This window comes from Anolis carolinensis, chromosome 1, assembly GCF_035594765.1.
Source record: "Anolis carolinensis isolate JA03-04 chromosome 1, rAnoCar3.1.pri, whole genome shotgun sequence".
NCBI lineage: Eukaryota > Metazoa > Chordata > Lepidosauria > Squamata > Dactyloidae > Anolis > Anolis carolinensis.
The window spans coordinates 217,900,124-218,044,302 of record NC_085841.1 but is presented as its reverse complement, the minus strand read 5'-3'; the positions used below and the strand labels follow the sequence as shown (position 1 = coordinate 218,044,302).

General features: G+C 38.6%; 1 protein-coding gene across 1 annotated transcript; it reads left to right on the top strand.

The window, feature by feature from the left end:
* Nucleotides 1–66,110: 66,110 nt before the first annotated feature.
* Nucleotides 66,111–128,085, top strand: psmd14 (proteasome 26S subunit, non-ATPase 14). Its single transcript, XM_062965247.1, has 12 exons — nucleotides 66,111–66,269; nucleotides 72,809–72,897; nucleotides 76,707–76,759; nucleotides 91,150–91,221; nucleotides 95,381–95,500; nucleotides 100,003–100,073; nucleotides 101,023–101,173; nucleotides 114,542–114,649; nucleotides 117,806–117,880; nucleotides 119,944–120,069; nucleotides 121,717–121,779; nucleotides 126,409–128,085. The coding sequence occupies exons 3-12, from the start codon at nucleotides 76,712–76,714 to the stop codon at nucleotides 126,505–126,507; spliced, it is 933 nt and encodes a 310-aa protein (XP_062821317.1). The 5' UTR covers nucleotides 66,111–66,269; nucleotides 72,809–72,897; nucleotides 76,707–76,711; the 3' UTR covers nucleotides 126,508–128,085.
* Nucleotides 128,086–144,179: the final 16,094 nt, after the last annotated feature.

The window sequence follows — 144,179 nt, the reverse complement described above, 5'->3', positions numbered from 1 at the left end:
GATGGTCAAGATGCTACTGGAGAGGAACAGAGGATAAGTTCAACTAGCCCCAGATATGATGAGGCAGTTGGCTATAAGGGAAGGTGCTGGAGATGAAGGACAAATCCGATATTCTAAATATCAACACACTATAGGAACCTGGAATGTAAGATCTAAGAGCTAGGGCAAATTGGACTTGGTTATTGGTGAGATGTCCAGATTAAAGATAGACATTCTGGGAGTCAGTGAACTGAACTGGAACGGGCCGCTTCATGACAGATGACCACCAGATCTACTATTATGAACAAGAGGAACACCGAAGAAGTGGAGTAGCCTTAATAATTCATAATAAAGTTGCTAAAGCAGTGCTTGGATGAAACCCAAATGAAATGACTGGCTTGACTTTGAAGGAGCTGGGAGTGGCGACAGCCAACAGCAGACAGGGAGCTCTGGTGTGATCAGGAAGAGTCTGAAGTTACTGAACAAATAAACAACAAAAACAACTTTTATTCCTTAGGATGGTTTAGGATTGCAGAGGCAGAACCCAACACCTTTCCAGCTTTGTGTGCCAGGAATGGTAGGAAACCTCATTCTGAAATGAGCCATCCATGGAGTGAATCTGAAAGCATGTCCAAAGGGCAGAAAGGGGCTGGAAGGGAGCCAAGTTTGCTGAGGAGAGAATGCCATTCAACTTGACTTTGCTTGGAAATTATTATTATTATTATTATTATTATTATTATTATTATTATTATCATCATATATTTATATTATCATTTTATATTAGTATTATTATATTGGACATAACCTATTAGAAATAACTGCACCCAATCTCTGGGCATATATCCCTTTGGAAATAAATGGCAATCATAACCTTATTGAAAAGGAAATATGATATCATATCCGTTTGGCAAATTGAATCTCCATGAACATATGGAGACCATCTTTTGAAAACCACTAGTCAAGTAAAGCATGATCTTGTTAGAAGTCAATCCTTTGAACAAGTGATATTCACAAGCATTAATTGTAATGCCGCACAGGTAACTCAGCTGTTAAACTGAAGAATCATGTCGTTGAACTGCCAAGGACAAAAACATGCCACTACAATAATATATTTGGCTAGCAGAGGATGGTTGTTTCTTTGAAGTTGCAGTTGCAGTTGTAATTGTAATTGCAGTTGCAGTTGCCCAAAACATATACATTACCTTGAAACCTTTTAGTTTAAAATATACAGCCAGGGATAAAAAGGAAGTCTTCTTTCAAAATTAACATATCTTGTTTACTCATAAACATCTTGTATTAATTCACCATAAAGGCACATTTCTTATCAAAGTTCAGTTACGGATAGGATGTAGCTTCTCTCTGTGTTGAGTACACAGGGTATAATTCTTAATCAATAGTCCATAGTCTTTAGGTATAGTTGTACTCATTGAAGTCCATAAGCATACTTGCATCCATTGAAGACTCTAAACAGCAACCTCCTTTCATTGAAGACCAAACACATACATGCATCCACCTTCACTGAGGTTTGATGCCAAGAAAAATCCTGAATACAAAATGGAGTCTTGAGTCTGAACATGTTCAGTACAATCACATTTCTATAGTCCCTCCCACACCACAGTCAAAGTGGCAAATCAACATGCAAATAGAATCAGGGCCATAGCCAGAAAAAAAATTCGGTGGGACGTGTTGAAACTTTTTTTAGTGAATCATGAAGAGTAGTTCCATTACTCAAAATAATTTAGAAATCAGGTTCCATTGATAAACTTCAGTGGACACTCATGGGGAAGTGTTGGGGTCTTGTTCTCTGTATACCTTCAAAAAGAGGCTGGACAGCAATCTGCGTGGGATGTTTTAGCTTAACACCATGCACTGAGCAGGGACCTGGTGGCCCATAGATTGTTTTGTGATTTTATGGAATAATAATTGTGTGTTAAAGAAGCAGTAAGATGGGATGTTCTTTGTTGACTTCTAAGAAGATAATGTGCATACCAGAAAAACTTGCCTGGGAAAGGAGATGCCACAACCTAGAACCCCCACCCCCCCTCACTTTAGATCTACATCTATCACCCAGCTCAGACATGGATGGGGGACAAATTCCCTGTTCGGTGCTTTCCCAAAGAATTATAGAATCATAGAGATGGAAAAGACCACATGGGCCATCTAATCCAACCCCCTGCCATGCAGGAAAAGCATAATCAAAGTATCCCTGAAAGATGACCATTCAGCCTTTGTTCAAAAGCCTCTAAAGAAGGAACTTTCACTGGACTCTGAGGCAGAGAGTCCCACTGTTTAACAGCTCTTATGACCAGGAAGTTCTTCCTAATGTTCAGGTAGAATATTCTTTTCTGTAACTTGAACCCATTGCTTCTAGTTTCCAGAGCAGCAAAAAACAAGACTTCTCCCTCTTTCTTATGACATCCTTTCACATTTTTATACAGAGTTCGCTGTCTAATTTTCTGGAAAGCACAGCCTTCTGTTTCAGAACTGGAAGTCCCAAGGATTCTTGAGGGTGGGGTTGCCTTGTAATGATAGAGTGTCTTCCCTGGTCCTCCAAAACTCACTACTCTCCATTTCCATTCCAGAGGCCTATTATGTAGTCCAACTAGAGGTGACCCATTGTGAGCTAACACAAACAGGCAGGATTCCAATCTCCACTTGACCATGAAAACCCTTGGATGACCCTGGACAAATCATACACTTTCAGATCTATAAAACTCTGGAATAAATGTGCCTTAGGATTTCCATAAGTGGGGAAAAATCCACTTGAAGGCACACGATTGAATGAATGGGAACAAATTTAGGATTCAGGCCATAGTTGCCTGGTGAAAAATTGAAGATACTGTATACCTATTCTCAGTAGACAGTCCTTGCTGCATAAAGAGGAGACATGAACCAACCTTCCTCATCTTTACTTATAATCCTCAAGGTCTACTATAAAGGATTCCTGAAATAAATATTTAATGGGTTTCAGGAATCCTTTACAGTAGACCTTGGAGATTTTAATGAAAAATGAGGACCCCTTTCTGCATGTACCTAGAAGCAAATTCTACAGTGTAAGCCAGGACTTAGGCTGCAATAACTATACATTGGAATAAGACTGATTGAACACAATGGGTTTTAGTTCTTTGGAGGCTGTAGGCAGAAGAGTGCACTATTACTTCCAAGTCATGCAGCCTTAAATGGAATGGATTTGTACAATGGGAAGAAGTGAGACATGGGGTGAGGAAAGACAAACATAAGGGGTGGCCAATTACAGGCTTTCATTTACATTTTGCAGATTTGATTGTTCATGGATTTGATTTAAAATGCCTTCTCTAGGAATCGCTAAATCCTCTAGTCTGATTCTATGGTCAGCTTCTGGAGTACCTACAGATCTTGGAATCTTTAGGTCTTTCAATGCATTTCTATAGTCAGCTTCCAGCAGAAGTAGACTATAGAGTCCTGCTGGAAGACGTAGAAATTATTAGAGGAGTATTCTCTCTAGCAAAAAAATAGAATAAAAATAGCAATGTCTTTATTTGTTGTTTTTCAGTTTCACTGGGGCCTAACCCTCACAAATGTGGAGGCCGAGTATTTAATCCTGGTGGAAAGGACACAACAGGAAAGGCAGGAGGCCAGTCTCCCCTTTTGCTTAACTTATTTCTCTTACTCCTTCCTCAATTTTGACTGAGAGTTCATCTACAAAGTAGAATATGATGTGAAGCCACTAACTGTCATGGGCCAATGTTGTCGAATCATATGAACTGTAGTTTTAAAAGATCATCAGCCTTCTCTGCCAAATAGTGGTGATATCTCACCAAAACACCACTCTAAGGATTCCATAGGATTGATCCCTGGCAGTTAAAATTATTCTAAACTGCATTTAATTCTATAGTGTAGATAGACCCCAGGAGTCCCCCATGAAAAGTGTACCAGAATGCCAAGATGGGGAGACTCAGCACCAAGCCAGATTGACTTGGCTGCCTGGGTTTCAATGGGACAGCTCCATCCCCATTTGTTGCATTGTTTGTATTAATGCTTGTACTAAATCTTGTTCTGTTTGTTTTGTCTCCCGGGAGCCAATAAAGCTGTGAAGTTTTTCTTTACACCAAATGCAGCTCTACAGGCGATCAATCAATGGGTAGTTTTTGGATAATCTGTGAGAGTGAGAAATCTAATAATGCAAGCAACTAAAAAAAAAGGGGGGGGGGGAGCAGTCTATTTTCTTTTAGCTTAGCTGAGCCAGACTGGAAACATATATTTAAAGGGTGTAGTTGCACACTTCATATGTAACTGCTCCTATTTACAGATGGAGATATTTGGAAATATGTTGAAAAATATGGAAATATAAATGATCAGGATCTATTGGCATGTGTATGTATGTGTGTTTGTAAGAGAGAGAGAGAATAATTATTTTAAAAAACAAAGAAAACAAAACATGGAGACACATTGTATCTTTGATATTGTAATGACAAAAAAAGCTCAAAGTGGATTGAGACTGCAACTCTAAACTCATTTTATCAAGAAGGAGATGTAGTTTAATCAGATCTTTGGATTCATTGCATGTGGATAGAGTTATGATTTGTGGGCCACATCTTTTGCTTTGGGTCATACAATTCAGTTCAAATCCTCACTTTTGTGTGTGTGGAAGATTTCTATTTCAGAATCTGGAATAGCAGGGGGAAATTGAGGTGTCTTGCGATTTGAGCATTAGACTATGACTCTGGAGATCAGGAATCAAATCTCTACTTAGGCATAGAAACTCACTGGCTAGCCTTGGACAACATACACCCCTCAGCCTCAGAGGGAGATAAGGGCAACTCTTGTTTCAATAAATCTTTGCAAGAAAACCTGTTGATACGTTTGCTTTAGGGTCTGACTTGAAGGCAAGACAATAATAACAATAACCTGAAACACCAATGAGCCAACCATCTATAAGGTCAGAGTATTACGTTTGAGTAGAAACGTTTTGGATTTGGTCTTCAGGGGCCTGTTTCTCTATTATAGACTAATATAATCCTGTTCAATGCAGATAATCTGGATTTTATATGGAGGTGTAGCCTGAGAACAAATGTTTGTGAGAAAGCAGCATGTACCTTAAATAAACAAAAAATCTCCATTATCCCTGTGGGGACTTACAGCATAAAACTGTCTAGAATCCAATCCATGATTCTTCCAATGAGACTTCCAAATAGGGATGTGTGTGTGTGTTTGTGTATACACACACATACACACACAAAGTAGATGGAAAGTTAGATAGTGTGTGTGTGTATGTATATGTATATACGTGTATATGTATATATATATGCATATGTATGTATATATATGTGTGTTTGTGTGTGTGTGTGTGTATACAGAGAGAGAGGTTGCAACTTTAGTTCCAGATTCTGGAGCAATATGGGTTTTAAATTTAATTCTATTGTAATGTTTATAGTCAGTATGTTTTAAATTGAATACTGTATTATTTTTACCACTGTTCGATGTTTTGAGTCTATTTAAGAGAGAAAAAAGTGGTATATAAATATATATATAATATAATAACGCCACGTCAGTGGGTGTTGTGTAGTGTTTTATGTATTTAAAATGGGTTTTAATTGTTTTAATTATTCATTTTTAGATTTTTTTTAGGTTTAATTCTATTTTAATGTTATAGCCTGTAGGGTTTAAATTGTACATTGTATCGTTTTACCATTGTTTCTCTTTAAGAGAAAAAAAAGCAGTATATAAATAAATACATATACAGTAGAGTCTCACTTATCCAACATAAACGGGCCGGCAGAACGTTGGATAAGTGAATATGTTGGATAATAAAGAGGGATTAAGGAAAAGCCTATTAAACATCAAAATAGGTTATGATTTTACAAATTAATTACCAAAACATCATGTTATACAACAAATTTGACAGAAAAAGTAATTCAATTTATGGTAATGCTATGTAGTAATTACTGTATTTACGAATTTAGTACCAAAATATCATGATGTATTGAAAACATTGTCTACAAAAATGTGTTGGATAATCCAGAACGTTGGATAAGTGAGTGTTGGATAAGTGAGACTCTACTGTAATAATAATTATTTAAGGTTTAATTCTATTTTAATGTTTATAGTCTGTATGTTTTAAATTTCATATTGTATTGATTTTCCCATTGTTCACTGTTTTGAATCTCTGTAAGAGAAAAAAGCAGTATATAAATAATGATATCAACAGCAATAATAGATTGGATTCCTATTTTATTTCGGATTGAAAAAAACACAACTATGAAAATCTAAGGGGCTTCCAAGGATGTAAATAGGTCTACTGTACTTAGGACTAAGGGTGCGCCTACACTGCAGAATTAATGCAGTTCAACACCACTTTAGTTGCCATGGTTTAATGCTTTGGAATCATGGGGGTTGTAGTTTCACAAGGTCATTAGTCTTCTCTGCCAAAAAAAAAAAAAAGCTGGTGCCTTATCAAATTACAGCTCCCATGAACCCATAGAATTGAGCCATGGCAGTTAAAGTGATGTCAAACTGCACTAATTCTACAATATAGATGCACTCTGACTGAGGCCCCTTCTACACTGCCGTATAACGTATATACACAAGTATAAGCCGAGTTTTTCAGTCCTTTCTAAGGGCTGAAAAAACCCTTGGCTTATACTCAAGTGAGGGTCCTGACTGGCTTATATACGAGTCAGCTTATAATTGAGTATATATGGTAATCAGAGTTGGACAGTCTTATCTTAAATTACAGTTTTATGTAAATATTCAAAAACATTTATCCTACTTACCTTAAATTACAATTTTATGTAAATACAGTAGAGTCTCACTTATCCAATGTAAATGGGCCGGCAGAACGTTGGATAAGTAAATATGTTGGATAATAAGGAGAGTTTAAGGAAAAGCCTATTAAAATTAGGTTATGATTTTACAAATTAAGCACCAAAACATCATGTTATACAACAAATTTGACAGAAAAAGTTGTTCAATATGCAGTAATGCTATGTAGTAATTACTGTACTTACGAATTTAGCATCAAAATATCATGATGTATTGAAAACATTGACTACAAAAATGCGTTGGATAATCCAGAACGTTGGATAAGTGAGTGTTGGATAAGTGAGACTCTACTGTATTCAAAAACATTTAGCTTCAATTGATGTAATTTTATTTGTATCTATTTTTATTTTTGAAATTTACCAGGAGCTGCTGCATTTCCCACCCTTGTCTTATACTCGAGTCAATAAGTTTTCCCAGTTTTTTGTGGTAAAATTAGGTGCCTTGGCTTATATCTGGGTTGGCTTATACTTGAGTATATATGGCAATTCAGATTATCAGAGCAGATTCACATTATTTGATTTGAACTGGATAATATGAGTCTACACTCCCATATAATCCAGTTCAAAGCAGATAATCTGGATTTTATATGGCAGTATAGAAGGGGCCTTAGATGAACCCTAAGTCTGGATCTGCCCTTCTCTTTGCAACTGCTTTGCAGTGAGAAACCCAAACTGCTTGGTTCCAAACTGTTAAAATTGCACTAGCATTTTTTTTAAAAAAATTAACGTAATCATATAAACAAACTTAAGTCGCAGACCTCCGCCCCACTCTGGAGATGACAAACTGAAAATCCCCACCAATTATTTAATCAAGAAAGCGTCTAACACTTCCCGACCGCCTTGTTAATAAATGTAATTTGAGAGATTTTTTTTATAAAGGAGGGGAGGAGAAACCCACCCTATCTCTAAACAGCTAAATTCTCATTCATTTCTCCCAGATGCCTATGGACTCGTCGGAATTAGGTGTTAAATAGACAAAAATGACCTAAACCGCCTTTAAAAGCACAGCATGACCATGTAATCCTTTCCTCCTTTCCTCCCCCCCTCCTGTATGTTTTTTTTAAATGATGAAACTTCTTTCCAAGTAGCTATCACCCAGATTTAGTGTGAAAAGTAGTGTAATTGTAATTCACGCCATCAGGGTCTATGGCTGATAGACTATCAGCTGTTCCGTAGTGAGGGGAGGCCGCCTTCTATCTCTCTCTTTCTCCTTTTCTCTCTCTCTCTTTTCTTCCCTCCAAAGAGGAAAAGCTGCCAAATGCTCTGCGATACCTCTAGCAAGCTAATCGGATGCCAAAACAGCAGCTGCACACATATGCAAATTGGCAATTAATAACATAACATTCTGGAAGGGGCGGGAGAGAAAGAGAGGCACAGAGAGAGGAAACAGAGAGAGAGAAATTATTATTATTTCCTTAAAAAAAGAGGAAGAAGAAAGGTTTCACCTGAATATATCATTGCCAGTGGGGATAGGAGTGATGAAAAAGGTGGTGGAGAATTAATGGGCCCCTGGAGTTTTCCCAGCTTTTCGGATGCATCTACACTGCAGAATGAATGCAGTCTGATGTTACTTTAACTCCTTAATGTTTTGGGATCATGGGAATTGTTGTTTTACAAAGCCTTTTCTGCCAAAGAGAGCTGGTGCATCACCAAATTACTTATCCCACGATTCCCTAGCATGAAGCCATAGCAGTTAAAGTGGGGTCAAACTTTTGGAAAATTATGATCTTTGGAAAGGCATGAACTTGTTAGAAATCATAACCTTTTGGAAAAATTATGCCATAACCTTTTGGAAAATGAAAATCTCCATAACCTTTTTGAAAATGGCATCCATTACCATTTGGGAAGATCAGGAATCTCTCTGAGAAACATGTAATATTAAGATTAAAAGAGGGTTATTAAAAAGGGATGATTTTGGGAATATATTATTATTATTATTATTATTATTAATAATAATAATAATAATAATAATAATAACTTCCGAATCCAGACTGACAAAGTTCTGGAACACAACACACCAGACATTACAGTTGTGGAAAGGAAAAAGGTTTGGATCATTGATGTTGCCATCCCAGGTGACAGTCGCATTGACGAAAAACATCAGGAAAAACTCAGCCGCTATCAGGACCTCAAGATTGAACTTCAAAGAGTCTGGCAGAAACCAATACAGGTGGTCCCGGTGGTGATCGGCACATTGGGTGCCATGCCAAAAGATCTCAGCCGGCATTTGGAAACAATAGACATTGACAAAATTATGATCTGCCAACTGCAAAAAGCCAACCTACTGGGATCTGCGTGCATCATCCGAAAATACATCACGCAGTCCTAGACACTTGGGAAGTGTTCGACTTGTGATTTTGTGATACGAAATCCAGCATATCTATCTTGTTTGCTGGAGCCCCCAGATGGCGTAGTGGACTAAGTGACTTGAAGGTTGGGTTGCTGACCCGAAAGCTGCCAGGTTCGAATCCCACCCGGGGAGAGTGTGGATGAGCTCCCTCTATCAGCTCCAGCTCCATGCGGGGACATGAGAGAAGCCTCCCACAAGGATGGTAAAAACATCAAAACATCCGGGCGTCCCCTGGGCAACGTCCTTGCAGACGGCCAATTCTCTCACTCCAGAAGCAACTCCGGTTGCTCCTGACACGGAAAAAAAAATCTTGTTTGCTGTGTCATAATAAAATAATAATAATAATAATTTTATTCTTGTATCCCGCCTCCATCTCCCCGCAGGGCGGCTTACAAATACAAAACAAGCATATATACAATAAAATCAAATACCGAAAACGCACAAATGAAAATTAAAACATACGATAAAATCATAACCATTAATAAGACAAAGTTAAAACGCAGCAATAAAACATAAGGATGGGCTGGTCAAAAGTGCACTAAGTGAGACTTGTAAACATGGAGGAAGTTAAAAGTGCTATAAGAACATCGGGAAGAACCCAAAAGTGAGTTGAACCCTGAGGCTACAGATATGGGGAAAATTTATAGAGTTTGTATATGTAGAAGATAAGGGGAACAAACCTGTAAAAGAAACAATGGAATTTTGGAAATAAATACTATAATGGGCTGGTCTGGGGTGAAGGGATAACATTAGGTGAAGGGTAACAAAAGGTAAATAATATGAGTATGTAATATAGTTAAAGAGTGAAAATACTATAGGAGCTATGATATACATAACTCTGTACTGCAAATTTGTTAAAGAATGTATAAGAAGTTTTAAGTACCGAATATGTAAAATTCACAATTTTTCAATAATTTAAATTTTAAAAAAACTGGGGCAAAAGGAATCTCCCTGAGAAGAGTTAAAAACTCCCTTGAGTCAATCTTCTCCTTAGTGGTAAATATCCACTACGTAGCATTCATGCAAGGCAATTAGGTTTCTCAGCTGATAAACTGATATATTGTATATACTCTAGTACAAGCCAGGTTTTCATGAAAACCTCAATTAATGTAATTTTATTAGTATCTAATTTTATTTTTATTTTTGAAATGTACCAGTAGCTGCTGCATTTCCCATCTTTGTCTTATATTCAAGTCAACAAGTTTTCTTGGCTTTTTGTGGTAAAATTAGATGCTTCGGCTTATATTCGGGTTGGTTTATATTTGAGTATATATAGTACCTGTTAGGGCCAAAGATGTGGCAATGCACTATATATGTGTGTGTGTTTATACACACACACATATAGCAGAGTTTCAGAATTGTTCTTTTCAGTTACCCAAAAAACAGCTACTCTACCTTAAAACATTTTGGTTTATATAATGTTTTCAAGAGACAAAAATCAGGTAGACTTCTTTAAAAGTAACATAGTTTACTCACAAACTACATGTATTCAGTGTACAGGTACATTGCTTATCAGTCCAGCTACAGATAGAATTTGAAGTAGTTTCTCTGTGCAGATAACATAGGCCATATTTCTTATAATCTTAACAGTCCATAGTCTAAAGCATCTTTCTGTTCTGAGAGTCTACTAGAGTCTCCGATTAGTCTGAAAGTCCAATCGAGTCTGAATCTAAACAGTCCCAGTTCTGATCATATGGTCTGCAGCCCCTCCTACAACATAGAGTTAAGGAAAACTGCATGCCAATACACACATATATAATACAGTAAGCAATCTGAATTACATACATTAACAAATAACTAGTAGAGGCTTGAAGAAGATTGCTATTTCCAACACAAACTGCATTTGTTCTACAGTGTGGATACAGCCTTAGGCTCCTTCTACACTGCCATATAATCCAGTTCAAAACAGATAATCTGGATTTTATATGGTAGTGTAGAACGGCCCAAATTCTGTGAAAGAAGTCTGGAGGTGTAGTTACTGTATTTCCTCTGGCAAGGAAGGGTCCCTGCATTTATGTATGTATGTATTTCATTTAATGTACAGGAGACCCCAGTGGCACAATGAGTTAAATCCTTGTACCGGCTGAACTGCTGACTGAAAGGTTGGCGGGTTGAATCCAGGGAGCGGGGTGAGCTCCTGTCTGTCAGCTCTAGCTCCCTATGCGGGAATATGAGAAAAGCCTCCCACAAGATGGTAAAACATCAACGGGCAACGTCCTTTCAAATGGCCAATTCTTTCACACCATAAGCAACTTGCAGTTTCTCAAGTTGCTCCTGACACGAAAAAAAAAATTGCATACTGCCTTTCTCCCAGACTGGGACCCAGACTGACTTCCAGAAAACTAAATTAAAAATATATTGTCAACGGCTTCACGGCCAGAATCACTGGAGTGTTGTGTGATTTTGAGCTGTGTGGCCATGTTATAGCAGCATTGTCTCTTGATGCTAGAACATGGCCACACAGCCTGTAAATAACACAAAACCCCACAAATTAAAAATATTTACGCTACCATTAAAAAAGTTAAGATATTTTGATATGCATTTTGAAACAATTTAACAAAATACAAACATTAAATAAGTGAAATATATCAATTAAAAATATTTCTCCTCCTTATATGTTCCTTCTTCTTCTTTACTCGTTCAGTCGTTTTCGACTCTTCATGACCTCATGGACCAGTCCACGCCAGAGTTTCCTGTCGGCCGTCGTGTCCCCCAGTTCCTTCAAGGTCGAGCCAGTCACTTCAAGGATACTGTCTATCCATCTCGCCCTTGGTCGGCCGCTCTTCCTTTTTCCTTCCATTTTCCCCAACATCATGATCTTCTCCAAGCTTTCCTGTCTTGTCATAATGTGGCCAAAGTACTTCATCTTTGCCTCTAATATCCTTCCCTCCACTGAGCAGCCGGGCATTATTTCCTGGAGGATGGACTGGTTGGATCTTCTTGTGGTCCAAGGCACTCTCAGGATTTTCCTCCAGCACCAAAGTTCAAAAGCGTCTATCTTCCTTCGCTCAGCCTTCCTTATGGTCCAGCTCTCGCAGCCACAGGTTACTATGGGGAATACCATTGCTTTCACTATGCGGACCTTCGTTGCCAGTGTGATGTCTCTGCTTTTCAGTATTTTATCGAGGTTGGCCATTGCTCTCCTCCCAAGAAGTAGATGTCTTCTGATTTCCTGGCTGCAGTCTGCATCTGCAGTGATCTTCGCACCTAGAAATATAAAGTCTTATACATTCCGCGCTTGCTTAAAAATATATTTCTCCATAATAGGCTTCCACAGGAAAATCTATCTCTGATGCCCAAGCAGGTGATTGATTCGTGAATCAGGCTTCCCAGATGGAACATTGTGCATTACTTACACTCAGCCCTGAGCTACCACCAAAAACAACAGAAGCTGGCAAAAATTGAAGGCCATAAAAACTTTTTAAAAATGTATTAAGGTTTTATAGGGATTTTGTGTTCTAAATCCAAAAAATGTTTTCAGGTTTGCTGTATCACAACTTGCTTTGATAGTTTTATGTTGTAACAGGTGACTGATTGGAATTAGTAATGAAATTAGTGATGTAATTTGTGACGGAACTGTGTGTGGCATGACATTTCTATTATGATTTCAAATTTCACTATTTGGGAAAGCTGCATGGTCACCTGAAGGATTTAGGAAACAGCTTCATTTATTGAATGAGTTATATTTCCTGATGTATTTTCATTGCCAGGATTAAGGAGAAGAACTTGTAAAGTTTTAATCCTCTGTCACTCCACATTTCTAACATCCCATTTTTGTACCCTATCTGCCACTTTGGTTGATGCAAGAACCGTTTGCATTTATTTAACAGTGGGAAGAAAGGGTGTGGTGGCATCATGCCCTTTCCAGCAGGTAAAGATAAAGATTTTCCCCTGATGTTAAGTCCAGTCATGTCCGACTCTGGGGGTTGGTGCTCATCTCCATTTCTAAGCCGAAGAGCCTGCGTTGTCCGTAGGCACCTCCAAGGTCATGTGGCCGGCATGACTGCATGGATCGCCGTTACCTTCCCGCTGGAGTGGTACCTATTGATCTACTCACATTTGCATGTTTTCAAACTGCTAGGTTGTCAGAAGCTAGGGCTAACAGCGGGCACTCACTCCGCTCCCCAAGAAATGTTTTCCTCGTGCCGGCCGAGTCTGTCGGGTCTTTAAAAATCGAAAACACTTCTAGTCCCAAGCATTTCAGATAAGAGATGATCAACATGTATAGGACTGAAATGTACAGGGAATTTGGAACAAAGAAAGAAATTATACCAGTTGAATATCCCTTCTCTCTAAAACCAAAATGCTCCAACATTGTTAACATGGGTGGCTGTGACAGAATCCCAGTTGCTCTCTCTAATGATTCAATGTGTACAAACTTTGTTTCATGCACAAAGTATTTAAAATATTGTGTATATGTGGATAAAGCATCTATGAAACAGGGTTGTTGTGTGTTTTCCAGGCACTATGGCCATGTTCCAGAAGTGTTCTCTCCTGATGTTTCGCCCACATCTATGGCAGGCATCCTGAGCGAAACGTCAGGAGAGAATATTTCTGGAGCATAGCCATACTGCCTGGAAAACACACAACAACCCTGTGATCCCGGTCATGAAAGCCTTCTACAACACATCTATGAAACATAATGAATTTCATGTTTAGAGTTGGGTCCCATCTCCAAGATATCTCATTATGTAAGTACAGTAGAGTCTCACTTATCCAAGCTAAACGGGCCTGCAGAAGCTTGGATAAGCGAATATCTTGGATAATAAGGAGAGATTAAGGAAAAGCCTATTAAACATCAAATTAGTTATGCTTTTACAAATTAAGCAGCAAAACATCATGTTATACAACAAATTTGACAGAAAAAGTAGTTCAATACGCAGTAATGTTATGTTGTAATTACTGTATTTACAAATTTAGCACCAAAATATCACGATATATTGAAAACATTGACTACAAAAATGGCTTGGATAATCCAGAGGCTTGGATAAGTGAAACTCTACTGTACATGTTTTCTAAAAACAAACAAAAAATGAATAAATCTAAAATGCTAAACACTTTGAATCCCAAGCATTTCAGATAAGGGGCATTCAACTTGTATAGAACTAAATTTTTCATGGAACTTGGGACAAAGATTAATTTCAGAAAGAAGGGAAGGAAGGAAGTTAAGAAGAAAAGGAAGATGAAATTGTGGGGACATACCAATGGTTAGAAACTTATATAGAGTGAACAGCCCTATATCATGAAAAATGTTGAAGATAAGTGTTGTTAAATGTGGAGAGAAATGGTTCACTCAATATATAATCTTACTGTATGTCCCAAGGCTGCTTATGGATGATGAATCAGTTTGCGGTTGAGTTGGACTTGACTGAACTGACATATTCATGGCCATTTTTCAGAAAGGAAACAAATGTGCCTAAAAGGAAGAAGCCAAATCTGTGCCGATTCACAATCCTCCCTGGGCTACTTGAGCCTGGGGAAGTGGGATGGTTGTGGGATGCCTCCTGGTATCATGAATGGCGATCCCAGGAGTCTGCAACCATTGCCTCCACATTATATGGCAGAGTAGATGGAGCCTGAGTAAACAATTTCAATGAATTGCTGGCACCAGAATCTCTTAGAAGTCTTCACAAACCTTTCTTTTCTGCAACCAATGCTTTTCTAAATAATAATAGTTATTATTATTAATATTAATATTAACATTAATATTATTAAATACAATTGATGCTACAAAATTACCATCTGTGTGATGGCTGCAAAAGGCCACTCTACTCGGATCTGCACACATTATTCGCTGATACATCATGCAGTCCTAGACACTTGGGAAATGTCTGACGTGTGATCCAATACAATACCCAGCATAGTGATCCTGTTTGTTGTGTACTAATCTTGTTGTGTATATACAGTAGAGTCTCACTTATCCAACATAAACGGGCCGGCAGAACGTTGGATAAGCGAATATGTTGGATAACAAGAAGAGATTAAGGAGAAGCCTATTAAACATCAAATTAGGTTATGATTTTATAAATTAAGCACCAAAACATCATGTTATACAACAAATTTGACAGAAAAAGTAGTTCAATACCCAGTAATGCTATGTAGTAATTACTGTATTTACGATTTTAGCACCAAAATATCATGATGTATTGAAAACATTGACTACAAAAATGCATTGGATAATCCAGAACGTTGGATAAATGAATGTTGGATAAGTGAGACTCTACTGTAATAACAACAACAACAACAACAACAACAACAACAGGCAGAACTGTGTTCAAAGTGTTTTCAGCTGTGGAAATGTTGGGGGTGCCATTTGAAACTGCTTCATTTCATCTAGCTACAAAGACATAATTTTATTCTTTTGCCCTGTTTGTTTCCTTTAAAAATTATGAAATTGCTAAGTTTTCTTCCAGGCATTTATTGAAATTTCCCCTCTTGAATAGGCATTTCTATACTGTTTGCTAACTTTCCTGTGTTCTTTTGCAAACATTGGCATCAGACTGTTGCAAACTACAGCCTGAACCAGTTTGGCAATGAGAAATATTCCTCTTCCTTGCAGAATGCACAAACCAGGGGAAGGATTCTAACTGAAAAATGCACATTTTCTTAATTTCTAATTGAAACTATCAATTTTACAACATAGAGATGTATCGCAGAGCAGCAGCCTATGCAGGTTTGGAAATGAGAAGCGGCCCTTTCTCTTGCAGAGTACACAAAACAGAAAGAGGCTAGTAAATGCAAAATTTGTGGTTCTTGTGTTATTAATATTTAAAATGTTTAAAGGCACAGTGCTTATGAACATGCAGAAGTATTTAATTATGAAGCCCCAGTCTTGTGAAATTTTGGACTTACGTGGTTGGGTAATTCCTAGGGAAAGAGGAGGGAGACATGGACAAATTGACAATATATGGATTGGGAGGAGACAAGTCCTAGCAGTTCTGGTATGCAAAATACACTTGCTAGTTTCTTTAAGTGCTTAGGGAACTGGCTTGTATGATATAAGAGTAAGTATCCTGGTATGCTCCACTGAGAACCCAATATAGTTTTGCAATGGCAGGCCTGTTTTCAGAGCTTGTGAAAATGTCCAGAGTGGGTGGGCTTCCTGTCATTATCTTAGTTGGATTCTGCCATTCCAATTTTGTTTGTTTGTTATGAAATTGGTCTGCACGTTGAGTTAAGAACAGTTGCAATAAAAATGAACACTAAATGCATCATATCTGGAAGGCATTTGTATTTCCAGGTTTTGCTGCCTCCCCGCCTACCCTATGCAACTAAAGTAAGCAGCATTAAAATGTAGTTAAAGTACCACACACCAAGGAAAGTACTGAAAAATCCAGTTTGAATCTAGGCTCAAGAATCTGCACCTCAGGTTGTTAGCCTGCACAAGAGTACAAAATTAAATTGACACTAGACATACTGATCTTATGTACCTTACTACTTCATATTTGTTTTACTGTTAATATGAATTCTGTAAAATTATTGCCAACTGTGTGGTAAACAGGACCCTAAAACATTGTATGTAGAACTGTAAACAAGGGTTTCCACTTCCTTAGATTTAAAGTATAATGGTACATTAAAATTTATATTTTGAGAATGTATTTGCCATTATTTAAAACTTAGGGGATCTGGTTAAAGAATGGAGCCATCATTTTAAGAGATTTAAGCCATGCCTCCCTGAACTGTAATTTATATATCAGGTACAGAAATTGTGTCAACAATATTGCCCAGGAATGTGGCTGCTACTTCTACAACATGCTGTTTTTTGTAGAAGTTTCGTCAAGTAAGAGTATGGAAGAGAAGTTTGCATCCATTTGCTTTCTACTAACTCTCTTGTAAATAAAATATGTTTTATGAACATGTAGTCAGAAAACATCTATGAATTTCAAATTGCACATCATATGGATTAATCATATTCTTAACTTTGCCTTTTTTTGCCCCATAATGGGGGTGGGCAGATTGGCTCAATTGGCTGTTATTATTTTTGACCATGCATATTCTTGCATTACTACTAGGGAACTATAGTGCAGGGCTAGGCAAATAGTACTTCATAAGCTCCTAATCATTATATGTTGGACTGGTTTTATACTGATTATATAATACAGCTTGAACTGCATTATGTGGTCAAAGTAGAACCAGCCTTGTGATTCTTGTGTGGATATTGAAATGCAGACAAAAATGCATGATCAGCTTTAATGACAGCAGCATTCTTCTACTGCTAAGCAATTGGTCTGCCACTCTAGAGAAGGTATCTATCTTGGTGACATGCCTCCTAGACTGCTCCTCTAGTCAAGTGGAAATGAAATCTGATGCTAGTAAATGGCAAGTTGGAATCTCAGCAGAAGTGGAAATTGTGAGAAAGAATGGTGAGATATAGAATAGGAGATACATCATCCCCCAGCTATCACAAAATAGAGAAAATGTTCCATCAAGATCCAGGAAAACAAGGGTTAAAGTTAACATTTCCTGAGTATTCTTTAACAGCAGCTACTGGCCTGATGTACATCATCTGCGAAGATGCAAACCCAGGCCATTAGCTTTAGACACAATAGAATCTCATGTTATACTTACACCAACATTAAGTCAAGTATTTTAAGTGTTCCTTAGAAGCATAACAACTTGTCTATACCTGAAATGTTTGGGACCTGAAGTATTTTGGATTTTCTTAAGTTTTAGAAAAAACTGTATTTGCATATATGTACACAATGAGATATCTTGGAGGTGAGACCCAAGAATATGAGACACAATATTCACTATGTTTCACAGACACTTTATAACATAGCCTGAAGGTAATTTTATACACAATTAAAAAAAATAATTTTGTGCACAAAGCATAGTTTGTGCACATTGAGTCATCAGAAAGCAAAGGTGACAAACGGCATTAATTCTGTAATGTAGATGGATTATCTATTATGGATTCTAAGTATCTTTCATTGTGAGAACCTCTTGCCTGGATCCTCAACAAGTCAGTGCCTAAATTTGATATAATAAGTGCCTATATTTGAATGGCGACTATGTTGAGAAGTGGTATTTGGGTGTGGCTTTCAACTTCATATAGTAAATGTTTTCTCCTATACTTTGTTAATTTTTTTTATTCCAAAACGTAATTTACTTTCTGGATAACCCTCATAGTAATAACAATAACAATAACAAGAACAACAAGAACAACAACAACAACAACAACTTCATTTATACCCCGCTACCATCTCCCAGAAAGACTCAGGGAGACTTACAGAAGCACATACAAATGGCATAACACATAAATAAAGGTAAATTACATCTGCGTATTAAAAAATTACAACATCAGTTGAGATAAAAACAACACATTCTATTCACTGAGAAATAATCAGACAGTCCTCTGAAGTTGAAGTCCTGGCTGATTTCCCTATAATAAATGTTTCTTTTGAATACCAGAAACAGACCTAAATAAGAACAAATAACCTAAATCCAGGTAACATCTGGGTGGACCAAGTTTACTCCAATAATCTGAAATCTATTTCAGTGCAGTTAATAGATTATCCATACCATAAGAAAGGCTGAGTGAAGGAAGATAGACACTATTGAACTGTGGTGTTGGAGGAAGATTCTGAAAGTGTCTTGGACCTCAAGAAGATCCAACCAGTCCATACTCCAGGAAATAATGCCCGACTGCTCACTGGAGGGAAAGATATGAAGGCAAAGATGAAATACTTTGGCCACATAATGAGAAGACAGTAAAGCTTGGAGAAGATCATGATGCTGGGAAAAATGGAAGGAAAAAGGAAGAAGGGCTGATCAAGGGCAAGATTGATGGATAGTATCTTTGAAGTGACTGGCTTGACCTTGAAGGAGCTGAGAGTGGCGATGGCTGACAGGGAGCTCTGATGTGGGCTGGTCCATGAGGTCACGAAGAGTCCGAACGACTAAACATATAAACAACAGTAATAGATTATCTTGTAATTTAAAGACAAAGCCCAGGCTACATTCACTAAAGGGCTTCAGCGCAAGGACCACGCATCACAAGGTCTGAACGATTTTGGGTATTGGAAGTACTTTCAGAGTTGTGTATGAAAAATGTATCTGAACTCTGAAAGTACTTCAAGAAATCTTTCTGAGCAGTGGCCGACCCTCATCAAAATCTTGTCCCTCTAAACCAGGAATGAGAATGTTGTGGCTCTGCAGATATTGTGTAATAGTTGATCCCAGCACCCTTCACCACAGGCTATGATCACTATTGCTGATGAGAGTTGTAATCCAACAATATCTGGAGAGTCACACATTTCCTATACCTGTTGAAGACCAAGCTGGTGAATCGTTTCAGCCAGCTTCAGTATCAATGAAGGAGAGAAATGAAATGTGGGAATCCAAAGGCAGATGAACACAATAACCAGAAAACCATAACAGAAAAAGTTTCATCAGCAAACTAGCTATAAGAAGATCAGCTCAAATTGGAAACATAACATTCTATGACGGCAATTTCAGTCTGTGTAATTGCTACCAGAAAGGACAAAAATACATTCAATGTAACTATAGATTTACATAATTAGAAAGCTCTTTCTAGCCCAGCGTTATCAACTGCATGCGGTCTTGAAGAATCTATTTAAATTTTTGCATCTTCAGAAGCAGTATAATATACTAAACAGAGAAAAAAAAAATAAAGATAGAAAGTGAAGTATGAAGATTAGGGAAGGCAAACTGAATTTTCTTTTTCTTCAATATTTTAATTAAAAAAAAAACAGAAAACACACACACACAAAAAAAGCCACAATACTTATATGTATATAAATAAACTTACACAACAATTACATAACAAACTAGACAACATACATCTCTATTCTAATTACATATAACTCTAAAACTACCAACATATACATTAAAAGTGGATTTCCAGCTTCCCTTTTGTCGGTTTCTCTATAATTTAGCATTTTGTTTCCACTTTATATTCAACAGGTTGTTTTCTTCTGCTTGTTTTAATATTAACAAGTGAATATCCCAACATTGTATGTCTTCAAACCTGTACACAAAGTCAGAAATATATTCTCAGAATGTGTCCAGTGACTTACCCTTCAACAGCATTGTCACTTGTCAAGTTCTATTAGTTCCCACATCTTCACAAACTGAAATTTCAAGGCAAGTGAAATGTCACCAAGCTTAAAAATTACTTTTAAGAATGATAGTAGTGACATCCACAACTGGCCAAAGGTAGATACGTTTGGAACTTTTCAAGAGTAATTTCTTCCCATATTAGTTGTATTTTTCTTAAAAGTAATCACTGTTATTACTTCTAACATCTAAAATGTAACTAAGTACATTGCTTGTGGCATTGCTTGTAATTTCTCATTACATCTGATTGTTTTTTAAAATCTTAAGAAAATGGCATATCAATTAACATATTGGCAAGGAAATTTTTACAAAAGGCATGGACTGGTCTTTATTGATCAATTCTATCAAACAGGAAAAATGAAAATTATGTTATACAGTGTTCCCTCACAACTTCGCGGTTCACTTTTCGCAGATTCGCTGTTTTGCGGTTTTTCAATAAACTCTAAAAGAATATTATAAATCATAAAAACTACAATTTGCAGCCTAAGGAAGGGAGGAAGGAGAAGCCGAAGGGAGAGAAAAGGAGCCCAAGGGGCAACGGGTGGAGATGGAGGTGATTTATCAACACACGATTGGTTGATAAAGACTTAAAATAGTGTATAACTACTAAAATAATGTATAAATATTAAAATAAATATAGTGTCCCTACTTTGCAGATTTTCACTTATTGCGGGTGGTCCTGGAACCTAACCCCAGCGATAAGTGAGGGAACACTGTATACTGAAAAGAAACAACACCCATGGGGAACTAGAAAGGAAAGGAGCTAGAAAGCAAGAAGTAGAAAAGAAACACTTTTAAATAGCACGACAAAGAGGATTGGAAGTCTACCAATACCCCCTACCTTTTTTCCCGCCCTATTGATTTTCAACTCCCTTTTCCCATTCCCCTTTCCCCTCCCCTTATTTCCCCTGCTTTAAAACACCCATGAACGTATATTTTCTTATTGAAAATCATTTAAAATATTTTTAAAAAGAAAATGGTGTGTTACTTGAAACAATCCTGCCAAAACACCTTTCAATCCTTTAAAAGTAACTTTTAAATAATTCCAAGAAAATACTATTTGTTACATCAGATAAAACGCATATGTTTCCACTTATTTCTTTTGAAATGCGCCTTTGTTAATCCCCTCATTTCAAAAATGGAGGTAAAACTACATTAAATGTCACCTGTTATTTCAGAGCTCTGGACAGGATGATGCTCTGAGCCCCAGAGCATCATCCTACCACTGCTCAGTTGTAGGTGTCTTAAGGTGTCATGGTATTTATTGTTTTGTCTCCAGTTTTCTTGGGACAAAATGCCCTATCATGAATAGCACGACAAAGAGAATTGGAAGCCTATCACATAGCTGAATAAAATCCCACATTTTCTGCTTTGAACTGGGTTATACAGCAGTGTGGCCTCAGATAACCCAGTTCAAAGCAGATATTGTGGGATTTTCTGCCTTGATATTCTGGGTTATATGGCTGTGTGGAAAGGCCCCCAGTTTCCACTCCAATTCCAATACAGCTATTGTTCGTGACTGAACAGAAAATAAAAAGCATGCAAAAACTATTCCTTGAGAGTCATTTCCCTAAATTTTATTACAATTACAGTAGAGTCTCACTTATCCAACCCTCGCTTATCCAAGCCTCTGGATAATCCAAGCCATTTTTGTAGTCAATGTTTTCAGTATATTGTGATATTTCGGTGCTAAATTCGTAAATACAGTAATTACAACATAACATTACTGCGTATTGAACTACTTTTTCTGTCAAATTTGTTGTATAACATGAAGTTTTGGTGCTTAATTTGTAAAATTATAACCTAATTTGATGTTTAATAGGCTTTTCCTTAATCCCTCCTTATTATCCAAGATATTCGCTTATCCAAGCTTCTGCCGCCCCGTTTAGCTTGGATAAGTGAGACTCTACTGTATTTCATTCTAGATTATGCCATCCTCATTCTATTGTACCTTACACAACTATAGCTGCTTCTAAGTCCTTGCCCCACTAAAAAGACGCATTCTTTCTTTAGACCTTTGCATCCCCATTTTCTACACTTGATGTACTCAGATGCACAAAGTGCTAGCCTAACATACTCCCTTTTTCTTGACTTCAGCCAACCAGGACTAAGTTGGCAAATGTCACAGAAAGGACTTTTCTCCCTATCTGCCTCTAGATTGTGGAATGACTTGTCGAAAGAGATTCAACAGCTCAATGTGTTGTTTGAGTTCAAAACAACATCAAAGACTAATCACTTCCAGAAAATCTATCCAGATGATTGGTAAATTATCACTTCTAGACTATGGAAGTTTTAATATTTATGGGTCTTATATATATTTTTTAATGGATGCTATATGTTTTTAACTGGTTTATGGGGTGCTTTTTTTAAAAAAAAAAAGACATGGTGTATTTTGATCTGTTATTGTTCCCTGCCTCAATCCATGGGAAGAGATGAACAAGAAAATAATAATAGAGTAGAGTCTCACATATCCTTATCCAACACAGTCTGCCTTTTAGTAGTCAATATTTTGGTAGTCAATGTTTTCAATACACTGCAATGTTTTGGTGCTAAAGTCTTAAATATAGTAATTACTACATAACGTTACCGTGTAATTAACTGCTTTTTCTGTCGATTTATTGTAAAGCATGATGTTTTGGTGCTTAATTTGTAAAATTATAATGTAATTTGATGCTTAATAGGCTTTTCCTTAATCCCTCCTTATTATCCAACATTTTTGCTTATCCAATGTACTGCTGGCCCGTTTATGTTGGATAAGCGAGATCCTACTGTAATAATAATCTTCATCATCATTATCATCATCATGGTCATCATCATCATCATACATATTATCAGGGCACTTATTTCACACCCAGTCTTCAAGTTTTCATGACATCTAGCAATTCAGTGAAACAGGAGAGTTTACAGGCTGACAGTTTGTGTTTACCTTCAATTTTGTCATCTATTTTATTCTTGCAATTTTTGGCAAGTCAGGCAAATCACAGATTTTTCACTGAATATGTGCTTTAGTTTAACACCTCATTAATATCTCTGCAATCATAACAAGTGTGCTAAAGTGACATCCATACAGAACATTTGTCCTTGGTATTACAGTATAGAAAATGGAGTGTTTTCTCCTACTTTGTTTAATTGTACATCATATTATTTAAAGTCATTCCACTACTCTCTTATATAGAACTGGGTAATATACACAGAAAGGTTATTATTTCAGGTAAGAAGTAAGCAATTAAATTACACTGATAAAAATAGTTTCAAACGTTGTAGATTTCAGCCCATTGTAAAATATTAATTGTTCACTCTTCCTGGGCATGTGGAAGGAAATCAATCACATGGATAAACTCTACCTGTGTGTTTTTGCTGGAAAATAAACTGACTGCTTTTTCAAGGCAAGGATATCCTTACTTACAACTTTGAGAGAATGCATATTCAAGCCACCAGTATCGAAACAGTTCTCCAAGAGATCTAGTAATCTTCGCCAGCATATGGTTTATTTATATAAGTACATAGAACAAGTATATTATTTCAGTGTGATATATTTAACTCATGCATCATAGCTCATTACGTCTTTGATTTTTAATGATGTTTCTTGCAAGTGGACTAATCTATGATGTTTTTGATAATTTCTTGACTGAAGCAATGTAATTTTATTTAAAAAACAAAGAAAACTATTCATTCAGAGAGTTTTTCACAGACATTTGATTAATATTATCCTATTATGTGCAGCTCTCCATTTTGGGGATCAAATTATTTATGCTTGATTTATTCAATACGATGTCGAAGGCTTTCATGGCCAGGATCACAGGGTTGTTGTATGCTTTCCAGGCTGTATGGCCATGTTCCAAAAGTATTCTCTCCTGAATACTTCTGGAAGTTGGCCATACAACCCGGAAAACATACAACAGCCCTATTCAATATGATTTTCCCCTGAATTTGGAAGAGCTTTCTGAGGATTCATTTTGTAGGTTTGTTGTCACTAGTCAACTTTTGTGAAGCTTCTCCAATATAACATTTCCAGAGGAAATACTTTTGTAGAAAAATCTCAGGAGTTACTACTCAAGGACTTGGGTATTGTGGAATATTGCATTTTCATCGCCACCATCTTTAATATTCAATTTTTATGCTCCTTGAGTTTCAAATGTGGGCTAACATGTACAACAAAGCTATTATGTTGGTTTTTTAAAAAAAAAATCATTGGGAACTCAGTTGAGTATTTAACTGAATAGTAACCAAAAAGTTATGCTCTAACTCAGAAACTTGGGAAAGTTACTTTATACAACTTTCAAAATTCCCCAGTCAATATGGTGCTGCCAAAAAGTAACTTCCCCAAGCTCTCGTTGAACTTGTTTTATTTATTTATTTATTTATTTATTTATTTAAAGCACTTCATGCCCAACCTAATCTCATTTCAATATTGTAAGTAATGTTCCCTTTGACTGCCTCAGAAGATTAATTAATGGCATCTTAATAGGAAACCATTCTAACTAGGCCTTGTTGAATCATAACAGATGATTGTTTCCCATTTGGAAGAGAGAGAGACAGAGAGAGAAATAACAGTTATTGCATAAGCAGTATCACGCAGCCTGAAAAAAGCAAGGAATTTCTGAACCCATCATTGACCTTTCACTTCCAACCTTCCCAGCCGCCATATTAGTGTGCTCCCACCAAAATACCAGCTTGTGTTTACAGTCTGATTTCTCCTGATGGTGAATGGGCGCGTACTCACGAGCACTCGCTCTATGTGCACTCAATGAGATCATGATCTGGAGAGCTGAAAACGTAAACACAAGCTGGTATTATGGCGTAACTAGTGGTTTGTGGAGCTTTGTTTGAATATTTAAAAATGGGCATACTGGGCAGAACAAAAGGAAGCAAAAGCTGTGCTGCTACGCAGAGGAAACTTGGAAAGCTCTTGATACTCCTTCACAATTTAAGTCTGGATCTGGGGGAGGGGGAGAAGAGATGACTTGGAGGAGCCCCTCCTCCCGCTCTTCTGCTGTTGATTGTATCAACAGCACCATTTTCTTCTCAAATGTTGTGCTATAATTAAGACTTCGTATTTTGTTTCATAGTGTCTAAACCAGGGGTCCTCAAACTTTTTAAGTGGAGGGCCTCAGACTGTTAAGGGCCAGACTATGAAGAAATAGTCCAAAATTAGGATTGTTGTTGTTGTGTGCCTTCAAAACGTTTCATACAGGTAAACCCTGAGTCTAAAGTTTAGGACAGGGGCCAGGTAAATGACCTTGGAGGGCCTTAGTTTGGGGACCCCTGATCTAGACGACCTCATAAGACCATAGGTAAGCAAAGAGACCTCCCAAGACCATCTAGATGGTCTCATAAGACCATTGGTAAGGAAAGGGACCCTCAAAGGCCATCTAGATGATCTCATCAGGCCATCAGAAGACCATATATAAGGAAAAGGACCTCAAAGACCATGTAGATGGTTTCATAAGACTATAGGTAAGGAGAGGGATGCCCAAAAGCCATCTAGATGGTCGCATAGGACCATCGGTAAGGGAAGCGGCCCTCAAAGGCCATCTAGACGATCTCAGAAGACCATAGGTAAGCAAAGAGGCCTCCAAAGACCAGGTAGACTTAGGTCCACCCTAAGTCTAAAGTTTAGGACAGGGGCCAGGTAAATGACAACTTTCAAGCATGAACTCAAGAGTTCCAAGGGTCTTAGTTTGGGGACCCCTGGTCTAAACCATTGTTCACATCAGAAATATACAACTTTCAAGCATGAACTCAAGAGCTCCAAACTTGGTCAGTCTCATTCTGAATGTGACATTGGCGTGGCAGTATGCTTACTTGATCTCATCTCTGGTGCAATAATTAGATAGTGTGTGCTGGTAAACTAGTTTAAAGTTGTGAAACCAAGTAGAAGTCATGGTTTTCATGGACCAAGGATCTGGACTTGGGCTTTTTGGCCTCTGAGGATGGTCCTTGAGAATGAGGGCATCCTGTATCTAGACCATATCAAGAAACAGCTACAAAAATTGAGATTTTCATGGGTGAAAACTAGGAAGAAAATTTCAGGCATCTTCTGCTCCTGGAAAGTGCTTAAATGTCTGACATTTAAGGTAAATCTAAATGAATGTCAAGTAGGAGTTAAATTATTGGACCATGACTAGGAGAATTCAGGTACCCAGGAAATTCAACTGGGTGATCACTATATCATAAATTTAACTGGATGAGAAATAAAACAGTGTAAGTCACCTTGAGCACTTTGGAAGAAAAGCAGGATATAATTGACTTTAAATTATAGTTAGTTAACTTATTGTGGTTATGTTGTACAGTGTTCCCTCACTTATCGCTGGGGTTAGGTTCCAGGACCACCCGCAATAAGTGAAAATCCGCGAAGTAGGGGCACTATATTTATTTTAATATTTATACTTTATTTTAGTAGTTATACACTATTGTAAGTCTTTATCAACCAATTGTGTATTGATAAATCGCCTCCTTCTCCTCCCGTTGCCACTTGGGCTCCTTTTCTCTCCCTTCAGCTTCTTCTTCCTCCCTTCCTTAGGCTGTAAATTGTAATTTTTTATGATTTATAATAGTATTTTAGAGTTTATTGATAAACCATGAAACAGCGAATCCGCAAAAAGTGATCTGCGAAGTAGTGAGGGAACACTGTAACTGATTTCTTTTCAACCTGTGGTCACCTCATAAACTGAATGTGGCCTGTTAAGAAAGCAGGGTTTAAAACACCCAACTATCCCTGTAAGATTACTTCATTTCTAGACTGAAGTCTAGCATTTGGACCCTTCAAGTTTACTTGCTCTTTGGCTTATGTCTTGCCTTGAGCTTTTGTACAGCTGCCAAAGTCACACTGATATAACTGTGCACCTAATGCACTACTGTCAATCTCCAAGGCTTTTCAATTGGCATGGAAAATTCAATACTCTTCAGATATTATTGGGCTGAATTCCTCAAATCCCTAGCCAGCATAGCCAACTATGAAGGAAAACAAAAGTTGTAGTTCCACAGCATCTAGAACAGTGGTTTCCAAACATTGATCCTCCATATATTGTGGACTTCAACTCCAAACTCCTAGAATTCCTGACTGTTGGCCAAGTTGACTGGGGCTTCTAGGAGCTGAAGTTCAAAACACCCGAGGGACCAAACTTTGGGAACCACTCACCTAAAATGACAAATATTCCCCATCCCTACTCTATGACATACCTGTAGTTGGTATTACCACCTCATTACCTCTTCATCATCACTGAGCTATAGCTCCTCACTGGTCTTTGTCACCAGTTGGAAAGTCTAAAACTTCAGAGAAAAGCCAAGAAAAGAATTCAATGCTTTTAATCAGGAAGAGTGAGTGGATTGACTTTTTCTTTCAAGCTCTAGAGTACAGTACCTAAAACTCTTTAAAGGTCAATATTTCTTATTGGGCAGTTAATTAAGAGTTAACTAACATTAGCTTCTTAAATAACACTTTCTACAGCATTCCAGGACGATTAAGGAGGCGGGAGGGAAATGTGATTGGATGTGAAGTAAGGAAGTCTTACATAAGTTCAGGTAAAAGCAATGGGACAAATCAGTTACTGCTAGCAAGATCAATAGATGCTAGTGAGAACTAAATGTAACCAATATATAATACAACCTTATTAAAAATCTCACTGGAAATTCAACTAGGTTCAGTTAGATTTAGTCCCATGTAAGTACTTATTGATGGCAGCATCAGTTGGGAACTAATTCTATGAGCTAAAAGTGGAGTAGAAGAAAAGTGAAACATTTTAAGAAGAACAGTCACACTAGGGCCATAGCCAAAAAAAATTTCAGGGGTGGGTGGTTGAAACTTTTTTTAGCGAATCATGAAGAGTAGTTCTATAACACATAATTATTTAGTAATCGGGCTCCATTGATAAACGTCAGTGGACACTCAAGGCAGATAAACTTCAGTGGACGCTCATGGGGATTTGGTTAACCAGTTAAAATTAATAAGTAAACCAAGTTTTTTTTTAAAAACCTGAAAAAAATGGGGGGGGGGGTTGAACCCCTAATCTCGCCCCCTTGGATCCAGCCCTGAGTCACACTGGACCAAAGCACATGCCTGTCACGCCTTTCTGTTCACACAGTGCTGATGTGCTTTGTGTAAATTCCTACACTGTTATTTACTAAAAGTATGTCTTTGGAACTTCTCTGCCTCCCAGGCTTCCAAAGCCATGCACAATAAAAATATAAAACTAATCTTTAAGAACAGAAAAATTACAAATGTTCAAAGGCCAATTTCAAAAAGCAACAGGGTTGTTGTATGTTTTCCGGGCTGTATAGCCATGTTCTAGAAGTATTCTCTCCTGACCTTTTGCCCACATCGCCGTCAGGAGAAAATACTTCTAGAACATGGCCAGACAGCCCGGAAAACATACAACAACCCTGTGATTCCGGCCATAAAAGCCTTCAACAACACATCAAAAAGCAACATTCTTCAAAAAATAAAAACTGTTTAAAAGTCAATTTTAAAACTAGTTTTAAAAACCAAAATTTGTGTTTCATGTTGGGAGAAAGACAGGGAAATTAACGGAGAAGTCCCCACAAATATTTCAAAGCAGTTAAACAACTTTGAAATTAGTTTATTGGTAAGTGTGAGCATCTAACTAGAACAAAAAGAAGACTGACAAAAGGAAAATATTTCCCTAGCTGATCTGTTAAAAGTGGGTAGCTGAAATAAAAAAAATAATTGTGTCCGGTTAACATTAAATCAGTGGTTCTCAACCTGTAGGTCCCCAGTTGTTTTGTACTACAACTCCCAAAAATCCCAGCCAGTTTACCAGCTGTGGAGTTGTGCTATGTTTGCTCTACAGCAGTGGTTCTCAACCTATGGGTCCCCAGGTGTTTTGGCCTACAACTCCCAGAAATCCCAGTTTACCAGCTGTTAGGATTTCTGGAAGTTGAAGGCCAAAACATCTGAGGACCTATAGGTTGAGAACCACTGCATTAGATTAATCAGTTTATTTTGGAACTCTCCGATTTAGTTCAGCTCTGGTATTCAGTTTTATCATGTGTCACTAACTGATTCAATCAGTTAGATTGCGTTCATAGCGGTTCTAACACACTTAATATAGAATTCTTGTTAATAACAATAAAAATACAATAATCATTATTATTATTATTTATGGTGCAGTGCAGCTACTGTAAAAAATATTTAAATACCATTATTTAAGCCAAGGGGGAAAGACAGGTTCATTCTTGTGCATGTGTTATTTTCAATATGTACAGCTTCCAGAATGCCATTACATTTATGCCTACAAAGAAGACAAAATGTGTTTCAGTCCTCATATATTCTTTCTAAATTGACTTGCATAGCAGGAACAGAAAACACAGTTTGATCTCATTTTAGGGGGCTTTGCTTGGTTTCTCCCAGCAGCAAGTATAATACTGTTATAGAAATCTGTGCTGCTGCCCCATATAATATATGGTAGAGAATGTGAAGGCTGGCTTGCTTGCTTTGAGAGGTATAGCCATGCAATAGGATAAAGCTTACTAGTAGAGATGCCATATCTGTCTGACAGTCACAATTAATAAGATGGTGCATAAAGGAGCACTTGTCCTGCTATTATTAATAATAACACTTTATTGATATCCCACTTTTCTACCTCACTGGACCCAAAGTGGCTTACAACATATTAAAATCACATAAACAATTAATCAATAAGCAATTGTGGTTTTCAGTCACTCCTCTCCTTTTCTGTGAGTGTTCTCGTGCCTATCACAAATAAGGATGAGGCTACATGAGCATGAAAAGCTAGACTGTCCCCATAACATTTGCCAACTTCTAGTGAGGATTTTTTTTGCTGGGAATAAACTCATTTAATTAATTAATTAATAATTGAATAAATTATTAGGAGTATGGTAGGGCTGTATACTCTCATCCTACCTATTCAACTTGTATGCAGAACACATCATGCGACATGTGGGGCTTGATGAATCCAAGGCTGGAGGTAAAATTGCTGAAAGAAACATTCACAGCCTTAGATATGCGGATGATACCACTCTGATAACTGAAAGTGAGGAGGAGCTGAAAAGCCTTATCACCAAGGTAAAAGAAGAAAATGCAAATTCTGGGTTATGGTTAAACATCAAGAAAACCAAGATTATGGCAACTAGATTGATTGACAACTTGAAAATAGAGGGGGGGAAATGGAAGCAGACTGCAGCAAGGAAATCAGAAGACGTTTACTTCTTGGAAGGAGAGCAATCACCAACCTCGATAAAATAGTGAAGAGTAGAGACATCACACTGACAACAAAGGTTCTCATAGTTAAAGCAATGGTATTCCCCATAGTAACCTATGGATGCGAGAGCTGGACCATAAGGAAGGCTGAGTGAAGGAAGATAGACGCTTTTGAACTCTGGTGCTGGAGGAAAATTCTGAGAGTGCCTTGGACCGCAAGAAGATCCAACCAGTCCATCCTCCAGGAAATAATGCCCGGCTGCTCACTGGAGGGAAGAATATTAGAGGCAAAGATGAAATACTTTGGCCACATAATGAGAAGATAGGAAATCTTGGAGAAGATAATGATGCTGGGGAAAATGGAAGGAAAAAGGAAGAGAGGCTGACCAAGGGCAAGATGGATGGATGGTATCCTTGAAGTGATTGGTTTGACCTTGAAGGAACTGGGGGTGGCCACGGCCGACAGGGAACTCTGGCGTGAACTGGTCCATGAGGTTACGAAGAGTCGGAAGCAACTGAACGAATAAACAACAACAAACTAATTTTGCCCCACCTTGGGCAAAGTTGGAGCTTGCTGGAAACTCTGAAGTATTCCAGAATCCTGTGACATTCAGACAGCTGGATCAGGTCTGATTTGGATCAATTGCTGTTCAAGTGGATGCTGGGCCATCCACTTTCCCATGCTTTGTTTGTGCAAAAGAAAAGCTTTGCAAAATCATTCTTTGATATAATAGTGAGTGGATTCTGGGAACTTTGGCTTCCCTGGAGCATTGTTACGAAGTTTGGTTTCAAGAACAGAAATATGACTCTCAGATTGCATCTGCACCATAGAATTAGCACACTTTGTCACTGTATTAACTGCCATAGCTCAGTGCTATGGAATCTTGAGATTTGCGGTTTGATGAGGCACCGGCACTCTTTCGCAGAAAAAGGTTCCACAACATTAAACTCAAATGATGCCAAACTCAGTGTAGAGGTACCATTGACCACATCCCATCCTAACCTACAGAGAAGAACTGTAGTGTTGTTGGCAGTGAGTGCAGCAGGATATGGACTCTGAAGCTGGAGAAAGTGATGGAGGAGATGACTGTGTTGAAAATGAAGACAAAAGCTGCTTGGCAGTACACTGAACACAAAGACTCTCCCAGTGGGCTGGTTTTCCCAGTTTTTGGTAACCATTGACAAAAGACAAGTGTGTAGACGGGATGTACTCTTTACTGTTTTCTTTGTGCATTCCCACTCCCACCACACTCTTTTCACAGCACAATGTGTTGGTGTTTAGTTTTTTCTCCCCTACATTATTTATGACACGTTCAATTGCTTCTTACAGGCTGCACAAGTGTAGCTGCCATGATAAGGTAGAGAACATCTTGCTTCTTTGTAATACATTATTCTATGTACAAACCCCTTACAAAGACAGCTTGTGAGCATTTCACAAATTATAATAATGGAACCACCTACATGTATAGCAGTGCTGACAGATTTGGATCATCTTATTTTCACCTGCAGCAAGTTCACACTCAGTTGAAATCTAAATTATACAATGAAGAGCTCTGCTCGAGGAATATGCATGCCTTGATCTTCCGCTAAAATTCTGAGAATACAGGCATGCCGCTCTGCAGAAACGTTGAACAGCAACAGCTTAATGAAAATGCTTTTAATGAAGATGTATTTCAAAGAGCATACGAACCGCTTGGAAAGGAGTCAGGTTAGCATGTAATAAAGAGGAGTGATGACACATTGCAGACTCAACTAGTCTGCAGGCGGAATCCTTTTGCATTATATGGATATTGCTTGCAACGAATATACAGCAATCAGAAGATCCCCAAGCAATTCTGGGTCCACAACTGGTAGATTCAGAGTGGCATTACAGTCCATAACACTTAGGAACTGAAATGTAATCTTATTAATAGAAGCAAGAGAATCATTTTGATATGTGTATGCTTGCAGTTTGTTTCCAAAATGTACCAAATCCTGGAATTTTAAAAAAACATGCTGTGGATATGCATTCTTTTGTTATAAAATGCTATTTTCCAAGCCTGTACTGAAAAAAAATAATGATACATTTTGATAGTTTTGATCTGTACATAATATTCTACTCCTAGCCAACAATGTGCTGCCACCTATAACTTGTTTTTCAATTTTTTCTGGATTTGTTACCTTTTGGAAACAAATGCCACATATATTACCCTTTTTTAGGACTGAAAAAGCCCCCTCGGCTTATACTCGGGTGAGGGTCCTAGTTGGCTTATATTTGGGTCGGCTTATACTCGAGTATATATGGTACATTTATTATTTTTCTCTATTAACATTGGTATTATTACATTTATTATTTTATTCTATTTATTATTATGATTACATTTATTGTACTCTATTTTTATTATTATCAGTACATTTATTATTTCACTCTGATATTCTTATTGTTGTTACTTTTATTATTTTACTCCATTTATTATTTTACTGTATTTATTATTATATTACATTTATTATTTTATGCTATTATTGTTATCATTACATTTATTTTACTCTATTTTTATTATTATCAATACATTTATTATTTCACTCTGATATTCTTATTGTTATTACATGTATTATTTTACTCCATTTATTATTTTACCTTATTTATTATTATAATTACATTCATTATTTTACTCTATAATAATTAAAAGGATACATGAGCCCATTTACATTGAAGAAGTTGCAAATAACGATTTAATCAGTCAATGTTTTCCCAGTTGTTGTTTTTTTGCGGTAAAATTAGGTGCCTCAGCTTATATTCGGGTTGGCTTAGCCTCGAGTATATACGGTATATATATAAACAAAGGCGAAGATTTATCTAGTTTGCCATTGTGTTTCCCATTGTTTTTCTAGAAACAAAACAAGTACAGAAGTGGGTTTTGCTGAGGGATTCATGGTCCAAACCCATGGTATTAATTCAACCATTCCTGCTCTTGTGCCAAGTCAAATCAAATTGATGTTTATTATTTTTGTGGCTTGGTGTTCCCACTGAGGCCAACCTAATTATGAAGTGTGTGTGTGTATGTGTTTAAATTGTGCAGATTTTTTTTTAAAAAAATGTCTAAATTGTGTTCATTTTTTCACTGTCTGCATTACACAGAGATTTTTTCTAAAATAACCACCCTTTGTGAAATCAGGGTGGTAAAATTAATAAATTTTCTAAACTAGAGAAAAAATATTCATCTTTTAATTCACATATTCTTTACTATTAAGTAATTATTTAACTAAGCTAGCTCACCCACCCAGAATGATTAGCAGTTGATTCCGCAAATAGCTAGAGAATAGTAGAGAATTGCTCTCTGTGGAAAGTTGTGTGTTTTATATATGTACATACATATACACACACATGTGCATGTGTGCATGCATAGACATCAGATCTCAGATTTTTTTTTAGTGTCAGGAGCAACCGGAGTTGCTTCTGGAGTAAGAGTCTGCAAGGACGTTGCCCAGGGGACGCCCAGATGTTTTGATGTTTTACCATCCTTGTGGGAGGCTTCTCTCAGGTCCCCGCATGGAGCTGGAGCTGATAGAGGGAGCTCATCCGCGCTCTCCCCGGGTGGGATTCGAACATGGCAGCTTTATTTTGGTCTCATGCTTTCAGATATGGAAGCATGAGACCAAAATAAAGAGATACGGGGGTGGGGGAGGTATCTCTCTGAAAGCCTTACGGATGATAGTGGACTTGTACAATTTCCTGCTGTTTGCTTCTGCTATGTTCATCTTGTACGTTTGTAATTTAGTCAAATACAGTCAGTCCTCTATACTTATCCGTATCTTGAAAATATTAACTAAAAAAACCCCAAAAAGCTATCCTTGATTTAGCAATTTTATTACCCCGTTGTGTATAATGGGACTTGAGCATCCATAGATTTTGGTATTCAATAAGAAATGGAATGTCCCTCCTGGAACCAAACTGCAGCCCAATGGATTGTCCTCTTTCACTCATAGAAATGACCCCAACTTATTTATTTGACTGATTTATGGGCTACCTCTCTCCCAGGATATGATTTAGGGAGGCTTCCAGATGTTTAAAACAGATTTAAAACGTAATTACAATTAACAGAAGAATAATGCAATATCTAGGGGCCCCTGGTGGCACAGTGCGTTAAAGCGCTGAACTGCTGAGCTTGCGGACCAAAAGGTCACAGGTTCAAATCCCAGGAGCAGAATGAGTGCCTGCTGTTAGCCCCAGCTCCTGCCAACCTAGCAGTTCGAAAACATGCAAATATGAGCAGATCAATAGGTACCGCTCCAGCGGGAAGGTAACGGCGTTCCATGCAGTCATGCTGGCCACATGACCTTGGAGGTGTCTACGGACAACGCCGGCTCTTTGGCTTAGAAATGGAAATGAGCACCAACCCCCAGAGTCGGTCACGACTGGACTTAACGTCAGGGGAAAACCTTTACCTTTACTAATGCAATATCTAGGAAAATATGACCCTTCTTTCTAATACCTCATGTTATTTGTCCAGTGTTTTATACCTTGACCTGAAACACCTTTCCAAGGTTTTTCTTGCCATCACCATCTTGCCATTAATTCCTCTCTTGGCAATACCACAGATTGTACTTGGGGACCTTAGACAAATGCTTCTGTGTTCTCCCCCTGAGAAAGGGTCTCTTTTCACTGGAAATACATAATCCAAGAAGAACAAAACCACACCATTGTTGTTTTTCCAGCACAACAAAACAAGTGATAAGCTCTATTTTCTTCTATTTGCAAAAGTAATACTACCTAGGTCACTGAGATATGAGCAGTCTTGTCTAATTTGGAAGAAATAGTGGAAATATTCACAGCCAGTCTACTCCTGAGCAGAATAAAAAGTGTGAAGAAAATATGCAAAATATTCATGAAAAGAAAATAACAGGGCAGAGTTGAAATAAGTGATAAATTCAAATGAAAAGGTCTAAACATTATTTTACATGATGCCTAGGTAAAAAGTCTAGGCAAATATGCTACATGCAAGCAGTATTCAAGGTTTCTCAGACAACAAAAGGAATACCTTTTCTCCTCCCCTTACATTCAGCTGACCAGCTTCTTTTTAATAAGTCTTGGGTATCTTGAAGCCTCCTTTGTATATAATACCGTCACCAAACTGAGTGGCCCCTGGAATGAGCTGCAGCACATGGCATGCCATTTGGGCACCATAGCTCCAAACACATCTTAAATGAATGTCATTACACCATACTCAGTCACTGTGTTGAACCCATGTTGAGCTCATGAGAAGCCACTTTACACATATAGTACACCTTTGAAGAAGGTGTTTAACTAGTGCAGTGGTCCTCAACCTGGGGTCCTCAGATGTTTTTGGCCTACAACTCCCAGAAATCCCAGCCAGTTTACCAGCTGTTAGGATTTCTGGGAGCTGAAGGCCAAAAACATCTGGGGACCCCATGTTGAGAACCACTGGGCTAGTGGCTTTCTGTACAGGTGGTTGGATGCATAAAATACACCCAAGTAACATAATGTTGGCATATGTTTTTGAGAGACACGGTTGCAGTAAGAGAAGATAGAAGACTTAACTATGAATCCAAAAGCATGACAATTATTTTGGGAAGTGGATGTAGTCATTCAGTGCACTTCATAGCCACGGTCCCATCCATTGGCCCAGGGCTTCAGCAAATGCCAGGCCTTTTATACAGATTTGCAGAAACATGTTTGATATTCCTCATTTTAAGGATCTCAGTCAAACTGTTTTTCATTAACAATACATTCAGAGCATGATGATACATATTCCCAGGCCTTATCAACATTGACCTACTAATCTGGGACCGGTATAGAGCATCATGCCTGAACACCATAACCCTGGCAATGCCCAATGAGCTGAATCCTCTGCAGGATGACTTCGGTGTCCAGGTGGTTTAGCTGAGTCAAGACTGCATAGGCCCCACTGCATCACCTCCTTGTCATCCATGTTCCCACCACAGAACTTACTTCAAGTGCCTGGCCATTGCGGTTGCATCTGATTAGCTATTTATTTATTTATTTCATGTCAAAAGCATTGCATAACAAATACATTTTAAAATGATGGAAAAAAAAGGAAATCACAAGCAACTAAATAGTTTTAGATCAAAAACGGGCAACAGCAACAGCATTGTCCGTAGCTTTAAGCAACTCCTCCTCCGTGCATGAGGCAGGACATTGTGGGCAAGCATACATATGCGGAGTTGTTTGTTTTGCTCCACAGTCACACAAGGTGGAGGGTTCCTCCAGGTAGTGCCACCTTGCCAAGTTGTCTTTAGATCTGCCCACTCCACTTCTGAGTCTGTTCAGGGACTTCCAAGTTGCCCATTCTTGGTTTGCCCCTGGAGGAAGACCCTCCTTCATCATCCAGAATGGGTGCCCCATTCTGACCTTAGGATGGATAGGTGCTGACAGGGAGACCTGTCGCCAGTAAGGAGCAGTGGTGATGACACGGGGATGACCACATGGCTATCAGCCACATGAAAGGGTGATGGTGGCAATGTGCATGTGGACAATGGATCAGCTCAAAATAGACTCCACTTAGCTATTTAGAGCAGTGGTTCTCAACTTATGGGTCCCCAGGTGTTTTGGCCTATCTCCTCTGGAAATCCCAACCAGTTTACCAGCTGTTAGGATTTCTGGGAGTTGAAGGTCAAAACATCTGGGGACCCACGGGATGAGAAACACTGTTCTAGACAGAAAACTCAGGAATTTCCTCAAAACACTGGAATATCTCCTGACTTTGCTTAGAATACAGCAAAGTTGGGTTAAGGGATAAAAATCCAGGATCCTTACCAGAACTCCCTGTGCCTCGTGAAGACTGCCATTGCTGGATCTGGGGTATGGCATCGGTTGAAAATGTGGCAAGTGTCTTGACAAAGAGATGATAACTATAATCTAATCAGCTCGGTGAATACAGGCAGACTCCAAGTTATGAACATGATAGGTTCTGTAGGTTTGTGCTTAAGTTGAATTTATATTCGAGTCAGTACATTTTTAAGTGTATCTCCAGTCAAAAATATGTAATTTTTTAGCTTTGGGTGGCATAAAGGTAAAGGTAAAGGTTTCCCCTGGCGTTAAGTCCAGTCGTGTCTGACTCTGGGGGTTGGTGCTCATCTCCATTTCTAAGCCGAAGAGCCAGCGTTGTCTGTAGACACCTCCAAGGTCATGTGGCCGGCATGACTGCATGGAGCGCCGTTACCTTCCTGCCGGAATGGTATCTATTGATTTACTCACATTGGCATGTTTTTGAACTGCTAGGTTGGCAGAAGCTGGAGCTTAACAGCAGGCGCTCACTCCACTCCCCAAATTTGAGCCTGGGACCTTTCGGTCTGCAAGTTCAGCAGTTCAGCGCTTTAACACACTGAGCCACCGGAGGCTATGGATGGCATAGGGAAGGGTAAATACCTCTGTTGTGTTTACTTTGCTGCCTCAGAAGATTTCACCTAACTTTCCCTTCTTGTGATAATTGGATTTTGAAAAAAATTGCTTATTGTGGAAATAAGGATTAGAGAGAAAGCTTCAGTTGGGACACCTTTTTTCCATGATAACTCTTTCAGGAATGAATTTCCGTTTCAAGGGGTAGATTTTTCTCACTTCCTGTTGTCTCACCCCTGTTCTTAACTATGAGTCATTAGTAAGTTGGGTGTTTGTAACTCAGGGAATGCTTGTATTTGGAACATTACTGCACGTTTGCAGATATCCCACGTTGTTCCCGTGATGCGGGATAGCAGTAATTTACCATCAAGGTGGCAGGTGGTCATGAACTGCTATTGACGTCGTGCAGTTGCAGTCTCTTGCCTGTGCAAAGCTACATTTCTGGATGCGTAGTGTCATTTCGCCCTCCCAGTGTGCCACTTCCCTTCCTTATCATTATTATTTTTACTTTGTACAGGCAAATAGTGAAGTGTCAGATAAAAAAAATACTTTCATTTATTTTTACAGTGGGGGGAACTTGAAGGATGTTGCTACAGAACTGTCCAACCTCACTATACAAGTCCCAGGACCCTGGCATGATCAGCAACTATTTCACTCAAGTTGATGTCATGCAACATGTCCTAGATCTTATATAGAGTTTACATTCTATAACACCATTGTACTGGTATACATCCTATATCAATTCAGTAAACTTTTTTGAGCAAGATTTTTGAAGATCTTTCACAGAATGAAGAAATCATTTCTTTAAATTGTTCACCAGCTTGGTCTGCAAGGAGTTTACTATTCACATAGATTTTTCAAAAGTAACCCTTCTTGTTTTTCTATTGTACCAAAATGAATGACATTAAATCACCAGCTACTTTTTCGAGGAGTTTTCACCTTAAAGCTTACTGCTGCATAAAACTCATGCAATTAATGCTATTTTATTAAAATGACACAGATGGTGTGCTTAACATTCATTTGCATACTGTTACTTATTGCTACAATTGCTGCAAAAATCTTTGTTCTGCTGTTACTGAACACAAAGTGAATCTGACTTCTTAGAATAGCCCTTAATTTATTTCAATTTCAAAAGTAACCATTTTAGCATATTTCAGAGGGACAGGCTTATTGCAGGAAAAACAATTGACTCTGATGGCATCATAGACACATGTATTGTTACTTAAGATCATGCTTAAGATCATGATCAGGCAAATTTCAGGCAAAAATGGGCATGATCAAAAACAAAGATGGCAGGGACCTAACAGAAGCTGAAGAGATCAAGAATAGGTGGCGAGAATATACAGAAGATCTGTATAGGAAGGATAATAATATAGAGGATAGCTTTGACGGTGTGGTGAGTGAATTAGAACCAGACATCCTGAGGAGTGAGGTTGAATGGGCCTTAAGAAGCATTGCTAACAACAAGACAGTTCACATCTACAAACACTGCCAACAACTACTTCACCACAGCATCAAATGGTAGTTTGCTGCAATGGAGGAAATGTCCTGAATGCAACTGTCATTTTAGCTCATTGAATGCCACAGCTTTACTTTGGTGTTGTTCATACACTTGAGCACTGAAGATCAAGTACTCAGCTTACAGCAAATCAAGTGATGTACAAATCAAGACATATTAATAACATGATGGCAAATCTACTAGTGACATGTAAATTGGCTCTGAAGAGTCATTTGGCCACACGTAATTGCTGAATATGTACAAAACTAGAGTATCTACAAAGTGCAATAATAACTGGTAGCACAAAAATGTATTCTGTAATACTGAACCGATTAAAGTATTTAAGAACCCAGGTGAATTCTATCTATGTTATTAGATTACTTGTAAAGAGTGTTTGTAGAGAATAATTTGGACGTGGCAATTAACTTAAAATTCAAATAGACTCTTGGAAAAAATGTGTTCTGTGGCAGCAACAATACAATGGCTATCAATCAAAATATATTAATTGACAAACTGTTTGCACCCCACTTTTTAGTCTGATAATATTTATTCTTTTAAAAAAATCTTTAGTGGTGCATAAACCATATAACACTACAGAAAACATAAACTAACAATATACTACAAACCCAATGAATATCACAAATAACTACCCTAATTCTCCCCACCCTATCCCTCATTCATACAAAAGACATACAAAATTGACTCCCCACCTTCCAATCCAAAGACACGATTATTAACTTTCTTAAACACTTCTCTATACTACTTAACTAAAATTATATCTTCTGATCTGAAGTCCAAAAAATACTTCAATCATCAAATCCCGCAAGCACGATCTTGCCCAAATAAAGCATCTTCAAAGATGTTAATACAGTAGAGTCTCACTTATCCAAGCTAAACGGGCCTGCAGAAGCTTGGATAAGCAAATATCTTGGATAATAAGGAGGGATTAAGGAAAAGTCTATTACACATCAAATTAGGTTATGATTTTACAAATTAAGCACCAAAACTTCATGTTATACAACAAATTTGACAGAAAAAGTAGTTCGATACGCAGTAATGCTATGTTGCAATTACTGTATTTACGAATTTAGCAGCAAAATATCACGATATATTGAAAACATTGACTACAAAAATAGCTTGGATTATTCAGAGGCTTGGATAAGCGAGACTTAGATAAGCGAGACTCTACTGTAGTAATAATAATAATAATAATAATAATAATAATAATAATAATAATAACGTGTCTGCCAACTATGTTTAAACTACTGACTGGCATCATAGCTGACAGAATTCAAGACTATCTTGAAGAAAAAAACATCTTGCCAGATGAACAGAAAGGCAACAAACGGAAAAGCAGGGGCACAAAAGACCAGTTATTGATTGACAAAATGATTCTGGAGAACTGTAAAAGCCGAAAAGCTAATCTTCACATGACGTGGATTGACTACAAAAAGGCCTTTGACTCACTCCCACACAGCTGGATCATCAAGTGCCTGGACGCCATCGGGATTAGTAAAAACGTTGGCACCTTCATTGAAAACATGATGGAGCACTGGAAAACTGAACTGTTTGTTGGAAATGAAAGCTATCGACTTGTCAACATCAGGAGAGGAATTTTCCAGGGAGACTCATTGTCCCCTCTGCTTTTCGTTATTGCCATGATCCCTCTGTCAACAATCTTACAAAAAACAAATCTCGGCTACCAAACATCTAAGAATTCTCACAAAATTTCGCATCTGATGTACATGGATGACCTGAAGCTGTATGGAAAAACGAAAACTGAAATCCAGTCTCTGACTAACACTGTCCGAATTTTTAGCACTGATATCAACATGGAGTTTGGTTTGGACAAATGTTCGACAGTGGCATTGAAGAAGGGGGAAATCATTGAAAGTGAGGGCATAAATATGCCTAATGGCCAAACAATAAAGTGTCACCAGCCAGAGGCCTATAAATATCTGGGCATATTACAGCTGGACAACATCAAGCATGAACATGTGAAGACTGTGGTCAGTAAAGAATACACACAAATGGTCAGAAAAATTCTCAAAAGCAAGCTCAATGGAGGCAACACCATCAAGGCCATAAACACCTGGGCCATGCCTGTCATAAGATATACTGCTGGCATTATAAACTGGACACAGATGGAACTGGACAATTTGGACAGAAAAACAAGAAAACTCATGACCATTCATCACTCACTGCACCCTCGCAGTGATGTTGACCGGCTATATCTGCCTAGAAGATCAGGGGGCAGAGGACTCTTACAAGTAAAACAAGCAGTCAAAGAAGAAGAACATGCCCTGGCAGAATATGTAAAGCAAAGTGAAGAACCTGCTTTGATTGAAGTCAAAAATCAGAAACTCCTCAAAGCACAGCAGACAAAAAACCAGTACAAGAAAGCCACACTACAAACTAGAGCTGACAGCTGGCACAACAAAACATTGCATGGAAAGTTCCTTGACAAAATTGAAGGAAAAGCTGACAAGGAGAAGACCTGGCTCTGGCTCACGAATGGGACCCTGAAGAAGGAGACAGAAGGCCTGATCCTTGCAGCCCAGGAGCAAGCCATCAGAACAAATGCAATTAAGGCCAAGATTGAAAAATCAGCTGATGACCCAAAATGCAGACTGTGCAAGGAAGCTGACGAAACCATTGATCATCTCCTCAGCTGCTGTAAGAAAATTGCACAGACAGACTACAAACAGAGGCATAACTGTGTGGCCCAAATGATTCATTGGAACCTATGCCTCAAGTATCACCTCCCTGCAGTTAAGAACTGGTGGGATCACAAACCTGCAAAAGTATTGGAAAATGAACACGCAAAGATACTGTGGGACTTCCGAATCCAGACTGACAAAGTTCTGGAACACAACACACCAGACATCACAGTTGTGGAAAAGAACAAGGTTTGGATCATTGATGTTGCCATCCCAGGTGACAGTCGCATTGAAGAAAAACAACAGGAAAAACTCAGCCGCTATCAGGACCTCAAGATTGAACTTCAAAGACTCTGGCAGAAACCAGTGCAGGTGGTCCCAGTGGTGATGGGCACACTGGGTGCCGTGCCAAAAGATCTCAGCCGGCATTTGGAAACAATAGACATTGACAAAATTACGATCTGCCAACTGCAAAAGGCCACCTTACTGGGATCTGCACGCATCATCCGAAAATACATCACACAGTCCTAGACACTTGGGAAGTGTTCGACTTGTGATTTTGTGAAACGAAATCCAGCATATCTATCTTGTTTGCTGTGTCATACAACGTCGTTGTGTCAATAATAATAATAATAATAACAACAACAACAACTTATTTTCATACCCGCCACCATCTCCCCGAAGAGACTCAGCAGCTTACATATGAGACAGAAATTCCAACACACATAAAAACAAGCAGTCCACTAAAACAAACCCACCACTAATATAAAATAAAAACATCGTAAAATACATAATCCATATAAACATAATTAAACATAAGAGAAAAAACAGTAGCATTGAGGACCATAATTACAAAAATGGGCCTGAATAGAATATAAAGGTTAGTACTATCTGGCGACCTAGAGACTGGGCATTTATAACTAGGGACAAATCATTCTCAAATGCTTGCTGGAAGATACAGGTTTTCCGATAGCAGAATTAAAAGAAAATCTAATTAAGAATTGAAAACTTTTAAAAATCAACACATCAACAACAGGAAAAATGAACAAAGCAAATCAACAGAATTAGCATTCCAAGACTTGTATGCATCAAAAAATAAAAATATTTTTTTCTGATGTCAAGCCTGAAAAGGGTTGTTGTCTCTGTTACCGGGGCGTCATTTGGACGCCAACGGTAAAAGCCCGACAGGTCCCACATTTTGGGCCTGTATGGAAAGCCCCAAAAGGCTGGTCTTAGATTTCCAACATTGTCACCTCAAGTAGTCAAGGCAAGGGATGCTTAAATGGGAATTGTGCCCCTTCCTCAATGTTATGGTTTCAAGCTCTCTGATCTGAAAGTGGTTACCATGCTGGTTCTCTTGGACATCTCAGCGGCTTTCGATACCATCGACCATGGTATCCTTCTGGGACGGCCCTCTGGAATGGGCCTTGGGGGTACTGCACTCCAGTGGCTCCAGTCCTTTCTGAAGGGTCGTTCCCAGTTGGTGAAGCTGGGGGACACCTGCTCGGACCCCTGGCCATTGACCTGTGGGGTCCCGCAAGGTTCTATTTTGTCCCCCATGCTTTTTAACATCTACATGAAACCGCTGGGAGAGGTCATCCGGAGTTTTGGAGTGCGGTGCCATCTTTACGCGGATGACACCCAACTCTACTACTCTTTTCCACCTAAATCCAAGGAAGCCCCTCGGATTTTGGACCAGTGTCTGGCCGCTGTGTTGGCCTGGATGAGGGTGAACAAACTGAGACTTAATCCCGACAAGACAGAGGTCCTCCAGGTCAGTTGTACGTCTGATCGGGGTATTGGGTGGCAACCTGTGCTTGACGGGGTCGCACTCCCCCTGAAGGAGCAGGTCCGCAGCTTGGGGGTCCTCCTGGATTCGGGGCTGACGCTTGAGGCTCAGGTGTCGGCCGTGGCCGGGAGGGCCTTTGCACAACTAAAACTTGTGCGCCAGCTGCGACCATACCTCGAGAAGTCTGATCTAACCAGGGTGGTCCATGCCTTAGTTACCTCTAGACTGGACTATTGCAATGCGCTCTACGTGGGGCTGCCTTTGAAAACGGCCCGGAAATTACAACTAGTACAGCGTTCGGCAGCCAGGCTTCTAACCGGAGCAAATTATAGGGTGCGTTCAACGCCTCTGTTTAAGGAGCTTCACTGGCTGCCATTTACTTTCCGGGCCCAATTCAAGGTGCAGGTTATCACCTACAAAGCCCTAAATGGTTTGGGACCCACCTACCTTAGAGACCGCATCTCCCTCTATGAACCCACACGTTCTCTTCGCTCGTCGGGGGAGGCCCTTCTCTTGCTCCCACCACCCTCACAGTCGTGGTTGGTGGGGACGAGAGAGAGGGCCTTCTCCGTCGTGGCCCCCCGGCTTTGGAACTCGCTCCTTAGAGAGATCAGGCAGGCCCCTACCCTCCTCTCCTTCCGGAAGAGCTTAAAAACCTGGCTCTTCTAAAAGGCCTTCGATGTTTAGTTGTTGCTGGATTGATCTATCTGTCCATTCCATAATAGTCCCATTGTTGTTGTCTTGCCATTTTATACCGCACTTTATTGCCCATTCAACTGTGAAATTTCCTTTTCCCATTTCGTAACACTCTGCATTTCGCCTGGGATCTACGAATTAGTCTCCTGTTTTTAACACTATATCCTGCTTGTTGATTTTAATGATTGTTTTTATTGATGTTGGTGTTTTTTACTGGGATAATTGTTTTATTGCTTTGTTACTGTTATTTGTTTGTTTTATCGGGCCAGGCCCCATGTAAGCCGCCCCGAGTCCCTTCGGGGAGATGGGGCGGGGTATAAAAATAAAGTTATTATTATTATTATTATTATTATTATTATTATTATTATTATTATTATTATTATTATCATTATTATTACCATGACTTTGGATTTCTGGTGTAGTCTTGGGGAGGGAATAGATTTAACAAAGAATCATGAATCCTTTTGTGGTATAAGAATTACAGGCAGTACCTGGGTTCTGAACAAGACAGAGTCTATAGCTTTGTTCTTAAATTGAAATTGTATGTAAGTCGGAACAGGTACATTTTAAAGTGTAACCCAAGCCATTTTTATTAAGTTTGGAGAGCATAGGGAAGGGTTAAGACCCCTGTAATGTTTCTTTTGCTGTCTATGTCCCTGTTCAGAAGATTGTGCCTCACTTTCTGTCCCTGTGATAATTAGATTTTGAATTTTTTGGGTTGTCATGGAAACAAGGATTGGTGATAAAACTTCAGTGGAGACACCTTTCCCCCCATGATAACTCTTACAGGAGTGAATTTCCCTTCTCAGAGGTATATTTCTCTCATTTCCTATTGTCTCATCCTCATTTTGCCAATTTTGTAAGCTGCCCCGAGTCTCCTCGGGTGAGAAGGGCGGGGTATAAATGTTGTAAATAAATAAATAAATAAATAAATAAATTTTTAACTAGAAGTCATAGAATCATAGAATTGGAAGAGACCACATGGTCCATTTAGTCCAACCCACTGCCGTGGAGGAAAAGCACAATCAAAGAACCAAATTCATAGTAAGTAGGATGTTTGCAACTCATGGACGGCTTGTATTAAGTGCAGAGAGATTTGGCCATGGTAAAAATGTATAGTAGGGTAGAGAAATCCTCTTGGTTTTGATCTTGGCTTCTTTGGGAGATAGTCGCTAACATGCAGAACTTGTGTAGTATTGTGGTTTGTGTGTTGGGTTAGGACTCTGGAATACCAGGGTTTGAATCCCTGCTCAGCAAGAAAATCCACCTTGGAGAAGTCACACATTCCCAGGAAGGGAGCAGACTTCAGCACATCAACACCGAGAAATGGTAAATCTGTATGTATCCTGTTTTTTTATAAGGGCTGAATGCATACTCTACATCAATATTTTTATAGTCAGTGTTTTCAATACATTGCGATATTTTGGTGCTAAATTCGTAAATATAGTAATTACTATAGAACGTTACCATATATTGAACTGTTTTCTCTGTCGATTTGTTGTAAAACATGATGTTTTGGTGTTTAATTTGTAAAATCATAACATAATAATGTTTAATAGGCTTTTCCTTAATACCTCCTTATTATCCAACCTTTTCACTTATACAATGTTCTGCCGGCCTGTTTATGTTGGATAAGTGAGACTCTACTACAGGGGTCTCTATGGCCCGTGGGTCGTATGCGGCCCTCCAAGGTAATTTACCTGGCCCCTGTCCTAAACTTTAGACTTAGGGTTGACTTAGGTCTGAAATGACTTGAAGACACACAACAACAATCCTGATTTTGGACTATTTCATCATAGTCTGGCCCCCCAGCAGTCTGAGGGACCATGAACTGGCCCTCCACTTAAAAAGTGTAAGGACCCTTGCTCTACTGTATTATGAAAGCAGTGAAAAATCTACGAGGGTTGAATGAAAAGTAATGCCTCCACCTTCGTAACTCCTCAACAATGGCAGGTACTGGCTTGTTCGGTAGACTCTCCTCTACAGTTCCATTTGGCAGGAAGCTTTAGCATTGAACGGTTGTGTTGTTAAAGTGCCAAGTATGGAACCCTGCGCAGACGGTCGATCAATGCGACTTAAGCAACATGCAGTCATTGAATTCTTGACAGCAGAAGGTGTCACCCCAAAGGAGATTCATCAGAGAATGCAAGCTGTTTATGGTAATTGTGTTGATGTGAGTACTGTGCGTCATTGGGCAAGTAAGTTTAAAGATGTTGAGGTGGGAACATCTGACTTGCGTGACAAATAGTTGGACATCCTGTGACAGCAACCCCAAGTTGAATAAGCAAAAGGTTGGCAGATTGATTCAGGACGATCATCGTATCACTCAGAGAGAAATTTCAAGCATAATCGGCATTTCACAAGAACGTGTGGGTCATATTATTGCTTTGTTTGGCTATCGGAAGATCTGTGCACGATGGGTATTGTGAGATGCTGGTTGTGGAAATAGAGTGTCGACCTTTTCTGTGACGGCTTCATCATTGACAGAAATGTATCCAATTGTCTGGTGATTATGTGGAAAAGTGAATAGTGGTAGTTAAAAAGCACATTCTAAGGATTATTTCTGTGTTTGATTTATTAAAATATTCCCATCCAAACCCAAGTAACAAAGGTGGAGGCATTACTTTTCATTCAATCCTCATACAATCCAACTACTAGCAGTCTTGAAAAGCATAAGAAAAGACATCTGAACAATACCTTGGCTTTCTAAGTGAAGTATTTGTAAGCCACGATTGCTCATTGTTTCTATGTTATTTCCAATGCCATATGCAAGCATTGCTTTAATTTGATTGTCATTCAGACTGCAATTACCTTTGTCTAATTAGTCTGTCTGCCTTCTAACAATTCAGATTTGGATCACTTAGATTTATTTTGTAGCTGCAACACTGTTTGCATTTCAGGCACATGGTTTGGAAACACACACCAGAGGCTGTCTTCCATGGACCAAATTGTTCTTAGAACCTTTGAGCATCTCTTCCGATTCATTCTCAGTTATATATTAGTAGCTAACAAACAATAAACGAAAGAACCATTGCATATGACAGTGTGAAGGATTTCAACTATTTCACTTCCCATTCTATTCTCTCATTTTATACAACTTCGCCTCCAGCTTGACAAGATTCTAAAGGCTTGATTTGATTTCATCTTGATTCACTTCTCACACCATATAAAATGTGATACACATGAATACAGTCCTAGTTTTCATTTTCTATGTAACCAATGGTACAGCTATAGAGGAGAGAAAGTCAAATGTAAATGTGGTTGTACTTGTAGGTCCTTGTTTTTTTCCTTAATCATATTCAATTGAGTACCTCCTAGCTTACCTTTAGTCATGGCTCTTTCGAATCAATGTTTAACATTAAAATAAAAGCACTTCTAGACATGCATATAACACCCCCTACAACTTAATGATTTGTATGGAATTAAGGTGAAGGATTTAATTCTGAGCCAGATGGCGGGGTTCTACAATGAAATATCTCTCTCTTTTTTTCCTTTTTTCTTTTTTAGGAATTATGCATTACCCACAGATGCTCAATTCCTAAAAGAGTCTGAAAAATTATCTGAAACTTTGAAATATTTTATGGCTCTCACATTCTGTTTTAGAGATGTTCAAAGACACAGCAACAATAGTGTGTTTCACCATATAAAGAAAGGCAGTCAATATCCCTTGATAAAAAATATACGTACTGTACAGTGATACTGTAGATTCTTTTGAGACTAACAGAGAAAAATAAATTTATATCTTAAGTTTTCCTAGACTCCAGCTGAATAAGTGGATTGGCTCCCATATGTGTTCATGCTGGAAAATTTTAATAGACGGTCTCAAAAAGGTTATATATCTTCAGAGAGTAAGATATAGTTACAGGTTGGGTATCTCTTATCTGAAATGCTTGATAGCAGAATTATCTTAGATTTCAGATTTATTTTTATTTTTTGGATTTTGGAATATTTATACATAAAATATTTTGGAAGGTTTTTTCACGTCAGGAATGACTTGAGAAACTGCAAGTCGCTTCTGGTGTGAGAGAATCAGTTGTCCGCAAGGACGTTGCCCAGGGGATGCCCGGATGTTTTACCATCCTGTGGGAGGCTTCTCTCATGTCCCTGCATGGGAAGCTAGAGCTGACAGATAGGAGCTCACCCACTCTCCCCGGATTCAAACCACTGACCTTTCAGTCAGCAGTCCTGCTGGCAGAAGGGTTTAACCCATTGCGCCACCAAGGGATCCATTTTGGAGGTGGGACCCAACTATAAAAATAAAATCAATGTATGTTTCACATAATCTTACATAGCCTGAAGGTAATTTTATACTCAATATTTTAAGATTAATTGTGTGCATTACTTTTCTTTTTATTAATGAGATAAATGGCAGTCATTTTGTGGCACATTTATTATTAAAGCTACACAACAATCGTATACTAAAAGGGCTACATATATTTTAGACAGCTTCCAGTTGTCATTTATGACAAGGGTCTCTTTTTCCGGAGACTTATCTTGCTGTGATCCAGTCGGTCATGGCAAAGAGATGACTTGCTTGATTAGACCATTGCCAAATGAGGCTCTTGAAAGATTGTCCCGCATAATAAATGATGATTTGGAAGTGTTTAACAACATATGGTCTCTTTTGCTTGACATATATGATTAAGAATATATATATTTTCCATCAAAATATAAAATACCATCTGTCATAAGTAACAACTTGGATATGCAATTAATTCACTGTACTTCCTAATGTAAATATTTCTCTTGTTTCCTCTCTTTTCTTGTTCTGAATATGTATTTATTTTATGATATTCCAATATATTCATCATTCATAAGAAGACTATGCTGTCACTTTTAAACTCCTTAAGAGCTGCAGTGAAAGTCTGTTTCTACTTTGTGTCTTAAAAACTAATAACCAGATCTACAAATAGCAAAAATTCTGTGTAGTTCAGCTGGCATCTATGGGAAAACTATCATTTCACTTCAGTAGGTTTTTTACAGCATACACACAAAAAAAGGGAATTACATGTCCGTCCAGATGCTGTTGGTGCCCAAATTCCAATGGCCTAAGCAGCATGGCCATTCATGAATTCTAGGTGTTACAGTTCAACGATATCTACAAAACTGCATGATCTCCAGTGCTACAGTACATCAATACACATTTTCTGAGATGTACACCCCACTGTGAATCCTAAAGGCACCAGATCCTGTCTGATTTTGGGATCTCAGCAGGTGCAGCCCTGGTACGTACTTAGATAGAAGACCATAATGCATGTCAAGTTGCAGTAGTCTATAATTCAAAGGAAGGAGATGGCAAAATCTCCTCTGATATTTTCTTGCCTAAGAAAATCCTATGACATTCATTGGGCCACAATAAGTTGATGGACAATTTGAAGACACATGCATACACACATCCTAATATAATATAATATAATATAATATAATATAATATAATATAATATAATATAATATAATATAATATAATAATATATATTTCTATCCTGCCACCATCTTGTCAGGGTAAAAAATCATCACCCTGATTTATTGATGGGTCTCACCTTCTTCTCATCAGTCAGACCACTTAAGCATCGGCAAAAGTGGCACCAACAAACGACACCCCAGTCATAAATTATCTGCTGATCCCAGTGGTACTAAACATTTATTTACAGACTATATACAATACTAAACACCATCACTATCAGGACTCATGTTTCCTTGGCAAAGCATGATGCGTCCTCTCAGTAAGCCGAGTCTGTTTTCAGTGCTAGCAGGCACATCCCAACATTCCACAGTTCATAGAATCATAGAATCATAGAATAGTAGAGTTGGAAGAGACCTCATGGGCCATCTAGTCCAACCCCCCGCTAAGAAGCAGGAAATCGCATTCAAAGTACCCCCGACAGATGGCCATCCAGCCTCTGCTTAAAAGCTTCCAAAGAAGGAGCCTCCACCACAGTCTGGGGGAGAGAGTTCCACTGCCGAACAGCCCTCACAGTGAGGAAGTTCTTCCTGATGTTCAGGTGGAATCTCCTTTCCTGTAGTTTGAAGCCATTGTTCCGTGTCCTAGTCTGCAGGGCAGCAGAAAATAAGCTTGCTCCCTCCTCCCTATGACTTCCCCTCACATATTTGTACATGGCTATCATGTCTCCTCTCAGCCTTCTCTTCTTCAGGCTAAACATGCCCAGCTCTTTAAGCCTCTCTTCATAGGGCTTGTTCTCCAGACCCTTAATCATTTTAGTCGCCCTCCTCTGGACGCTTTCCAGCTTGTCAACATCTCCCTTCATCTGCGGTGCCCAAAATTGGACACAGTATTCCAGGTGTGGTCTGACCAAGGCAGAATAGAGGGGGAGCATGACTTCCGTCCATGCAGTTGAAAACTGAAGTCTTGACCCATTGGCCCTGCAGGCAATCACTCAGGGCTGGCATGTAATTAACTCCTGTGCTGCTGGAAAGCTTGCCGGAACACATAGACACAATCCAAACAGCAACAATTGATCTAACATTTCACACTAATAACAACAAACACACTGACACATCTCTCATAGGGACTTGGGGCAGCTTACAAATAGCATACAGTGGTGCCACACAACATATAAAGTACAGTATATCAACATTCAAACCAAGAACACATTTAAAACCAGACATATAAAATTAGCAATTTGGTAAGGTAACACCAAGGTGAGGATATATGATTCTAGTTTTAGTCCGACACAGTAGACAAGAAATAGATAACTTTAATGGCTACTGTTCAGCAGAACATTAGGGATGTAAACAAATAAATGTAGGGTCACAGCCTGGATTTGTCACTATGTATGCTCTAATGATGCTGAGTTGGATCTTACAAACCAGGGTTGGATTTGTGAAATAGGCTTTCTTACCTCATCTCTTTTGGATGTAGCCCTTCCACCTTCAAACAGCTGTTTCAGGAGGTTGGTTGGCCATACTGAATAGCCAGTGGCCAGGGTGATTGGAGGATTGTTTGGAAGTGGATGTCCAAACAAGTAACATAGATGGCATTGGTCGCCTTGGTGGATGATTTATGAAGAGAACTAGACAGGGGGAATATGTCCCTGCTAGTTCTCCTGGACCTTTCTGCGGCTTTTGATACCATCGACCAAGGTATCCTTCTGAGTCGTCTCTCTGGGATGGGACTTGGGAGCACTGTTCTACAGTGGCTCTGGTCCTTCCTGGAGGGTCGGACCCAGGAGGTGGAGCTGAGAGACTCCTGTTCGACTCCCTGGCCAGTGGCCTGTGTGGTTCCTCAGGGTTCAATTCTGTCCCCCATGCTGTTCAATATTTACATGAAACCGCTAGGAGAGATCATCCAGAGTTTTGGAGTTCGGTGTCAAATTTATGCAGATGACACCCAACTCTATTACCCCTCTCCACCTAATACCAAGGATGCCGTCCTGCCCCTAAACCAGTGCCTGTCATCAGTGATGGACTGGATGAGGGCTAATAAAACCAGACAACACAGAGGTACTCCTGGTCAGTCGGAAGGCGACTTACAGCCTGTGTTGGATGTGATTGCAGTCTGGGGGTGCTCCTGGACTCATCACTGACCCTGGAACCCCAGGTGTCAGTGGTAGCTAGGAGTGCCTTTGCACAATCAAATCTTGTGCGACAGCTGCGCCTGTACTTTGAGATGACAGATCTGGCCATGGTAGTCCATGCCTTAGTCACATTCCACTTGGACTACTGCAACACTCTCTATGTGGGGCTTTCTTTGAAGATAATTCAGAAGCTTCATCTGGTTCAGAGATTGGCAGCCAGATTGCTAATAGGAGCTCCGTACAGGGAGAGATCTACTCCCATGCTACGGCAGCTCCACTGGCTTGTGATTGTGAAAACAGTTGCTTCCAGGGCTCTGGCAAGTTACATTGCATGCCTGGATGACAGTGCCTGCCTCTAAAAAGCAATTAATTGGCTTAATTCCACCTTCCCAGGAGCTAACGTTTTGGGCAGCAACTCATCTCCCATACCAATAACCACACAGGTTGGGAAAGTTAAGAGATAGTGTAACACCACTAGAAAATACAAGGTTTCAGAAAGTTCCCTTAGGGGACTCTCTTTTAATCTGATTTAGCATATACTAAAATTCCATTATCCTCTTCCTTTAGGCAAACAACTTTGCAGAGTTGAGAGAGCTGACTGTGGTCCTTCAAGTGATCTTTGACCTGAAACTTTCTAACCTGCATGATCAGTGGTGAGGGATTATTGGAACCCCACACCAAAATATCTGGAGGACCACATCTATTCACCTTTATATTGTACCATAGAATTGCCTATTGTGTTGAGTACACTAGCAATAAGCAACCTGTCACTCTCCAGATATCTGGACTACAGTTATCACAGTCCTTGACCATTAAGCTTGGGACTTAAGGAGTCTAAGCCTAAACCTTCTGGGCAGTCCCAGTTTACCAAGCCCTGCATAAATGCCATTCAGCTCGCCTTTCAGAGTCATAGTTAAATATATTTTTGAAATATACTGTATATATGAGACACAATGAAGGCAGTTAATATGTGTTAAAATTGTGCAACAACCTGCAGAGTAAAGACAGTGAATTTTAATGGTTATTTCTGCAGGAGTGATGTATTCACTTGAAACTCAAATGTACTTTGGGCACACACATATCTGCTGTTAGCTCTTTTGTTTGTTGGTGCAAATCATAATATGAAATTATTTTCTTTGAAATGAAAGTTGAAAAAAATGAATGCACACACACACACACACACACACACACATATATATATATATATATATGAACATTGAATATCCTCTGACTTTCTTTTTTCCTTTTTTTTTGTTCATTTTCTGGAACTGGTTTATGTGTATTTTCCTGTTGACAGTTGGCATCATTCTTGCCAAAAATAAAATAAAGGAAATCTGTATTAAGAATTATTGTGGAAATAAGAGAAGAAAACATGATATATAAAAATGTATTGCCTGCATCAGAAGCTATTTAAAAAACTCCAAGGAGATTACTGCACCATAGTGTGTTAAACAATACAGAGAAGGGATTCCACAAAGTACAAAGGCAAGAGGCCACTACAAACAGAAATATAATCCAATAATATAAACTATATGGCAGTTTTTCATATATATGCTATTGTCATATATATGCTATAGTCAAATGATTTAAAATAGACGTCTCTAAACCAAAATCATCCTTGTATAGGAAAGGCAAGAATTCCTAAAGCAGAATCCAAAAGAATATAATCAATGTGTTACAAATACAAATACATGCATTAATTATATTCTTTTGGATTCTGCTTTAGGAATTCTTGCCTTTCCTATATAAGGATGATTTTGGTTTAGAGACGTGTATTTTGAATCATTTAGTATATTTTGAACCTCTACAATCCTTGTCTGCACATTGAATGTTCTATGACTATAGCATATACAGTATATGAAAAACTGTCTTATAGTTTATATTATTGAATTATATTTCTGTTTGTAGTGGCTTCTTGCCCTAATAGTGTGTTAAGCATGGTAAAATTGTTCTTGTAGAAAGCTAGAACATGCTGGCATAGCCCTTCTTCCTATCGCACAGCCCCCCTAATAGTACTCTCTAAATGCAGACTGGGCTATCTGCTTAAAAGACATTTGGTAGACCACTCCTCCCAATTGCAGGACGTGCAGCTTTCTTCTTTTTACTGGAAGAAATGCACAATATTGAGATCTGAGTTGTGATCGTAAGTGTCTGACATTTTGTGTTTCCATTGTGCACCGTTACATTTCCTCACAATATAACTCACAACCTCTGAGGATGCCTGCCATAGATGAGGGCGAAACGTCAGGAGAGAATGCTTTTGGAACATGGCCATACAGCCCAGAAAACACACAACAACCCTGTGATTCCAGCCATGAAAGGCTTCTCCTGAAAGGGTTATCACAGGGAAAAGGTGTCTCCACTGAAGCTTTATCACTAATCCTTATTTCTACAGCAAGCTAAATTTTTCAAATCCAATTATAACAAGGACAGAAAATGAGGTGAAATCTTCTGAACAGGGGCACAGACAGCAAAACAAATACAACAGGGGTGTTAACCTTTCCCTATACTATCTAAGGAGCCTCCAGTGGCTCAGTGTGTTAAAGCGCTGAGCTGCTGAACTTGCGGACCGAAAGGTCCCAGGTTCAAATCCGGCAAGCGGAGTGAGTGTTCGCTGTTAGCTCCAGCTTCTGCCAACCTAGCAGTTCGAAAACATGCAAATGTGAATAAATCAATAGGTACCACTCCAGTGGGAAGGTAATGGCGCTACATGCAGTCATGCCGGCCACATGACCTTGGAGGTGTCTATGGACAACGGCAGCTCTTCGGCTTAGAAATGGAGATGAGCACCAACCCCCAGAGTTGGACACGACTGGACTTAACGTCAGGGGAAACCTTTACCTTTACTACTATGCTATCTAAAGCGTGTATGTGTGTGTGTGTGGAGTTACACTTTAAAATGTACCTGTTCTGACTTACAAACAAATTCAACTTAAGAACAAACCTACAGAACTCATCTTGTTTGTAACTTGGGGACTGCCTGTATATGGACAGCTAGTTTCGATTGTGTATGGCACCAGGCACACGATAATGAACATGTCACAATCAACTTTAGGTACATAATAAAAGTATATCTGAACAAGACTTTGGAGATGGAATAACAAGAAAAATGATGAAAACATGACAATGAGAAAAAAGGGGTGAAATTCACTTTTAAAGCAAAACCATGTAGTAACTCACCAAGAGACTGCAAAACTCAACTTCATAGCATATTCAGTGCTGATTTCCACAGGCACGCAAGGCCTCTTGATTAACCTTGAGAAACCAAAACAAGAAATGCCAAAGGTGATCATGTACACTATGCGACCTCAGGCTGTTGAAAAATGAACTCCATTGAAAGATACAGAAAGGAACTCGATTTCCTCACACAGAACAATTCATCCAACAAAGTCACTATGCACAGATGATTCTCCCCTGCAATTCTCTCCCACCTAAATATCCTAAAGGTACCAGATGCTATCTAATCTTGGAAGTTGCTACTGCTGCTGCTGTTATATTTGGATTCCACTTTTTCTCAGGACGGACACCTAAATAGACTCATAATTAAAAAACAACAGAATTAAAAATATACAGAAGGTAAAGCAGGGTCAGCCCCTGTAGGGACAGTAGAGTCTCGCTTATCCAACATAAACGGGCTGGCAGAATGTTGGATAGGTGAAAATGTTGGATAATGAGGCATTAAGGAAAAGCCTATTAAATGTCAAATTACGTTATGATTTTATAAAATGAGCATCAAAACATCATGTTTAACAACAACAACAACAACAACAATAACAACAACAACAACAACAATGCTTTATTTTTGTATCCCGCCACCATCTCTCCAGAGGGACTTGGGGCAGCTAACACGGGGCCAAGCCCAAAGACAAAACATAGACAAGATTAAAAGCATATATAAACAATCTCAATGACAAATAAAATAAGCAGATTGAAACACAATAAAACAATATAACTCAATCATAATAAAAATAATATGATAAAATGACATATTACAACTCCACCGCTAAAGACAAAGTGCCGTTATGTATAGTTATGGGACCCTTATAAAAAGTGCCTAGACAAAGTGCTAAAGTGTTCTCTGTACAACCAATCAACAGGAAAAGTAGTTCAATACACACTAACATTATGTAGTAATTACTGTATTTATGAATTTAGCACCAAAACATTGCAATGTATTGAAAACATTGACTACAAAAACACTGACTACTAAAAAGCAGACTGTGTTGGATAATACAGAACGTGGATAAGCAAAGAGTGCATAAGCGAGAATCTACTGTATCTGGCTTGGAGACAACAAACAAATACCAGGTACTGTGGGTTTTGCCAGTTCTTTCATGAGAGAGAACTGGCAAAACCACTCTGAATATTCATTGCCTAAAAAATCAATTGAAATAAATTGTGCTGTCATAAGCTGGTAGGAAATTTGAAGGCACATATACACATATAACTAGCATGAGACAAACACACAATCAAGATCCCTATATTGACACATAACCCCCCGCCCCCCACAGATAATCTATGGGCACGTCACACAGCTACAGATTAATACCCTGAGAATGTAAAAGTTGATGTCCTGGGTCAGATCAAAGTTCCTTTTAGTCCAGAACTCTGTATCCAATGGAAACGGGCTGGATGACTCACAAGCAGGGCGCCATAGTCATATAGACATCTGTGATCATCCTGGCCTGTTTGACATGGCTACCGCCAAAGCTTCATTTTGGGAGACTGCCAGGCAGGAATGCTAGTATGTCTTATTTGATATATGTATGGGTTTCCTGTTGCCTAGACAACTAAGCCTATTTCTCTGTCCTTTCCATTCTGCTTAGATAATGACCAACTATTTCCCTTAACCACCAATAAATCTTCTATAGGACTTGTTGGACTAGAATGAGGAGGTGTCAATCACAATTTGGGGAGGATTCTCTCTGTAAATGCAAATCAGTTTGATGAAAGAGTTGTTACTCAGTTCTGGTACATATTGCCACCTACTATTTGTTCAGGTCTTGCTGATTCAGGTGGTATAACTGATATTCAAAAATAGTCCCTTCAAGACCTTACCTTTCGTTCTTCCCACTACCTAATGCTTATAAACCATGGAATTGCTCCAGGTTTGTATGTGGGATAGCATATTCTCCAACATTTTGTTTCACAGGTGAAACTGGAATATGTTTGGCCAAGGAACATCACAATGTGGTCAAGATAGCAAAAAAGTACTTGCGAAAAAGAATACACAAGCTAGCAAGGGCTATAATAGCTTGCTTTTACCTGAATCTACTAGGAAAGGCAAGAGTTTGCCCTCCTTTTCTCCCATCCCACTTAATTAATTGAGCTGCAGTGACACAATGAATTAAACCCTTGTGCCGGCTGGACGGCTGGGCTGTTGACCTGAAGGTTGACGATTTGAATCCACAAGACAGGGTGAGCCTCTGGGATAAAATAATGATGTCAGAAAAAAATGATAACCAAAATACAGTAGAGTCTCACTTATCCAACCTTCGCTTATCCAACATTTTGGATTATTTAACGCAGTTTGCCTTTTAGTAGTCAGTGTTTTTGTAGTCAATGATGTCAATACATTGCGATGTTTTGGTGCTAAATTCGTAAATACAGTAATTACTACATAATGTAGTAATTGAACTGCTTTTTCTGTCGATTTGTTGTACAACATGATATTTTGGTATTTAATTTATAAAATCATAACATAATATGATGTTTAACCCCTCCTTTTTATCCAACATTTTCACTTATCCAACGTTCTGCCAGCCTGTTTATGTTGGATAAGCGAGACTCTACTGTATATAACAACTATTGGAGTGGAGCATTGAGATGGAAGGAACAAAGAAATATTTGAAAAAATGGACATAAAATATAGATAGATCTATTGGAAAGGAAGAATTGGATGAAATTTGGAATAAAAAGTTGAAATATACATATGCAACAGATTTAAAAGAAAATTGGATAAAGATGGCATATAGATAGTACATGACACCACAGAAATTGGGAAAGTTGCCCAGGGGATGTCCGGATGTTTGATGTTTTACCATCTGGTGGGAGGCTTCTCTCATGTCCCCACATAGGGAGCTGGAGATGACAGAGGGAGCTCAACCTGCTCTCCCCAATTTCGAACTGCCAACTTGTCGGTGAACAGTCCTGCCGGCACAAGGATTTAAACCATTGTGCCACCGAGGGCTCCTAAAATTCCAGAAGATAATGGCTTTTAACACAGTTGAAAACAGTTGAAACAGACAAACTGGGAAATGGTCAAAAATTATTTGAAGGAAGATAAACATAAGGTGATTATTTAAAACGCAATAGAAGATAAGAGCTATAAGATGATGAAATACGTATATAAAAACGAAACCATAAACCAGAGACACTAGAAAGAACTGGTTGAAAAACCATAATATAGTTTGAATTTAAAAAATTCACAAGATACTGTGCTAAGATGGAAGTCAATCTTATTTTAAGCTGGGGTGGTGGTTGGGTTTTTCTTTGTATTTGTTTTGTTTTTGTTTTTTATTACTCTGTTACTATTCCAAATCCCTATTCCTTCCCTCACTGTTATGTTATTATGTGCATTCGGGTTTTACTTTATTGTATGTAGAAAACACTAATAAAAATTATTTTTTTAAAAAAAACACAGTTGAAAAAAAGTAAAACAAAATACAACATTGTTATCAGGGCCGAAGAATCTGTGGCCCTTCAGATGTTACTGCAGCCCATTCTCACCATCTAGATTGAACTGGAAATGATGGGACTTGGAATCCAGCAAAATGTAGGCACAGGAGAGTCCTTTTGACATTAAGAAGTAAGGCAAAGTCATTTCTCATTTCAAAACGGCCTCTCCTGGTCCTAAATTAGCTTAGCAGGGGAGGGCAATGTGATTATAATATTCCCTGTGCCTCTAAAGTGCATCTAGGGGTAAAAAAAATTTGGGGGGGGGGGGAATGCAATATTATCCCTAATCTTGCCACGTTATTTTTCTATGTGGTACCAAATTTTCTATTTAAAAGAAATGATACTTTGGAGCACACCTACTTTGTTAGCTAAGGTATGCCTGTCTCACGGTCAATCATTGTTCCATCTATTAACTCCTATAGTCATTTAAATGAACCAGAATAGATGCAGACAGCCATGGTGATACCCACATAGAGGCTTTCCTGGGTCTAATTTCTATTCATTTGTCATGTGGTTCAGCATAGTTATACTGGGAAATGAATCACCTCTCTTCCCATTAAGATGACACATAACCAACATAGTCCTACCAATCGTTACTCAGGAAAAAAAGTTTGGTGATATTGTGTCACTTACTCCCACAGGGATTCTAGCCTGATAGTGGCTTACTTTGAAGACTGACCCAAAACAGTTTGGTGCCTGCAGAAGAGCATCAAATGATCCACATTCTCATCCATTTGGGTCAAGGTGCATAGTATCCAAAGGCAGACAAGTTGTTCTGGTACGTGGGGCATAAAACCCCATAGCCACCTCTCCCACTCCATGGCAGTTAAGAGAGCGAAGGGGGCAGGGAGATAGCTAACAGTGCTTCTTTTTTATGACATACAAAATTTGATGGCCCTTTTAACAGAACATGAAATATCAGAGGTAATTAATTCTATCTGTTTAGCTGGAATCATGCAGGCTCTGTTAACATGACAAGTAAATCCTTCACTTCAGGTAGCTTTCATGACATGATTCAGTGAATTCTAAATTCGGCTCCGCAACACAGCTAAAAGCATAACCTTGTTATTGTTTATATGGATGCTTACAGTATTTATATGGATCCTTACCGTGAAATGAAATGGAGATGAGCTGAGAAGGCCTAATTATCCAAGGGCTTCCCCCTCACTTTTGAGTTCACTTTGGCCTCTGATTAAATCTGTGAACATGAAAACAAATTAGAGATGGAAGCTAGTTAAGGTGTTGATAACTTGGGAAAATGGATCACATAAACAAGTCTTATATTTTGGGCTAGGCACCAAAGCTGTAGGAGGAAAGATGCCTATTGATTACATAAAATGCGCAAGGCAGTACTGTACTGTGAAATAAACATTGTGGAAATAGACGTGGAAGGAACAAGATGCAGATATCTTTATAAGAAAACCATCAAGGAAAAAAAGTACATTTCTAAAGTCACATTTAATTCTGTTTTTCTTCATGATACACCCAAGAGTATTGAAGGAACTAGTGGAAGTTATTTCGGAACCACTGGCAATCATCTTCGAGAGTTCTTGGAGAAAGGGAGAAGTCCCAGCGGATTGGAGGAGGGTGAATGTGGTCCCCATCTTCAAAAAGGGAAAAAAGAAAGACCCAAACAATTACTGTCCGGTCAGCCTCACGTCGATACCAGGCAAGATTCTGGAAAAGATCATTAAAGAAGTGGTCTGCAAACACTTAGAAACAAATGCGGTCATTGCTAATAGTCAACACGGATGTATCAAAAACAAATCATGCCAGACTACTCTGATCTATTGTTCGATAGAGTTATAAATTGGGTAGATGCGGGGAACGCCATGGATGTAGCATATCTGGATTTCAGTAAGGCCTTCAACAAGGTCCCCCATGACCTACTGGCAAACAAGCTAGTCAAATGTGGGCTAGGCAATACTAAGGTTAAGTGGATTTGTAATTGGTTAAGTGAACGAACCAAAGGGTGCTCACCAATTCATCCTGGAAAGAAGTCACAAGTGGAGTGCCATAAGCAGGGATCTGTCCTGGGCCCGGTTCTGTTCAATATCTTTATTAATGACTTAGACGAAGGGTTAGAAGGCACGATCATCAAGTTTGCAGATGACACCAAATTGGGAGGGATAGCCAACACTCCAGAAGACAGGTGCAGAATTCAAAACGATCTTAACAGATTAGAGAGATTGACCGAAACTGATAAAATGAAGTTCAACACGGACAAATGCAAGATACTCCACTTAGGCAGAAAAAATGAAATGCAAAGATACAGAATGAGGGATGTGTGAAAGAGATCTTGGAGTCCTTATGGACAACAAGTTAAACATGAGCCTACAATGTGATGCGGCGGCAAAAAAAGCCAATGGGATTTTGGCCTACATAAATAGGAGTATAGTGTCTAGATACAAGGAAGTCATGCTACCCCTCTATTTGCCTTGGTCTGACCACACCTGGAACACTGTGTCCAATTCTGGGCACCGCAATTGAAGGGAGATGTTGACAACCTGGAATGTGTCCAGGGGAGGGTGACTAAAATGATCAAGGGTCTGGAGAACAAGCCCTACGAGGAGCGGCTTAAAGAGCTGGGCATGTTCAGCCTGCAGAAGAGAAGGCTGAGAGAAGACATGATAGCCATGTATAAATATGTGAGAGGAAGTCATAGGGAGGAGGGAGCAAGCTTATTTTCTGCTGCCCTGCAGACTAGGACACGGAACAATGGCTTCAAACTACAGGAAAGGAAATTCCACCTGAACATCAGGAAGAACTTCCTCACTGTGAGGGCTGTTCGGCAGTGGAACTCTCTGCCCCGGAGTGTGGTGGAGGCTCCTTCTTTGGAGGCTTTTAAGCAGAGGCTGTCAGGGGTGCTTTGAATGTCATCTTCCTGCTTCTTGGCAGGGGGTTGGACTGGATGGCCTGTGAGGTCTCTTCCAACTCTATGAGGAAAAGGTACTTGCTAGTGACCCAAAGCGCATTTGATTGTAATACACCTTGATTTAAAAAATCGCTGTATTTGCACACTAAGTTAATCCAAAATTATAGCTCACAAAATGCCATCTTAAAATGTGCAGCTTTGATTTAGAAACTCTTATTTGTGAATTGGTGTGTATGTGGGTGTGAGGGGAGTTTGTCCACATCACAAAAGGCCCAAGTGGCCTCCATGGCTCAAAATACTAGGTACAGTTTGACTGATGGACTAGCCGTGGCCTTTCCTGAACAGATAACGTAGCCACAGTAGTCCATGCACTGGTAACATCTCAACCAGACTAGTATAATATCTCTACATGGGGCTGCATTTGAAGAAGTCTCGGAAGCTGCAGCTAATTCAAAATGTAGTCTTGACTGTTGCAGAATATCCGCACACACACAGAACTACACACATGGCCTTTATTGGCATACAAAAGTAAAATCACAGCACAGACATATACAACAAGAGGAAGTCACAGATAAAAAGTATATCATATAGACAGCATGTAATGCCAATCTTAAAAGAACTGTGCTGACTGCCAGAAGGTTTGTAGCCTGAAGTCAAGATGCTTATGATGACATGTAAAGATCTAGAGATATCAATACCTGAGGGAGTGTTATCGAGTAATTTAGGGCAGTTTGCAGATAGTGAGATCCAAAACGCGAAAACTGAGTCCGCGCCTGGCAAACCTTAAAGCTAAAACCCAAAGTTCCCAATCAAAGAAGTCTCACCAGTTGAAGCAGATGCCATCAAGGTAATTTATTCGATCCAGCCAGAAAGGATGACAGCCAGCGGTAAGCCGCTCAAAGAAGCTGTCATACTTGTACAAATAAAACATGCATTTTTATACAGTAATTTATTTATTTATTTATTTGCCTACCTTATTTCTACCCCGTCTTTCTCTACCACAAGGTAGGCTTACAAATGGCCACCATTAAATTCCTTAAAATACACATGAGGGTTGAATGAAAAGTAATGCCTCCACCTTCATAACGCCTCAATAGATGGCAGTCCTGGTATGCGGCAGGTACTGACTTGTTCAGTAGACTCTCCTCTACAGTTCCATTTGGTGGGAAGCCTTAGCATTGAATGGTTGTGTTGTTAAAGTATGGAACCCTGCGCAGACGGTCAGTCATTGCGACTTAAGCAACATGCAGTCATTGAATTCTTGACAGCAGAAAGTGTCACCCCAAAAGAGAAAAGCGTCACCTTCATTCTCGTAATGAGAGATGAGTTTCTGGCAAATTTCAAGTCTGTGCGCTTTCATTTCTGGTGTCAGCATCCTGGATACCCATCGTACACAGATCTTCTGATAGCCAAGCAAAGCAATAATGTGACCCACACGTTCTTGTGAAATGCTGATTATGCTTGAAATTTCTCTCTGAGTGATACAACGATCGTCCTGAATCAATCTGTCAACCTTTTGCTTGTGAAACTCAGTGGTTGCTGTCACAGGACGTCCAACTCTTTCTTTGTCATGCAAGTCAGATATTCCCACCTCAACATCTTTAAACTTACTCACTCAACAACGCACAGTACTCACATCAACACAATCACCATAAACAGCTTGCATTCTCAGATGAATCTCCGCGGTGACTCCATGGCTCCAAAAGTATATAATCAAAAAAACATAAAACCGTCACACACACACACACACACACACAAAGGCCCAGGTATCATTTGGCCTGTGCATACAGGGGCCATCAGCAGATATCGGGGCCTTCAGGGATGCTGGGTATGGGAAAAGAGGAGTGGGAAGGATTTCATTTGGGGCAAGGGTGGCTGCACAGTAGCCTAGACTGACAGTTTGAGACAAAAAGAGACAGGAAACAGAGATAAAGAAAGCTACATTGACACAAGCATGGGAGCAAAAGGGTACCAGAATGTAAATTTATTAAAGGGGTTATTTTGTATTTCATAAAGGAGGTCTGGAGACAAAGAATCCTCTGGTGCTGATAGCTGCTATAGATCTCTCCAATGAATAAGCGAAATTCTACTGTATTCCAAAATCCAACCCCCCACGCCACCCCCCCAAAACAACAACAACAACAACAACAACAACAACAAACACAGCAAAACCTAAAAAATCTAAACCACTGGCCTCAAGCAATTCATATAAAGATACATTATTTTAGTGAAATTTTTTTTCCACTTGATAATAAAAGTGATGAACCAAGAAAATCGTGGCCATAAAAACACCAAAATGTTCACCAGCTTCACCAAATGTGTGGTTCCTCATTCAACTCAATGGAAACAGCAGCTTGGTACACAAATCTATTTGCATTCTTGGAACTGCTCCATTAATTGAAATGAAATCCCAACTTGGGAAGGTAAGCTTTGTGTGTAGCCTCCTGCAAAGTACTGCTGTATCAAGATCATTATCTTGAATCTAACTGGAATCTTCGGTACAAAGAAATATTGGCTCAGTTCCCAGTCAATCCAATCCATACAGAGCGGACACCAAACACAGCATTTTGTTCTAGACCACTTTGCCACGAGTGGCATAATATTTCAAGGTCATTTTATTCTGATTAGTTACTCCCTTTGTGCAGTTAAATAAATTTAAAAATAGAAGTCGGCTCTCAGGGAAAGAGAAATCTCTCAAAAAATGAGAGAAGGCAGATGTAGGAACTTCATCTGTTCCTACAAGGATATTTATTCCTTCATTTAAAGTAAGAAAGCCACAAAATTGAAACACGGGTTGGTTCTATATTGTAGAATTAATGCCATAGCTCAATGGGACGGGATCCTGGGAGTTGGAGTTTGGGGAAGCATCAGCACTCTGCAGAAAAGACAAAAGATCTTGTAAAGATACAATTTCCACGATTTCCTAGCATTAAGCCATGATCGTGGTGTCAAACTGCATTTCTACAATGGAGATGCTTCCCAGGAAGCAATCACTATTTCCTAAGGCACAGATTTACTACACACAAAGTGGAATGTAAGTCACAAAACCAAAAACTATACCAGTGCTTGGAAAACAATATTTTAAAACCTAGGACTGATTTTATTTTAGAATTTGCAGAGGCTATCTGGCCTCTGGTCATATCAGTTGGGAGATTTTGCCAGTTGTCATCCTCAAATACTGTGTTACTCAATTCTAATGCTCACCTTTTTTTAGTAAATTAGATTTGCATAATATGGTAAATACTTTTTTGGGTTTCAGGGTTTTTAAAATTGAGGTGCACATTAGAGTTGATGGCACATTTGCCTTGAGTAAATATGAGTCAGTCGGGCCAAGACTTGACAACTACAGTTTACTGCTGTGTCCATATAACCCATTAATAACAAAAATATGCCATAATAAGGAATTAATAATACATTATATGTAAGGAAAAGGTAAAGGTTTTCCCCTGACATTAAGTCCAGTTGTGTCCGACTCTGGGGGTTGGTGCTGATCTCCATTTCTAAACTGAAGAGCCAGTGTTGTCCGTAGACGCCTCCAAGGTCATGTGGCCGGCATGACTGTATGGAGCACTGTTACCTTCCCGCTGAAGCGGTACCTATTGATCTACTCACATTTGCATGCTTTTGAACTATTAGGTTGACAGAAGCTGGGGTTAACAATGGGAGCTCACCTCACTCTCCGGATTCAAACCACCTTTTGGTCTGCAAGTTCAGCAGCTCAGCGGTTTAACCCGTTGCATCACCAGGAGCTCCCTAGGGTGTGCATACCACACATGGTTCTCAAATTTCAGTCACATCTTGCAGCACAGTGTACATCTACAGTGTAGATTTAATGCAATTCGATACCACTTTTGACTGCCATGGCTCAATGCTATGGGATCTGGGAAGGAGCCAGCAACTTTTGCCAGAAAAGGCTAAAGACTTTACAAAACTCCAATTTCCATGATTGCATAATAGCATTTAGCCATGGCAGTCAAAGTGGCGTCAAACTGCATTAATTCTCCAGTGTTGTAGATACACCCTCTGTTGAAAGTCCCTGCAAGAGCCAGAAGAACACTAAATAATCAGGACAGTAAAAAAAGAACAACACTCAGAAAGCAGGGGGAATTCCAGGCATGAAACAATCTAACACTTCCTAACAAAGAATTCCCCCAGGCAGGAAGCAGCCAGGCTTTGACGTTGAAAGACCATTCAATGCTAATCAAAGTGGCCAGTTGCAACATTCACACTTGCCTCAAGCAGACAAGAGTTCATTCTCTCATCCTGGACATTCCACAGATGTATAAACCCCACTGGCCTAGTTTCCAACAGACCTCATAACCCCTGGGGATGCCTGCCACAGATGTGGGCAAAACGTCAGGAGAGAATGCTTCTGGAACATGGCAACAGCCCGGAAAACTCACAGCAACCCAGGCAGAAGAACGCTCGAAACTTTGGAAAGTGAGACCTGTCAGGGGACAAACGCCCCTCCCCTTTGGAACGAATCACATCGGAGAGATGTAGTGGGCGTGGCTACGGAGCTTGGCGTTCGCCGCTCAGAGTGGGAAACAGAGTGGGCGGGAAGTTTCGTCGCTATGGCTGCGAGCTCGGGCCGCTATTGGCTGCTCCTGCGAGAGCGGAAGTCGGGCGGGAGAGGACGTCGCGCCTTGACCCCGGAAGTGTATGTGAGAGGCCTGGGATCCTGCCCTAGGTTTGAATAACACGAGCTGATTCACTGCGGCCCGGCGGAGCGGAAGGCGGCATTGAAGGACTGAGAAAAGGAGTTGAGGCGAGATTCCGGGTTCCGAGGAAGGGTAGGCCCCGGCTCCTGGGGAGTGAGGGAAGGAGGGAGAAGCGGGGACAGAGACACAGAAGCCAGCGGGTGCTGGGCTTTGGTCCGCCAGGTGTTTTGTACTTTAGCTCCCAGAATTCCTGACAGTGAGGGCTTCTGGGAGTGGACGTCCCGAAACCTGGAGGGCCAAGTGAGTTATGGGACTTGTTAACTCAAGGCAATAATTCCCCAAACTAGTCCCCCGGGTTTTTGGAGTTCGGTCCCTTTTTGCTTTTTTTGGGTACTACTCCCAGAGCCTCCCCTCCCCTTGGGCTAGCCCAGGCATAGGCAAACCTCGGCCCTCCAGGCGTTTTGGACTTTAACTCCCAGAATTCCTAACAGCTAAGCATGCCCAGTCCTTTAAGCTGCACCTCATAGGGCTTGTTCTCCAGACCCCTGATGACCCTACACTGGACCCCTTCCAGCTTGTCAACATCTCCCTTAAATTGCGGTTCCCAGAATTGGACACAGTATTCGAGGTTGAGGTTTAACCAAAGCAGAATAGAGAGGCACCATGACTTCCCTCGATCTAGACAAGTGATTCCCAACCTTTCATTTTGACCGGGGATCACTATGACCGGGGACCACTCTCCAACATTAGTACCAAAAGGGTTACGAATCAGTTTTTGGTCAACTTTAGATTCGGTTTGGTTGTTTAGGGTGCTGATTCAGAAAATTGCATTGGATAGACCACATCAGCTCTAGTTTTTGACTCAGAACATTTATTTATTTCTTGTGTCAGAAGCTAACCAAGGGTACAAGTTGTAGTGGCTAGACCACATCAGCTCTAGATGATTAAATATGTTTTTCTGTGGGCGAGCAGATGGCAACTATTGGATGGCATATGTTCTGAGTCAAAAACTAGAGCTGATGTGGATATTAGAAACAAAGCCGAAGTACTTTGGCCACATAATGTGAAGACAAGAAAGCTTGGAAAAGATCACGATGCTGGGGGAAATGGAAGGAAAAAGGAAGAGAGGCTGACCAAGGGTGAGATGGATGGACGGTATCCTTGAAGTGACTGGCTTGACCTTGAAGGAACTGGGAGCGTTGATGGCCAACGGAGCTCTGGCGTGGACTGGTCCATGAGGTCACGAAGAGTCGGAAACGACTATGCGATTGAGCAGCAGTCACCACCTTCTCACCCACATTTAATAATCCAGAGCTGATGTGGTCCATCCAGTGCAATTGTCTGAATCGGCACCCCAAATAACCCCAGAACAGGCCTAAAACAAAGACACCAAGAAAAAAATTCAGCTCTGCAGAAAGGAGCGGAAATAAAATTTTAAAAAATAAAGAGGAAGGAGGTTTGCGGACTGGATTTTCATTCTCATGGCCCACCGATGGGCCGCAGACCACAGGTTGCAAGCCACTGATCTAGGCACTATACTGTTTGATGCAGCCCAAAATCCCATTGGCTTTTTAGCTGCTGCATCACACAGTTTCCTCATGTTCAACTTGTCCACAAAGACTCCAAGGTCTTTCTCACATTTATTTATTTATATATGGTATTTATATTTATTTGCCTTATTTATATCCCGCCTTTCTCTATCCCAAGAAGGACTCACTTCGGCTTACAAATGGCACTTGTACAGTGCCTTGGGCATAACAAGCATAAGCTTGAAATAAAATTAAATTAAAATTTATGCATACATAAAAGAATAGTTAAAATACATTCCAGTGTTAAGACGCGTCATCCGAAAACAAGGTCTAAAGCCAATCAATAATCAATTGCACCATTTCCAATTAAAAATTATTGCACTGCGCTATTTTTCAAAGGCCTGCTCCCAAAGCCAGGCATTTATTCTCCTTCTAAAGGTTGGTCTAATATCGCTAGGGACAAACAATTGTACATAGCTAGAGGCATATGTAGGCTTTTCCCATCTTCGGCGTCTCATAGGCTTGTGCTTGGTTCTGGCCACTTTTTTTTGGGGGGGGGGGTTGTGCCATCTCCCTGCTGATGAGCTTTGTTCATAAACTTTCTCCTTGGTTGAATTGCTGTCATTTTTCTGGCATTTCCTTATGGGTGCCTTAAAATACTTACCCGCTTTTAAGCGATACCTATATATCTATTCACATTTTGCTTTTGAACTGCTAGGTTGCCGGAAGCTGGGCTAAAGGCCAGGAGCTTACCCTGACCCAGGCTTCGAACTGTCAACCTTTGGACTGACAAGATTTACTGCAGCTGGTGGTTTAACCTGCTGTGCTAAAAGCCTGGACTATTGTTGAGCCAGGCATCACCCATTTTGTATCTTTGCATTTCAATTTTTCTGATTCAAAAGATAGAGTAGGCATGGGCAGATTTCCAGGTGTTTTGGATTATTAGGAATTTTGGGAGTTGAAGTCCAAAATGCCTGGAGGGCCGAAGTTTGCTCATTCCTGGACTAGCCAGTGATCCCACCCATGATAGAGTTTCCATCTGTTGGAAGAGGCTGGAATGAAGCAGCAGCAGCAACAAAGTCCATTGGACACTGGGTTAGGGAGTTGAGGGGAGGTACTTCCATTCCTTGCTAATGCCAGAGGGTCCCAGATTAGAGCCCCATCTACATGGATCATTTAATGTAGTTTCAAATTGGTGTTGTAGAAAATGGTTCCCTATGTGCAGATGATTCCATAGGAAATCCTGGAAACAATTTGCGGCTCAGTTGGTGATGACACAACCCACAGAGCAGTGATGTGCTTTCTTTTGCACATTGTTGCGGGAATTTGTTGTCTGACCACAAATTCAGTGTCGATTGGGCCTCTTCCACACAGCTGAATACATTCCCAGAATATTTGCTTTGAACTTTGACAGTGTAGACTCAGGTAATCCAGTTCAAAGCAGATATTGTGTGTTATTCGCCTTGATATTCTGGGTTATATGGCTCTGTGGAAGAGCCCTGAGTTATTACTCTGTTTGAAATAAATATGCTTTTTCTTTGCTTTGAAACCGTTTTTGATGTTTTGAGGCTATTCTAATGGTGCTATGAATGCGGATTTCATACTTCTTGCCAGTGGGTTGGACTGGATGGCCCACAAGGTCTCTATAATTCTATAATCTAGCATAGAGTGATTTTCACAAATTAGCCTTTCTGAAGTTTGCTACCATTTTCTAGCTGCCAGGTTTGTTGCCATAAGTTTTGTTTTTTGGGTTTTTTTTAAAAGGTTTACGCATTACTTGGTTAACCAATTAAAATTAATGGGTAAACCAGTTTTTAAAAAAATCTAAAACATTTTGGGAGGTTGAACCCTTAACACCCCCCCCCCCTTTATTTGTTACTCATATTTATATCCTGTCTTTACTTCATTGGCGTCAAGGGAAAATGCCACCATCCCATTTTATCTTCCAAATAATCCTGTAAGATAGGTGAGACCATGAAGGAGAGTGGTCCAGGGTCACCCAGTTTCTTGGCTCAGTAGGAAGTAAATCTGGTCTCCCAAGTCCCAGTACACCACTTTAATCACTGCTCCATACTAGTTCTATAAGTTTACCTCATAGTATACTGCATTTTTACTAGTTATTTTTCTAGAGTGATTCTTGTAACAAGCCATGTAAGAAATGTGTTGATTTGCATGAAGTGCCTTGCACAGGGTTCTTCAACATTATGGCTTCATTTTAGATCTCTTAGATCTGTGGTTCTCAACCTGTGGGTCCCCATGTTTTGGCCTTCAGCTCCCAGAAATCCTAACAGCTGGTAAACTTGCAGGGATTTATGGGAGTTATAGGACAAAACACTTGGGGACCCACAAGTTGAGAACCACTGGCCTAGCCCACATTTGACTAGTTTGCTTACACGAAGGTCATGGAAGATTTTGTCAAAGCCTTACTGAAATCAAGATATGCTACATCCACAACATTCCCTGCATCTGGCATTACTATGTTTGAGTCCCAGACAGCAGTCCTTAAGTCAAGAGTTATGAAAGTGCAGTGGGCCACCTGAGCATTATCTCATAATCTTTACCTCCATTGGCCTAAAACTGTCAGTCATTGTGCTTGTTTCATCCATTAAATCAGTGCTACTCAATTTGCTTGTCCGTGAGCAACTGGCTGCCAATTGGTGAAGAGCTGCCATGAAAGAAACATTGTAGTCGGTGGGCTTCAATATGATACCTGCCTTGCTGGGCCTCTCCATGAGATAGCCTAAAGAGTACTTCAGCAGATAAAGTGTACCTACTCTTCTGTATTTTGTTCCATAAAATAAACTGTTGCTATTTTGCCTAAGATTTAGTTCATGTTAGTTTGTGCCTTTAAAATAAAAAACAAACAAATAAAAAGGCTGTTCATTGTTTTTAAATTGGCAGAGTTCAAGTAGTTCAAATTGTGAAAAAATACGTCATGAGCTTTTAAAACACATTTAATTTCTATGTAATATTTTTCCATTTTAGATGAATTCTCATAGGTGTGTATATATGGATGCATATGTCTTTCTTGCCCATTCTATTGTTGCTGCTGCTGTTGTCTTAATCACCAGATACACAATTTAGTGTCTTCCAGAGTTTTTGAACTACAGTTCAGATCAGCCCCAGCCACTGTGGTTACTAGTCAAGATGGGAGTTGTAATAAAAATATTTGAATGTCAGCAAGTATCAATCTTTGCTTTAAAACTGCTTATTTTCCCATTGGTTATTATAATTATTAATGTGCCTTGTCTTTGTTTGCTTATGGACTAATCTTCTCCAAAGTTTAGGGCAAGAGAAAAGGCACACATTCCCCACTCCCAAATGCATAATAAAAACATTCCAAAAGGACTAATTTGTATTTGCAGACTAATTACAATATCTTTTTGCATAGCTTTTAGTCAAATAAATAACAGACATGCTAAAATGGTTAAGAGAGAGAATAGGAAATGGGAACATTTGAAACATAAAAGGTGTGTACAAAGTTAAAAAAATAGCTTGTGGTAGGTATTTGTACTGTGTGTTTTAAGTATTCCTTAACATAATTTTTCTGTAATGGCTCCATGTTTATTAGAAACTAATTCTCTCATATGATCTGAAACTGGTAAAAATCAGAGACTGAGAATACTTTGTGGGGTTGGTGTTGAAGTTAAAATAATCATTATGTGGGAACTTGCAGTTTGTTAAAATCTATTAATAGAAAATGTTAACAAAATCAATAATAGTATGTTTATCTTGCTTTTGTTACATCTCATATCATCTTAAAATTCTGAATGTTTTTGCATGGGGAATGGCATTAAAATGATACTTCATTATGCATGAATGTTTGCACATGAAAATGTGATAATGGAAGATGTTACTGCATTTGTTGAGGGATTCTGGTGCACTTGTTCATTATCTATTATGGTGGCTTAGATTTTGTAAAATGTTTAATTATTGTAAATAGGTAATAAAGGCTATATACTCAGTTGTTTCTTGGCACAATACGCAATTAAAAATTGTTGACATTCCAGCTATTACAATAGGATTCTTATGGCTCTAAGTTTCAACACTTTATTGGTCAACACGTGTGTATCTGCTCATCCAGGCTTGTATGCAAAGTTGGTCCCTTACTTTGGCTCTCTATCCTTTCTGACCATTGTTAAAACACCATCAAACCCACATGTTTTGCATTTCTTTTTCAAAATCCACGTTACTCCTCTACATTTTGTTATATCTCTGTCTAAAGAAGCTTTACTCCACGCATCTCATGAAGTCAGTAAAATCTTGTATTAGAAATTCCTTTTTCTCTTTAGGACTCAATGGTTCTGCAGAGTTAAATTAACTTTTTATAGTTTATAAAAATTGGCAGCTATTGATATCCTTTACTATTGTCTAATCTTTTTTACATGGAAAACTTTGGCTTAATTCACCAAATTGAGTCAGATTGAATGTTTATCAGCTGTAATGAGGCAATCTGAGATGGGAAGAAGTTATTTTGGATCTTTAGCATGTTTCTGGAGCTCTCCAAAATGGAATAATTCTTTTTATTGTTACAGCACTCATATGTTTGCACACTCCTTATTTCTTTTCACATGCACCCCTAATTCCATGAAACCGATATCAATATTAAGAATTAAAACAATGCAGTTTATTAAACTAAAAGTCCAATAAACCTTTAATAACTTCTTAAAACGCATCTAATATTCTAACAAGAATAGGATAACAAAGATATTAATAATTTCCCTCCTTTTACAGCTGATTGTTCTTTTTATCTGGCTCAGAGAGGATCCTTAATCAAGTGATGAATTTGATCTAGGGTTAATTTAGACACATTTTAATGAATGGAACTTGTAAATTATGATTCAAGTCCCATTGTTTCTGTGAGTCTACTCCAATAGTAACTACATTTGGCTCCACTCTATCATAGCTTTTGTTTCAAAGAAGAGTATTGTTTCCCTTTGTTGATATGAAGGTTTTGGGAAAAATCACTTCTAGGTTGCATATTTTTCATTGCTTTTATACTATGGCAATTTCTCTGTTACATTCAGAAATCCTTTGTGTCTGCAAGACTTTGGGCAGAAGTACCTAAAGCAACTGGAATGTACATAAAACAAAGGGGATGTGTTTGTATACTAATAGTTGGTTTTCCTTTCGTTCTTATAGGAATTGAGGTTCACTTCCATCAGCACTAAAAATCGAGCAGAGATCAAAAGAAAGTTGGTGTTAAGAACTGAACACTAAGTGAATATAAGGTAAAGTAATACAGTTAAAAACTGTAAAGTAATACAGTTAAAAACCCTTTTAGCATGTCTGTTATTTATTTTGAGTAAAAGCTATGCAAAAAGATACTGTAATTAGACTGCAAATAGATATTACAACATTATTGTATTGATTGTCTAGGAATTTAATTCTTTTCCCCAAGATATTGAGAGAACTAGATGTGCATTTAACATCACAGATTCTTCTGTCAAAGTTGGATTGTTAATTAAATATTAAGGACAAAATCTAGCTGATGCACTATGCCATTATTCTGGCATTGGAAGTGGCAAGAAGAAAATGGCTGTGGGGATAGCAGATGTTCCTGAAGTCAGACATTGGAGAAATAGGTTACTTGGAGCATAAATTTTTCGTTAGACTTCCTTGTCACTGCTGTGCCACCCTGGAAAAAGTACAGAAGTTAGAGTAGTGTACAAAAGAGTGCTGGATTAAAACTATTGATTAATCTATTAGTGAAATGATGGTTGGAATTCAACACTACATAGAGGGTTTTTGCTCTCGCAACATATTTTCCTGTCCCCATTCAGTCTCCTGTGTGTTACAAATAGTTCCTAACCCTCAGGAGACTTTTTTTGAGGTCATAGAAGGTATAATACACAGAGAAAAATAATCCCATCCTCTTCCATTAATTACAGCTATTACATCAGTGGGAGGGATTAATTGAACAACCATTGAAAGTGGTGTTGACTAATATACTTGACACAAATACAATCTAGAAAGGTTTATAGATTTGTTCAAAATATTGCTTGGACCATGTAGGTGTGTGTATGTGTATCTATGTTTTATTTAATTTTTGTCATATTCAAAGAATGATCCCTTACATGACCTCAGCCATTTAAAAAAAATGCATGATGCAGTAATCAAATTGTAAGTGGAACTGGCAAAGGAAAAAAATATAAAACTTCTTGTGATGCGTGAGCCCATATAGATTAACAAGTTTTATTTTTAAATTAGCCACAAACCGAAATTAGAAATCAAAAATATATATTTCATTAATGTTATTTGTTACCCACCTCTCCTCATGGCTCAGCATTCCTAAAATACATAATCATTTAAAAACACTCCGTAAAATCTACATATTAAAAATATTTCCATAAAATACATATTAAAATACACAAAACAAAAATTAGACATGCAACTGAAGTTTAAAATTCGTCATTAAAACTGTCTGGGTAGGCCTGCCGGAAGAGATAGGTTTTCACCTGTGTCTTGAATTTCTACAGCTTATCTAGTTATCAAAGCTCTACAGGCTGTTCATTCCACAGTCTTGGGGCAGCCAATTAAAAGGCCCTCTGCGTGGTGGTTGCCAGTCTGGTTCTGGCAGGCTGGAGCAGACACCCCCAAGAGGACCTCTGTGATTGGGGCGAATTGTATGGAAGAAAGCAAACCTGTAGGTAACCTGGACCCAAACCATGCAGGGCTTTAAAGGTCAAAATCAACACTTTGTACTTTGCCCAGCAACTAATAGACTCTGGCTTGTTTGAACCATCACTTGTCTTGATGTTAAAATCCACAATTGTGACATTTCATTGACTTGGTTTTCTTACATAATAGACCATTATTTGTTCTAGAAATCAAGGGTGTTTCTACACTGACACTATAATCTAGTTGGGAACTGGTTCAAAATGAATTTGTTTTGTTGTAGGCTGATCGGATTGCCATGACTAGAACCAATCTGAGGTCAGAAGGTGATTACAGTTATCAAAGAACCTGGCCTCAAACCACTTTGCAGGGCTTATTCCTCCATTTCCAGGAGAGATGCACATCAGTGCACCAGAGGCATATGGAGTAAAAAAAAGAAAAGAGAAAGTGAATGTTGTGCAGTTCAGCAGCCTGTATTCAAGACACTTTCCTGCGCTTCATCAGGGATAGGTGTTTACAATGCATTCCACATTTTGCAGTGGTGATTTTGCCCTGGATTGGAACTTAACTTTTCGGGTTACAACTTTGGTGTGCTAGCGCTTTGTGTGTAAGATGCAAGGGTATTTCAAAAAGTACGATCTTCTAGTACACAAAATACTTATAGCCCCAAGCATTTTAGATAAGGGATATCCACCTGTAGGAGATAACACACACACACACACACACACACACACACACATATATATATATACATACCCTAAATAGTTATGCGTAAGTGTAGAAGTTTTAGTAAAAAATCAGCCCAGACATCCTGGTTCAACTTACCCATGGGTTAATGTGACTACTGTATCCTAACTCGCACCAAAAAAGAAACCATCTCCTTCTCTGAATAGAGTGGTGAAAGGCAAGAACCTAGTCTGTCCCAGGAGAGTCTAAAGGAAGCACCAGCTCTCTCTATTCTACCACAACTCTGACCTGCCCTTGCCTTATACATGAAGTATGCTTATACATGAGCCTATATGTGATAAACACACACACATACTTCCAACAGTTTGTCTTTAATAATAATAATAATAATAATAATAGACATTTATTTATATCCTGCCCTATCTCCCCAAGGAGACTCAGGGCAGATTACAACAGATATTGGCAAACATTCAATGCCACGAGAAGCTGAACAAAGATAAAAATAACCAACCCCAAGTTCCAAAAACAAATCCACATCTACAGCAAAAATAATAACACATTATACTGCAATATTACTAGAAATATAATATGCAATATATTATATGCAATTATCATATTATTATATATTATTATATAGTGCTATATTATTACACTACAATATATATGATACACTACCAGTATAGTATACTATTAGCATTATATAATATTTTGTACTATATCATAAGTTTAAGTTCATTTTGCTCTCCCATCTCAACCAAGGATGTGTCAAGACACCTTCCCATCCCCACTTGTGACAGTAATCTGCCTGACCAATGAACCTGAGTACATGAGCATTGATGGCACTCAGTAGTGGGAGAGCTGATCCGCTTGTATTCAGCTTTGGCTCAGAATAGTTAATCAATGTTCCCACCGCTTTAAGGTCTAATATTTGAGGTGGTGAGAATTTCAGAACTAATAGTGACATGCTGCATAGGAAAAGGTCGTGGCTACAACAGTCTAACAAAGGGGGGAATGCTTGTGGCACAGGCTCATTCTATAGCACTCCATATTTAACAAGATTGGAAATGTGTGGAACAAGTGTACAGCCCCTGGTATGTTAACTAAAACCATTTCATGTTTACTTTACAGAATTCTTTTGGTGTAATGAGTTCATTAAAAAAAGCTTTTGATGCTAATTCAGAAAATCTATAATTTGTACAGCATCTTTCATATGCAGTTTTGATGCTAACTGACAAGCTGTAAGTTAATTAGCACAGAACCTACTAATGAGGATGCTAAAAATCTTCACTTTTGAGTTTTCATATTGATGTCCTCTGGACATACTGAAGGAAACTCTGATATACTGGTAGGGAGGTGTTGGGTTGTTTTTCTTTTAGCTTGGTATGCCGATGCTTTTTCAGGTAAATGGGGTCAGAGGAGGAACTAAATATTTGGAGGGGGGTGTTGCAATTTTTAAAAAAATGAATATTGCAAGAAAAACTTGTCTTTTCCCCCTTTCAAAACTGAGAATAACCCAATCCCGTAAAAGTACACTTAAAATGCGGTTGCTAATTAGTATGGAAGACAGCTTCTTGGATTAATATGTGGTGTTAATTAATAGGAAGTCTGATGTTGTGTTGTAATTACTACCAATATTTTTGACATAATGAGTGACTGAAGGTGATTTGTATGGAGCACAATTTACTAAACACATTAGAGCCAAGGTATGTCATCTCTTTTTATTTCTTTCCTTTAGAAATTATGGATAGACTTCTGCGACTTGGAGGAGGCATGCCTGGTCTGGGACAGGTTAGTATCTAGCTGTGGTGCATTTTTAGTAAGATTTAAATAAATTTACAAATCCTTTCCCTCCCCACATATATTTCTCATTAAAAGTTACTCTCAGTCTAGAAGAGTAGCAATGTGTATTAAACTTGTGGCCATGCTTGGCCCTCTGGTGCCTAGAGATAATCTGCTTCCAATGGAAATTGGAGTGATTGGACAGGATATTCGAAAGGCTAGGAAATTTGCATTTCACTGCCTTCTCATTTTATTCAAACCTTCCTAGTGTTATCTTAAAGATTTAACTTTGAGGGGAAGGGTTACGTGACGTTTCATAAGCAAAACCATACTTCATCATGTGCGTTAATATAAATTACTGAACCTTCTTTCATGCCATTTCACTGACAGAATAGAATTTGAGAATATGCAATGTACAATGAAACAAGATATTTTTATTTGGAATTTATGATCTTATGTTGCTCAGAGCACATAATTTTTCAAACTTTATTCAAGCATGCAGTGGAAAGCAGAAATCATTTGCAAGTTAAATCTCCCTAGATTGATCAGCAGTGATGGTTCACATCTTATTCATATAAGCAGCACATGTATGTGAGTGCATCTCATAACACATATGGCTTGGTCACCACAACGAATGTGCAAGAATGTGAAAGTATTCTGAAAACTGTCTGCTGTCCTTGATAAAATATTCCAGTAAACATAGCTGCTCAGTTTTCTTTTTCCATTTACTCCCTTCACACCAGTGAAAAGTCTCTTCTTTCTACTTGCACAAAATACCACACCTTTTTCCACTTTCTTGTCGAAAAACGCATTCCTTTCCTTCATCACAGGTCTGTAGCTCTGTATAAATAGCATTTGGGGTTCTGAGAATAAACATACCTGACTGTCTGTGCCATTTCATTCATTTCTAAGCTGGCTTGGAATCATAGAGCTGGAAGAGACCTCATGGGCCATCCAGTCCAACCCCCTGCCTAGAAGTAGGATATTGCATTCAAAGCTCCCCCGACAGATGGCCATCCAGCCTCTGCTTAAAAGCCTCCAAAGAAGAAGCCTCCACCTCCAAAGGGGATAATTCAATTTGGCCCCAAAAAGAAAGCAACATTAGCATCAGTCATACCTTCCTTTTGAAGGTGTTCCAGCATCAGGGCACTGTCACAAAAGAGCACATAATAGTTCCACAAAGAATGCACTTTTATGAATGTACAACTTATTTATCTCACTGATGTAAGTCAACAAAAACCTTTTGAAATTGTTTATATACAAGTTGGGTGATATGGAAGAGAGGCCTTATTAAAGTCTTGATTGGGTACCCAAGCCAGGTTCTTGATTATTCTTTGACTTTGATGTGATCCTGATTTTATGTTGCCTCCACCTATTTTAACTACTGTCATGCTGCTCTCAGTATAAAGTTTTTTGGGAGACAACTGCTGTTTTTCTTCCTCAACCAGATTTTTTGTTTAAAGCTTTAATGTACCGTATGCTTTATTGTCTTAGATGCCGAAATGAATAACATAGAGAATAGTGACTTTTCCCATGGCAAAACCTATAACTTTGGCTTGACATTATAGCTATATTTGCCCTTCACATTTTTTTTCTCAGTCCTTCGCAGATTAGTTCTTCTCAACTCATGGTTTTAAATGAGCTTGAAAAACAAGTTACTTTAAAATAGTCAATAATTGATTCTCATGAGAATTAATATTTGCGAGGAAATTAGGGTATTTTTTAGAATTATAGTGTTCCATCTCTGTCACCAGATTCAGAAGAGGGCATTACCCATGACTTGTTTTGTGGTTGTTTATGCTTTTATCTTTTAAAGTTTTTGATTTGAGGGAGGGGGTCTGTTCTGGTAATGCAGTTCTTGATGAAGATGGCAACTGATCTGCCAAATCACCAAGATTGGAGAATGGACAGTAAAATTAGCACAATACTTTCACTGAATTTTAATGCTTGACAGGTTCATGTAAGATTTGAGAGTGGGCTGTCTTATTTTTGGGATCTGTCTGATTTTTCCCAGGTAGGCAAGGAAAAGCAAAGGTGTTGTAAATGTATTTTAACTAGGAAATTGAACAGTGCTGAGACAGAGCTTCTAATACCAGTGGAAGCTATGCATTTGAGCTACTCAAGACTTCTGATAATCAGAATTTACAGTCGATATTTGCCAGTTCCCTATAGATCAACTTTAGATTTAAGGATTAGGGGAAATTGTCTTCTTCTTTCCCAGGTTCGCTACATTTAATATGTTTCTGTGATCGTGGGAACAGCACTGGATGCAATCCATAGTACTGGGTTAGCTATTCGCCCTATGTAGGCAAGAAGGATACTAAACATATAAGGAAGTAAAGCATGCTACCTTGTGTCCCCCCCCCCTTTTACAGGCCTTAATTTATCTTTCAGATTTCAATATGTGACATACAGTATTGCGAAGGAAAGACCGCCTGTGTCTGTGGAGATGTTCCATTATATTTGAACACTGGCAAAACAAGCACACTCCCATGTAGCATGTATATATTCTGAAAATGTGTGTAACATTATCGAAATCATCCAATAAATGAAAACTTACAGGACTAGGTATAAATTGATCAGTGCTATAGCAGTGATATCTCAGACAAATTGAAAGATAAGTGTTTTGGCTTCATTACAGAGAAATGGAGGACTTTTCTTAGACAACTGAGTATACCTCCTTGAGACAGGGACTGATTTTCTGAGTTGAATCTAGCAGTGTTGTATGGCTTTTGTTTCAGCAGATGTCTCAGTTAATAGAAAAATGATTTTCACCCCCTCCTGAATTTCCTTCTACCTTCTCCCAGTCTATTCTAGACAGTTAAGGTGTACTCCAGAACAGTGTGGAAAATTGCCACAGAGCTGGGGTCTGCAGAGGAAAGAGCAGATCAGAAGGAAATCCTCCCTTTTGTGGAGGTGTCTACTAAATGAGAAGTCACTCTGAACTGAATGGCACTTTCACACTGCAAATCCTATTAAAACTGTTATAGTAACTTGTGAAAGTCTGCTTCTGCCAATTCTATTGCATATCCCTACACCTGGATCCAACAGTTTTAGAAAGTAATTTTACCTGTGGGACACTTTTGATTCAAACTGATATTGTTCAAACATTTTTGTTACTATGTTGCACAGAGCTGTTTTTGTTTTCCTTAATTTAGAATCCAGCTATCTATCATGAAGTCTTGTTTGGGGGAAAAATCTTGATGCTTCATAAACAGAAAGTATGCAGTTTTGATCTAGCACTTGCTTATGGGTTGAATAAATGTTCAATTTTATAGTTGGGGAAATGCTCTGCATGCTTTGTAGTTTGGTGTTACCTTTATTAAGAGAGCACACAACACATAAAATTCAAACCTCAAAACCTTTACACTCTATAAAGTAGTGGTTCTCAACCTGTGGGTCCCCAGATGTCCCCTAACAGTTGGTAAACTGGCTGGGATTTCTGGGAGTTGAAGGCGAAAATATTTGGCGACCCACAGGTTGAGAACCACTGCTATAAAGTAACAATCATGAACAGATACAGTGCCAAATGCATGTGAACCTGTTAGATGGGCTTTGAGGCAGCTCAGACATCTCATTGGAAGAGAAAAAACAAAGCAGTTCAAATGCACTTTCATATGGCTTATTCAGGCAATCCTAATCATAGGTTGGAGCAGCAGTTTTTAATGGTTGTTGTAACCAATAGTTTAATCAACCTAAAGTTAGGCTATGACCTATGAAGTGACTTCAAGCTCTCCTCCCTCCCACCACCTTCTTAAAGACTTGAAGGACTATGGATTAATAAGAGTGACCTGGAGGATTAGAAGCTCATACTAGTCAAGCGTTGTCTAACTCCCTTTTCCTTTCTTTGTGCCTGAAAGAAGCAGGTTTATTTTTCTGGGGCAAAATATAGCTTGCCGTTACCTGTAAAAATGCCAATCATGATGGCTGATATATAGAATCATGTTGGCTGATACATCAGATGGCAAAACCTTTATTGGTGGGTTTAACTGCCATGTGACTTTGACTATTGCCTGATTTTTTGGATGAAAAGAGAGATTAATGCCACTTCTGAGCAAGATTTCAGCATATTACGGAAAAGAGGGTAAAGCTGAAAAAAAGAAAGGTTAAAATACATATATCTTTCCAACGGCTTGTTATGATGGACTGTCACACAATTGTCACTGTTATTGTCTGCCTTCAAGTTGTTTCCGACTTTGGATACTCCAGGATGGCCTTAAAGGGCTTTTCTTAGAGAAATTAGTTCGGGGGGGGGGGGGGGGTTCCATTGCCTTTCTTTGAGGCAGAGAAAATGTGATCTGCTCAAGGTCACCAAGTGTTTGCACGTCTGGGCAGCAATTTGAACCCTGGTCTCCCATAGTGTGAGTCTAGCACTCAAGCCACTACACAATGCTATCTCTCACACAGTATAAACATTCTCCACTTACAAAGCAGTTACAAGACATAGCTATATAATTCCAGTGGACTGATTAAGAATTTGAAAATTACAAAGATAATTCATTGCAAGTTAAATGTTCTTGCTCCGTTTCCTTTTCTGAATTTTAAAATGTCGTTTCTGGAGCACAATACCATTGACAGCTGGTGACACGATGATGTGTGTGGGTGGGTAAATAACCCAGAGTAACACTGTATACAGCCCTCAAAAAGAGTAACTGAAACGCCAGCTAAGCCTGTCCTTGAATACAGAACACAGTCTCCTGCCATATTTGCTTATTACGACTTTGGCGAGATGCTTTCAACCAATGTCTGGGGGAAATACATGTTAAGGTAGACCACTTCTTTAAAAAAAAAAAAAAGGACGCGGTGAAGGGGAGGGGTGACCTGTCTCTTAGCCGTGTTAGCACTTCAGCTGGAAATAAAGAGGCAAGAATTGCAAATAGCTATTTTGTTTGAATAATAGGCTTGCCAATTAGCCATCAAGTGCTTCCATCTGTGAAATTGTTGATCAGATGGGTTAGCTGGGACACTTCCAGATTAGGGCATTGTATGTGGCACTTGAAAACTGTCACTCTGAAAGAGGTTTCAAGTACTGCACTGCCTGATTCTGGAGAAGGTCTTTCCTTTATTTATTTTTATTTTTAGAATTCATTGATAAAACCTGAAGCACTTAAAGGACCTGCTGCTGATCGAAAAATCATGCTGAATGCGCTGATCTAATTTGTGTAGAGGTTAAACTTGACATCTAGTTTTCTTTGGGTGTCTTACAATTACAGATTGAAAAACCGAATGGTAATATTTTCATGCATTTATGGGTCAAGGCAAGATTCAGTAGGCCTTCCTTTCTCATTAGGAACTTCCTTCCTGACATGGTGGATGACGGGTTTATATTTAGTAAAGCACTTGGGGTTTTAAAAGGAATTTTGGGTATTTTTTTTTAATTATAAGCTGCTCCAGAGATTGCTAATGTAAAGGAGAAAAATAAATACTTTAATAAATACCCAAAATGTTCTACCATTCTTAATCCATGCATATATGACTTCTAATTCTGATTTAATTCAGTATGACATATCTCTGATTTAGTGGAAGTTTTTTGAGTAAATGTGCATGACTGGGCTGCTGGGGATAAATGGAGATAGAAAAAAGCAGTACTGAGAATTTTGTGGCAGTATGTTTGCCCCAATAGGCCTTTATAAAAGCCAAAAGATACAGAAGGCAAAGCTTTCAGCAGCCGCTGTTGACAAACTGGGAACTCTGCTTTCCTACCTTGCTTTTGGTATTGATCATCAGCTAATTTGGGGGCTGGGAAGGCACTGGCCTTTCTGGAACTAATGGGTGACCACGTCTCTTCAGAAAAGAACTTGATATTCCATCAGTGAATCAAGTCCTCAGAGATCTGTCTTTCTTCCAGGGTGGGCAGGTTGGGTTCTTCCAGGTGTTTTTGAATGTCGCCTCCATAAGCCTTCACTATTGGTGTACTGTCCATGGCTGAATGGGAGTTTTGGGACAGAAAAACATCTAGAGAACCACAGTAACCCCCTCCTGCTTTGGAGTACTCCTGGGTTGGAGTAGAAAGATGTGTTTCCTTTGCTTTATTACTTCCATCCCTAAATTTTACAAAAGACAGCAAATTATCACGGGAGGTGGGGGGAAAGATGATCACAGTGCCTTCTAATTTTAAATCTGACATTTTAAGTCTTTTCCTGTAGTAGTAACTAGAAGAGCAGCCCCTATTTAGTGGATCTATCACAATCCATCTAGTACCCCATCAGATACACAAACATAGTTTGTCAGAAAAGGAATATCCCCTTTTCTCCACCTTCTCACTTTCAAAACTTAAATTGTCATTTTTCTTGGGCATCTTCTCCCTGTGTGGCTCATGCACCTTGACTTGGAAGAATACTGTTGTCAACCACAGTCAAGCAAAAGAGCATAAAAGGGGTAAAATTCCCTTGTTGAACTATATAATTCCATTCATTTTTCCAATGTGAACAGTCCCACAGAATGCTAATTAAGAACTCGGTCATACTCTAGTTTCTATCAATGTTAAGTTAGATAGTCCAGGATTGTGAGTTTTCCAGTTGTTTTTTTTGCATGTATTTGCCACTCTCCTTTCTCATCTTGTGTCTATCTTTACTTAATTGGGCTGAATTGATTTACTATTTATGCCTTCATAGGCTACTTTACTCCTCCATTCTGTCCAGACCATTTTGAGGTTATATTTAACAAAGGATAAAGAAAAAAAAGGACTAAGTGCTTGGGAAGAAACACTACAGACACGTGGTTAACTACTTATGAATTAGTCTGAAGAGACCCGATGATGCAGTAGGTTAAACTGCTGAGCTGCCAAACTTGCTGACTGAAAGGTCGGTGGTTTGAATCTAGGGAGCAGGGTGAGCTCCTGCCGTTAGCCCAAGCTTCTGCCAACATAGCATTTCGAAAACATTCAAATGTGAGTAGATCAGTAGGTACCACCTCAACGGGAAGGTAACAGCACTCCATGCAGTCATGCCGGCCACATGTCCTTGGAGGGTCTATGGACAACGCTGGCTTTTCGGCTTAGAAATGGAGATGAGCACCACCCCTCAGAGTTGGACATAATGCCCAACTTAATGTCAAGGGGAAACCTTTATCTTTACCTTAGAAATAGCAGTGGCAGTAAAAAGGGAGGTGAATAGTCTTTTTAGAGACCTGACCTGGGGAATTGGCAGAGTTAGTGAGCACATTGAGTGCTGCTGTGCTAGGAAATGATGGGGATTCGCCCTACCTATATTCTGGTTATGCCAACATTTATGTAAACTTTAAATGCTCCTTTAGACAGATGAAAGGCCAAAGATCTCTCCCCTGTTTGGATAGAGATACGATATAATAGGATGTGGTTTGAGTTCCCACCTCTCATCCCTCAAGCACTGTACTGTGCAGAGAAGATGGCCTTTGTCTGATCCCAGTGTTTTATCTGCATTAAATGCCATTGAAGATTACAATAATGCTGGTTTTGCTCTCTGAAATGAAAATCATGAAAAATCCATAGTATAGAACTGATCTAAATGATTAAGGATATGAGTATCATTTTGTTTTGTTTTTTAAAGCAATTAAATCAGACATATGTGGCCTTGGAAACAGTTTTTTGTAGCTTTTTTGCCAAAAACGTTCAGTCAGTTTTTAGTGATGTCATACTAATTAGGGAATCCCACTCCACTTTAGCCTGTTTAAATCTTTTATTTGTAAACTTTTGTTTTTTGCACTTTTCCTCATCAAAGTGAATGGTCTTCCATCAGTTTTCATTGTTTTATATAGGCTTTTAGAGGTGCTGAAATCTTATGTTTCAAAACAGAAGACATACATAATCAGCATTCTGAGGCATCTTCCTTGCTCAAATGTTCTTTAAAACAGTAAAGCTGTGTCTGTTGTGGGTTTTTTTTGCAAAACAGAACTAAAAAACATCTGGTATAACTGCTTGTGACAAATCATCTCTAATATGTTAGATAATGATATTCTACAGTACCTTGATCTATAGATACAAAATATTTTATTTTCTGTTTTTTAGTTGTGCATACTGAACAGGTGTTTATGGTCAGAGACTTCTTAGCACATCTCCTTAGAAATATTTTGGAAAGTAAATGTCATTCTTATGCATATCTACCACCAACCTCTCTAGATAGCATCTTGACACTTCTTTGGGGACACGGGAAGGCTTTTAACTGTTTTCTTCGAGTCAAACAGTAGAACTACTTTGCATTTTTAGTGTTCAATTCGGTGTAGAGTGAATGGTTGATATTTGAAAACCCTTGGAGCATTACCACTTTAGAATTCTTTGGTAGAGAAAATGTCTGAGTGCCCTGTATCAGCACAAGGTCATCATCCTTTTTGTATATTTTTAATGTTTCCTGTTGAGAAAGAAAAAAATTGAACATTTCTAAACAGATAAAGATGATTTTTTTTGGAAATACACTAGCTCATTTTTTCTGAAAATAATCGGAAGGTATTTATTGAAAAGTGTATCTGAGAATACCCATTTGTTTCGTAAGTAGGAAATGGTTCCAAGAATGGCAGTACATTCTATTATTTGAAATGTCTTGAACAAAATCATTTTCAAAACCCTTTTTTGTCTTACTCTTTTTAGCCTACCTTTCTGCCAGTGAGCTAGATGAGCTGTAAAGAGTTAGAAGAGACTCCGTCCCCTTCTACATTGCCATATAAAATCCAGATTATTTGCTTTGAACTGGACCTTCGTTGCCAGTGTGATGTCTCTGCTTTTCAGTATTTTATCAAGGTTGGCCATTGCTCTCCTCCCAAGAAGTAGACGTCTTCTGATTTCCTGGCTGCAGTCTGCATCTGCACCTAGAAATATAAAGTCTGTCACTGCCTCCACGTTTTCTCCCTCTATTTGCCAGTTGTCAATTGGTCTGGTTGCCATGATTTTGGTTTTCTTGATGTTTAACTGCAGCCCGGCTTTTGCACTTCTTTCACCTTGGTGATATCCTTGTCCATATCCTTCCTGAATTGTAGTGTACAGGACTGGACACAGTATTATTCTAGGTGAGGTCTGACCAAAGTTGAGCTAAGTGAGTCAACTACTCTCCTCACCCCCAATTTATTCTTGGAGCAGTTCTATAACTTAGATAAGGTTGAACGATTATAAAAACTGAACAGAGATGTGAATCTTTTCCCCCTAGTCCTCACACTAGTGTTACGATTCGTGCTCAGCTTTAAGTACAACCAAAATTCCACCTGCCTTGCTGTTGCTAATAGATATAGTTACCCACAGATTAATACATTTGTACTGCCCTGCTTTATATCAGTTACTTATGGGATCTGGCAGAAATCTGCAGTTGGATGTTAATAATCATTTATCTTTGTTTGGGAAAGCTGCTTGTTGCCTTCTCTTCCCCTACAAGTAGACAAACCGTCATGTCTCTTAAAATATATTTATTCTGCCTTAGTTGTAAATCTGCATATGAGGTCTGTGTTAACCCTTAGGTGCTATTACAGTTATTTGTAGTACACAATAACATAATGTATACATAACACAAAGGTTCTTTAAAGAGGATGGTTTTCTCTACCCTCTGAAGTAACACACACTCTCAATTGTCTATAGGTGTAACAGCTGAAAATCTGCACTCCAAGAGTTAAGTCAGCATGAAAGAATTCATTTCCACTTTAATGACCTAGCCTTGCTGGGTTAGGACGATGGGGAACATGCTTCTGACTTGCACTCCTATTGCCAATTAACACCTCCTATAACAGGTTGTCTCAGCTAGTCATTGAAGCAGAGGCAGTAGAAATAGTTTACATGCATCTTGTTTTTCACACTAGTTGTTTAATACTCACAGAATTAAGTATTAAAAGGTTCCTTTTTTACTTTGATGGTTAAGAATAAACATGACAGTGTTGGATAGTTGTACATTTGCTTGTGCCTGTTTTGTTGTGTTTATATTTTAAAGGGTTTGATTGTAAAAATAAAGGTTAGAGATGGTAGCAGATCTTATCCTTGGTCCTCAGATACAAGAGTTTTAAGGGCAGAGATTTCCTTCATAATGACAGTAGCATCCAAAATAGCCTCAGATTTTTTTTATGGTTTTCAGAACTTAAAAAAAAAGTTTAAAGAACTAGGATGAAGCTGGAGATGATATCCAGACATAGCTGGCAAATGTTTCTTTATAATTTAGGTGTTTTTATTTTAGGCGTTTTTTTCAGTTGCTTACTATTATATCACTTTTAACAAAGAAATCTATGGTACACATGAAAGGCAATCTTCTAAAATGACACATTGATTCATGGTTAATCAGCAGGTATTCTAATAACATAATAAAACTGGCTAAATAATTGATACCAGTTCACACTAAGGGAAAGGTGGAGTAATATACCTAAAAGTGTTAACAAATTTGCTAAAAGGCCTGAGTAGATAACACTTTGAGGTGTTAGTTTTATGCTGTTATAATGGCAAATGCTTTTTTTAACACTTAGTCAACAAGGGCTGCCCAAGGAAAAGTCACAGCTTTTATAGCTGAATCATATTTGAATGCTCCTAAAGAAAAGCAGCATTTCGATTGAACCTCATTTGATTGAGTGGCGACTCTCGATTGCCTGATCTCTTTTCTTTTAGAGTTCTTGAAACATTTTGCATCACTAAATGAAGATAAAAGAAATGCGTTTTGATTATGCATGCCTACCTTACATCCAACATTGACTAGAAAGTGATGGCTTAAAAGAAATGATTGATGTGGCTTACGGCTGATACGATTGCCCTGAAGGCAGGTCAGTTCACTGACTAACACTTGGTAGACAGTTTAGTCAGAAAGAAGCATCTGTTTCGTCTCTTAAAAAATATAATCAGGATTGATTTCTACAGCCTGCCCCCCCCCCCCCCTTTGTGTGCATTAGGTAGAAAATAACTTCTTACTGTGTTTTGTTTGTTTTTTTGTGGCTTTTATGGCTAATTTTACTTTTAAGGGAAGAATCAAATGAATATGGGTTTGGTTCACTTCCATTCCTTGGTGGTGATATTAGCACATTGAGTCTCAAGGGAATATGATACATCTGGTATATCAGGGAGAGGTATATTTACGTTTTGTCACCTTGTAGGTTACTGGTTAAAATGGAAAATGACTGGCAGATGAGGTTTGATATATAACCTAACAATTCAGCATTCAGCCTCTGCACCTTCATTAACTTTGCGGAGGAGTAAATGCAAGTGAGGGAGGGAGGCACACAAGACCTTCTAGCAGTTTTGGATTTAAGATATATATTTATACTTATATATAATTTGCAGACATGCCGGGGAGAATGCAAAGTAATTAACAAAAAATGTTAATTTCCATTTGCTGAAGGTGTTCTCTGGGCATTGTTCTTGAGGGTATTTTGAAAGGTCGGCTTCTGTGTCTGTGATTTTTTTCTAGGTTTTTAATATGTGAACTTTCTTTGTTTACTTGTTCATGCACTTTTCTACTTCAGACTCTAATTCTTTAGGTATCAGTTGAACTAGATCTTTGTTGTAGTTCTGGAACTACTTTCTCTTATGCATTTGTCACGGATGTTGTTAAGATTACTTTCACAGACCTAGAATTCTAATTCTATACACATGTACAATAGAACATATTTCTAAAATTAATATGGAAATATATTCTTCTGGTTGTATAGCATTTGGGAGTGTTCTCACTAAGCACAACAGAGAGAATTGATATTTAGTTCATTACTAATTTAAATATTTGAGATTAGAACTTAGAATAAACTAGTTAAATACACTCTGCTGTATAAAGTACCTTAGGGAAGTTTTGTTTACCATTTTTAATAATCTAGAAGAGGGAATCGTGTATGCTTGCATATTAACAACTTGCTGCTAAATTAAGAGATATTGTGAACACCAGTGAGGGCAAAGTGATAATGTGTAAAGACCTAGAAGGTAGGAAGTGTCATTCTTCTTTAAGTAACTATTTATATATATTTAAAAAATGAATACCTCACAGGCGTTTTTAAGCAGGTTCAGCAGTGGAGTCAATTGGAGGTGGAGGCTCCTTCTTTGGAGGCTCCTTCTTTGGATGCTTTTAAACAGAGGCTGGATAGCCATCAGTCAAGGGTGCTTTGAATGCGATTTTCCTGCTTCTGGGCAGTGGGTGGACTGGATGGCCCATGAGATCTCTTCCAATTCCATGATTTTACAAAAGCAAGATGGAGAAAACAGTTTTTAAGATGCACTACTCTAAGGTGCCAAATCCTGACTGATCTTGAAAGCTAAACAGAGTCAGCCCTGGTTTGTACTTGGTTGGGAGACCACCAACGAATACTAGGTGCTGTAGGTTTTATTTCAGAGGAAAGAACTGGAAAACCATCTCTGAGTACTCCTTACCCTGTGGAATTCATAGGAGTCACCATAAGTCAACAAGAAACAAACAAAGTCCTGACCTTGTACAAGTATTCAAGTCCGTTGTAGCAGTTGCATAAAGCATACATTGGAAGAATCATTCAAAATAGTTAGTAAAACTGTGGAGCTTTCCAAGGAGGTTGGAGAAATAACTTTTGCCGTTTTCCCTTAATGGATAGAGTTTTCTAATGGACACTCAGAGTCTCCTGTCATAAGAGCTTTCTTTATTGACTAAAATGTCACAATTTTCTTTTCTCTTGTTGCTCTTGCCCCCTTAATGTTATACTAAAAATAGGTTCCATCCTCATATAAAGGATGTTGCACAAATCCTTTTCTACTGTAGGTCAGGTCTTCTTATTCCCTTCATTTCTTTCCCCTACATTTCTGCAAAAGATCATAATGGCGCTGGCTGCTATACATTGCCTGATAGATACCAGTTTCCCCATAGCTCCTTGAGACCTACATATGGTGACAATAATTTCATAATGGCAACCAAGAAACATCTTTCCATAGAAACATGCAAAGCCATGGATGTTAATTGAATATTAATACTCAGAACTGCAATAGAGAAGTGTGTACCAAACTATAATAATAATAATAATAATAATAATTTTATTTTTGTACCCCGCCACCATCTCCCCAGAGGGACTCGGGGCAGCTTACAGATATAAAACCAGCATACAGTATACAGCATACAGTAATATCAAATACAAAAACACACAAATAAATTTAAAAGGCATTAAAAAAATCACAATCATTATAAAACACATGAAAAACACAGCAATAAAAACATAAAAACATAAAATGAGGGTCTTTATGATCCAATGGGTTATCATTCTTAATAAGGAATAACCCTTATTAGAATTTTTTAAAATTCTCTTTACAAACATTGAGTTTCAAGGGATTTTTAATGCATATATTTATGCTTTACTGCTTCATAGTTGCGAACGCTGCTTTAAATAAATATGAGAGAAGCAGGATACAACTATTTGAAATAAAAGTGCTTCATCGTTAAATAATCAGAAGGTAGTAGCTTTTCTCTTTGAATTAAATTAGATTTGCATAGCATTTTTAGGAAAAGATTTTGTCACCGCTGTCGCCAACGGCAGGAAGTGCCTTGCTTCCCAGGAAGGGCATAATTTTTACTCTCAGATGCTATAGTTGGCATTTGCACTTGAGCAATACACAGTCTTGGCCTCTGTCGTCATTCACACCTGGGACAATTGTGCTAATTTTTTATTAGCTACTCATGAAGCAAAGTGCAGAGTATTTTGTTCACAGCTTCCCTGCCTAGGGATTGGAGGTCCATTTTTCTTTCGCCGCACCAGTGGATCTGCAAAGTGCTCCTGTAGCCTTTCTCTTCAAGTCTTCTTTAGCTGAAAACTGATGCAGCAAAGGGAAATTGTGTTTGTGTTGGTGCCAGTTAATCATGTGAGCCCAGCAGCACTTATATTCACACCACTGTAAGAGACATGTAGTTAATTGGGAAGTAGCACGTGCGTATATGTGCGCACTGAACACACATTTGTGTGTGTATGTGTATGTATGTGTTTTGTTTTGTTTTTACTCTTGATTGGATTCTGTAATACCCAAGCACTGGAAAACTAGTTTATGTAGGAAAGTACTTGTGTGTGTAATGATGGGAATCATTGTGAGAAGCAGCAATGACTGCATTTATATGGTGTGATAAAATATTGGCAACATTTATTGGTTTTGTAATCCTTGTAGCAGTCCAATAACGAAGGTGAAATGCTGAGGCCAGTGGAGGGGCACACTGATGGTGACACAGTGAGTTTAGGATGGGCAAAGTTTGAATAAGAACATATGATTTGTATGCTGTCCATGGTATATGTACAGCATACATATGCCATTCATCTTTTCCATAAGTACAGTAGTTTCTTGCCACTCAGGTGCTACCTCTGATCATTTGGAGACTACTCAGAGAAGGTTTGGGATGTTGATATGATAAATATAAGATGAGAGATCCCAAGTCAGTATTCAATTAAAAATCCTGTATTTTCATCCTAAAATAAAGTGTATTCAGCGTTTAAGATAATATGCGCAAATAGGAGACTTAGTGTTTTGTTGCTTCTTTTCCCAGGGACCTCCTACTGATGCTCCTGCAGTGGATACTGCTGAACAGGTTTACATCTCTTCTCTTGCGCTTTTGAAGGTAAGTGTATTTTATTTGAATGAGACTGCAGAAAGCATTGCTGATAAAAATAGTGGGGGACCTTCAGATATTTTGGACTACATGTCCAACAATTCTTTATGGCTGAAAATTGTGAGAATTGTCCACATCTGCTCAAGGCAAAGCATAAAACTCTGCTTTGGGCATATAGGATTGGGAGGGAAGATTATGTTGTTCTTTTTTCCATTCTCATCATGATTTCCACCAATTAATAGTCCATTTGTTTAGAACGAAGCAGCCCCGGTAGCGAATTGCATTAAAGCACTGACCTGGAGACCGAAAGGTCCCAGGTTCAAATCCTGGGAGCGGCGTGAGTGGCTGCTGTTAGCTCCAGCTCCTGCCAACCTAGCAGTTCGAAAACATGCCAATGTGAGTAGATCAATAGGTACTGCTCCGGCGGGAAGGTAACGGCGCTCCATGCAGTCATGCCGGCCACATGACCTTGGAGGTGTCTACGGACACCGCCGGCTCTTCGGCTTAGAAATGGAGATGAGCACCAACCCAGACATGACTGGACTTAACGTCAGGGGAAAACCTTTACCTTACCTACCTTGTTTAGCACATGCTCTTTTTTCTTTGTGATGTTTGAGATGCTGTCCCTTTATTTTAATTTGTCTCCATATTTAAGGGGCTTTGGAGAGTTAGCAATGGATAGCGGTACCAAGTTATATTTACATTGAATTATTTTCATATTTTTAAGCAAGTTTTTCTTCCTGCTACCTTCTCACTGTGAAACTAAAAGTGACCTATCTGTGATGTCTGTGCCTCCTTTTTCACCTTTCTTTTTCAGCAACCCTATCAGGTTTTCCTAACCTTTACTGTTTCAGTTCCTCTTGCTATTCAGTTTTGCTTCCCCACTCACTGAACCACCATTTGCAAAACATTGTGAGTGTCCAGTTTGTGAATACCTCTCTTAAGTTGTACAATGTTGAGTGCATATCTATATATATAAAAGAGTGATGGCATCAGGGCAGCGGACAAAACAACAAAACTACAGGCCCCCCAACCTCGAAATTTGACAACACAACCCATCACACATGCCTCAGGGTTGATACAACAAAAAGAAAAGAAAAATAAAGTCCTAATTAGAGGGAGAGCAATAATTGTTTTTATCCAATTGCTGCCAGTTTAGAGGGCTAATCTCTGCCCACTTCGTTGCCTAGCAACCAAGGGACAGCCAGGTTTCAGTTAGGGGACAGGCAAATTTAGGCCTCACTTAGGCTTCTTCCACAGATTATCTAATTTGCACTGGATTATATGGCAGTGTAGACTCAAGGCCCTTCCACACAGCTATATAACCCATTTATAATCTTATATTATCTGCTTTGCACTGGATTATCTTGACTCCACACTGCCATATAATCCACTTCAGTGTGCATTTTATACAGCTGTGAAGAAGGAGCCTCATATAATCCAATTCTAAGCAGATAATATAAGATTATCAATATACAGTAGACTCTCACTTATCCAACATAAACAGGCCAGCAGGATAAGTAAATATATTGGATAATAAGAAGGGATTCAGGAAAAGCTGATTAAACATCAAATTAGGTAATCATTATACAAATTAAGCACCAAAACATCATATTATACAACAAATTTGACAGAAAAGGTAGTTCCACGCACAGTAATGCTATGTAGTAATTACAGTAGAGTCTCACTTATCCAACACTCGCTTATCCAACGTTCTGGATTATCCAACGCATTTTTGTAGTCAATGTTTTCAATATATCGTGATAGTTTGGTGCTAAATTAATAAATACAGTAATTACTACATAGCATTACTGCGTATTGAACTACTTTTTCTGCCAAATTTGTTGTCTAACATGATGTTTTGGTGTTTCATTTGTAAAATCATAACCTAATTTGATATTTAATAGGCTTTTCCTTAACGTCTCCTTATTATCCAACATATTTGCTTATCCAACATTTTGCCAGCCCACTTATGTTGGATAAGTAAGACTTTACTGTACTGTATTTACAAATTTACCACTAAAATATCACAATGAATTTAAAACACTGACTACAAAAACATTGATTATGAAAAGGCAGACTGCGTTGGATAATCCAGAACATTGTATAAGCGAATGTTGGATAAGTGAGATTCTACTTTGATATGAAATAATTTCTAGGATAGAATAATGCAGAACAATATAATCTCTAAAACCAGGACAGTAATAAAGAAATAAAGAAAGTAAATAAAGCAAGGAAATTGGAAAATCCACAAAGGAAACAATCAGGGCCAGCTAACACCTCCCAAGAAAGGATTCTTCCAGAAAGGAAGCTGAGAAGGCAGTGAAGCACTATGTATTACCAAAGTTATTATTATTACTATCATTACTATCATTACTATTATTATTATTATCATTATTATTATTATTATTGTGTTGCGGTCAACCGTGAAAATGAATACAATCTGGCTCCAAGTATTCAAAAACACTAAAATCAGAATATATAAAAATTAATGTGGTATAATAAAACAGAACAATACAATCTCTAAAATCAGAACACTAAATAAAGAACAACACTCTGAAAATAGGGGAATTCCACACAGAAAACAATCAGGGCCAGCTAACACCTCCCAACAAAGTATTCCCATCATCAAAGTCTGGCCAATCCTCTGTTTTCTCAGGGCCACAGACAGTAGAAGCACATAAAATATCGCAAACAACGCCACTCTGAAAACAAGGCAATTCCAGACAGGAAAGAATCAGGGCCAGCTAACACCTCCCAACCAAAAAATCACTCAGGGAGGAAACAGCTAGGCTTTAAATCTGCAAGGCCATTACATCCTAATCATTTTTCCTAATTGCAGCATTCATACTTGCCTCCAACAGACAAAAAAACCAAACAAAAAACAATCAGAAATATTGTATATTCACAACCTTTAGGAAATAATATCCCCTGATGGCACAGCATGTTAAAGCGCTGAGCTGCTGAACTTCTGGACCGAAAGGCCGCAGGTTTGAATTGGGGGAGCGGAGAGAGCCCCCACTGTTAGCCCCAGCTTCTGCCAACCCAGAAGTTCAAAAACATGTAAATGTGAGTGCATCAATAGGTACTGCTCCGGCGGGAAGGTAACGCCGCTCCATGCAGTCATCCCACATGACCTTGGAGGAGTCTACAGACAACGCCGGCTCTTCGGCTTAGAAATGGAGATGAGCACCAACCCTCAGAATCAGACATGACTGGACTTAACGTCAGGGGAAAACGTTTACCCTTTACCTTAACTACCACCAATTCCTCAATACTTTATTTCCCATACCACCATTCTTCGCCACAGCAACGCGTGGCCGGGCACAGCTAGTTGTAAATACAGGAAGACTTGAATCATTATTGGAAGGACTGTTACGCTACTGTTTTTAACACATAACATATATCTCTTCTTTTAATGGTATCACTAAGATTCTGGTTGCCCAAATCTCAACAACTATTTGCCATCCCATTGCCTTAAGCAGTCATGCTTTTGAGTTACTTTGAGTCTTGGCTGCAGGAATTGAGAACCTTTATGGGTGGGAGAGGTGGAGTCATGTGATTTCTGATTAACCTGAGGAAAATCTGGAAACTTCTATTTTCCCTGTAGCATGTATTTCTGTCTGCATAGTGAACAGGGCCTTCTGTGTGCTTGGAGGGGCAGCTCCTTCAGGTTCTTGCCACATTTTGCATCTCTTCATGTCTTGCTTCATGTCCCAATTGGAATTACTTTCAATGTGTAAAGCACAGCCCTTTTTGATATTGCTGATTAACAGTCATGAATCCAGATAGCACATGAGAGAGATGCATCTCCAGATACTGGTTAAGGGTGCATGTTCTTCATTCTTTGTTCTTTCTTTATTTGTCTTGGATCACTGAATGGATATAACATTGGAGATTTCTCCAGCATTAGAAAGGGGATAGGGGATGGACTCACAAACCAGATAGGGATCCTCTTTGGGCTATATTTGGCCTATAGGCCAGAGGTTTACTGTAAGAAACTATAATGTAGTTGGCAAAGGTGCAGGGGAGTCAGATCTGTTTGTCTTCGTAAAATGCAATTATTTATAAAACATTGCAATTCTAAATGTGTGAAAGTATAATAGAAAATAATAAATTCCAGAATATCAAACTTCAGGAGTATTTCATTAAAATCTGATCTTTCCAGATGCTGAAGCATGGTCGAGCTGGTGTCCCTATGGAAGTTATGGGGCTGATGCTTGGAGAATTTGTTGATGACTATACTGTCAGAGTGATTGATGTGTTTGCTATGCCACAGTCAGGAACGGTGAGTACTCTTTAGTGAGTTAAATGTGTGGTGTCATTCCAGATAACTGTGTGTCAATTTTTTTCCTCCCCCACATGCATAATAGTTGTGAAAGAGATGCTGATGGCTGGAATGCAAATATCCAGGTCTTGAAAATGTGATGTTCTATGTAATATTTTTAAATTAGGTGTTTGGGATTAGCTGTACAGTGTCTTAAGTTGCAGAAATCTTGCAAGCCTGTTGCAAATATCACTGAACATAAGATCAAACTTATACTGTATTTTATCAATAATTAGCCTTCTAAACGTCTATTCAGAATTTGTTGAATAGACCTTGTAGACAATTCTTATTTAGAGGATGATCTTTAAATGATTTTTTATGTTGTTGTGTGACTTCAATTCGATTTCAGCATATGGTACCTTATTATTGGGTTCTCTTGGCAAGATTTCATCAGAGGGGATATTCATTGCCTTCCTCAAAGCCTGAGAAAGAGTGACTTAACCATGGCCTTTGAGTGTGTTCCTGTGGCTGAACAGGTTTTGAACCCTATTCCTTTGAAGTTGTAATCCAACATTTAGATCACACCACCACATTGGGCAGACTTATTGCTTGAGTGCATCAGTTCTGTTTAGATGGGATTTGGGACTCTGAATTTGAAGTGTTCTAAAGACTTGTACATTACAAGATGTAAACTAAATCCATATTATTCTGCTTCTATCATCAGAATGGTTGTACATCACCTCCTGCATCAGAGCCAATATTCCATCTTAATGCTGGGGAACATGAGATAGAGAGCGCATTTACACTTGTGCTTGCTGGCAGGTTTCCCATTTTAAAAACTGGCTGGCCGCTGTGTGAATAAAATACTAGATTAGGCAGACCTTCAGCATAATCTGGCACATAATCTGTGCCTACATTTCTGTTACTCTTTGAAGAAGAAGAAAGCTGGATATAGTTGTTGTTTTATGTTTGTACTTGTTTGTTTGTTCGCTTGTTTTGAAAATATAAATGGGAAGGCAGTAAAATCTTGTGAGTACGGCCATAAGATGCTAAGAAATCCCAAGCGGATTAGTCTGAGGGAATGAAAATGTCTTAACCTGACATTGAAATGATCTCAGTGTTGCTGCCAGGTGAACTTCTTTATGAAGGATCCCTAACACAAATAAAATATTTTTCTCTCCAGTTACATTTGTGACAGCATGACTCAAAAACAGCCTCTAGTAAGATTTGGGCATTTTCAAACTTTTAGATATGTCTGAAACCCTTTATGTTCTCTACAGCCAGTGTGTATTTTAACTCCATTTTGCACAATCTGAAGTATTTCAAGAAGTCTTCAAAGACAATCTCAGGCACAGTACACTGCAGTAATTGAGAGGTTATGCAGTCATGGAAAATGGCTCCTGGCCTCTATTTCTTTAGGAGAAGTTGGTGCATTAAGTTTAACAAATAAGACACATTGTTTTCTGTGATTGTCTCCAGTGGCAAGTATGTATCTATCAGCACTCCCAAACTGAAATCTGATCCTTTAGGTTGTGTGTGTGTGTGTGTGAGAGAGAGAGAGAGGGGGGGGGGGAATGTAATCCCGTCATTCCTTCCCATTTGGTATGTTTCCTTCAAAGTGAATAGAAATCTTTTCTTTTTCAGATAAATCCTTTCTGTTAGGCTTGTGCATTTGTATTGAATCACAATCCATTTCTGTTTGTTTCATTTGTAAGGCCCCAGTTTTAGTTTTCGAGCACCTTCCGAGAAGGGGTGTCCTTCCGAATTGGCATTTTTGTTCCGCATCTGAAAATATGAAAATTTTCAACCCATTGGCCACTATGGGCAGGCTTCCCTAGGCTCCCCTTCTCCTCAGTTTTAGGGCTAGAGGGGTGAAAATCGCCGCACATGGAGAGCACATCCACTCTTAGCCCACCAAGCTTATAATGTTTGAGTCATCACTCAATTTTTAGGGATTTTATTTCTTTCTATAAATAAAATGTCCTTAAAACATTCCGTCTTTCCTCTCTGCTGGTCCTGCCCTCTAACTTCTCCAAGAGCAGCAGCAGGAGGGAGGTGGGCAGGGCACTATTCCCTCCTTCCAAATTATGCTCCCCACACACCACATACACAACCCAGTGCCCAGCCCCATTCACTTCTTCTTTAACTGGTGGCAATGGGGGGAATTCCCCTCCCTTTCCCATTATTTTTGGCAATGGCATGGTTTGGTTTGGAGCTGACGCCTTGGGCCCTTGACGCTGCTGCTACTGCTTCATGTTTGGCGCTTCTTCCTCCTCCTTCTCTTCCATCTCTCATGCAAGGAAGGTGACTCCTCCAGCCCCCCTCTTCTTCGTTTTTAACGCCTTACCCTCTCCTCCCTCCTAGGCTCTTGGAGCTGCTGCGGCTGCTTTGAGTCGTTGCTGCTGCTGCCTGGCTTACTCTAGAGTAAGAGGCACAAGGGTGGAAAAGGAGGGGACTGGAGGCACCACCTTCCTTGCATGAGAGACAGAGGCAGCAGCAGCAATGAACAACCCAAGGTGACAGCTCCAAAAGCTGAGGAGGAGGGAGAAGGAGCCACACATGCACTCTCCAGGGCATTTTAAGGAGGCTTCCCACTTTCAGATAAGGAAGAGTGATGACCTCCTGGAAGAGGAGAGTAAATGAGGGTTTACTTTTTGTTTGCTGGAGGATTAATACAAAATATTAAACTGTGATCACGAAAAGCTGACAAGGAAAAGGTACCTGCTCCCCTTTTCTTTTGTTTCAAGCTAATTTTGGGGGTTTTTTTGGGGGGGGGGTAATTCCCATTTCGTGCTCCAGTCTGAAACATAAGGAACGAAAGAACAAATTTAACGGGATAAACAAATTTTTGCACAATTCTATTTTCTGTACACAATTCATTATTTTCCTTTTTCTTAGATCCTATTAGCACAAGAAAGCAATGCCAAAAAAATGTAGTCCGTTACATTACCAGTTTTTTGTTGGCATGAAAGTGTGATCAAATGAAATTTATCCAGTGAATCATGACCCAAAAATGTAAATCTCTATATTTTTCAGAGGATCTGAACAAGTTTCTCTGCTTAAGTACTTCTTTGATAAGCCAAAATAAGTCAGAGAAGTTTCCTTTGCATTTGCTCTGAGGTGAAAAATGACCCAGGCAGTTTGAAGAGCTTCATAAGAGAGTATCTCAAGGTTGCAGGATGATGGAGGAGCATTGTTTCTTTGTCACCATCAGTGTTACAGAATAGGCTTGTTAATGAATTCTCACTTATATCCTGTCAGATGTCATGTACTCATTGCTGTTCCAAAACAGTAGGGTAGACTTTACTTCATCCACTTAGCAAATGCCAACACTTCTTTCAGGAAAGAGAAGTATTTGACTGGTATTATTACCAGAATCACCATCTGCAGGATTTAGAGGAGAAAAATTGTGAATCTGTGTTGGTCTCTTCTGTGTTGTGAGATACCCTAGAACAGTGGTTCTCGACCTGGGGTCCCCAGATGTTTTTGGCCTACAACTCCCAGAAATCCCAGCCAGTTTACCAGCTGTTAGGATTTCTGGGAGTTGAAGGCCAAAAACATCTGGGGACCCCAAGTTGAGAACCACTGCCCTAGAACCTCAAGGTCTTGAGGAGTCTTGTTAATTTATATCATAATCAGATTTACATGTAAATTCATTGAACTATTTTTCTTGCTGACACATGCATTGCTGATGATAGAAGATGCCTAATCACCACATATACAGTAGAGTCTCACTTATCCAACATAAACGGGCCAGCAGAATGTTGGATAAGCAAATATGTTGGATAATAAGGAGGGATTAAGGAAAAGCCTATTAAACATCAAATTAGGTTATGATTTTAAAAATTAAGCATCAAAACATCATGTTATACAACAAATTTGACAGAAAAGGTAGTTCAATACGCAGTAATGCTATGTTGTAATTACTATATTTACAAATTTAGCCCCAAAATATCATGATGTAATGAAAACATTGACTACAGAAATGCGTTGGATAATCCAGAATGTTGGATAAGCGAGTGTTGGATAAGTGAGACTCTACTGTACATTTGAAACTGAGATGGGAGTATACCAAAGACATGAAAACTCAACAGAACAATTTATTGACTTCCAATTGTTGATGGGCAACATGCCCAAACCTCTAAAACTGACACCAGAATATATGCACTAAGAGATATTTCAGCAGTTTGTTTTATTTAAAATATTCATATTTATAACATTTTATAAACCTATGTAATTAACTTCAGTTAATCCGATTGCCTAGTCGGTATGACACAGAAACTGTTGGCCTAAGCCCAGACTAAGTTCATCATATTATAGTTTTACTGAAATCAGAGAGTAAGTGTAGTTATGATGAGTGAGTTCCATTGAATTCAGAGGGATTAAATATTTGTATCCATACCATTGTATCTGAATTTTAAAAAATTGGTGCAATTCCCAATCAGTGTGAAAAGTTTAATTAACTATATGTGCTAGGTAATGTATGTCTATAACTATTATTGTCAATTTATCTCCAAATGTAGGGGGTCAGTGTAGAAGCAGTTGATCCTGTTTTTCAAGCTAAAATGTTGGATATGCTAAAGCAAACTGGAAGGTAAGGAACTTGTTTGCCATTTTTTAAAAGCTAGTAATGTACATGTAAACCCTAGTTTCCTGTTCAGCTGTCTGCTAGTATCAAAGCTAAAGTGATTTGTTTTTTTCTTGTGCAACTAAGGCAACTTGATTCATAAATCCAACCATGGGTTTTATTTGCTGAGATCGCTTAATAGAGAGTGCATCCAACTGAGTACTTTCTGGTTCCAGTTGTTTTTGAGGAAGGGGGACTCTTTCATTCTGTGACAATTTATATACATTTGTACTAGTATAGAACAAATGAGACTATTGCCATGCTAGTTCTGCTTTTTCTCCCCAGCCATAATGCCCCTTTACACCACACTAAAGGTTTCCTGATGAACAGCCATGGAAATATTTAAGCAAATTTTGTGGCTGTGCTTGGGTTCTCTCAACAGTTGTCATCTGCTTGCTCAGATTTTTGTACCACAGCAAAAACTACAAAATTAATGTTAGCAAAAGATTCAACAGCTAAGCAGAACAGTGCAAATTGCTTTTTGACCAAGTTCCTAGTCCCACTGCTGCAGTTTAATTGATATTTAATCTTTTCCCGTCGCTTCTTCCTGTCGTCCATATCAGAAATGGACATTCTGCCGTGAAAAACCAACTTTGGGCGCCAGTGAGTTAGAACAGTTATTTACTGAAGTGCTGAAAGGGTAAAAACTGAAACGGAAGGTGTGGTAACAAGGTGAAAAGCTGAGAACCTGACCTACTGATGTTAATATGCATCTCTTAATGATAGCACTCCTTCAGCACATTTTCATGTTTTGACCATAATTTGGTGAGCATTAATTCATGGCTTCAATTGGGGGTTTTTTCCCCCCTCACCTTTATGTTTTCCTGCTATACTGAAAATGGTCTTGCTCCATTGTCACTGTTCGTATTTTATGTTGCAAGTGGTCTTGAATCTCTGGATGACTTCTTTGTTTTAGACCTGAGATGGTTGTTGGCTGGTATCACAGTCATCCTGGCTTTGGCTGTTGGTTGTCTGGTGTGGATATCAACACACAACAGAGTTTTGAAGCCCTGTCAGAAAGAGCTGTAGCTGTAGTAGTGGATCCCATCCAGAGCGTAAAAGGAAAGGTATGTTGTTAGTTTCTATTAAAATTGTGTGTGCCCAACATATGTTTTAGTGAGTTTTGAATTAATATCCTGCGTAATCCTTCTGGCTTATCCTGTATGGGAAATTATACTGCCATGTCAACATTTCATTAGGTGAGAATTGTGGGGAATGCATGTTTCTTTCTTGTCTCTCTCAAGAAATGACTTGAAGGATATATAATGTGGCTACATAACTGCTTTCTCTGTTCTGTCCTCTTGGTCTTGGAGAATTATTTGCTGTTTATTTTTATTTTTTTCTTACAAAAAATAAAATACTGTGCCTACAATTTATATTAGAAGCAAGGTCCATTTAAGTGCTGTGCAACTTGTCTCTTAATCAACATTTAATGATCCAGTTTCTACATCCAGTGACCAAAGCTTCCTATTCTTGGGATACACTTTATGGTGGTTACTCTTACTAAAATGAAATAACAATTTTAGCACTTTATTTTAAGTATGTATATAATGTATCCATCTGCAGAGAACCCAAAGCGGTTTATAATAACACAGTTGGGGGAAAAACCCCGTTTTGAGCTAGATTTAGTCCTTTCCTGAATAGGAATCACATTCTTACTTTATTGAAATAGAACATGACACTTTATATATATTCCAAATGTTTCAGAATAAAAACTTCCCTGAAAGACTTTTCAACCATTCACGTTTTAGGGTAAAGTTTGCAGATGAATGATTATGTGAAATCATTATGAAAAGAGATTAACTTGCAAAGCATATTGGGTTATAGTTTGTCCTTTGTTGAAATCTCTTTTGTTCTTGTTTGGTTCTTTTTTTTATTTCTTCCTAGCCCCATATGCCATTTTCCTATTTCCTGCCTCATGACAGCAGGGTGCAGCTCTATTATCACCTTCACAGAGCTGTCTGCAAATGTGAGAGGCAATTCGATTTTGCTCAGCCACAGGGAGAGTGGATTAGAAAAACTACAGAACATACAGAAATTGGCTAGGTGGTTACTGCTTTAAAATACTGCTGAGGTGTTTTGTTTGAGCATGCTCTTCTATTGTATTATAGAATCATCATTAGATTAATAATATGTATGACATTTTATAAATATTTGTAGTATTTAAGTTTCTTTGTGTGTCAGTGGTTCCATGATGCCCAAACGAATAACGGACTACAGTTGTTTTGGTTCTCAAACAGTGAACTGGTAGTTTGTATGAGTATAATAATAGTAACGTGAGCTAAGATTTATTATTAATTTTAATTTGAAAGACCAAGAATATTTTCACATATATGGTCAATTTAACAACAACAAAAACGCATGAAAAGGAAGAAACCTCAACAAGTCTTTGTGTAAAATGCTGCTTTGGCCTGTCTAGATCTGCTATAATACCTGCTTTCAGAGATAGTGAGAACCATTGTTTTCTGATACAAAGTTTATCTGATGTTTGTTTCCCTACTTGTTTGCAGAATTTGCCCTCTGATACAAAGCACCATAACTATTGTATAATTTCAGAATTTTTAGGGCTTCATGTCGGTGTTGCTATTGTTTCAGCCGGTTCAATCTATTGCTTTTGGTAGTACAGTACACATTAATCATGTGGAAAGAGCTACTTGGTCTTATTCACCACAGGTTTAATTGGCACCTTTTGGAATGAGTGGAAGAATGGGAAGTTTCTTACTATTAATACATGCTGAGGAGCCCCTGGGCATTGCAAATCCCTACATTCTTATGGAGTTGAAGCTAGATATGATCCAAGCACTGTGCAGTTTCTAAACTGCATGTGTAGCTGTTTCCTATGGTTTGTTAACTTGTGGATCTGTCTAATAAAGTCCTATCTCTTAGTTATACCTGCAAACCACCTACCTTGCATTTATAATAGGATGTGGGTAGATGAGGAGCTTAGACTTGTTGATGACAGGTTATGTTTTCTTACTTTTCTAGAATTCAGATTATTTTCTAAAAATACTTGTGTTAAGTTAAAAGCAAGAAGCTCAATGCTAGAATAGGTCTTTTCCTTCCAAGGCATGCTTTATTTGCTGCTCAGAATTTTGTGTTTTGAAGGGCATACAATGCTTAGAAATCTGTTGCAGTGGTCATTTGGAAAAGTCCGTAGGAGTTTATGGTGTGTTTGTGTGTATTACTGAGCACAACATGGTGAATATAGATCGGGACTGCATTATGCTGGAATAGTGTGAGACTCTGATAGGAGAAATCTAATGCTCTGGTGCCTAATTTTCAGGACACAGTTCCAACTAAAAAAAGGGTGTAGGTGGAAAGGTAGCAGATCAGTTAGCAGATGGGTGATCTTGCTTCAAACTCCCTTTGGCAGGAATGTGGCACCAGATGTTTTAGGTAACAGCTCCCTTACCATTGCTCATGTTGGCTAAAGCTGATGGCCATTTCAGGCCAAAACAACTGACTAGCCAAATGTTACTCCATCTTGTCCTAGGAATTCCCTTGATACAACAGGGAACTGTCTCAAATATCTACGGTTCCCAACTGCAAAGTTTTCTTAAAGAAGAAAACAAGAATGGTACAGGCAATGCCCAAGTTACAAACAAGATAAGTTCTGTAGGTTTGTTCTTAAGTTGAATTTGTATATATTAAACTTTGGATAGCATACAAAAGAGTTAACACCCCTGTGGTGTTTGTTTTGCTATCTGTGCCCCTATTCAGAAGATTTCACCTCACGTTCTGTCCCTGTGATAATTAGATTTTGAAAAATTTGGCTTGTTGTGGAAACAAAGATTAGAGAGAAAGCTTCAGTTGAGACACATTTTTCCATGATAACTCTTTCAGGAGTGAATTTCTCTTTCGAGGGGTAGATTTCTCATTTCCTGTGGTCTCACCCCCGTTCTTAACTATGAATCAATTGTAAGTTGAATGTTTGTAGCTTAGGGGCTGCCTGTAGTCTGTTTTTCCTGCACACATAAACACACTTGCTTTATAAGCAGGTGAGCCAGATCAGTTGCATGAGAAAACATCATCCTGGTCATCATTTTCCATGAATGTCTTGAACTAGGTTAAATGGGTCTGGACATGAACTTTACTACTGAAACCAGCTTAATGGAATAGAATCCAGTACAAATCCTCTTTGTCTCTTATCTGTTCTCCTCTTGAGTCTGGGGCCTTCAGATGTTTTGGATTGTAACTTCAATGAACCTCAGCTAATATGGCAGATAGTCAGGAGTCATGGGAGGTTGAAGCTTAAACATATGAAGAAGGTCATAATGGGGAAAGCTGCTCTGTAGTGATGGATATCTTTGTTCCAGACTGTTGTGAGTCTGCCTTCTGAGCAATGGCAAATAGAAATAATTTACTAGAAGTAAGCAATCTGCCAGATAATAACTATACCTACCAGAGCTGTAACATGGTGACAAAGTGATGCAATGGGTGTAAAACCCCATACAGGGGTGCTTGTCACAGGATTGGCCGCCCCATTAACCTCAGTTTGCCTGATCATTTTCTGTATATTTGGCAGCTGGGGGCTCTTGCATTTATTCTTACTTTAGAATTGAATTTTAGTTCTTAGTTTTCACAAAAGTCTCTTATGTGGAGGGAGAGAATTAATAAATGGAGGAGAAATTATGCTTTGTGTTTGCTACCTGCAATTAAAACATTGTCTTTACAAGTCGACAGTGCTTCTTTATTCATTCTTGGGGTGATACTGACTGGAAGCCATGAAAGTAACCTATCCCCTAGCAGCATTTTACAGTGTAATCCTATGTAGCTCTGGATAGGTAATGTATTCAGTTGAATTCCCTGGAATGTATTTCTACATAAGCATTTATAGAATTGCAGTCTGTGTTGTTTAAAGCTACTGTCACACAGGAAGAACTGCAGATGTTTTTGTTTTAACACTGACTTCATGCTACAGTTTTGTACTTTGGCTTTGTTTTTTGTTTTAACTTGAACCTTTCTTTTTACTTGAAAGTGCCCCCAGGACAGCTTGAGATGTACAATAAGTTTTAAGGGCCTCATGTCCATTCAAACAGAATTACAATTTCAACAACATCTTAAACATTGTTAAGATATCTTATATCTCAGTGCCCAAACACAGACCACAGGCGTGGATGCTTCAGTTTTAAATTTTCTTTGCTAAAACTGAGATGGAGACAGATTAAAAAAAAATGGGTGTAGTCGGAGAGCACATGTATAAAGAGCAAAGATACACAGTCCCACTAAGTTTGTGTTTAACCCAGAACATGGTGGTTAGTATCTTAAAGATACCCTTTCTTTTACCCATATCAACTCTTTCTGGAATCATCCTTACAATATTATCAAGTTTCAGTCACAAGTTTCAGTCAAATCCCCACGGGGAGATGGTGGCAGGGTATAAATAAAGTTTTATTATTTTATTATTATTATTATAAGGCATAAGTTAAGCAGTTTTATTGGCTATTACCTAAACAATGGGAGTCACTTGCCATAATCCATTATGTGGTTATCTTTCAGAAATGTCCAAGCATTTTATGTGTAGTTTCGGGTCATGAGAGCAAAATCCTTTATATAGCCCAGCAAAATATCATTTATATCAGAGCTTCTGATATAGCTTAAGGCAGCTTAGGGCAGTAAGCTACTTACATGGAGAGGCAATAGAATCATTGAATAGGATGTGTGCATGAGTGATTGAGTGTGCCAAGATATGAAACCAGAGCTGCGGTCTGCTACAGATTGTCCTTCCTGAAAGCACCATGACCAACTGCTTTCACCCTCAACCACCTAAATTAGGCCTCTTCAACCTGTGGCCCTTCAGGTGTTTTGGACTTCAGCTCCCAGAATTCCTGACCATTGAACAAGCCGGTCAAAGAGGTCTGATCCTATCTAGTGTTGAAGGCCTCGTCTTTTCCCCAAGTCCCCTCTCTATATCAGTGTCTTCTCTTCCATCACCCTTAACATTCATGGTCTTCTCAACACAGTTTCTCTGCTGCCTCCTACTGTATGCTTCTTCCCTTTTGCCCTCAGATCCCAAGAATTGTATTTCTTTTCCATTTTAATCCACTATGAGTACTGGGGAGAATGTGGGTATAAATGAATAAATCATTATCAAAATTATCTGTTCCCTAGCTCACATTGCTTTCTTAAAACTCTATATTCTAATTTTTTTCCTTCATAATCTTGATTGCTTGTGGTAGGAATGGAGAGTTAAAAGAATGTAGGACTTGGCCTGTAGGCTTTTAAAAAAAAATGCAGTGTTTTTTATGGATATATAGAAATTTAGTCATTTTTCTATATGTAAATTGCTTCACAGTTTAGGAGTGTTATATGCAAAGTGTTAATCTATACACTGAATGCTATTCTTTCTTAACCATCTTGTTCTTAAGCAGTCCTTCTTTGAATTGGCTTATTTGGGCAAGCAGAGAGAGCTTCATGAAACAGTTAAGATATATATTAACCAGATCATGAAAACTCTGTTGATTTTCTGCATTATTGCATGCTGTGTGACTGACACTTTTAGATCCTCCATAATGCAAGATGACTTTGGCACAAATCTCTGGCTACTTCGAAATGCAACTTCAATTCTGTCAAGTTGACAACTTGGAGCTGAAGCCTAACTCATAAGCTTTCTCTTTGTGATAACTGCAGAACTTCAACTCGATTAATTCAAACCACTACACCACACTCACTCCTGAAAATTAGATTACTGAAGACTGAAGTCCTGTAGTATTAGAACATTAAGTGCTTACCCATTTAAATCAGTTTTATGGGTTGCATGTGGACTATTTATATTAGACACATGCATGATACAGATAAAATCTGATTTGATTATGCAGCAACTTGTTTCTGAACATCCTTTCTCTTTACAAAATAAATCCTAACCACATGAATGAGGGAAACTAAAGCTATCTTTTTGAATTATTGTTCCCAAAGTGCTTCTTGTATCATCACATTTATTATGAATTACAATGGTCAATGTTTTCTAGTTTTAATTTTGCTATCTATTACTGCATCTATCTGCAACCATGTGGATTGTGTGTATATGCAGCTGAAATTTTAGACTATAATTCATGCATCTGATGACATGAGCTTAATGTTCATAAAAATATGTGCTGTTATTTTTTCAGGTACCACAGGCCTCCATTTTGCTACTATTCATCCCCACCAATAAAATTTTTTTTACACAGTGTGATACTAGTTCACATTATAGGGAAGGACAAAAAATATATAGATGCTGCAAAAAGGATTGTGTTACAAATTTGATAAGCAGCACTGAAGTCTATTAAATGCTTGTTACCACATAATGTTTCAAAGTTTCACTTACAAAGAAATGTGTTGAGAAATAAAAATCTTATTGTTGCCTTATATTTTATTGATGTTTCATATGTTATATATGTGTTTAAGTGCTGTTGATGTTATACTATTTTTGGTATGTTGGAAGCCGCTTGTGGTCCTTTTTTTGGGAGAAAAGTCAGATATAAATAAAAGATTTTTTATTATTATTTCATGAAAAATGCTAGTTTCACAAATGTGTGTGATAAGTGACTCTGATAGAGTCATGATATGCAAATGAAATATTTGCCTGTTATGCAAAACTAAATGCCAAGTAGGTCCAGCACTATGTCTTATTGCGGAGAAGCAAATGTGCAGGTACACACAACTTGATGGTTCTCATTTGGATCCTTCTGTAAGCAAGAATGTCTGAACAAACTATAAATCTCTTTGCTGGGTCTTGTGCATTGACACCTGTTTCTCCCACAGACACTGGAATTATAAATGTTATTTGTTAATAGTAAGCCTTGAATCCCAGCTTATGAGGGCAGTAGCTCAATTCATCCAACTGAATCATGAATAAGCAACACAGAATCTTCTCACCTCCTTCCTTATTGTATATGTTCTCAATTTTCTATGTACTGTAGGCCATAATTTGCTGGGATGACTGAATCATCACATTTAGGAAAGCGAGAGTCAGAAAGCATAGCAGTTGGGTTTCTCCTCCTTTTGCAAAGATACTTACTTAATTGGTCTACTATTTTAGATATCATAGTGAGCTATGGCTAGAAAGCTGGGATGTCGGATTTCGGCTGGTGCTAAAATGGGTAACTGAGAGAAAAACAGTATAAGTAGAGAAGAGAAAAAGGGGATAAAGAACTGCATGATCATCTAAATTGAGCCAATGTGTATTTCCCAAATTGGCTGTGAAATTCCACTTGTGTTCTGCTTCTAGCTTTCATACAATATTGCTATCTTGGTTAGCATTGATATGTATATAATACTTGCACATTTGTGGATTTTATTCCATTTTGAACTTGAAGTTATAAAACGGATGCTTTATTCAGCATATGAAACCTGTACATTTAGTTTGCTGTTTCCTTTAAGTGTTTGGTTATTAAACTGCAAAGGTTATTCAAGTTTATTTTCCTTCTCTAAACCAAGAAGTTCCAAGTACACTTTTTGTTTAAATGTATTAATTTTTAAAAGGCTTTTACCATAGTGGATGTAGAATAATCCATCTATCTTCATTAAGGCATATAGCCTTGAAACTTGAGGTTTTTCCTACTTGTAGGGTTACAGATGCATGCCTTCGCTTGTCAAGATAAATGTATTATTCTGTAGCTGTCTTTCCTCCTAGGCTGGTTATTCAGGTTGCATCGTGGACATGTCCAAAGCAAGCAAATCCTCCAAGGATGAAAAAAATAAATGTACATACTCCGAGGAATCTCTTTTCCAGAGCTAAAATTGACATTTTTATAAATAATTTCCATGTAGCAGACCTCAAGCTCACAATCACAGCAATTCAGTGATATGCATTTGGCATAAGTCAGTTTCGGTTCTTAGTGCTTTTCATTGGAAATGGCATAAAAAGTACAGTTTCTCTGAATTTTTTATGCTGTGGGCTTACAAGGGACCAAAGATGTTCTTCAGTGGTGGTTGTCAGAGTGTGCATGGCAGCATAAATAACGAAGTGGTCATAAACCTCAGCTGCACTTCGAGGGTCATGTGTTCCACTTAATTTTTAAAGAATCTAGAAGCCAACTAAGCAGTTGATAACAGGTCAGTTGCAGGTGATAAAAGAGACTTTAGATGGGACATTACTTCTCCTTCTACACCTGGCATAGCTGCATTATATCCTTGGCATAGCATTTCTTCTGCCTGCATTTGTTTTTTCGTAAACATATGGCATGAACAATAGTTGGATGCTTGAATTCCAAATCAACATGATGCATTTCTTAAAGATAGGTTCCATATGTCAAAAAAGTTGGGGGGGGGGGGGTTGGGGGAGGAGTTTCTGTGAAAGTATTGATGGCTGATCCAGCTTCACTTTTCAGTAACAGAGCTGAATTAACTGATTGCAGCATCATTTTGTATATACTATAATGTGTTTTCCCCCGTGTTACATCATGTGTCGATGCTTAGAAAGTAGCAGTCCTGAATGATATTGACTTATATAAAAGGCTTAGTCTTCCTGGAAAGGTATTGTATTTAAACACACATATCAGTAGAGGATAAAACTGATTGAGGGTAGTAGTTGAAAATATGGGATATGATTGTTTTCCATTTAATATGTTTTCCAAAGCAAATACCACAACATACATACATGGATGCAGTTTTTATTTTCTTTTGACAGCTTCCGAATATTGGGCATCTATTTCCAAGCACTGCAATTATTAAAGCATTTATGGTTGTGAATTCCTGTATCTCATAAACTAATTATATATGCAAGGTCACAATGAATATACATTTTCAGAAAAGTATATGGTTATATAACTGTGTCTTCTGCTTGACTGTTGTATCACAGATTGTTGATCTGGAGTATAATGTGTACAATTCACAAATTTGTCTGATAACAGAAAGTGGTGTGTGATTGTGTTTATTTTACTAACCAGTATATTCACAGCAATCACTTCCAAATATCTCTGCAGTAAAGATGTGTTAATTACAAAACAGACAAGGTCTTCTATTATATTAAAGCTACTAACAAGAAGACAGCAGGAATCACACATGTAAATAGCATCATCAACCCCTATTTTAGTCCTCTGTTTTGATCTGTGAGTTGCGCATAGACCAAAGGTGCTATTAAAGACTCACTGTATGAAATCGGCAGCATTATATGAACAAAATTTATTCAACAAGAAAACAGACCTTTAACATGAATTTAACAAGCCGGAGAAATTATAAACTATCATATGCTGCAGATTCATGCAGTGATAATAAACAAAAAAGGAATGTAAGAGGTTTCCTTAAGCTAGCCAAACCGCTAATGGTTTTGTTATAAGCTGTCTGGTGCTGAAGTGACCTCTCCAGAGTCGCAAGGCACTTGCACCAAGCAGAATTAAACCGTCCAGTTGGTGAAAAGCATGGCTCTATGGTATAGTTTGTCATTTTAAATGCCACCTTAATCAATATACTTTTAAAAAACCACACACATAACCACCCTGTTGTGCTACACCTGTTTGCTGAGAGAGGAAATGCAGCAAGAAGCCTTTGGGCTGTTTTTTACTGCATTTTCAAATCAACATAATCCAAGTGAGCAGAGAGATCTAAATACACTCAACTATTTGTAGAAATTGGTGCACTATTTTTTCTCTTGAGCTGATCCTTTTGAGAGCAGCCCTCCACAAAGTTTCCCCCTCTAAATAAAAGGTTTGCTGCATTGCTTTCACTGCATCATACAGGGCTTCAAAGTATCCAAATCTGAGGAGGACTTAAGCTTGTACATATTACCAAAAGCCCACCAGGGCTTTCTCCTCGAATCTTACCATAGCATAATTAACACCTCCTTCATCCATTGCTCATTAGTACACTGGACATTAATGAGCCTATTTATTTTGATACGATTCTCTAAAGAAGGAACGCGTTTGTTCTTGCTGAGCACAAAAAAGCAATTATAAGATTGCACAGAAATCAAAATGTAGAGTGTTTTGCTGCATTTATGCTTTTTATTGCATCCCACATCTAATTTTAGGTTGCAGGTTGTTGAGCATGTTAGTTTTTCTTAAGACAGTTGCTATAGTGATCACAGTGAATTCCTTTAATCTTGGTGTAGTTAAAATATTCTTTTCCTTGTTGGTTGTAACAATGCTAAGTAGAAGCAAAATGTCATTGGAGTCATATTTTTGTCCACTGGTTTATATAAAAATGTAGGATTGCTTAATTTGTAACAGATTGCAGTTATGGGTTTCATAAGTCTTGGGAACCTGTTGCAGTCCAGAGGCATCAAAGCCAGGACAGTTTTCTCCTCCAGAGATCTATCCAAATAGTTGTTGAAAACACAATGAAATAAGAAAGTCCACTAGTACTGATGTTTAAAGGTATGAAACTTATTCCTTTATTCCAGATAAGTAGAAATAGACCAGTTATTTGAAACTTGGATACAGCAATACTGTGTGTATTTATGTATTTTCTATGGCAGACCACTAGATGACTGAAGGCGATTTATCATAAAGATCGCCAAAACATGACCTTGTAAAAAATGGGCCATGACAGTCATAGAAAAGTTGCAAACCCTGATGCTTGGACGTTGTTGATTTAGTCTGTTTTCGCATGATAGGAAGCTACCGTGAAAAGCGCATACACAGCTTAACTTTGAGTAGAAGCAATTTTGTTATAAAAAAAACAGTTGTAGTCTTGGATGGATTCCATCTTTCCTAATGGAGCCGTCCGCTAGAATCCTTTCTACGAGTGTTAAGTGTTAGTGTTCTAAATCATGAAGCACCTTGTGAATCTGATAGACTGCGAGGCAATTGTCTTTCTCCCTCAAAGTCAATTCTTTATTTGTGGCATTTCCTATCGAGTAAACCTCTAGAGGACCACAGTGTTGAATGTTTTGCTTTGTTTTTGCTAACTTTTTATTTATGCCCCCCTCCTTGCTGTGGTTGGGCATTTGCAGGTGTTCATAAACGAGAACATCTGGTTCAAATACTGCTTCAAGAGTTTCAGAAGTAAATAGGAACCAGTGTTATATAGAAATACTAGATTAAAATGGATAAAAGTAAAAACTGGGATACTATGCTTACTTGTCTACCCTTTTCACATTGTTGCCCATGATGTACCAAGAGAAATCCAATAGCATTGTACACCATGGTTATGCTTAACTGGAGAAGAGAAGATTGAGCGGCAACATAATAGTCATGCTTAAGTAGTTAAGGGGACATCATTTGGAAGATGAAGCGAGCTTGTTTGCTGTTCCAAATAATAGGATTTGAACTAAGGCATTCTAAATACAAGAAAAGGGATTCTGACTAAGCATTAGGAACTTCTTGAGATTAGATGTGTTTTAACAGTGTGACAGCTACTTTGGAAGATGAAAGATTTTTTTTGTCGGAGGCTTTAAAGAGTGGTTGGATGTCAGGAATGCCTTATCTGAAATAGCAGAAAGGTTGACCGGGAGCCCAGGGACTATCTAGTCCAGTAGTTACTAAACTTTGGTCCTCCACATATTTGAACTTGAGCTCTTAGAATTCCTGATTGTTGGCCAGGTTGACTAGGACGTCTGGGGGCTTAAATCCAGAATACCTTGAGGACCAACGTTTGGGAGCCATTGGACCAGATAAAACTCTTGTTTTGTAATTCTGGAGAATTATTTACAGAGTAGTTCACCCAGAGGTGAAAATGAATTCAGAGGGCAAATGAAATCCCAGTTTTTAATACATTGGAAACACATTGCTGGTATGTGTGCAATTCCAGCTGAGAATGATATGGGCATAAATAATGTCTCTCCTGATACAGCTGATCTGTTGATTCAGAATATGTATATGGTGACTATCATGCCTTAAGAAAATCCATATGCTATTTGTAGTTGCGTTTGGTTTACTTATGATTGTATCCTGAATAGAAAGATTGACTTGGATAGTATACTGTGCTATTATGTGAAGAACATATGAACCTCTAAATTTTTTCCAGCAATTGAATATCATTGAAGAAAAGACAAAACTCTTCTGTATTTGAGAAGCTGAATCGAGATCAAGCATTCTTTTTTATTTGCTGACCTCTGGATTTCTTCTCAGTCTCACTTAGTTTAGTCCTTTGAAGCCTACTTGGAGTTTCTAGCTCTGGCTCATTGATCATCTTTACTCTTTACTCTTCCATTGTGCTTCATTTCACGAAGTCTCTTGGGAATGAGCACTGGATATTTCTCTTTCCCTGTTCTCTTAACACTTGCCTGGCCTTATTGTGTGATAAAATGCTGTAGCTACATTAGAAAACACTTCCACATCAAAAAAAAAAACCCCACAGTGAATAGGTTATCTCTTGGTCATTGTATGCATATTTGTTTAACTTGTCAATGGATACTTCCTCTATAGAGTTGGGTAGCAATAGTGGTTTGAGTTGGGATTACTCCATACGGCAGAATGTTCCAAAAAAAGAAATATTTTTGTTTGGGAGTTTGGTTTTCCTTTTCAAAATGCACAAAGTACTTACACCTTTTTATAAACTTACCAACCAGATGGTCACTGTTGCCATTACTTTACTATAGCTTGTATGGGGAGCTGAGAGATAGTGGCTTACCTGAGAACTTGCAGTTCGGAAATATGGAGTACCCATTCTCTCTTTAAAAGAAAAGGGAAAAGATGTATTCTAAGAAAACTAATCTGAAAGATTTAAGGACTAACCTGAGAAGAAATGTGTACAGCACTATCATCTTTCTTGTATGCTTTATCACTAATGTAAATTGTGCAATATATGTTTTTTAGTCATAATCCCTTAGATAATATAGACACAGAGATATGCCCGCAGATTGAGTTCTGTAGGAATTAATAAGAATAGGTAACAAACTTCTGTAAATTGTGGACCCTGTTGTCACTCCTGTAAGTGACCTTGATTTTCTGTTGTTGTTGCTCCGCTTCCTTTTTGTTCTGTTCTGCTTATAGCCATGGCACTGACAAGGTCGTCATAATCCATCCGACAGTTTATAGCCTCTTCCCTACTTGCGGGGAGTAAAAAGCATCTGACTAGAAGGGAATACATGGGGCAAGTTCCTTGCTGACTATAATTTTGTTGTCATTTCAAGTATTCCAGTGGTATAATTGATGTGACAGGACTGGGCTTTAAACATAGTCCCTTAGCTTGTGCTCACTTTCAGTTTTAGCCTCCCTGTCATTCAATTTGACTAGGTAAGATATAGGTGACAAACATATTTTTAAAGTTACCTAGCATGTGTGTGTATATATGTAAACTTAGCCATCAGGAGTGAATAAAAGAGTGTATAGAACTTAATTTATTTTCACTCAGTTCTTTGAAAATGTAGTAACTGGTGTTGCCATACAATATGAATTTCAGTTGTGCTGATGACAGAGACAGCAGGTGGTTTTTCTTTATTAATATTATAATTAAATAATTTCCTGGAAAAAGGCCAAAACCATATGTGAGTTGATCGTGACTTCTCCACTGTTACTTGGTGTAATCACTTGCATTTTCTACAAAGAATTGACTTTGGCATCTTGTTTTTACAGGTTGTTATCGATGCCTTCAGATTGATCAATGCTAATATGATGGTCTTGGGACATGAACCAAGACAAACAACTTCAAATCTGGGTCACTTAAACAAGCCATCTATTCAGGTAAATTCAGTGCTTGGTAGTGTGTTCATTTTGAGGTATGTCGCTTTTTTGCATCCATTCGCTTGTGTGCAGACACACTTTTTTTTTTGCTATATGATAATAGTGTCCCCTATTGAAATGAAGGGATTTTGGCACAGTAATTACTACATAGCATTACTGTGTATTGAACTACTTCTTCTGTAAATTTTGTTGTATAACATGATGTTTTGGTACTTAATTTGTAAAATCATAATCTAATTTGATTTTTAATAGGCGTTTCCTTAATCCCTTCTTATTATCCAACATATTGGCTTATCCAATGTTCTACCAGCCCGTTTATGTTGGATAAGTGAGACTCTACTGTATATTGAAAGTAGACATTCAATTAAGTACATCCTCTTCTTAATTTTTTGCATTTGGTTTCAGAACACTGCAGCCATGACATGAGAAAATGGATATCCTCTAATATTTCCTTGTCTCCTGAGGATTTTCAACATATTAGGTTTCAGGCTGTGTTCTAGTGGGCTTCCTCCCATGTTCATTTGATTATGGATAGGGAGTAAACTGACTGGAAATAAAGGGAAAACCCATGATGCCTCATAATTTGTCAGTTCGAATTCTCAAACCAACTGAACCCATGAATTAAACCCAAATGTACATGTTTTGTATTGGCAATACATGCTTTAATGGCACCTTGCCTAGTCCTTAAGACACATTCACAAAGAGGGAAGGAATGTGTATGAGTGTAGAATATGATTTCTGTTCCAAAATAAATACTTTGCCAGAGCTTTCAGGAATGGATTGGAGCCTTAAGGCTGGAGTCCCAGTTATGACTTGAAATTTGGCAGGATCTCTGAAGGAAGAAATGTCCATCTTGCTAAACGTTGAAACTATACTTCTCGTTCTCGTTCCAAAGTAGAGATTATATAAATCGCAAGCACTGTAATGTCATAGAGGAATTATGAGTTAGCCCTGTACCAGTACCCTTAACATTAGCCCATCTATAGATGAATGTCTGCTTTCACCTTATCTTCAGTTAATGCTCAACAAGTTTCCCTGTTTATCCAAGATTTGAATCCAGGTTTGAATTGCTTAACAACAGAAAATGAGTCAGGTTGATCTTAACTGTAGTTAAGATTGGTACTGACCTATTTTGTTCCCTGTGATGAAGTCAGAAGTAGGAGAACAATCCTGCAATAGCAGTGGAATTACCCATACATTGAAGATGGCTGTCTCCGATCAGGATCAAATTGTTTTTAGTCCTTTTACAAACATCAACAGCACCTGTATCACTTTATTGTATGGAAAAGGAAAAGGGAAAACAAGTCAACCAACTAGTTTTTCTCTGCCTGTTAAGATCTGATACCAAACTTCTTTCAGTGTCCAGTTCTGTAGGCAAAAAGCTTGCAAACCAAGCTGCTGTGTTAGTTTTGTAGTGAAAATGTCGACATCACTTTTTATATTCCAGTTCTCTATTATTAGAGATTTAGGATTAAACAGCATCTTCTTAAATGAGCATTCCCTTATGGATGATTAATGTTTTGCCATGCACTAATGATAATACTGTCCAAAATATTATTTTCATTTTTAAAAGTTTAAAAGGCCTAGATAGTTACCCCTAAGAAGCCTAATGATTTCTCTGAAGATTAATTACAGGAGCGCTAATAGCAATGTATGCTGAAAACATGGCATTTCTATTTGAAAACAGCATCATACCTCTGTTGAGCTGTAATCACAATCTCCATCTAGAGATTTCCTATCTAGGCATAGCTTAAACCCTCAGTCCTAAAAATATGTGATGCCAACCTAGCTGATTATTCACAGATTTCACTAACAATAGCCTTTAAAAGTATCTTGCAGCAAAAAAATTTTTGATTTAATAGGGTTGAAGCAGATTACTCTTGAATCAGTACAAGCTGCAAAAATAATGAGTATGGAACAACCTACTAATGTTTTTGATTGGGTGCAGGCAAGCCTGTGCTTGTATGTTTCTAGAGGATATATTAGTGGGTTGTTTAAGGCACTCTGTAATGACTTTCCATGGGAACCCCGTAGTGTCAGTCTGCTTCATTATCTTTTCCCCCAAAAAGTTAAGCAGCACTTTTCTCTCAGACTAGACATTAACAGCAAAGTCATCTTCTAAGCTGATGTGTATGCCAAACACATTTTCTTGATTATTACCATGAATTAAAGTACTGTATGTGATTCCCTGGAAACATCCAGATTTAGAAAAAAATGGACATGCCTGAATATGGGATGTCTTGTAGTTTAACTTTGTCACAGTAGATACTGCTTCCAAAGAGACAGGCTTTTAAATAGCTGCACATAGCAAACAAATGCTCTACCACCCAAAACCAAACAAACCCCAGAGAAGAGCACATCTTTAAATGCGTATTGACATGCATGGTGTTTCTTTGTTTTCTATCTAAAAACAGTTGCACACACATATTTAATTTTAATTTATTCTAAGATTTCTCAGAGTCAGTCATACCTTAACATGATGGCATTCTGTTTGGTTGGTGATAACGTTTGTGGGGGGTTGCACATTTGTACCAAAATTGTAATTCTCTGTCATTTTAAAGCAAAATTGCTTTTTACAAAAATGAATACTATACTACATGATTTTTCAAATTTTTGATTTTAGTGTATTGTACCTTTATCCCACTGTCTGCTGATACTATATATTTTTTTAAAAAAAATTATTCAAATTTTCTTTCGTGTATATACATTAAAAAGGATGGGACAAGTGAATATTAGGATTAAGAAACAAAACACAAAAAAGGGGGAGGGACACACATGATACATAACTTAGATATTGCTGATACTATATTGTTGTTGCACTCTTTCAAAAACCACATTGAAGTTGCAGCAGTCCAAGCAAGACACAGAACCTAAGGACATTGATATAATATTTCTTAAACTTTAGATACAGAATACCATATGCTATAGACTATAGAATATGCAACAGAATATGCTACCTTTATTAACAGAGTTCTCAACCAACTTTCAAGATTTAAAATTCCTTCCAATTTTTCAAAAAGTTTTTCAAAAAAAATTTCGAAGTAAAAAATACTCCAGGCCCAGTATTTCTAGACTTTAATCTGTTTTTTCCATGTCCTTGGCAGAACTGATCAGGTGGATTGTTTTATTTATTCCTTTTATATGTTTTTTTCCTAGGCTTTAATTCATGGACTGAATAGACATTACTATTCTATTACTATCAACTACAGGAAAAATGAACTAGAACAGAAGGCAAGTTTTGTTTTTGTTTTTACTTAGGGCTTTCTCATTAATTCTTGGGTATTGATTTTTATTCACTGTATAAAAAATAGATCAGACTGATTGTTGGCATGCTGAAATATTTTGATCTGAATTCAAATTTTTCACATTTTTCATTGTCATCCCCCACTCATGTCATATATTCTGTGCATTACCACAGCAAATGAACCTTAATTTGAACTTGGGGGGGGGGGGGGGGGAGATTCCTCCATATTTTTTTTTCCAGAAGGCATCTGCAAACATAAGTAACACATGCTAAAAACAAGTTGGTGAAAACCAGTCTGTCTTATTTGAACAATTTAGGAACATCTTTGTTTAAATTATGATAAAGACATGCCTATTCTATTTTTGAAGCCACATATTTCTGAAAGCAGTTCTGTTACAATAAACTTGATAATTTTCTTGCATTTATTTTTAAAAGCCTGCAGCTTACTTCCTTATATAGTTCAAAGATGCATACAATGTTACTGTTGTTAAAAAAATCAGTGAAGAAACCCTTAACCTACAGCTAAGCATATAGAGCCAAAAAATTGCTTTGGCAAATGTTTAGACTTTCACCTTTTCACCTAGAAACAGGTAAGGTTTGCAAGACACTGGATAAGTTATCTAGGAAAATGATTTTGTAGCATCAGGGCCACCACTGAAACCACAGTGTGTCAGCAACCCTAAGGATGGAAATCATAGAATGATGCAGCCCTCAAGGCATCAAGTGTCATAGATTTCAGTCCAAACCTTAATGTTATTTTGGTGCAAACAGATTACCGCAATGTAGCCTGGCCATATTGAAGCTTTCCAGTGACCATTAAGTAGCCAAAAGGTGACATTCTGCACCCGCAATACATTGTGGGAAGATATGGGAGAAGACGGTCTCTTCTTCCTGACAGATGCCCGAGGGATTTTTTTCTAAAACCTTTGGGATCTAATTGTATCATCCAAATCCTAACATGTGGATGAACTTAAACTTCCTTAAAATGTTTTAACTGGTTTCAAGCTGTGTGTTTTAGTTTGTCAACATATTAATAAGTTCATTTACATTATTTTTGTTGTTTTGAACTGTTCAAGCTGCTTTCCGAGATCCCAGGATATAGGGCAGGATATAAATATTATAACAATAGCATCAACAAGAAAGAATCATCCAGGACAACTGCATTGTAAATGACACTGCTGTAATTTGTCGTCAGATACAAACAATAGCATCTAGAGCAGTGATTCTAAACCTGTGCGTCCCCAGATGTTTTGCCTTCAACTCCCAGAAATCCTAACAGCTGGTAATCTAGCTGGGATTTCTGGGAGTTGTAGGCCAAAACATCTGGGGACCCACAGATTCAGAACCACTGATCTAGAGCAATGATTAAAACCCCTTTTTTTAGCCACAGACTCTTTTTAGTATGAAGTGTAAGCAGTGCATCTCTCGAAGAAAGAATTTGAAAGAGCATTCAAGCAAATTTTTAAATAAAATTAATGTTATTGCATTGTAAATTATTTCCTTCGCGTAAATAGAATATAAAAACCATTTAATAATAAACAATGTGTCTTTTATTCTTATTTTTTCTAGTAAAGATGGGAAATACATAGATATAACAGACCTCTGTTTTGATGGTTTCTTCAGTTTTTACAATCATGAGACTGCATGAGGGTTTTTTATTTTTTTAAAAAGCTCTTGAACAGATCTTTACAAATTCCTTTGATGCCATTGGACAAGTTCCACCATTAATTTATACAGCAAACCATTTTGTCTAATCAGACAATTTCCAAAGAATTGAATCCTCAGACTTTGGAGTCATGAAACAGAAAAGTCATCTGTAGTAGCTCCATATAATTTGGAGTTAATGGAAGTACTGTGAACAGTTTATACCAACAAATATTTTCCTGGTATTACAAATCTCAATAGATATCTGTCCTACTAATTGTATACAATTCAACTCCTATTGCATAATGGAGTTTCCTGCTACAAATAGTAGCTATGTGCTTATAAGTACATCAGACTTTTCACCAATCATTTGGTTGGGTCAACTTTTTATTATATTTCTTTGCAGATGTTACTCAACTTACATAAGAAAAGTTGGATGGAAGGATTAACCCTTCAAGATTACAGTGAACACTGCAAACTCAATGAAACTGTGGTGAAGGAAATGCTAGAATTAGCAAAGAATTATAACAAGGTACTACATTAAGTATTTGCTGGAACATTTGTATATGTGTTGCTCACACAGTCAGTATGTGCCCAAAATTCATATTATCATCTTCCAATCCTGATTCAGATGTCCAGCCCATATGATATAGTGGGATAGCTGTCCATCTTTCAACACACAAAAAGGACTTTGTGTAGGAATGGAAAGTTACCCAATGTACAGATTAAAATGAAATAGTTTGCTATTCATTTGTTCAAGAGGGGGCTAGCCTTGCTAGTACTTAAAAAATAAGTCAGCCATGTGAGCGTTTCCATAGTGGAAAATGCAGTGGAGAAGCATTTATCCTGTAAAACAATAAAAAGGGGTTCCAAGTCTAGAACAGGAAAAGGGCTTCTTACTCATCTCATAAGAAACCTTCCTTTCTTCCTCCCACAGTTTCTTCCTCTGTCAAAATATAAGCCTTACAACGCCTATAGATTATGGCCCAAATCCAATTGTAGTTCCAAGTAATAATTTAGCAGTTCTTCAAAGCAAGAAATCAGAAAACAAAGAAAGATAGAATATTTGAAAAAGAATGAAAAATGAAAAGGGTGGTGGTACAGCAGGTTAAACTGCTGCGATGCTACACTTGCTGTCTGAAAGATCGGCATTTTGAATCCGAGGAGCGGGGTGAGCTCCCGCTGTTAGCCCCAGCTTCTGCCAACCTAGCAGTTCGAAAACATACTAATGTGAGTAGATCAATAGATATCGCTTCTGCGGGAAGGTAACGGCGCTCCATGCAGTCATGCCGGCCACATGACCTTGGAGATGTCTACGGACTACGCCAGCTCTTCGGCTTAGAAATGGAAATGAGCACCAACCAACAAAGTCGGACATGACTAGGCATGATGTCAAGGGGAAACCCTTACCTTTACAGGAAAATTTCTGGGTTGAAAACTTTGGGGTATCTAGTGTCATTACCCTGTTTCCCCTAAAATAAGACATCCCCAAAAAATAAGACCTAGTACAGGTTTTGCTGAATTGCTAAATATAAGGCCTCCCCCAAAAGTAAGACCTAGTAAAGTTTTTGTTTGAAAGCATGCCCGCCGAACAGAACACAAGAGCATGCAGGATCGGTACCATGAAGTGTTGTACATGGAAATATTGGTAGTAACAAGAAATTCTTGATAAGATTCACAGTTTGTCTGGTTATGCTGGTTTATGATGACAACTACTGTACAATATATAATAAATGTTCATTTTTTTGTTCAATAATAAATGTGAATTCTTCTTCATGGAAAAATAAGACATCCCTTGAAAATAAGACCTAGCGCATCTTTGGGAGCAAAAATTAATATAAGACACTGTCTTATTTTCGGGGAAACACGGTATTAAAACCTGGATTAGCTGTGATGATGTCTCAGATCTGAGAGGAACAGGAGGCAATAGTCCAAACTGAGGTAGTAAGCTCATTGAATGAATGTGTATTTGGTAACTCAGCACCTAGGTAAGTAATTCCCTTGATACATACAACTTTGTGTAATTGCTGAATCACTGTTGCTTGTTGATTAGATATGTAGTCCTTGAAACAACGCTATTTCTCTCAGTTTTACAAAATTACACCTTCTTTAAAAGAAATATATAGGCTTCTGAATTAATAAGATCTCAGATGCTAAGATTTTCTGCATTTTTTCACAGGCTGTTGAGGAAGAAGATAAGATGACACCTGAACAGCTGGCAATAAAAAATGTTGGCAAGCAGGTGAGGTGTAATGAATTATAGTGACGTGAAGTAACATGCTTTGTGTGTCTTGTTTAGTCACATGCTGGTGGTTTTACTTTTTCTTTACCCCTCCTTATAAATAGTGCATTTATTTCCAATGAAACAAATTATTTCAAGCCTTCAATGTCAGCAATGGACATAAAATTGTCATTATGCATCTGCCGCTGTTTTTATTCGCTACATGCTCAGTACATTTCATACCCCAGCTTTAAACAATGTATATTTTACTTTGTATTCTTGCACGTAAGTGAAGAATCCAACAGATATTGATACCTAATTTTACCATCAGCAATATTGAAACTTATTGTTAGCATTTGGAGGTACGCGCAGACAACAAGCGAGTAAATTGGAATAATTTCTATAACAGTCGGGATCTTGGCCTGGAGCCAGAGAATTGTGGAACTAGTTCCAGGTGTCCAGCGGAGCGTAGGATATCTGTTATTTAAATAGCTGGCCTCTGTGCCAAATAGCATGCTTGATGGGACACTCAGAGTCTGTTTCCGTTTACTTAAAAGTAAAGTTGTGAGGTTGGAATCCAAAGCATTTCCCAACAAGTTTTACATCTATGATGAAAGCACTGAAGCTCGCCTTTCACTATAACACCAATTGCCACATTTCTTCTTAAAATTACAAGGAAAATCTGTGTTTCTGTTGACTAGGTCTACATGGAAGTAGCAACTCGTATAACTTAACATAGTGGAAGGAATGCGAGATTGAGCTATACATCAGGAAATTTGCTATCTAAATCTCATTTCTGCTGAGAACTTAATACGAGTAGTTGCCTTTAGATAGGCAACTAACCCTCAGCCTTAGTTCTTCTTCACGCCATGATACAGAATTGATAAAACTGATATGTCATCATAATAGTTGTTGCAAGGATTATAGTCTTTTCAGTCATTAAAACATAAAACAGACATTCCATGATTCTCTCCAGTTCCAAACATGGACATGAGTTTCATTGAACACAGCCCTGCTTCTTAAACTGTGGGTCCTGACCCAAATCAGATCCCTTTAACTCAGTGTTCGGGTCACACAAAATTTGGCAACAGTAGAACACCACCCATTTACAAATGTGTTAGCAACAACGTGTAATAAATACAGTGGAGTCTGCAGAAAATGCTTCAGCTGTACTTAATAAAAAGCATTTCCAAGGCTTGAGCAAGCCTTGGAAATGCTGATTTATTTTCAGTAAGTGTTTGATTTTTATTCTTATTTTTTATACCTGGGATCAAATAAAATACTTTCAAGGAGAAAGGGGTTGAAAGTAAAGTTTAAGAAGCTCTGGAATATAGTATGTATCTAGGAGTGTCTGTTAACTGACTAAGAAGTTCAAAACTACAGTAGAGTCTCACTTATCCAACACTTGCTTATCCAACGTTCTGGATTATCCAACGCATTTTTGTAGTCAATGTTTTCAATATAACGTGATATTTTGGTGCTAATTATGTAAATACAGTAATTACAACATAATATTACTGCGTATTGAACTGCTTTTTCTGTCAAATTTGTTGTATAACATGATGTTTTGGTACTTAATTTGTAAAATCATAACCTATTTTGATGTTTAATAGGCTTTTTCTTAATCTCTCCTTATTATCCAACATATTCACTTATCCAGCGTTCTGTCGGCCCATTTATGTTGGATAAGTGAGACTCTACTGTACTTGGAAATTAATGTAGGCCAATCCAGTAGGGTAAATGTGAAGGGTGAAGCTATTAAAGACTATAATAGTTCAGAATGTGTGATTTTTAAGATTTTGTATAAACAATGATGCCTTTAAGGAAAGACGTACCATTGATTTGACTACACCTCTAAATGGGTATGGAGGTTAAGATGAAGTACTGTACTAATTTTGATATTCATTGGTATATTTAGTTTTCTAGTATCATGAAATAGTAAAGTGCCAAAATAACTCCTGTATGGTAACCCACTTTTTTGTTGAACTTCTAGCCTTGTTAAATAGGGTTCACTGCGTATTGGAGATAAATGAAACTGAGAAATAAGTACCTTATTTCTTCGATTGTAAGATGTCATTGATTGTAAGACACACCCTAATTTCAATACCAACCACAACAATACATAAGATATGCCTGTAATTCTAAGATGCACCACATTTTAGATATTTTTAGGGGTGGGGGAGTATATCTTAGAATTGAAGAAATACAGTTCATGTTCTGTCTTTCATCTGGCTCGAACTTTCAAGATGAGCCTCCTGAAAGTTATATCTAAGATTCTAGAGCAGTGTTTCTCAACCTGGGGGGTCAGGACCACTGCCCGGGGGGGGGGGGGGTCATGAGGGAATGTCAGAGGAGTCACCAAAGACCATCAGAAAACACATATTTCTGATGGTCTTAGAAACCCCTTTGGCAGAGAAGGCTGGAGATTTCTCCGCCAATCCTCTTCCGTTTTGGAAACAGACGGCAAATCCTGTCGATGTGGGTGAACTATAACTCTCAACCTCTGAGGTCAGTCCCCTCAAAACCCCACCAGTTTTCAAAGTTTGGCATGTTGAGTATGTGCGACACATTTATTAATTCCATCACCAGTTTGGTACAGAGTGCTCTCTGAGTGTTGGTGAACTACAACTCCCAGAATTCAAAAACAGCCCCCATAACCCCACCAGTATTCAATGTTGGCCATATAGGTAATGTGCTAAGTTTAGTGCAGATCCATTGTGGGCTGGGTTCAGGGTGCTCTTTGACTGTAGGTTAACTATAAATCCCAGCAATTACAACTCCCAAATAACAAAATCATCCCCCCCCCCCCCCCCAATTCCAACAGTATTCAAATTTGGGCATATCGGGTATTTGTGCCAAATTTGGTCCAGTGAATGAAAATACATCCTGCATATCAGATATTTACATTACGATTCATAACAGTAGCAAAATTACAGTTATGAAGTAGCAATGAAAATAATTTTATGGTTGGGAGTCACCACAACATGAGGAAGTATATTAAAGGGTCACAGCATTAGGAAGGTTGAGAACCACTGCTTTAGAGGGATAGTTTCAGAGCTGAGAAGGAGTAGTCGTGTTCTGGCTGAGTAATTTTCCTAAACATACAGTTTCCTTTCTTGACAAGTTTGCATCAAAAAATAAAATTTAGTTGTCAGTAAGCTTCCTTCCTTGGTCAGTACAATATATTTATCAAGTGATCCAGAACTGGAGTGAAATCAATGCTAGTTCATTAGCCCTATATGTCTTCTATTTGCAAACTGGAACTTTTCTAAAAAGAGCATTTTTACACTGCTTCGGGGTTTTTTTTTCTATTTCAGTATGTTTTTCTAGCTGTGTTTTATAGCTTGTTTTCATTTATTTAATTGGAAAGCACTTTTGTTTTGAGTGAGGATATCTTAAAATAACATGGGATGAAGTCCCAGTTCCATTGGAAGCAAATGGCAACGCTCCCATTGATTTCAATGGAGCCCAGATTTCATTAATGAAAGTAATGAGAAAAAAGCTGTGCAATAATATTATTGAATCAGATATTAATTTTAAAAGGCACTGTATGCCCAAATAATTAAAACAGTTGGTTGTATATAGGATTATTTATGTTGATACATCACTTTGAATACTTTGTGCAATGTTGATAGGATGTTGTTGAATTCCTGTACACTACTGTACTCAAGCACAATCTTGAAGTAAGTTCCATTGAGTGTGCAAAGCTTACTGCCAAAGATAAGGGAGTATATGATTATGGCTGCAATCTGATAAGGAGGACCAGAGGTGAAAAGCCCTTGACACCTATCAAAAAGGGGGCTCAGTTCCATAGTCTTTGCTACTCATCTGATTGGCAGGTAAAAATGGAAGAAGCTACAGGGAAGGTTAAACAATGTTTCCAGCTCTTCCTCACCAACCAGCTGAGCTGAATAGAAGCTGAAATATAGGAGAAACGAGAAGATTAATCCTCTCTTTACCTCCCTTGTGCTTTAATATCTCTGCAAAAGTCAAAACCACAAATGTGAATGGGTGACAGTATAAGGGAGCTTCCTATGTTTTCAAATACTTGCATGAGAGAACCTGTGCATGTAGTTACTCATTAATAGCATAAATTCTGCCATCAAATAGAATAATAGAATCATAGAATAGTAGAGTTGGAAGAGACCTCATGAGCCATCCAGTCCAACCCCCTGCCAAGAAGCAGGAAATCACATTCAAAGCACCCCCGACAGATGGCCATCCAGCCTCTGCTTAAAAGCCTCCAAAGAAGGAGCCTCCACCACAGTCCGGGGCATAGAGTTCCACTGCCGAACAGCCTTCACAGTGAGGAAGTTCTTCCTGATGTTCAGGTGGAATCTCCTTTCCTGTCGTTTGAAGCCATTGTTCCGCGTCCTAGTCTGGAGGGCAGCAGAAAACAAGCTTGCTCCCTCCTCCCTATGACTTCCCCTCACATATTTGTACATGGCTATCATGTCTCCTCTTAGCCTTCTCTTCTGCAGGCTAAACATGCCCAGTTCTTTAAGCCGCTCCTCATAGGGCTTGTTCTCCAGACCTTTGATCATTTTAGTTGCCCTCCTCTGGACACATTCCAGCTTGAAAACTTGGAATTGTTTGCGAATGTGATGTTCTCTTAATGTCTATTAATAACCTTTTCCACTTATATTTTAGGACCCCAAACGCCATTTAGAAGAACACGTAGATGTCCTGATGACTTCTAACATTGTCCAGTGTTTAGCAGCAATGTTGGATACTGTTGTGTTTAAATAATGACTTACTCATAAGTGCCGTTTCTTGTCTTTAATCATCTATTGTTTAAAGCTCTGAAACTAAGATATATTTGGATGTCAAAGACATCTGGCATCATTTACAGTCTAAGAGCATCACTCTTGACACCTTCTTCTCTCTTCCGTGCAATTACTTTTGAGATATTTTTAATGTCACGGTCTTTATTCCTGAGCAATTCAAGGACTGAATTATAAAATGTGTTGTGTTTTCATTTTAATATTTCAAAGATATTTGGTATCAGTTATTGTTACATATTTCTTTTAACTTTGTTAACCTGTGTAGCATATGTTGGTGTTCATGAATTGGGAAAGGATTGTTGACAAAGCTGTATAAACCTGAATTAGATACATACATATATACATACATTTATTTCAGTAAGCTGAAGGAAATGATGTCTTCAAAGACTTCCTCTGTAAGAAGTGTGCATCACTCAGTCTTTCCCTCCCTCTCTTTCTTTCTCATATATGTGTATGTATATGTCTTGACCAGGGCTAAACCAAAGTCCCTTTTTAAAATACCTAGTATCAGCCTTGAAATGCAAGAATATCAGAATCCTCCCAAAAGTGTGCAACACTTCTTAACACTGAATTTGAGGTTTCCTTGTTTTTAGGATGATAGTTTTTCAGGTCAGAGGAATTGTGGCTTCTGGGCAGGTTTGAGCTTGTCTCTTCTGCCTGTAACCACTGGATGGGGTTGCTCACATAATGACCACTTATACATCTGTATAAGAATAAATTGGCACAAGATAGAGCTGGAGATTTACTGCATAAAGTAGCTTGGGTAATATCTTCCACATGTACCAGCTGAAAACCTCGATATTTGAAAGTGATGGTAGTTTGTCATTAGTTTGATGTGGTCATAAAACGTCAAAGCAATAGTTTTTGGCAAAGAACAAGAGATAGTTATTGTGAGCAAACCAGGACTCTTTTATGGAATATATGCTTTAAGTGAGAATAGATTTTGCAAGGAATCATCCCAAATTATTAGTACCTCAGTCAACATCTGATCCTTTTAAAATGCTTACAAGAACCTGATAATCTAATCATGAAGTTTACAATTAGGGTTTTTGTATATTCCACAGCTACATGGAATTCAGTGTCACCGGAACTTCATTTTTCGTTCGCCTTTCCATAAAAAAAAAATCAAAAACCAAAACACTCTTCTTTGTTATTAGGGCTGAGAAGAGCCTTCAAAGTAGGAAATGCTGTCACAATCTAAAAATGCACAGACGAGATTCAAAGTATGACCCAATAAACCATCGTAAAATACATAAATCCTTTTTCAACATGTTCTGTAAATAAATGTTTCGTATGTATACAGAGAAATCCAATTTCAAATACACCATAAAAAGATACTTAGTTTCTGTAAATCTTCATGTTTTTTAAAGCCTGGATTTATTTTCAAAACAACTTAATGTAACAAAGCTTAATAGGAAACAAAAGATGTATTTACGCAAAAAGAAAAAAACAAGACTCATTCTAGAGAAACCAGAATGAAGACAATACCTTGAATTAAGTTTTTGAAAGTGAATAAAGGAAAGCCAGTTTCTTATACAATCAATCAGTCCCATTTATTCACTCCTTTATAATTTTGTATGTTTAGCTACCACAGCATATTTCTACATCTGCAGTTTAAAATTACACCCTTTGTTATCCATAGCATACCAAGTTTTAGAAGCAAGCTACTAAACAGTTTTCCAATACAGGTTGTGTGTTTTATTCTGATTATCAAAAATTAAGTTACACATTAAATCTTAATAGAATAACTCAACATTTTCCCTCGGTTGAATCATATGTTGTCCTGTTCTGGTAAAATCCACATTTGAACTTCCAGCAAATCTGGGTTGGTCTGACTGCCTTCTTTGAATCTAGCACATTTGTGCAAAATTCAGTAGCCTGCATATGATCTAATCCAGGAATGAATAAAGAGTGACTCTTGCCTGCAACACCCATCAGCCCCAGCTAACATAGCTGATGGTGAAACCTGTGGTCCAATCTGTGGATTTTGCGCACTCCAATTTGACCCAAGTAACTGCTCAAAACTGGTTCTGTAATTTGGTCTGCTGAAATGTATAGCCGCACACATCTAGAGGTGTCTAGAGTGAATTCATGCATTATGACATGTAGTAGGACATGTGGTGTTCTTCATGTATTTTGGAGATAATCTTATCTGAAAGGCTGCTGTGTGGAAGAGGGAGCTGACATATTTCCCTCAAGTTAGAACCAATGGGACTTTGCAGTGAATCGGACTTAGGAAAAAATGGAGAAAACTTGGTAATAGTTTTGTGGTGGAACAAACTATCTGCTGGAGGCTAGTCTTCTTTTCTTATGTTGTAAACCGCCCTGAGTCCCCCTCCCCCAGGGGTGCTAAAGGTGGTATATAAATATACTAAATAAATAAATCCTTACAATAAAGCAGAGGCTGTAAGGACACATACGAGGGTTGAATGAAAAGTAATGCCTCCACATTCGTTACTCCTCAACAGATGGCAGTACTGGTATATGGCAGGTACTGGCTTGTTCAGTAGACTCTACAGTTCCATTTGGCGGGAAGCCTTAGCATTGAACGGTTGTGTTGTTAACGTGCGAAGTATGGAACCCTGCGCAGACGGTTGGTCAATGCGATTGAAGCAACGTGCAGTCATTGAATTCTTGACAGCAGAAGGTGTCACCCCAAAGGAGATTCATCAGAGAATGCAAGCTGTTTATGGTGATTGTGTTGATGTGAGTACTGTGCGTCGTTGAGCGAGTAAGTTTAAAGATGTTGAGGTGGGAACATCTGACTTGCGTGACAAACAAAGAGATGGACGTCCTGTGACAGCAACCACTGAGTTTCACAAGCAAAAGGTTGGCAGATTGATTCAGGACGATCGTCGTATCACTGAGAGAAATTTCAAGCTTGATCAGCATTTCACAAGAATGTATGGGTCACATTATTGCTTTGCTTGGCTATTGGAAGATCTGTGCACGATGGGTACCCAGGATGCTGATGCCTGAAATGAAAGTGCACAGACTTGAAATTTGCCAGGAACTCCTCTCGCGTTACGAGAATGAAGGTGATGACTTTCTCCTTTAGGGTGACACCTGTTGTCAAAAATTGAATGACTGCACGTTGCTTAAGTCGCATTGACTGACCATCTGCGCAGGGTTCCATACTTCGCACTTTAACAACGCAACCGTTCAATGCTAAGGCTTTCCGCCAAATGGAACTATAGAGGAGAGTCTACTGAACAAGCCAGTACTTGCCGCATATCAGTACTGTTATCTGTTGAGGAGTTACGAAGGTGGAGGCATTACTTTTCATTCAACCCTCGTATTAAGAAAGTTGTGGCTGCATTTTGCAGTACAGAACTTGTTTTGAGCAGGTGGTTGGATCAGATTGGAATGTGCAAAATCCATAGATTGGAGTACAGTTCTCACCATCACCTATGCTAGCTGGGGCTTATGAGAGTTGCAGTCAAGAATCACTCTGTTCATTCCTGGATCAGATGATGTTCAGGCTACAATCTATCTCTCATCCCTGAATGCATTTGGTATACTGCTGCTCGAAAATTATGTCATGGTAAGTATTGCCAAGTTGTCTTTTATAGTGGCTCATAAGAGCAGAACAGATTACAGCTATTACTGCAGAAGATTAATCAAAACACTCCTCCTTTATTACTGTTCCGTGCTCATTAAATAATGAAAGATTACAACTGTGATGGGGGTTGTCATCAGTAAGAGAAAATTTGAATTGAAGACGGAGGTAAGAGAGTCTAGCCTTGAATATGAGGATCCAAACACTCGTGCTTCATTGTCCCAGAATAATATTGACTTAATACATGTTTATATTCAAAAGGGCAGTGAGTAATCTGTCCTTAACAACATCCCTCTCATCTTGCTTAAATTTCTATTTAACAGAGACAGCAGTCAACATGCTGATCGAATGTGAAGCAAATCCAGATGCCTACTGTATCCCATATCTACTCTAGCAACACTATTGTTGAAATGTGCCTTCAAGTTGTTTCAAATTTGTGGTGTCAACTATCTTCACAGTATTTGTTCAGAGGAATTTTACCATTCTTCCTCAAAGCTGAGAGAGTGTGACTAGCCCAGGGTCATCCAATGAATTTCCATACTGTGTGAAGATTTAAACTGGTATTTCAGTAAGGTAAGGTAAAGGTTTCACCTGATGTTAAGACCAGTCATGTCTGACTCAGGGGGGTTGGTGCTCATCTCCATTTCTAAGCCGAAGAGCCGGCGTTGTCCGTAGACACCTCCAATGTCATGTGGCCGGCATGACTGCATGGAGCACTGTTACCTTCCCACCGGAGTGGTACCTATTTATCTACTCACATTGGCATGTTTTCGAACTGCTAGGTTGGCAGGAGCTAGGGTTAACAGCGGGCGCTCATTCCACTCCCGGGATTTGAACCTGGGACCTTTTGGTCCGCAAGTTCAGCAGCTCAGTGCTTTAACACACTTCGCCACCGGGGCTCCAAGATATTTCAGTATCTTAATCCAAAGTTCAAGATGACACCCTACAGTGGCTCTTGGCAACACTGTTAAAATACATGCTGATGTTATTGACATACACTTGTTCATCTTCCAGGGTGAAACATACCACTAATTGCCATGTTCTGTATATAATAAAACACACCACGCTCCACATGGCTGTGGGGAAATTGAAGCATGTGGGCAGCCACAAAGACCTTTTGAACATGCCTTGGTGCTCTCCTGTACATTCTTAAAATGCTCCAATTTCTTTTAATAGTAAACAAGGAATAAAAATAGTTGCAAATGGCATCAGTATTGCACCTTCCATTTGAAAAATTGCTGAAAAATGCAACAAGAAGTTGCATCACATCACTTCCTATTTTGGTGCAGTTGTGCAATGTAACCACAAGAAGTTTGGGTAGAAATGATAACGCGTGCAACCAGCACAATTGATCTATGTTCAACTATAAATGGGCAGACAGCTGATATACAATTTATTGTGTTATTTAGCTCATCGGTATAATAATAATAATATCTCATTATGGTTGTTGTATGCCTTCAAGTCATTTCTGACTTCTGACAAACCTAAAATGAACTTTTTCATTGAGTTTCTTGGTAAGTTTTTCCCCCCAGAGTTTTCCATTGCCTTCTGTGGCTGAAGGCAATGGAAAAATGGAGCCTCTGGTGGCTCAGTGTGTTAAAGCACTGAGCTGCTGAACTTGCAGACCGAAAGGTTCAAATCCGGGAAGCAGAGTGAGCACCCACTGTTACCTCCAGCTTCTGCCAACCTAGCAGTTCGAAAACATGCAAATGTGAGTAGATCAATAGGTACCGCTCCGGCGGGAAAGTAACAGATTTCCATGCAGTCATGCTGGCCACATGACCTTGGAGGTGTATAAGGACAATGCCGGCTCTTTGGCTTAGAAATGGAGATGAGCACCAACCCCAGAGTCAGACACGACTGGACTTAACGTCAGGGGAAACCTTTACCTTCTGTGGCTGAGAGAATGTAGCTTGCCCAAGTTCACAGAGTGGGATTCATAATTCAACATTCAAACACTACACCTGATATATGTTATCTATTTTACATGTTGTATTTACAGTTCTCACCCTACTCATATGTACAGAATTCTGAATACCTTCTTTATATAAAGGGCCACCTCCTTCACTTTCTTTTGGCTCTTTGACCAAGGTTTATTCGTTCCTGATTATATTCCAATTATGAGTTTCATCTTGCTTCTTATATTCCTCATATTGGTTTCTAGATCTTAAAATCCACTGACATTACAGCCTATAAGTTACCCACTATATTTACCTATAAATTACTGGGGCTTCATCTCCATTCTGTGGCTGCCTCAAATGGTGTTATGTGTGTTGTCATCTGAACTCTGTTGCTATCTTGTTAGATCAGCCCCCTCCCTCCTACCCTTTAGAAAATGAGTAAAAACTTGGCTGGGAGCACGCCATAGATAGATAGATAGATAGATAGATAGATAGATGGATGGATGGATGGATGGATGGATGGATGGATGGATGGATAGCGCGGTGCAATAATTGTACCTGGAAATTGTGCAATGGATTATGGAACAGCTTTAGACCTTGTCCTTGAATGATGTCTTATATTGGAATGTATTTTAATTATGTTTTAATGATTTTTTTATGCCTGTGTTTTATGTCCAAAGCACTGCACAAGTGCCGTAGCAAGTCACCTTGAGTCCCCTTCGGGGTAGAGAAAGACGGGATATAAATATGGCAAATAAATAAATAATAAATAGGCTGATAAAATGTAATTGCAGCAGGAAAAACGCCCATCTGGATACAGCTTTGTGCATCAACTCATGTCTGTCCTGTAGTTTCATTGCACTTGAATCATGACTGGGTCATCTCTTTTCAGTCCCTGGAAAACCCACCAATGAATCCAAAACTGCTGTTCTTCCTTCACTTTTTCTTGTGCAAGACTATCGTTCCACTCCAGTCCCAATATGATTTTCAGATAAAGGTGAGGTATAGATAAGATAATGATAATGTTCATATAGACGTTTCTATCCCACATTTCATCCCAAGGATCCAACAAAGGCTTACACATTGTTAATTTGCAAATTCCCGGCCCTTAAGCTCTTAATCTAAAAAGACATTAAACACAAGGAAATGTGGATATGGGGAAATTGTGGGATGGGATAAAGTCCAGCGAGTGCTGGCTGCTCTTCTCTCCCTAAAAGGCCAATGGCAGTTGGGATGGAGGGAGGACCTTCTTTTTTGCTGCTAGAATCAAGACATGATGATGCTGTTTCTCTTCCTCGGAGTCCAGAACTATGACAGCTTACAAGGAACTGTACGTAGAAGGAAAGGAAACAGATTTGAAAGTATTTACATCTCACTGAATTATGCCAAAGTGATTTTTCCCCTCAAAGAATTCTGATCTTGTTGTGGCATTTGCATGTGCATCCCTAAGTGCCATCTCTTTTCACTGTGTAACACATTCAAATGTCTTTTCGAACAGATGACAATGACTTTGCATATGAGTTAGGCATACATAAATTCCTTGGAAATCAATGAGAACAACTATACAATCCTCAGTGCTCTTATATCAGCTTACAAGGAACAGGAGAAGGAAGTCTCATTGAAATAAATTACATTTCTTTACTTAAAGTCAAACTTTTGCCTTCCAGATGTTTTGGCCTTCCAGATGTTTTGAATTTCACCTCCCAGAATTCTTGGTTGTTAGCTAAGATGGATGGGGCTTCTGGGAGATAGAAAGATTAAGTGTGGAAATCATTGATTTAAAGCAGCGATTCTCAACCTGTGTGTCCCCAGGTGTTTTGGCCTACAACTCCCAGAAATCCCAGCCAGTTTACCAGCTGTTAGGATTTCTGGGAGTTGAAGGACAAAACATCTGGGGAACCACAGGTTGAGAACTACTGACATATTGTGTTGTCATCCTTTTTTCCTACTGCCTTCAACTACCCCCAACGTTACCACATTTTCAGTGACTTCTTGTGTTAAGTCCAATATACGATAGCCTCCATTTAATCACCTTGACTTCTAAGAATGATAATTAAGTGGATATAATTCCATCTAAGAAGAAAGATTTCTAACCAGTATGGGAAATTCCTACTTTTAAGAGATGTTTTGAGTAGCCTGACAAACTCTTCTAAAAGTTGTTTTTTGTAGGAACAGTTACAAAACATTTCAGTGGGAAACCCCAGCATGAAGATCTTAAGGTGGAATTCGCCAATCACTCTAAGAAATTGTTCTGTTAGTTATTTTGGCAAATGTTTATGGCACAATAGAGGTCCTTGGCTTTAAGGTGATGCAAGATTGCAACAGTGTAACTAGGCACATAGGAGCCTCCAGTGGCTCAGTGTGTTAAAGCGCTGAGCTGCTGAACTTGCAGACTGAAAGGTCTCAGGTTCAAATCCGGGGAGCGGAGTGAGCGCCCGCTGTTAGCCCCAGCTTCTGCCAACCTAGCAGTTCAAAAACATACAAATGCGAGTAGATCAATAGGTACCACTCTGGCGGGAAGGTAACGGCGTTCCATGCAGTCATGCCGGCCACATGACCTTGCAGGTGTCTACGGACAACACCGGCTCTTTGGCTTAGAAATGGAGATGAGCACCAACCCCCAGAGTCGGACCCAACTTCAGGGGAAACCTTTACCTTACTAACTAGGCACATGCAATATATGAATGGACTCAGTAAGATCTAAGGCAGGAGGATCTCTTGGAGATCTCTCATTCATAGAGTCCCTAGAAGTCCGTCAGTCCAACTTGATGTTACATAACAACAAGATCAACAACACATTTTGTTAAACTGACCTTCATGGGTTAAATACAAAGGGTAGATATTGGGCTAACATTCCTTGTAATGGATGTTCCAATCTTTTGTGTGGGTATATGGAAAGAGTATAGATCTTGAAGTGAAATGGGGAAGAGAGGTGTTCACTCCCTCTTTTCTATCATTTTTATCACTGTCCACTTTCAAGGGAAACCAAACCTCTTCACTGTAAAGTACCCTGACTCCCATCTGCTCAAGCCAATATGGCCAATGCTCAGAAAAATTGGATGTGGCCTAAAATATCTGGAATGTGCCAACTAAGAGGGCTGACTAACTCAAGAAGATTGCTTATAGAGAGACTGGCTCTGATGCTGTCAAATGAACATTGAAACACTAGTGGGAGAAAGAACTCTTGTTTGAGGCAGGTGTATGGAGAAACTAAGCAAGGAAGGTTTATATATCTGTGGAAGTTCCTGGGTGGGGGGAAAGAACTCTTGTCTGTTGGAGGCCAGTATGAATTTTGTAATTAAACACCTTGATTAGCATTAAATGGCCTTCCCAGCCTCACAGCCTGGCCTGGGGGGAATCCTTTGTTCAGAGTCGTTAGCTGCCCCTGATTGATCCATGTCTGGAATTCTTCTGTTTTCAGAGTGCTGCTCCTTATCTACTGTTCTGATTTTGGAGTTTTAAAATACTGGTAGCCAGATTTTGTTCATTTTCATGGTTTCCTCCTTTCTGTTGAAGTTGTCCACATGCTTGTGGATTTCAATGGCTTCTCTGTGTAGTCTGACATGTGTGATGTCTCATGGGCCTTGGAGTTCTGATCCCAGCGCCATTGTAGCTGATGAGGATGAAAACGGGATTTTTGCCAGCTCAGCAGGAGCCGGAATCTTTCCAGATGCCTGTTGTTGATGATTCTACCCGAGAGCCCATTAAGGAAGACCTTGAACAGGCCTTTTCCCCTGCCTCCCCTCCTTTTCCCAGGAAACAGTCCTATGCGGCGGGATAGGAGTGAGAAAGAACAGTTTCGGAGAAGCTTGAGATTAGCAGCTAAACAAGACATTAATTAGCCATATTCCCCTGGGAAACTCTAGGGAGGAACGCATCTGGAAGGAGATGTGTTTCGCTCTCCTTTCCCTTGGGAAAGGAAGCTCAGGACACCTGCTTTGCAGAGAAATGAAACTGAGTTAAAAGTGCCCGACATGAAGGATTCCGTGCGGAGTCAACAGATCAACTTCGGGAGCGATTTCGTGGTTCCAGCCAAGTGTGGACTTCGCAAAGTCCGCAACTCCAGTTCCTTGCCTTGCCTTGTCTAGCCAAGTATTCAAGAACTATCTTGCCTTGCTTCCAGCCTTGGACCTTGTTTCTAGTATCAAGCCTTGCTTTCAGTTCTTGTAGTGGACTTACTTTGAACTTTGGAGAGAATTTGGACGCTTCCCCTCTCTATTGCTTGCAAATAGAATGTGTTTCGGTTTGGATTTGCAACTTTGGACTCTAATATAAAATATTGGACAATATAATTTTGGACTATTTCTGACCTTTCCTGAAAGGCCTTTTATTGGACTATATTTCCTACTTGTTTTTATTATTCTTACATATTTCCTTAATAAAGATATTAGATAGTTTTTGGCCTCCGTGTGTCGGTTCTTAGTGCTCTGTTGCCCTGGGCGTGACAACATGGTAGTTGTTGGAGTGGTCGAGTATGTGTGTTCTCAAATAATATGCTGTGTCCAGGTTGGTTCATCAAGTGCTCTGCTATGGCTGATTTCTCTGGTTGAGTGAGTCTGCAGTGCCTTTCATGTTCTTTGACTTGCATTTGGCGGTCCCTATGTAGACTTGAAGGAGCCCCGGTGGCGAAGTGTGTTAAAGCACTAAGTTGCTGAACTTGCAGACCGAAAGGTCGCAGGTTCAAATCCCGGGAGTGGAGTAAGCGCCCGCTGTTAGCTCCAGCTTCTGCCAACCTAGCAGTTCGAAAACATGCAAATGTGAGTAGATCAATAGGTACTGCTCCGGCGGGAAGGTAACGGCACTCTATGCAGTCATGCCGGCCACATGACCTTGGAGGTGTCTACAACGCCGGCTCTTTGGCTTAGAAATGGAGATGAGCACCAACCCCCAGAGTTGGACACAACTGGACTTAAGTCAGGGGAAACCTTTACCTACCTTTTTACGTAGACTTGTCCACAGCTGTATGGTATAAGGTAGACTCTTGCTGAGGTGAGAGGATCCCTCTTATCCTTAGCTGACTGTAGCATTTGTTGGATTTTCTTAGTGGGTCTGTAGATAGTTTGTAGGTTGTGGGGTATTCTCTTTTTTAAAAGAAATCACTTTTTAGAATCACTCTTTTAAAAATCAGGGGCTATTCCTCCTCTCCCGAAAATGTAATCCTTCTCCATATTTTCTTCCTACGAAATCCAGGTAATTCTTTGTCCTGTTGTGGCAGGAGAACTCCATCTCCATGTGAGAAGGCGACTTTCAAAAAGGAGGCCGTTTCTCTCTCTCTCTCTGATCATCTCCCCCGCATTCCTGGGCGGAGATGAAATATTTATTTACCTACCAACCCGTAAACATCCGAGCAAAAGGCATTAAGGCACTTCGGCTTATGATTATTTCAGGGGGATAATACTTTTGAGTGTCTGGGGCGGGAGGAAGGAAGCCACGCTTGTTTGTTTCCCGGGCCCCTTCCTGCCTGGCAAGCAGGCAGAGAGATCTAGATTGGGAAACAACAACAAACCCAGGCTTCCAAGATGCCTCTCTGTGTACTATATAGATAGCCTGGGTTTGTTTATGTTTATGGGTGTAGATGTAGATATAGATGATATAGATATAGAAAGCTATGTATATATTTATATTGGTAGTTAGGATTTGTGTGTTCTATATAGCTATGTATATGTATGTTTGTGTATGTATGTATGTGTATAGGTAGTCTGGGTTTGTTTTTGTTTTTGTTTATGGATATAGATATAGGTGATGATATAGATATAAGTATAGATATAGATACCCTGTTTCCCTAAAATAAGACATCCCCAGAAAATAAGACCTAGTAGAGGTTTTGCTGAATTGCTAAATATAAGGCCTCCCCCAAAAGTAAGACCTAGCAAAGTTTTTGTTTGGAAGCATGCCCATCGAACAGAACACCAGAGCATGCAGGATCAATAAATGTATGTACCATATACATGGAAATAATGGTAGTAATAAGAAATTCTTGATAGGATTCACAATTTGTCTGGTTATGCTGGCTTGTGATGACAACTACTGTACAGTATATAATAAATGTTCATTTTTTTTGTTCGACAATAAATGTGAATTCTTCTTCATGGAAAAAATAAGACATCCCCTTAAAATAAGACCTAGCGCATCTTTGGGAGCAAAAATTAATATAAGACACTGTCTTATTTTCAGGGAAACACGGTAGGAGCTATATGTTTATAAATAAACATATATGTTTATAAATAAACAATAAACATATTGGTAGTTGAGGTTTGTGTGTTTCTATATAGCTATGTATTTATTATTTACAGTATTTACATTCTGCCCTTCTCACCCCGAAGGGGACTCAGGGCGGATCACATTATATACAGTACATATAGGGCAAACATTCAATGCCCATATACACATAGAACCGAGACAGACGCAGAGGCAATTTAACCTTCTCCTGAAGGGATGTTCGATTCTGGCCACAGGGGGGAGCAGCTGTTTCATCATCCACTGTGACGGCACTTCCTCATTCCGTAAATTAGTTAAATTTGCCTCCCCACTTTATAAGTGGTACCTTATTTCCTACTTGATAGATGCAACTATCTTTTGGGTTGCTAGGTCAGCAACGAGCAGGGGCTATTTTTTATTTTATTTTTTTATTGACGGGTGCTCACCCCGCCACGGGCTGGCCCCGAACTCATGACCTCATGGTCAGAGTGATTTATTTGTGTATTTATGTATGTATGTATGCATGTATATAGGTATTCTGAGTTGTTTTTGTTTATGGATATAGATATAGATATAGATATACAGAACTATGTAGATATGTATATTGGTAGTTGGGATTTGTGTGTTTCTACCCTGTTTCCTCTAAAATAAGACATCCCCAGAAAATAAGACCTAGTAGAGGTTTTGCTGAATTGCTAAATATAAAGCCTCCCCTGAAAGTAAGACCTAGCAAAGGTTTTGTTTGGAAACATGCCCGCCGAACAGAACACCAGAGTAAATGTATGTACCATAGAGTGTTTACATGGAAATATTGGTAGTAACAAGAAATTCTTGATAGGATTATATTTTGTCTGGTTATGCTGGTTTGTGATGACATCTACTGTACAGTATATAATAAATGTTCATTTTTTGTTCAACAATAAATGTGAATTCTTCTTCATGGAAAAATAAGACATCCCCTGAAAATAAGACCTAGTGCATCTTTGGGAGCAAAAATTAATATAAGACACTGTCTTATTTTCGGGGAAACACGGTATGTAGCTATGTATATGTATGTTTGTGTATATACTTTGTTTATGGATATAGATAGATATAGACGATACAGATATAGGTATAGGTATAGATATAGATAGATGCTATGTATATATGTTTATAGGTAGTTGAGATTTGGGTGTTTCTATATAGCTATTTATATTTATGTTTGTGTATGTATGTAGGTAGGTAGTTAGGTAGCCTAGGTTTGTTTTTGTTTCTGGGTATAGATATAGATGATATAGGTATAGGTATAGATATAGATAGGTGCTATGTATATATGTTTATAGATAGTTGAGATTTGGGTGTTTCTATATAGTGATGTATATGTACGTTTGTGTATGTATGTATGTATGTAGGTATGTATGTATGTATATAGGTAAGTAGCCTGGGTTTGTTTTTGTTTTTGGATATATTTAGATATATAGATGATATAGATATAGAGAGCTGTGTGTATATGTTGGGGTTTGTGTGTCTCCAGCTATGTGTATGTATGTATGTATGTATGTATGTATGTATGTATGTATGTATGTATATGGGTAGCCTGGGTTTGTTTTTCTTTATGTTTATAGATGTAGATGTAGATATAGATGATACAGATATAGATATAGATAGCTATGTATCTGTTTTTGTTTATGGATATAGATAGATATAGATGATATAGATATAGGTATAGATATAGATATAGTGAGTTATGTATATATCTATATTGGTAGTTGGGATTTGTGTGTTTCTATATAGCTATGTATATGTATGTTTGTGTGTGTGTGTGTGTGTGTATGTATGTATGTATATAGGTGGCCTGGGTTTATTTTTGTTTTGGTTTATAGATGATAAAGATATATAGATAGGAGCTAACTATATGTATATAGTTAGTTGGAGTTTGTGTGTCTGTGTATAGCTATGCATATGTATGTGTGTGTGTGTATGTATATAGGTAGCCTGGGTTTGTTTTTGTTTATGGATGTAGATAGATATAGATGATATAGATATAGATAGGAGCTATGCATATATGTATATTGTTAGTTGGGGTTTGTGTGTCTGTATATAGCTATGTATGTGTATGTATATATATAGTAGCCTGAGTTATAGATAAGTGTGTGTGGTGTGTGTGTTTGTGTTAACCTGAGTTTAGTAATCTAGGTTTGTTTTTGTTCATCTAAAACAAACAAACACACACACACACATATATATATATACACACACACATATACATGCATTATGTATGTTTATATGTATATTGGTAGTCAGGTTTGTGTGTGTATGTTATATCTTGAGATTAGAGAGAGAGACAGAGTGTGTGTCTGTGTGTGTGTGTGCATATATAATATTATATTTTATATACAATATAATATATTGTATTATGTGTGTATAATATTATATTATATACACACATACGTATATGCATATGTGTGAGTATATCTTGAGATTATAGAGACAGACAGACAGTGTGTGTATATGTGGGTGTGTATATATAATATATGTTATACTAGCTGTGCCCGGCCACGCGTTGCTGTGGCGAAGTCTGGTGGTATGGGAAATAAAGTATTGAGGAATTGGTGGTAGTTAAGTCCAGTCGTGTCTGACTCTGGAGGTTGGTGCTCATCTCCATTTCTAAGCCGAAGAGCCGGCGTTGTCCGTAGACTCCTCCAAGGTCATGTGGGATGACTGCATGGAGCGGCGTTACCTTCCTGCCGGAGCAGTACCTATTGATGCACTCACATTTGCATGTTTTCGAACTTCTGGGTTGGCAGAAGCTGGGGCTAACAGTGGGGGCTCTCTCCGCTCCCCCAATTCAAACCTGTGGCCTTTCGGTCCAGAAGTTCAGCAGCTCAACGCTTTAACACGCTGCGCCATCAGGGGATATTATTTCCTAAAGGTTGTGAATATACAATATTTCTGATTGGTTTTTTTTGTTTGTTGGAGGCAAGTATGAATGCTGCAATTAGGAAAAATGATTAGGATGTAATGGCCTTGCAGCTTTAAAGCCTGGCTGTTTCCTCCCTGAGTGAATTTTTTGTTGGGAGGTGTTAGCTGGCCCTGATTGTTTCCTGTCTGGAATTCCCTTGTTTTCAGAGTGGTGTTGTTTGCGATATTTTATGTGCTTCTACTGTCTGTGGCCCTGAGAAAACAGGATTTGCCAGACTTTGATTATGGGAATCCTTTGTTGGGAGGTGTTAGCTGGCCCTGATTGTTTCTTGTGTGGAATTCCCCTGTTTATTTACTGTCCTGGTTTTAGAGATTATATTGTTCTGCATTATTCTATCCCAGTAATTATTTCATATTAAAGAAGAATCTCACTTATCCAACATTCGCTTATACAATGTTCTGGATTATCCAACGCAGTCTGCCTTTTCATAATCAATGTTTTTGTAGTCAGTGTTTTAAATTCATTGTGATATTTTAGTGGTAAATTTGTAAATACAATACAGTACAGTAGAGTCTCACTTATCAAACGGGCCGACAGAACGTTGGATAAGCGAATATGTTGGATAATGAGGAATTAAGGATAACCCTATTAAACATCAAATTAGGTTATGATTTTACAAATTAAGCACCAAAACATGATGTTAGACAACAAATTTGTCAGAAAAAGTAGTTCAGTACACAGTAATGCTATATAGTAATTACTGTATTTATGAATTTAGCACCAAAATATCATGATATATTGAAAGCATTGACTACAAAAATGCGTTGGATAATCCAGAACGTTGGATAAGCGAGACTCTACTGTAAATACTACATAGCATTACTGCGCATGGAACTACTTTTTCTGTCAAATTTGTTGTATAATATGATGTTTTGGTGCTTAATGTATATAACGATTACCTAATTTGATGTTTAATTGGCTTTTCCTGAATCCCTTCTTATTATCCAACATATTCACTTATCCTGCCGGCCTGTTTACGTTGGATAAGTGAGACTCTACTGTATATTGATAATCTTAAATTATCTGCTTAGTACTGGATTATATGAGGCCCCTTCTTCACAGCTGTATAAAATGCACACTGAAGTGGATTATATGGCAGTGTGGAGTCAAGATAATCCAGTGCAAAGCAGATAATATAAGATTATAAATGGGTTATATAGCTGTGTTGAAGGGCCTTGAGTCTACACTGCCATATAATCCAGTGCAAATTAGATAATCTGTGGAAGAAGTCTGTGAGGCCTAAATCTGCCTCTCCCCTAACTGAAACCTGGCTGTCCCTTGGTTGCTAGGCAACCAAGTGGGCAGAGATTAGCCCTCTAAACTGGCAGCCATTGGATAAAAACAATTATTGCTCTCCCTCTAATTAGGACTTTATTTTTCTTTTCTTTTTGTTGTATCAACCTTGAGGCGTGGATGATGGGTTGTGTTGTCAAATTTTGAGGTTGGGGGGCCTGTACTTTTGTTGTTTTGTGAATTGCCGTGATGCCATCACTCTTTTATATATATAGATTATATTATGTGTGTATAATATAATTATTATTATTAATGGGTTGTCGAAAGCTTTCATGGCCGGAATCACTGGGTTGCTGTGTGGCCATGTTATTGTTATTATTATTATTATTATTATTATTATTATTATTATTATTATTATTATTATTATTATTCGTGGGGATGATCCTACTGCTCCAATAGAGGTGGTGGTGGTGGTGGTGGAGTGCATTGGGAAGGTAACTTAGAATGGGTTGCTGTGAAATTTCTAGGCTGTGTGGCCATGTTCCAGAAGCATTCTCTCCTGACGTTTCGCCCGCATCTATGACAGACATCCTCAGAGGTTGTGAGGCCTGCTGGAAACTAGGCATGTGTCTAGGACTATTATTATTATTATTATTATTATTATTATTATTATTATTATTCTTATTTATTCGTGGGGATGATCCTACTGCTCCAATAGTGGGGTGCGTTAGGAAGGTAATGTAGAATGGGTTACTGGGAGTTTTCCGGGCTGTGTAGCCATGTTCCAGAAGCATTCTTTCCTGACGTTTCTCCCGCATCTATGACAGGCATCCTCAGGGGTTGTGAGGTCTGTTAGAAACTAGGCAAGTGGAGTGTGTGTGTGTATATGTGTATCTATCTATCTATCTGGAATGGCCAGGGTGGCTGAAAGAACTCTTGTTTGTTTGAGGCAGATGTAAATGTTACAATTGTTACAACCTTGATTAGCATTTAATAGCCTTGCAGCTTCAAGGTCTGGCTGCTCCATCTCAATTTATGTTTTCCCCAAATAATATTTTTATGTCTAGATTCCTGAGATCCAAACGTTCTCTTTCATTTCTAATTCAGCACGGATCGAAATAGAAAAAAATAGAAGCTCTGGGGGACCTTCTCTTCCTTCCTTCCTTCCTTCCTTCCTTCCTTCCTTCCTTCCTTCCTTCCTTCCTTCCTTCCTTCCCTCCTTCCTTCCCTTCCTTACCCCTCGTCCTTCTTTACCCCTTCCTTCCCTCCTTCCTTCCCTTCCTTACCCCTCGTCCTTCTTTACCCCTTCCTCCCTTCCCTCCTCCTGTTCTTTCTCTCTATTCCTCCCTTCTTTCTCCCTTTCTCTTCCCGCCTTCCCCCCAATGCCATTGAGCCTAGATTCCCTCTTTAAGGCTGGCAGACTCCCTGCTTCCTCTTGCCTCGCTCGTGGCGACCGGGAGCCAGGTGATTATCCTAATTAACGTCCCCCTAATTAAATTAATCTCCTCGGCGAGCCCATGGCAGGAGGGGCTGCGTGCGCGGGGCGAGGAGGAAAAAAAAGAAAGGGAAGGAATTTGAGAAGTATTAGAGAGAGCGGATTAAGGAAGTGGAGATTGAGAGAGAGAGAGAGAGAGAGAGAGAGAGAGAGAGAGAGAGAGAGAGAGAGAGAGAGAGAGAGAGAGAGAGAGAGAGAGAGAGAGAGAGATTGGGTTGCTGTGAGTTTTCGGGCTGCATGTTGCCATGGTCCAGAAGCATTCTCTCCTGACATTTCGCCCACATCTTGT

Excerpts from the sequence above, each read along its gene's own strand:
- psmd14 (XM_062965247.1), top strand. The coding sequence starts at position 76,712 with ATGGATAGACTTCTGCGACTTGGAGGAGGCATGCCTGGTCTGGGACAG. Across the intron at positions 76,760-91,149 it reads GCATGCCTGGTCTGGGACAG|GGACCTCCTACTGATGCTCC; the intron begins GTTAGTATCTAG and ends TTCTTTTCCCAG. Across the intron at positions 95,501-100,002 it reads CTATGCCACAGTCAGGAACG|GGGGTCAGTGTAGAAGCAGT; the intron begins GTGAGTACTCTT and ends CTCCAAATGTAG.